Source organism: Hippoglossus hippoglossus, chromosome 8 (assembly GCF_009819705.1).
Source record: "Hippoglossus hippoglossus isolate fHipHip1 chromosome 8, fHipHip1.pri, whole genome shotgun sequence".
Taxonomy (NCBI): domain Eukaryota; kingdom Metazoa; phylum Chordata; class Actinopteri; order Pleuronectiformes; family Pleuronectidae; genus Hippoglossus; species Hippoglossus hippoglossus.
The window spans coordinates 11496723-11639124 of NC_047158.1; the positions used below are offsets into that span (position 1 = coordinate 11496723).

Consider the following 142402-nt stretch of genomic DNA (forward strand, 5'->3'; position numbering starts at 1 on the left):
CTCTGTCCACTTTCTCAACTTCAGCTCAACTTGCGTTCTGGAGCTTTTAGTTGTTGATACGGATCTGTAATTAATTTATTAAACCATCAATCTGATTGTTTTATTTTCCCTGAAATGTCAGTACACTCACAGTGGGTTTATTTACTGGACCTCAGACAATACACAGAAACTCTTAGGTCCAGAAAAATGTCCAACAGTCTTTGAGTCCTTATGAAACCACATTTAAATTCAATAGATGTAGGATTTTATTTGGATCTGCACCAGATTGCACACACTCATAAATATTAGTATCCTTAACTTGTCAGATTTTTTTTTTTTAAATGAAATTCCTTTCCATGAAGATCCATGAATTATTCCCTTTGGGAATAAGGAGAATGTTGCCAAATGCCCTTTCTCACAATGTTAAAGAAAGTGGAAAGAAATGCTAGGATCTGCCCCCTAATACAGATCAGCACCAATATTTTATAGGTTCTTCCTTGACCCATAATTCATCATTGCACCAAGTTTCATGTAATCCAACCAGTTTATGTGAAACAAACAAACAAATACAGATGCAAACATGATCTCCATGGCCAAGGTAAAAATGTCTACAAGGACTAATCATTATTTTCTTTTGATAATCTCCAAAAGCAATCGCGAGGAGGTATACTGTTGTCGATTCATGGTTTGGTTTATTAAGATCAGAAAAAACCTTGAGATTATCATCATCAAATTATGATCATATATTTGACATCTCAAAACAATATGAACTAATATTTATCAAAACAGATGCATATTAACTTTCTCTTGAACACTTAAATCAATTAATAGACTAAATGCTTCATCTTTAAATTGTATTATGTTTAATTTAGTAATAAACTTTAGAATATATAAATATATGTTAATTATAAAATACAATTAAAAACTAAACTTTGTTTAATGTTTCACACATGATAAAGTTCAGAAGAAGCTCTGAAATGTTATATTGTTGTAGATCTGTTGTAATTCATTCCTGTGGTCATGTGTAACCCATTTAGTAATCCATGATAAATATTGGTCTGTTTTTTCATCCCTTCCCCAGAAACTAGATCGTGCCTTTTTTAGAAGGGCACGGCATGAAAATAGCATAACTCAAGTCATCTGGATCTGGAATAAATTATCATGATCGTTTCAAGACGAGACGATGCTGCGTTGGGATACTCTGGAGTCTTCTCTTTCATATTCCTGTAAATCTAATCCACAGGCAGCAGGAGGAAGACAAATGTCCTGGTTTGAGCTGTGGTGCATTTTTAGAACACAGTGTGACATCTAGAGGCAGGATCACTCATCACACAGCTCATTGCATAGCTCGGTACTCGCTCTTCTCATGTGGGTGTTTAGAGCTTATAGGTCTGTAAATCCTGAAAGAAACTCAAGTCGTACGGTATCCAGAATACATCACCTTCTCAAGATAAAGTGTAGGTGCCTTTTGATGCTTATAAAAAGTTGTTTCAGTAAACATCCTCACAAACTCCCAGAGTAACTGCACACAGTCATGAGGAAGGAATTCACAAGTCCATGTGATGAGGGATAAAATATGATCTTTATTAGATAAAGGCAGACGTACATATACATACATACAACCATGTTTGTCGCAGGTCAAACCATATCCAACCAGTCAAAACAAAGAAGTGAAAGTATAAAACTATCTTACGCTTACTTTAAATCAAACATTTGGCCACGTCAGGCTTGAAACATTTTTCATAATGGCTTCTTTCATCTTAAATTCAAGTCAGATGAATTGGATTCCAGTGGTTACAGGTATTCATTTTTTATTTATTTATTACATAACAACCCTAAAAAGTCACTCTGTGGACTCTGTTACATCATTTTAGAGTCTTCCATCTTGTTTTGTTAAGTGCCTTAGATATCTTGATATAGCTCTATAAATAAAATAATAATTATTAATAGTGGTAGTTGTATGGTCATTAATCTGTAGCCATTTGATGTATTTCTCTTCTCCTCATAGTTTTGACAACATATGTTTAAATACAATGCAGTATTTATCACTATTTATTATTATCCCATATTATGGGAAAGGGATGATTGTGTAGAACAAGTAGGTTGAAATCTGTTAGCACATATGTCCACATGTAATTTGAGAGTCCAGATGTTCTAATCTGTTTAGCGTCAAGTGACCAGTACATTAGCAAATATACTGGTGCTCACATATCTTGTTTACCAAGTGTTCTGTTGCCTTATTCTGTCACGATTAACACGTTAAAATACGTTATATATAAAATTATTAATTTGTCAATATTTTTGTGTTTGAAATATTGATATATTGATATTGAAATTGTCAGAAACGTGAACAATTGAGTTCAATCAGCTTTGAGAGGGGGGGTTTATGACCAAAAACTGCAACCAGCCACCAGGGGTTGATCTATACGCTTTGGCTTCATTTTTGGCAGCTGTCATGTCATCCATCTTTATATACAGGCAATGGTCTGTTGACTGGATTCTACCTGTGGCAAACTGAGGTGATCAGACATAGTTTACCACAATAAATCTCTATGATTATAAGACCAATAATTCACTGCATTTCAGGACAAAAACTAAAACACATGGTGAAGCACTGATCAGTGCGAAGGTATAAAACATTCCTAAAGCTCAGCGTGTTCCCCAAGAGAAACAGTGGCCTCCCTCATTTTGAAATGGAAGAAGTTTGGAAACAACAGCTCCTCCTAGAGGTTTTGTCTGGTCAAACTCAGCAGCTGGACAGAGCTTCAGAAGATCTCTGCGGAGATGAGAGAACCTGTCAGAAGTTTTGATTAAAAGAGATATGATGGCATTAGAGAGACTCTGAGAACATGAGGAAAAGATTTGTTCATCACCTGGATATGACCATCTCTTCGGTGAAGCATGGTGGTGGCAGCATTATGTCATAGTGGGGGCTTCTTATTGGCAGTGAGATGGAGACTGTTCAGAGTTGGAGAAAGGATGAATGCAGTCAAGCGCGGAGGAAAACCTGCTCCTAAGTGCACATGACCTGTGACTGGAGCGAATGTTCGTCTTTCAGCACCTGAAGCAGACACCACCAGACGACGCCGAGGTAGCTTCTCACTGTCATTAGCGGCCAAGCCAAAGCCCAGACTTAAACCCCACAGCACATCTGTGGAGAGACCTGAAAAAAGCAGTTCACAGACACTTCCCGTCCAATCTGATGGTGCTTGAGAGGATTTGCCAGGAAGAGTGGGATAAACCGCCCCAAATCCAGGTGTTCACAGCTCGTGGAGGCTTGTCTAAGAAGCCTCATGGCTGTAATTGCTGCTAAAGAGGCTTTAACAAAGTACTTAATTAAAGGTCTGGATACTTAAGTGAATAAAAGATTTGAGATCTTTAACTAGAATGGCTCTCAGTAGACTGCATACCTCCACCAAGGCCTGACAGTCATCTTAAATTAAATCGACGTAACAAATTGCACACACTCATGTATGCCTGATTGTTTCTTGGGAAATTAACAAAAATGACTTTATTGATCTGCTCCATGGCATCCAGTGCTCTATTGTTTCTTTGACTCTAAATAGCACCATCATCAACAAAATCAGATTCATGCTGTATTGAACAAGACTTGAAACTAGAGATTGAAAACATGAACTCCTTAGGAAACTGTTTACTGACATTATAAATCAAGTGACAAGTAGATTTCTCATAAACAATTTTGTTTCTGCTGTTAGTTGGAAAGAATACAGGTTTTCAGGCCCTTACACATTGCCTTCACTTTACAGACCTGGAGTCTATGACCATTTTTATATACACACTATGATATTTACTGTAAATGATAACACTTTTTAAAACAAGGCTCTGGTTTTCAAGGGAGCTCTCCCTAGAACCAACACATGATCAACGTTAAAGCCTAATGTTTTCAATTTGAATTTATATCCTTTAGCTTTCTTTTTTCTCAATCTTATTTTCCATGCACTCCTTTAGCACAGCTTTAAGACCACGTTGTATATGTTTAAAAAAGGAGGAGGTTGTGGGGGAGAAGGAGGGCACAATGGAGCTTGACATCATTATAGCGAATAAAATTGTTTTAAAATCACAGTGAAGGGTCATTAGTGTCCATTAGCAAAGGCAGCGCTGTACATCTGCATGAACAGTCTGCTGGCAGCCTAACAGCCAATGAATGAGTCACTGATTGTGAAGCATATAACTTAAGTGCAATTTTATTTCAGAACGCTATTGTGCATTGAAACTGCATCAAGGAGGAGACTAAAACATTTGATCACAGGAATATTACACTGTTACAGATGGTGATTGATTTATGCTTTAAAAAACTTTGAGTATTACTTTAACATGTTATCCGGGGCCAGGTTGCAGTGGTAGTTTCTCCTTTGGGAGGCGTTACCAGACCAGATGAGATATATAATCTCTCCAGGATGCTTCAGGTTTACCCAGAGGCCTCCTACCAGTTGGGGCGTGTCCGTGAAAACCTGCAATGGCCCCCAGGAGACGCCTTCATAAGATGCCTTAACCAACTGACTTGGTTCTTTCGATGCAAAAATAAGCAGCAACTCTTTAACAGTCTCCCTCTATATGTCTGACGTCCTTGCTCCATCTGAGAGGTTGAGTCCAGCCGACCTCGATGGAGGATACTCATTTATGCCGTTTGTATTTGCAATCTAATTACCTCTGCCAAGGAGGTTGTTTTTCACTCATCTGTGAGCAGGACTACACAAAAACGACTGAATAGATTACCACAAAACTTCGATATGGGTCAGGAAAAGATCCCAAATCAGGGAACAGATCTGAGAATAATTCTGATATGTATGAGTGTGTGTAGTTTGGTTCAGTTTCAAATAACAATCTGGATCTTTTGGATTGAAATGTGGTTTCCTAAAGGGACTGTTGGCGGAGGAATGCGCTCTGCTGAGATACCTTCTAGTTCTTTCTGTCTCTACCCAAAGCTCATGACCAAAGAGGAGGGTTGGAATGAAATGGAAAGCTTTGCCTTGTGGTTCAGCTCCAGCCCTCTGCTGCTTTCTCACACGACATCTCCTGTCAGTAGTTGTAGTTTACAGCGATGATTAAACTACACTGGGACAGAAATGTCACCCGGGGGCCCTACAGCTATACTGACTTGAGATCAGCTTTCTCCACACACACACACATCTCCGGGCTGTATCTGTTACACTGTGTAACATACAAACTGGCTATGGACCAATGACATGAAATCTGTCTGCGCCACGTCCAGCCCATGATCTCTTTGTTGTACTTTGTCAGCGCGAAATTACAACACCGCATTTCTGCCATAACTTCAACAAGCACAGGGCATCAACACCTGCTACACCCTCTGTATGCTTAGCCCCTATATGAGCTAATGGCACTGTGATTTACATGTGTGGATAATACAACCAGAGAGATTTTTAGTGAAGATATTTCCAGCATGTAGCGCTAAGGGCGACAGAGACGTCAGCATATCGTCTCTTCCTTGATCATAAAAGTGTCGTATGTCTCTTGAATATCTGTATCTAGAGTATGTTAGGATCAGCAGTTGTGCTTGTAGAGCACCACTGATATGGATTAGCCGATTTATAAAAAAAGAAAATCGTTATTAAACCCTTAAGTCAAGGAAATGTAATTGAGGCTTGATATTTTACAGTTTAACCACAAACTTTATTGCAAATAGCTATAAATAAACTATAAAAAAAACCCACAAATACAGCCAAATATATTGAATGAAGAAAATACAAGTTTTTTTAATGTAAAATGTAAACATAAATGCACATCTTTTCAAGAAGAAACAAATAGAACTAAAATCTGACGAAGTCTGCCATTATCTCTTCTTCCTCGTACGAGTCTACTCCACCTACATTATAGTCAAGAACAATTTGACAACACGCTCTCTGACTTAAAATCATTTCAAGATAGGCCACCTCAGATATGCCTTTATCCACCTGCGATGAAAGATATTTCACCTGTTGCACAGTAAATACGATAAAGTGCAGCTTCTTTATTTAGCCAAACAAAGTGACACAGGCACATTTGACATATCACTACATTTGAAACTGTTTCATTTGACCTTGTAATTTCTGAATAATTTCTCAGTACTTTTCAAGGCAGTTTGCTCGAAAGGACTGTGTAGCCTGGTGCTAATTATGGGAAAATGGAAACATTTATTAAATAAATAATTATGATTCGATGGTGTTTTCAATCAATGCACAGCAGGGGTACTTACCATAGAAGATTATTGAACAGGCAAGCATAAAACATATATCTATAGAATATTATGTTTCCACTGATAAATGTATAATGGCTGAATATTTACTTGGGTTTAAATCAAGGTTTTCTTTTTCGGAATCAGTTATTTTGCCTATAACTAGAACCGAATTACAAAACAGTTCAGTGGTTTCAAGTAAAATGATGGTTCAGTGGTTTCAAGTGGAAATTTAATAGTTAATTTCTCTATATTAATCATATTTTTCTTGCTTTGCTCCAAAGTAACAACAGAGTATAATAAGTTACCTCTACCTGTCATATTAATGTGCCTTAAAGAGAATTGCAATTTTTGGAAGTTTATAAACTATATATCTTTAAGTTGAAGCATTTTTTGTTAGTTTTTTGAGAAATCCATACAAACACTGTTCATCTATATGTAATATAATCAGCAAAAGTCTCAACTATAAAAACCATGATCACATGAGAGGCACAAACAGGATCTTGTGTCAGAATAAGTCTTTATGGAAGTTTTTGTCCTTTTCAACAGTAGCCATCCATCCAATGTTTGTCTGTCAGTCCGTCTGCTCTGTGTCAGACCTGAGTGACCAGAGGTTCTTTGAGGTAGAAGTTTATTCCTCTCTGATCGCCAGTCGCTTGTCCAGCCCAAAGTCCTGTCTGAAGAGTCCCATTGAGCGGATAGCAGATGCCCCGGCTGTCCTCCCCATACAGAGGTGCGTCATCTCCTGTGAATTCAGGCTCCTCATCCAATCTGTCCTCATCTCCCTCCTCGTCATCGTCCTCTTTGTCCTTTTCCCACAGCAATGTGGACACATGATGGTACTGTGTGGTTACCTCACACTCAGTCTCTCTGTGGTAGAAGTAGCTGAAGTTGGACACGATGACAGGCACTGGCAACGAGATGGTAAGCACGCCGGCAATGGCGCACATGGACCCCACCAGCTTTCCCCCAACCGTCTCCGGGAACATGTCTCCGTAGCCAACTGTTGTCATGGACACCACTGCCCACCAGAAAGCCTCAGGGATGCTGGTGAACGCCGTGTCAGGCCTGTCCACCTCAGCAAAGTAGACAGCGCTAGAAAAGAGAATGACGCCTATGAAGAGGAAGAAGATGAGCAGGGCGAGCTCCCTGAGGCTGGCCTTCAGTGTCTGACCCAGGATCTGGAGGCCTTTCGAGTGACGAGAGAGCTTGAAGATCCTGAAGACCCTGACCAGCCTGATGACCCTGATGAGGGCCAGAGACACAGAGGGCTGCGCGCCTTTGTCCTTGGCCAGCTCGGTGCCAAGTGTGACGAAATAAGGAATGATGGCGAAGAAGTCGATGGTGTTCATGACGTCTTTGAAGAAGGTCATCTTGCTCGGAGCGCAGAGTAAGCGCACAGTGAGTTCGAATGAGAACCAGAAGATGCAAATCGTCTCCACGATGAAGAAAGGGTCTTGGAAGGAAGTGAAGCCAGGTGGGACCAAGATGGTTTCGTTCTCTATGGTGGGGTGAGGTACGGTGGTGAATTGCTGTGAAGGAAAGGATGAAGGAAAAGTGGTTACAGTTGCACTCAAAGATGGGAAAAAATCAAAGCATTAGCAGCCTAAAAGAAACCATTCATATTCTGTCACTGTTGTTTTTAAAACGTGGGATGAAAAGAGAAATATGAGAATTAAGGGGGAAAGGTAAGGCAATAGCAAATAGCTCCATGGAGACGAGAATAAACAGAGAGAAAATAAGGACGGAGTAAACAGGAGGGGGCAGAGGAGAAGTGAGATGAAGCAATTCTTATGAGAGTTTGTCCTCAGCACATTCGGGGTATGACATCTGTCATTAGGATCTGATCGTGCCTGTGAGAGCTGTGATACTGTGCTAACTTTTCTCTCCTCTCCATTTTCACTGCCCCGGCTTTATTTTACCTGAGACTTTTATATAAATCGGGTTCTCTAAATTTAAACACACAAAAAATAATTTCGCCATGTGACTCCAGGATACGTTTCACCTAGACACTGGCAGGACCAAGGCATTTGACACTTCATTGAACCCCACTGCTTGTTGTTTTCTTGGAACTACGTAGGTTCAGGTTAGACATGACTGGGAAGCAGTTTGAGGGTATTGCAGCTCGTATTGTCCCCGGCTTGTCTTTATATATATATATATATATATATATGTTTTCTTTCTGTCTGTCTGTTTCTTTACATGCAGCACTAACTGCTTGCAAACCCTAGGAAATTCAATTATTTGGAGAAGGGTTTCTGCTGCAGCTGTCAAAATAGTTTTGCGTTGCTGTGTGTACCCAGGAGAGTAAATTGATAGCTTCACCTTTTTTTGTCTACATTTAAACAGCTCTGACATTCCCCTTTGTTTCCCAGTGTTTTCTCAATAGACTTGGGCTTCTCCCACTATTCAGAAATGAAGCCAAACAAACGCTGCCATCTTGCCCAGATGTCATTTGGAGCCTGTGTCTGCACAGTCATGATAGTAGAGTGGAGCTGTGGTATCCTGGTCCCATCAACACAAGCACTTGACCAATCCCAATGTCAGCTGTCATGACGTTACAGAATGTTTATATGACATCAAATAACGAAATAAAACCAAACTTAACAGAAACATGAACACTCATTGACTCATATCAGCTTTTCCTAACGTTTTGTTTTGTGCAGAAAAATCCCCCATCACAGTTGCCTCAGGATAATAAAAACGTCAAAAAACGTTTTAATATTATATGCTATACAATTGAACATGTTCTTATGAAGTGCCTATCATGAACTGCAGACCTGGTTCGATTCCAACCAAGAGCCTTCGTTTTTTTTATCTCCTTCTATCCCTGCTGTCTTAATCTCTAAAAAGTACACAAAGAAAACTTTAAAAAGTGCTTCTCGTGGAAACTGTTGACAATGGGGTCTCAGGTTTATCCAGAGTGGTCTTTTTCTGTGTCGTATTTTCTAATCATTTGTGAGCATCAAACATTCCAATTTCCTCTATGTTGGGATTGACAGCAGAAATCCCATTGGTAAATAAATCAAAACGGGCACATATCTGCGTGACAACATAGAGGTAAATAAATGTAAACAAAAGGTTAACAATAAGAAAATAAACATTCTTCTTATTAGTGTGAAGCTGCTCTTAGACCATATTACTTCAGCCTGTTAAATGAGTTGTGTAAATTGTGTATTTTGGCATAACAATTAATTAAAGTTTCCCTATTTAGCATTAATAACCACTACGTGTACAACTAATAAGAAGTTTTAAATATCCCAATATTCCATATCTTACCATGTTAATGTCCTCCATGTATAGGTGCACACAAGAGGAGTTACAATTGTTTAAAAAAAATATGAAATAAGAGGTAAAACACAAACACCAAAGCATCTTGATCACCACCTGGTGGCTGGCTGCAGTATAGGTCATTAACCCTGCCTCCATGTGAGTGGATGGACGATGGAACAAACCAAAAAGTCAAAGTACACTTCAAAGATGATTTCTGTAATTTGAGTCAGTTCTCATGACACTAATGTTTGTTCATGTTTCTGATAAGTTTGGTTTTAATTAGTTATTTGATGCCATAAAAACAGGGTGAAACGTCATGAATAAATGACTCACGATGGGCCGATTGCGTGCATCGATTGGACCTTGATAACACAAGATGGCAATGTTTGTATCCAGGATATTTTGGCGTTATTCCTGCATAGCAGGAGGAAGTGGAGAAGTGTCGCCCATCTTTATTTACAGTCAGTGGTATGTGCAGTGCATGCTTCACCATCTTTTTAGTGAGTGATAGCATGAAGACGGCTGTGTATTTTGGTTTGTGTGTGTTTGTGTAGTGATCATGTGAGCTCATGTATATATCTATGGGAGTAACGCTGTCGCTGGTGCTGATGGCGAAGGTAAATCAAGCAACCTCTGCTGTGCATCAGTCTGAACGTCCAGAATCCATCTCTCGGCTACCAGAGAACGTGTGGGGCTAATTTAATTTTGTGGCAGTCATCAGAAACGTTAATCTTCTAGCTCTGTTTCCAGGCCCTTTTCAGCATGAAGCCAATGAGTCACAGTGTTTATTAATACATTAACACATTTGTTTATGTGTTTTGTGCTCGCAGGGTTGTCATTCCTCTATATATAGACCTTTAGATTTCCAAGGGGTAACGTGAGACAAGCTCATCTCCTTTCGTTGCCTTCACACTTTCCTCTCTACCTTTTACTCCCTCTATTCCCCCTCTCTCTCTGTGTATCTCTCTCTCTCTTCTCAGTACTTTTGAAGTATCCACTTCATCTAAATGCACATGTTGGCTCTCACAGCGTCTCCTCGGGGTATCCTATCCTTAACACTCAGCCTCCATTCAAGCTGCTCTGTCGGCCTCTCCTCATCTCCTTCATTCCGTCCCCTGAGTGGGATCAGATTTAACTACAAGTCCAAAATAATCTCTGGGAAGCTGCGCCCTCGCCTTCTCTTCTCCTTTCTTCTCTATCTGTTGCCTTCGCTTCTTTCTCCACCCCTGAGTTTGTTTCTGGACTTTTTGTTTGTGTTGCCATTTTCTCTCAGTGTTGATGGGGAGATGGCCATTTTCACCCTGGGCTGTAAGAGCTGGTTTATGTTCTGGAAGGTGACATCTGTCAGCACCTGTTGTCCCTCCATCTTCACCTCATCACTTCCTCGTAGTGTTAACCTCTGTTCTCTTTGCACCCTGCCATTCCTGTTCTTTCACTCATCTTGTTTATCGACTCTCTTACGTTACTTTTCTCTGACGTAACAACCATCTGCAGCCTCATGAATCCTTTGTTTGTGTCAGCATTGTGTAACCTATCCTCACCTCCCTCTGTTCCTTCTCATTCCTGAACTCGGGCAGCGTCTCCAGGCAGAAGATGAGAATGGAGATGACAATCACCATGACACTGATGATTGCGATGATGCGAGCTCCACTCGAGGACTCCGGATACTCAAACAGCATCCAGAGGCGCCGCTGCAGGTCGTTGGTGGGTAACGGCCTCTCCTCCTCCTTGGGGAAGCCTTCGTCCTCCTTGAAGCGGTCGATGATCTCGTCGCCGAGCTCGTAGAAGCGCAGCTCCTCCATGAACACGTCCAGGGGGACGTTGGCAGGCCTCCGCAGCCTCCCGCCTGACTGGTAGAAGTACAGGATGGCATCGAAGCAGACGCGGCTCCTGTCCAGGAAGAGTTCATTCCTCAGGGGGTTGAAGTAGCGAAGTCGACGTTGGGGGTCACCCAGCAGTGAGTCGGGGAACTGGGCGAGGGTGCGGAGCTGGGTCTCGTAACGCATCCCTGACACATTGATGGCCAGGCGTTCAGTCAGAGCCCAGCCGCTCCTCCACTGAGAGCGGCGGCTCGGCTGGCTCTCACTGCTCTCCTTCTCCCTCTTGTTGTGCTTGTCTTTGATTTGCTTGTCTTCATCTCCAACCTCCTTTGCTTGCAGTTTTTCTGTGTTTCCTCCTCCCTCTGTTCCTCCTCCGCTGTCTTGATTATCCATCTTTTAGTCGTCTTAATTTTTGCTTTTTGTGTATCTCGTCTTACTTTGCCTCTCCCTATGCTCTGAGGAACATGAAGATAAATGTGGTGAGTAGATTGAGGTGAAAGAGACTGAAAATAAAAACTAAAGACAGAATCATATAAAAAATTATTTTAACCTAGAAATCGAAAATTCTGGTAAGATTTTGCATTAAAATGTCTAAAATTGTCTATCTGCTGTTTATAGGAGACATTTTCTGCTTATATTCAGGTTGATCATTATTATGAAGCCAGCTGACCCACTTTGTTGTGATTGGAAAACCACTTCTAGCGTGTGTAGGAAATGTCAGCCTCAGCTCTTGCATTACCTGCAATAACTGCTTGGCGTGCATTATGCAAATATGGGGCATCCTAACATCATAAGTGTTTTCGGGGGGGAGGAGCTCCCTTCACTACGAACTTTCAGTTTTTTTTACACACGAGAATATAAACACTGAAAAAACATCGTATGTCTCCTTTAAAACATCCACCTACCACACATATTATAGCTTCAGAATAATGTATCATTATTATTCTGGCATATTCATATGATAAATAATAATCGGTTAAAATAGGAACACATAGATAGAAACAATGCAACACAGACAGTCCTTCAATACTTTCGACCTCCATGATGGTTGAAATGGACATTTTTTGCTGAAACTGTTTTTTCTCATGTGTGTTTATTCAACTCTGGTGTTTCTATTATTTTGTCCACCCTATTAATTGATCTATCTTAATCAGGATTTCCAAAACAACAGAAAACCCTCTCTGTGTGTCACAGCACATCGGCATCACAATTTAAATCCTGCAAAATGATCACACAGTTGAATCAGCCCCTCAAACACTATTACTGTTATGACTGAGGATTTATTACAGGACTGTGGTATACAGTGCATTAGAGCTGCACATGACAAACTGTCAAATATAATCTCACCTCTCCTCTTTTCTCTGTGAATTCAGCCTTGTGATTTTCTGCAGGAGGAAAGTTATTCATATTATATATACATTATGTAGAAATTAACATGAATTATGTGATGATTAAAGTTAGTGGAAGTGTTCTATATTTCAAATAAAGAAAAAACTGACCTTGCAGAGTTTTCAGAAAATTCCTCATAGATTTGACTGTAAATCACATTATAAGATAAGATATCCTTCATTTATCAAAATTCGGGTATTACAGCAGCACGAGTGGTCAATAGATACACGTAAAAATAGAATAGAATAGAATGAAATAGAACTATATGACACATAGCTGGACACAAAAACACAAAAAGTTGAGAGCTCCGCACAATCAGTTTCATGCTTCATGCTCATTCACCTGTTTATCACCATGTCCAGGGCACAGACAAGAAAGCACACTCTCCCCTGTCCACCGGTCAGAACTGATGATCCCAGCTAATCACACCTCCACAGAGTGACCATGGCTCTCCTGCTGTACCTCCACCTCTTCCCTCTTTCTGACAGTTTAGCAGTCGTCTCATTATGATGTACAAACCACAACTCCTCCTCCTGCTCTTTGCCCTCCTCCTCCATATTGTCCCACCGCCATGGGTCACGTTTGCGAGGGGAAGCAGCAGTGGCTCCTCCAGGAGCTGCTGCAGTGTTGATCTGGTGGAGTTAACATAGTTAGGCTTGTTTGTAGGTCACTCACTTTCTTCCCTTGCTCCCTTGTGCTCTCTCTTTCTCCCACGCTCCTGGGGAATGCTGTTGGGCCGAAATTCAATCTTCGACCCTCTCTTCTTTCCAAGAGCAGTCCGAGTGCCCCCGGGCAACCTTTCTTGCCCGAAAATGTCAGCCTCCTAACCCCCTCGCTGTTTCTTAAACATACTGTACATGTTTCGCTCGCATGTGTGCATACAAGGATGAAAGGAAGAGTTGACGTATTGATGGTCCTCATTTGCCCTTTGTGATGTGGGGAGTATTTTCTCTTGGCTTCTATCTCCTCTGCCTGCTTGTAAACTTTGCTGTCATAATCTATTTTAGTTTAGAACATAAGTTAATGTGTCGGTGGTTTGTGCCGAATTACAAGCGTCCAGAAACTTGACCTGTCACACCACACTTTATATTTAACATAAATCTGCATGTCTGTGATTATTTTAGACGCCTTCTTCACTCTACACTCGTGTTTCTCTTCGAGGTGCCTGTGTGCAGTGAAACCCTGATTCCCATAACAGGCTATTCTGTTGCCTTCAATTACTCCATGTAAATTCAGGTTTCTGTCTCCTCAGTCTCATTAGTGCATCTCAGTTGTACATGATTCAGCTGCTTTTACTGACATACAATGAACTTGGCACTACTAGAATGATTTTTGGAAGCAAACAACAACAAAAGAAGTGTTTGACCTGCAGCAATTGTCCAAAATGCCGCAGCACGTGTCCTGACAAGAACAAAGAAAAGAGACCACATTTCTCCAGTATTAGCTTCGCTACACTGGCTTCCGGTTAAATCTAGAATAGAATTTAAAATTCTCCTCCTCACCTTCAAGACCCTTAATAATATGGCACCATTATACCTCAAAGAGCTGATGGTACCTTATCAACCCACTAGAGCACTGCGCTCCCAGAATTCAGGCTTACTTGTCGTCCCTAAAGTCTCTAAAAGTAGAGTAGGAGCCAGAGCTTTCAGCTATCAAGCCCCTCTCCTATGGAATCATCTCCCACTTTCAGTTCGGGAGGCAGACACCATCTGTACGTTTAAGAGTAGGCTTAAAACCTTCCTTTTTGATAAAGCTTATAGTTAGAGCTGGTACAGGCTTGTCTTAGACCTGCTCTTAGTTATGATGCTATAGGTCTAGAAGGTCGGGGGACATATGACACACGGAGCTTCTCTTCCCAGCTTCTTCTTCCTCTTCTACATCCTTATCACATCAAAGAAATTCATATCTCATCAATACATGTTACTGACTTGACTTCTTCCCCGGAGTCCCAGTGCCTTATCGTCCGCAGATCCAGGGCCGCAGCTGTGGCCACATCGTGGATTATGATCTGTGGATCGCGTATCAGAGATCGTAATGGTGGATCCAGTATGGCGGATTCTGTATCGTGCTGGCTGATCGTGACAATAATGGCAGATCTTTTATCGTGTTGGCATCTGATAATGGTGGTGGACCACAATCGAGGTGGCAGCTGATGATGGATCCTAATGGCGGCAGTGGACAATGACTGTGGACTATAGTGGCATCCGATCTTGATGGTGGATCATGATCGTGGTGGCAGCTGACCATAGACTATGATTGCAGCAGGACTGCTTGATATATAGTATTTCTCCTCAGATACTTGACCATTACTGACAATAATCCATCAATTCATTGACCTTCAGTTATGCTTCAAAATGTTTACCCTTATCAATGCTGCTAAAACCTTTATCTTGATGTTCTCCTTTACACTTGACATCTATTGCACTTCTGTCCGTCCTGGGAGAGGGATCCCTCACATGTGGCTCTCTCTGAGGTTTCTACGTTCTTTTTTCCCCTTTTAAAAGGTTTTTTAGTAGTTTTTCCTGACTCTTGCTGAGGGTTAAGGGCAGAGGATGTCACACCCTGTTAAAGCCCTATGAGACAAATTGTGATTTGTGAATATGGGCTATACAAATAAAATTTGATTGATTGATTGATTGATTGAAAAAGATCAGGTGTAAATTAGTAATCTCTTATTACCTTACTGCTCCACGTAACTTCCCAAAAGCTAGTCTTGATCGCCACCTGGTGGCCAGGAGCAGTACAGGCCATAAACCCTGCCTCCTTCATGTTAGTGGATGGGACATGGACCTTATAACTGTGGTTTCATCCCACGATTGCTACTGTGCAGAATCTGGCTCCAAATGCGCCAGACAGCAGCATTCATACCAGCAAGTTTGGCTTCATTATTCGATAGTGGGAGGAAGTGGAGACAAGTTGTCTGTCAGATGTCACAGCCCATTTTTATATCTTCAAATAACTGATAAAACCAAACTTATCAGAAGCATGAACACTTGAACAAACATCAGTGTGGAATGATTTACCTTAGATTACAGAAACTATCTTTGAGACAGTATGTATTTAACTTGTACTTTGAGCCACCAGGGGACGATCAAGACGCGTTGGCTTCAGTTTTGGGAACTGTCATGCCGTCACAGCATTTCATTTATAGTCTATAATCTAAGATTTTAATGTAGACTTGATGCATCAAGGAGACCAGAAGGTTGAACAATATACAAACACTAACAGAGTAACATGAGCAATTGTCACCCCCAAGTCTGAAGATGTCTCCCGCAGCCTCCAAGTATATCTTCCTCTACTAGTGTCACCCATTCCAACAGCACATCCACGAATGGCTAGAATTGCTGTCACTCTCCATGTTACATGTAGGTGTGCGCATCCTATTGGATAGTTGAGCCTAAAGCATGCATTCCTAAATCACATTCTGTCCTTCTGTCTTGCTACTGGTGTAATATGCAAAATAGTTGAAGTTGGTGAGAGTTGAAGTTGGTGCCTCTCTGTCTGCTCATCTGAGTTAGATATGAAAGTCGCTATGTGTAGACGCTACAATGAACTGTTGGTTGGCCCTTTATCTATAACCTGACCTTGGGTACTGTTTAAAGAGAGAAGGGAGTATCTGTGGAATTAGACAGGCACTATTACTCCCGGTGTACCAATATAATGTAATGAACTCTATACATAATATATAGTGGCATATACAGTAATGTGTGAGGATGGTGGAAATTCCTCAACAGGTTGTATCGCATAAATACGTAGTTTACGTACATTTTTATTTAGCCTAAATACCACGTACATATAGAAACTAGAACCCTGAAAGAGGAGGTTCGATTCCATTTCATTTATCATTATTACAATTTTATGTTTAGGTAAATAAAATCTACTTGTTTAGGTTTAGACAAAAAAAAGTAAATTTCTGCTTCAGGCTCCTCTAATACTTTACTAAAGTTCCACAAAATTCAATTGATCCCCGTCATTTCCAGTGGAAGAGGAAGTACATGTACGTGAAGAGGAAGTACGCCGCAACGTTCAGCCAATCACGTTGTTGCGGTGTTTTGCCTCGGGACACCTCGGGACAGATAAACACACAGATCTCTGTGAGTTTTGACAGCGGCGCTGGTTAGACATTTTGCACCGAGCACTTTTTTCTAAATGAGAGATAATGTCGCTCCGCTACAACAACAAAGTGGCAGTTGTCACTGGAGGATCTAAAGGAATCGGCAGAGGCATCGTCAGAGTGTTTGGTATAGTTTTTATTTAAAAGAAAGTTTAAATAAGTCTGTGACCAGGAGGGAGGTGGCTCTCTCTTCATATTCTGATTCTAAAAAATAATGTGCGTTTACTGTTTCTAGTGGAGAATGGTGCCAAAGTGGTGTTTTGTGCAAGAGGACGTGAGTAATACTTTGAATCAGCTTTTTTCATTTCCTTAAATCAAATAAGAAAATGTATCAGACCACTGCTCTACCATCTATTAGAAAGGGTGCTTTCAAATTTCACCAAATGCATTTGTGTTCAAGCTGACCCCTGAAAAAGAGTAAAACCTCAAATCTATTTGTTTTTCGGCATTTTTTTCAACGTGTAGGTGCGGAGGGCGAGTCTCTGGAGGCGGAGCTAAACAAAGCAGGGCCTGGTTCCTGCGTATTTGTCCCATGCGACGTCTCCAAAGAGGATGATCTCAAGGTAAAGTGAAGCTTCAGTGATGTAGTCCTGATCCCTGCACCTGTAATTCAAGTTTGTCCCGTTTATCACCAAAGACCACATCCTGAGATAACATCTGATTATTTCACTGGCTAGTTTCTATACTTTAGATTAAGATAAGTTACATTTTCCACATGCCAATGTCAAAGATTGCATTTTGTTCATCTATAATAATAATAATGAACATTATTTATATTGACATTTTATATGGAAGGAAGCTCCAAGTTCTTTAGGAATTTAAAATAGAGCAAGGATATTCACATTATAATAAGTTTTGAATTAAAATTAACAGTTTATACAGGAACTAAAAAATTAAATTAGAGTTAAACGGTAACATTGGTCTAAATCCACAAAACATGGGTTATGTTCTCAGCTGATATGATAAGAATGGATCAATAGATAAGACTGCAAGAAAAGACAGTGCCCCATTGTTATTATTGTTTACACTTGTTTCTATCTCCTTTCAACAAAAAAATCAATTAAAGAAGTTAACAAAGATTGGATATATAACAGAATCCTTTAAGCGAAATGCAGCAGCTCATGATGTTGGCATGTTTGCGCGTGTCTTCTTCTTTTATTGTTTTCATGCGGTGAGTAAGTGGTTTCTGTCACAACAGTTTGTTCCGTTTCTTAAAACGCAGCTTGTGTGTTTCGCTCTGCAGAGACTGATTGTGTTCACAGTGGAGCGTTATGGGCAAATCGACTGCCTGGTCAACAACGCTGGATGGCGTGAGTCTCGCTCTTTTGCTTCTTTCTGTTTTTTCTCGAGGAGAAACTTCCTGTAGCTTAATATCTATTTCTATTGTTTTGATCCTTTTCTGCAGACCCCCCTCATAAAACCACTGACGACACCACAGCAGAGGAGTTCAGAGACTTGCTGAATCTAAACCTCGTCAGCTACTTCTTGGCGTCTAAAGTAATGTTTCCTGCTCCTGTGTGAACTTGTGAATCTTATTTACAATGCAAATAATTGAACACTGGTTCCTGTGGATGCACTGGTAGGCTGTAAGGACTTCACTTTAATAAGCAACTGAACACCTGATTCTGAAACTTAATCCCCACGGAATCATTCATTATTATTATTATTATTATTATTATTATTATTATTATTTGCAGAATGGTATACCTTTATACAGGGACAGCAGGACACATTAGCAGCTCCTGCTTGGCATCATAAAGGTCGAAAAGTCGGCTTCACTAGAAAATAAGCGATTTGTAGGATGATCAAATAGACGAATAATGGCACACATCTCCAGACAGTTTCTCCTGAGAGACGTTCACACTGTTTTTTTTCAGTTGTTCACATGAAGAGTCGCTTAAGAAATGGAAAAAAGAGCTGAGAGAAATGGTCCCTGAGTGTTTCCTCGGGGCCACACTGTATTTGATGATTAATTATTGATATTTTTAGGAAGCACTGTTATATACAACAGGAAAGCAGTGACGGAAATGTGATACAAAATCATACACTTGATTAATAATTCTTGGTCACGTCATCCTGGGGATTTTATTGAGATCTGGAGTTTAACCATGAAAACTCGACAGTATGTGGTGTTCAAAAGTCTGAAGTTCAACTTAAGGAGCTTGCAGAAGATCTGCTCATGACCTTCCTCATCTTCCACAGAGTTGTGTATATACAGTGTGTAGGATCTTTGAAATCATCGGAGGTCTCGCTTTCTCCGCAGTATGCATTGCCGTACCTGCGGGAGCGTCAGGGCAACATCATCAATGTTTCCAGTCTGGTGGCAACCATCGGGCAGAGGGATGCTGCGCCGTATGTCGCCACCAAGGTGAGTTCATCACCCAGACAACAGTTGCTCTCAAGTGCATCATTCCTTTAAATATCCTCTGGAGACAAGAGAGTCCTGTAATGTGATGTTCTCTCCACAAGGGGGCGATAATCTCCATGACAAAGGCGATGGCCGTGGATGAGAGTCGCTACAATGTGAGAGTAAACTGGTGAGTCAAACGATAAGGTTTACTTTCCCACCAATGATTTAATTTTCATCACAAGTATAATTATATACACACATTTATACTTGCAATACAGTATAATTACATTAATTCTGTGACATTAGATAATCTCTGGCTAATTAAAGAGACTCATCGTGATATTCCTATAAGAAATCAATCTAGCTTTATGTCTTCATTAAGAGCTTTTCTGGAATTAAAAGTACCAGAACAACGATGTATAAATACTTCATTATTTTAAAAAAATGCTCAAAATCCATTTAAAGTCAATTTTATTATATTATTTAATTATATATATTAAATTATTCTGCCACACAAATTACTGCATATTTTTTCCTCTTTTTTTTGTCGCAAATATTTATTCAAACCATCTGAGAAGATAACATGTCTCTAAATGTCATTTGGTAAAAGTATGAAGAAGTAAAAAAAGGAAATAGTCAGAAAAATGTATCTCAAACTTACAGTACTTGAGTAAATGTAAGTAGTTGCTCCACCTTCTCTTATAATAAATCACGTATATGTTTATATCATGTATATAATAAGTCATGTATTTAAAGCAATACAAAACCTTCATATTTTTATGAATTATCGGGATTGTCAGAAAGCATTTTCCCATCAACTGACCTGTGTGATTCATTAATAATACAAAACGAATGAGAAGATGTACTGATATTTACATCATTGAAAGTAGAGTTACTACAAAAAAAATGCATAACATCAAGACCTTTTACATTCCCTGTTTTTTCCTGGACTAACTCTTATCTTATAATATAATATTGTCATCTAGTATTGAACCATCTACAAGTCTAATAAAGCACTTTGTTGTCTCATAACACTGTGTGTTGTGTTGCAGCATCTCTCCAGGTAACGTGATGACACCTCTGTGGGAGGAGTTAGCAGGACAGACTCCAGACGCTATAGCCGCCATTAAAGCAGGAGAGAACTCTCAGGTGGGTTTTCACAGAGGAGCACAGGGCTCATACATGGAAAATATGGAGAGGAGCCGTGGTGGTTGTCACAGACAGAGCAAATCTTCACCTCTCCCCAAACATCCTTGTGATGTTAGTGAGTAATGATCATGAGATGATTTCTTAAAAAGAGTAAATCTCAACAGGAGACAAATTATTTATCACTTGCATGAAAATCTATTCATTTAGAGTCAGAACAAAGCTGCAGCAGAACCACAGACTGTAAATAAACAAGGACGACGCATCTCCACTTCCTGTCACTGTACAGAAATCCAGCCAAAATATCTCAGGTACGGTCGCAGCCATCTTGTGCTGGTGACATCAATTGGCTTTAGAGTGTGGGGAAGTGATCATGGAGAGGAGCTGTGGTATCGAGGTCCAGCTGATACACGCCCCCGAACAATCATAAGACAGTCCCAGCTGACGATGCAAATAACAAATTAAAACCAGACTTATCTGAAACGTGAACACTTGAACTTACATCAGTGTGATAAGGACTAACTCAAATGACAGAAACCATCTTTGAGAAAAATGTTAACAACTGTTTCTCAATTCATGGGCTGCCTCGTTCAGAGGCTGCATTTAAAGACTGAATACAGTGGTGCAATTAGGCCGTCCCATTTCAAAGGCTCCTTCAAACAAAGCCAATGGCTCCAATGGGTGGATCCTTAATGGGGCCAATTTATCCAAGGATTTATTGCGCGTTGAAGGGGGGGGACAAGTTGGTGACGCAAATCATGGAAATCCTTCAGGTACCATGTCCTCTGAAGGAAGTGGCCCCGTAATTGGAATACAGCTAATGTGTAGTTTGACTTTCTAGTTTGATCCATGTCCCATCTTCTAAAATGGAGGAGGCGGAGTTTGAGACCTATACTGCAGCTAGTCACAATGGAGTGATCGTAACTTGTTGACTTCACTTGTGGGAGCTGTCATGTTGTCCATTTTAATTAGATACAGTCTGTGGCCGGGACGTGTAACACAACAGCCATTGTTTTGGCTCTGTCACCTCCTCTGCTGCCTGCCGGCTTATAAGCGAGACAAAGGGCCCCCCCCCCCCCCTCCAACAATTGGGTATTTATGCGTTTTATAAAGAATGGCGAGGTGGATTAATGCTGCCACATTCCCACCTTAAACAGACTGTGTAAAAGCAGCGATTGACTCCTCTCTTGCTGCTGCTCCCTGCTCCTCACTCACAACCGCACAAACTATTAATTCTGAATTGGGACCAGTAAGAACAAATCCTCGTGAGGCAGCCCCTCCAACTTTGTCGTGTTAATGATTCAAACCGCCACACACTGTGGTGTTTGTGTGCATGTGGGATCGTAAATGATAATGCCCTGCAGGGAGTCTCAGCTTGCACTTCATTATTCATAGTGGAAAGATGTAAAATTTGTAAATAAGCAGTTTTACACTGAAATAACATGAGGATTTACATATTTATCTGACTGTATCACATTTAAAGTCATTGGATCTTTTTAAACATTGTCATTTATTACAGTGTAAATAGAGAAACAACTCATTTTTATTTTCACAAAGTCTTTCCTCTTGTCGTCCCAGTTATTCAAGCAACATTAATTCAAGAAGTCAAATTAGATAATTGATGGGGAGTTTGAATCAGTTTTTTCATGGAGTCTTATGGGAACATCGTAACTTTCATGGAGGCCTTTGCCACCAATTTGAAAATGCTTCTTTTCCTTCTCCACACACACACACACACACACACACACACACACACACACACACACACATACATTTGTACATCTATCTTAGTGAGGACACTCATTGGCATAATACATTCCCTAACCCTTTACCCTAATTCTAACCCTAACCCTAAAACCAAGTCTTACCCCTCAAACAGCCCATTAAACGTGGGGCAGGAAGTGAGGACTGGTCAAAATGTCCTCACTCTGTAGGTTGTAGGCTCAAAATGGTCCTCACAAAGGCATCTGTACAAGTACACACACAAACAGAAGGCATTAACCCCCGTAAAATCACAAACTTGAACCAGACTGAGAAATGACTGCTTTCTTCTTGAACAGCTGATGGGTCGTATGGGGACTGAGGTCGAGATTGGACTGATGGCCTTGTATCTCGCCGCTGATGCTACGTTTTGCACTGGGATAGAGATGCTGCTCAGCGGAGGAGCTGAACTCAACTATGGCTTCAAGAGTCAGATCACAAACTGACCCTGGTCCTCCTGGTCTCTACGGTCTCCTTACGCTTGTGGAGGAGCTACATTTTTTACGGATTCATTTTGTTTAATGCACATTTATCGTGTAGTGTGTCTTTGTTCTACTTCTGAGAGCGATATTGAAAATGAAGTGTATGTGAATTAAAGTAAATAGCTGGGTGATCAGTTTGGCGTCCTGACCTATCATCCTCTCCCACTGGTGTTTAAAACGACCGGGTCCACTCCCCTCTCTTCTACCAATCAGAATCATCCTCATTGACCTCGAATAACCTCCTGCTGGGGGCTTGCTGGTGTCCACCAATGACATGTGACGCCTTTAGTCACGCCCCCAGTGACTTTTTCCTAATGAGGCTGAATAATACAGGTCATATCGCAAGATCTTGTTTAAGTTACTGCTTAAGTTACTGCTTTTCCCAGGATCACACGCAATGTGTGTGTATTCAAAAAACTTCAGGTGATGAACAAACACTGATCCAGGAACAAATGTGTAATTTGTCGTGTGCTGTGGCCTGTGAGTCACAGGTCTAATATCCTGAAGGACGTCTTTTTGTTTGGGAGCTCTGTGACTTCACCTCAGCTGAGCCGCGTCTCACATTTCAAAGCGGAACGCGGTCTGAGCCTGACTTTTGTTTCCGCACGAGCACAAAATCTGGTTAATCCTCATCACGGAGCAGAGATGGCAGCCCTGCGGACGGTGAGTTCACTGACCGATGTCTGTTCTGCTAAAGTGTCTGTTAACTGGGTCAATAAATGATTCACTTTAATATGAGACTAGGAGACGAAGGGGTTTGTTTCACACGGACTGACGCCGCTGTGACCCTCCTCGCTCACATAACAGCGCAAAGGACATAAACCAAACCTCAGTCAGAAAAATGGAAACTGAATTTGTCTTGCTTGTCTAAGAAAGATACGTATCACTGGAGACGGAACTCAACGTCTAATCTGAATCGTCTAGTTTCGATGGGAAAATCGTCCAACATTTTAGACCGTTTCTTATAAAATATAAGCTTTTTAAGTTTAAGAATGGTGGTAGACTAACCGTTTCCATTCACCTTTTAGAAACGTATTTCTAGTAGATAGGTAGTATGCCGAATTGAAAAGTATATCCCACCGATACTGAATAAGTCGAAGTTTCTATCTGTGTGATTGTGCAAGCGCAGTCAAAAGCCGGTATTTGTTAAATCGTCCTATTTGTAAATGCAGTCTTGGTGTCGGACTAGAGGGGCCAGTTCTTTATGGGGCTATAAGACGCATATCTGCAGAAAACATCGTACGTATATTATTACAATGTTACGCCTCTGTTACGTATTCCGTCTTTGCAATTACTCAATTTAGCTAACTTATGCTATCTCAGGTGCTAGCTGCTACAAATGCTCGCAGTTGTTAATTCAATTCTAGTTTAATTCCAGACTGCGGGTCGAACATGAACAAAACCAGGATCGAATGTGACGTGCATGTAATTAACACGTGCACGTCACAGATTAATTAATTGGTGTAGTGTAGTGTAGCTGATCAAAGCCATGATCGTAATCAAAGCAAAAGTTGCATCATCCATTCAACTGAAGGCACACATCGACTCACTCCTGCAGCTGAGCCTCAGTGCAACTTGTTGTGGGAATCACCGAGACACCACTTCCACTGTTCTCTGCACTGACTCTCACGTGGCTGCATGTGTTTTTAATGAAAATGTTAGCGGTACGTTGAAAATTAGCACGAACAGTAATAAGTATGTTACAGGCTGTTGTCCATCCTTGGGGCCACTTTTCCAAACCACATAGGTTCCTCACCTTGCATTCCTCCAGTAACCTGCAAATGTGCCTGATTCTATTTGCAGCACTGGCTGTTGCCTGCAGGCATGTGACTACCTAATGGACCCAGTAAATACAGAATCACTGACATGTTGCTCCAGTGTATTCCCATGATTGGAGATATAATACCATGGTTATGTTGTATTTGACTGCATTAGTTTTAAAGGTTCACTGTGTAAGATTTAGGTCAAAGGGATCTATAGGCAGAAATTCAAAATGAAATAATCCTAATGATGTTCTCACCAGTGTTTCTCATCTAAATTGTACAAATTGTTGTTTTCTTTACCCTTGAATTGGCCCAAATATATCGGGAGCGGGTCCTCTCCACGGAGGCCGCCATGTTGTTTACAGTCATCCAGACTGGACAACTAAACACCTTTAGATTTTTTTATGAAAACTAAGTAGGTTCTCTGTCATGTTTGGAAGGGGAGGGTGAGGTGAGGGGTGTTCAGCTGCAACATGCAACTTCACCTCTAGACATCTCTAAATTCTACACACTGAACCTTTAATTAGGTTTTCCTCGTAAACTGCCTACTGAGTGTTTGTAGATCTCCACCGTTACTCTGATGTGATGCTAAGAGCTTTGTCACATTACTTTTGCAGGCACTTCATGCACGACATGTTCAGGCACTCCCCTTCATTGGCTCGCTGCGATTCGCCAGCATCTTTAAGGTAACAGGGAAATATTTACATGCATCTTCAACCAGTGTGATTAGTACACTGGCCCCACTGAGCGTGCCTGGTGTCTGGACCATTATATGAAGACGGAAGTGGCCTATTTTCAAGTTGTCCAGAATTTAAACCTTTGTTTCCCCTCTGTCTTTCCCTCACTGTCTGCCTGTTGCCATTATTTAATTCAGTTTAATTGAACTTAATTGTGTCTAATTGATCAGCTCTTTGACTTACTCTTTACAAAGCTCCATTATTTCCCTGTCAAAGCATGCCGTCAATAATACCAAGTTAAAATCATTTGTTGTATCCGTGGCCGGCTCTGCTCTATCTCTCGTCCCGTCGACTTCTGTTTCTCCGCGGTTCTGCGGCTCGCTCGTCCGTCTCCATCTCAGGCTGCAGATATCAACATCGAACGCAACACGGCATGCAAGCCGAAGCCCGACCCCTCCACCCTGGTGTTCGGCAAACAGTTTTCCGATCACATGTTGACCATCAACTGGTCGGAGAAGGACGGTTGGGAGGCTCCTCAGATCAAACCTTTCCAGAACCTGTCGCTGCACCCTGCCTGCTCGGCCCTGCACTACTCCATAGAGGTGAGAGAGGAGGGCCCTGCCAACATGAAGCATGAACCAGCACATACATGTACATCAGATCTGAAACTGCGTACTTTAAACTGAAAAAAATAAACATGTTAGGGCCTTTTCAATATCTCAAGACTTTTACCTGTTTCCTACACTTTATGCCCCACAGACTGAGAAGTCATATTTAGTGTTGTGTGTTTCTGTCTGTTTTCTTCTGCAGCTCTTTGAGGGCATGAAGGCGTTTCGTGGAACCGACAACCAAATCCGCCTCTTCAGACCCATGCTGAACATGGAAAGGATGCATAGGAGCTCTGACAGAAGCTGCCTGCCGGTGAGTTCGTACCCCAACTCATCCTCAGAAACGCTCACACCCTATCAGTGAGGGCTCTCGGTAGGGTTCTGTTGTGTTTGGTTTTAAGTCAATATTTTGTATCTTTACACATGACCAGCTGCTCATACAGTTATTTCCACAGAATTTCATAATTCTGGACAAAGCCTCTGTTCTGACAGACATGAATAAACTCATCCCCTCATGTATTGAATGAATGAATTATTGATTGAATGAAAAACCTGATTTTGGCTCCACCTTTGCTGCACCTTCACACAACATGTGAAGTGAGGTGAGGGGAGGTAAGCCTACAGCACTGCTTGCATACAAAGACAAACAAACAGTTGCGCTCAAACCAAGTTCACACACTGTAGTTGTCACTAATTCATCTAAATATTTATCCTGCTAGAAATTCAGTTTCAGGAGCGGTAAGTCAAATGTAAAATCAGGCTAAAAATGGTTTTATGAACTAGGCATTAGTTTCTCTAATTAACCTAACCTGCATGTGTTTGGACTGTGGGAGGAAACCAAATGACCAAGAAAAAACCTACACAGACACAGGGGAGAACTCGCAAACAACATTGTTGCTACTACGTGTCAGTGTGAACCACTGCACCAACTATCTGAACCACCACTTAAACCTGAAGGACTGAACTGACACCAGACTTCCTTTTTTATGTGTCGTCCTCTGTGCCTGAACTAACACGTTAAAACCAACACAGCATTCTCCTCGTTGTGGTTTCACATTCTTCTTATTCTTTAAGGCAGGCTACATTACAAACAACAAACTATTAGACATTACACCCCTGTTGCGCAACATTCCTATTTTCTTTGGCACAAATCCCAGCCCTGATTCAAGAGTCAATACTGCATCCCGAGGTGAGGACACACTGGTAATACAGATGGCTGATTACAGTAAATCACATGACGATCCAACACCATGTGAGGTGAATCCATTCTTCTCTGTCACATGGGAAAGAAATTATTAAAGACAATGTTTCACCGTTAATGACTAAATATTAGTTGTGGATGGTTGATGCACAAAAACTGTATTCATTGATAATTTGTATCTTTTCAGGTTGAATTAAAAAACACTTATGATAATCCATGACATTGAATGTAAAGTCTCACACCACAGGAAGCAGCAGTCTGCTTCACCTGAAGTCAAGTGTCACATTTGTCCAGAGTCAGACTGTGTCGCCAAAAAAGAGCCCCAAGTTAATCCCCTCGACTTTCTTCTTGGTAGTTGTTTGATAAAGCTGAACTGCTGGGGTGCATCAGGAAGCTGGTGGAGATCGACCAAGAGTGGGTCCCCTATTCCCAGGACGCCAGCCTCTACATCCGACCCACGTTTATTGGAATTGAGGTGAGCTTTGGCATCAATGAACAAAATGCTGTGAGGAGACAATATACACCTGTAAACTATATTATTATAATCAATATAGTCATTATAATAATTATTATTGGTACTGTTTGCCTCAGTATTTAAGCAAGTATCAGTTTTAGCACACGGTTAAATGCTGTTTAATTGGTTAATCTACTGTTTTCTGACCATATCTAGGTCCAGGTTACATTAATCAGATTAATGATATTATGAGGAATTATTGTTGTACACAGCCGAGAAGTGCTCATGACGATGTGATGAAAATATCAATAGATTAATGTTTGTCCCTTTTGATTCATTCTTTGACTGTCATGAGTGATATCAATAAACAGTATCTTCAAACGTCCATCATTTAATTTGTTTGTGTGGATAAAGTTGTATTAAATGCTGGCGAGCACAGCACTCACTGACTACTGTCATACTAACTGGCTCCCTGCCTCTAATAACCTGTCTTTGCCTCTTCCAAACCTCTCGTTCAGCCGTCTCTTGGCGTGTCTCGGGCAGGAAAAGCCATGATCTTCGTCATCATCGGCCCAGTGGGCCCCTACTTTGCCACAGGGTCCTTTAACCCTGTGTCTCTGCTGGCGGACCCTTCTTATGTCAGAGCTTGGAAAGGAGGCGTCGGGGCATACAAGATGGGAGGGTGAGTTCAGCTTCTTTCCTCTTTTTCTCACACCTGAAGTCTCTGTTATATATATTTTTTTTTTACATTTGATCTGGTTAGCTTCTTCTTCACATTGTAATTTGTGGAGCGCACTAAAGAAATGTGTATGAACGTATGTATGACGTACGTCCTGACGTCATCACCTACATGAGCTGCACCTACCTATACTTGATACTGATTGGTTTGTAGACGGGCGTGCAGCTGACGTAGGCGTGTCTTCATTTCAGCTGGTAGTAGACTTTCTGTTTGAAGTGTAAACATAGATAATATAAAAATAGGACACAAAATTTGAATATAAAAATTTCAAAAAAGCTATAAAAACCAGGGGAGGAATTATGCAATATGTACAGTAAGTCCGTTATTTGCCAGGGTAAGTTAAAGTGTCAAAGTGTCGCTGTCACAGGCAGGGGTATCAGTGCTGTTCAGTGGTAGGGTCCCATTGATGAGGCCAGCAGCAGTTAGGGAAAAAACTGTTTTTGTGGCGTGTGTCGTGTTCTTTTATCCTTAGGTAGAGAGAAGAGTCGGTCTTGGTTCAAAAAAGTATTTATTTAGAAGCAAGGAAAAGCTACTACATAGTAATGGGCACTCAACGTACAGCCCCAGGCCGTCTAATACCACCGGGGAAGTCTAGAGTCGCGCCGAACGGACGACAGGTGCAATATTTATAATAGTAGGTAGAACTTCATTGGTCAATAACGAGGGGGAGTCACCTTGGCTAGTGCACAGGCTGGTCCCAGCCTCTAGGCACTGGAATCCGCCAATGATGAGGAGCCGCTCCCCGTTTCGCTCCTCCTCTGACCGCTGCTGGGAAAATCTTCACATTTCTGACAGTTTGGTTTGGTGTTTTTAAAACAAGCCTTGAATCGGCTGACGGCTTGTGAGTCTTCAGTATGGCATGTGCCTTTCCTATCTGTCCTTCAGACCCTAGTGGCAGCTGCTTGAATTCTTTCTAAGGGTTTGTCACAGTTTCTTAAGAAAACAGTGCATTCATGTATGTGTGATGTTTGTATAAAGCTAATGGAGTTTAGGCTGTAATATAGTAAGTTAGGTATGAGAACAAGTTAAAGTACAGTGTATTGTATGCCACAGATGTACAGTCTTCTCAAACAGGCATTATTAGACAGGTGCAAGACTGAACTGCGATGTGACGCACACACACACACACAACAACCAACTTCAAGATTAAAACCAGCCAGCAACGGCTTCTAAAAGTCACTATGTGAAGGCCGCACATTCTCCCACATATTCAGCCCAAACTGCCCCTGCCCCCACCCCTGTCTAACATACTGCATTTGTTTAGAGTTCAGTTTCATTGCCATCTTCACAGACACACACTCAAAGAAAAACATAGATTTTAGTCGTAACACGTGTGGTTTTGATCCTGATCGCCCCGCAGCCTCCTGCCAGAGAAAAGTGCCTCTAAGAGTCCATGTCCAGGGTGGGAGGGGTCGGCCGCAATCTTACCTGCACGCCTCAGAGTCCCTGCTGAGCTGGTGTTGGTGACGCTCTCGGATTGGGGCTGGTCATCGTGGGGGATGGTGTCAGTTTCTGTCCCATTGTCTGGCTGAAAGGGTTGTACTTTGTGATCTGCCCTTTCCAGACAGAAGCAGATTCCTTAGCTGAGAAATGGTGTTGGAGTTTCTCTCTGTCAGAGTGTACTCCAGAATAGTTCCACGGATGAACTCGAAAAATATGGAAATAAATCCGCTGGAGTTGTTTCCTTGATGTTCATGAGCTCTTCTCTGGTGAAAGAGCTCAGAGTATCGCAGCAGAAAACTAAGTTAACACACAAAACGAGACAAAAGTGCTTCAGGCTTCGTACTCCACACTAGTTCAAGTGCAAAGGAATTCCCTCATTCAATCAACATATCGACTGAGGCGCACACTGCAAGCAAGACTAATTCTATCTCAACTTTTAGCAATTTGTCTGAAAGTCCAAACTTTCAAACAAAAAGTGTTTTCTTGTTTTCACGCAAACGAACCGAAACATGGTTTAGGTTGATCGAGACTGAGACCAACTCCTTTTGTTTTACAAAATTAGTTTGTCAGGACCGTGGTCGGCGGTACCTTTCACACCTGTTATATCGGTTGCAACTAAACTGAAAAGTCAGAAGGTCCAGACCAAACAAAGTGCAAAAAGTAAACTGACCCTTAAAGGTCCAGTGTGTAAGATTAGGGTGAAAGGGATATATTGACAGAAATGTAATATAAAATAATCCTATCCTAAAGTTCTCTTTCATGTTTGGAAGGGGAGGATGAGGTGAGGGGTGTTCAGCTGCAACATGCAACTTCACCACTTTATGTCACTAAACTCTACACACTGCAACTTTAAGATTAAAAGCAGTGCAGTGCAGCCATTGACCTGGTTGGTCATGTGCTAAATTTCATGCTATCCTTATATATCTGACTCCTACTACATGACTTCTCCTTGATGTTCTTTGTACTAATTTGCTTTTGAAGCTTGGAAAGACCTGTGACAGAGGGGACTGAATCGTGTGCTTAAAAACAAGAGGGTGGAACAAGAGTACTTTTTCAAGCAAAGATATTTTGTTGCCAGGCATCTGTAGTAGATTATTCTTGGATAATGTCCAAGAAGGTGCGGAGGGTTGTGTGTGTTGTTTTAATTGTGATGCAGATAGATATGGGTGTAAGCAGCCTTTTTTAAACCACAGAGGCTGAAATGTGATCACTGATATAACTGGTTTGACTAGTCAAATAGGATGAAACATGATGCAAGTTATTACACCAGAGCTCTTCCTGCTGTGACAATCAGAAATGTGTAATTGAGCTGCGATTCTCCTCAAAATCAAATACAATCAAGGTAAGACAAAGGCAAAAAGAATAAAATCTCTTCGAGAACTTTTCAGAAAGTGACACGAAAACTGTTTCACTGCAGGAGACCTTTTATTTCTTGCTTGAAAAAATCCTAACTCAGCAGAGAAGGTTATTATAGTGTAGATCCCTCCAGTTTTTGCTCTGCAGATATCATCCTGTAATCGCCTGTAATTTCACAGAGCCTGTAATCACAGGCCTGCTTCCACATGACTGTGGCCTACCAAACTAGCACCCGCTCAGATCCAGTGCAATTACATAACACCACCCAACACCCACTCGACTCACTAAGCCAACAAAATCGAATCCCCTCCCCCCAAACAGCGTGCACGCACGTCAACTATCAGGCCTGATTTAGCGCCAATGGTCACGCGGCTGCAGAATGGTAGATGTGTTGTTTGTTTATCGTGGGGTTATTTGTGTTAAGGCTCTAACAAACCTGCAAAGTTTCATCCCATTTTTTGATTTATTTGGTTTCTTTTTGGGGATTTTTTTGGGGGGTATATTTACTTTTTTCCCCTGTCAGTTAACTCACATTCAGGGTTTCTGTGGGGTGTCTGTCTTAATTATGTCAACTTTCATTTAACGCTAATTCCGTCATGCTTTAAAATGAGTCCTTTTTGAGAGAAATGTTCCATATGTTGTAGTTCTTTCACAGAGATACAGATAGTGGCAAAAACCTAATAAAACTACAAGCAACCGACTGTCTCTGTCTGTAGTTGGAGAGATATCTTCGTGTTTCCAGGGTTGTTTACTACTCAGCTACATCATCTTATATTCAATTATGGGGAAGTTCAAGAATTTTTGGGACTCCGATTTTCCACGACTCATGTTGCTTTAGGTTGCTTTAGGTCGGCTGGATGTGTAATCAGCGATTTGTTTGCTCACATATTAACAACTTAACCGAAGACAACAGCAGTTCAGAGCTGAGTGCTCCTCTGTGGCCAATGAATCTATAAGTGCAGTTTGAAAGTTGACTGATAAATTTCCACAGCTAAGTATGACTCATCACTTGAGTCTCAATCTTAAGTTGTATTGTTCATTGTCCATTGAGATCCTTTCAGTCACAAGGATGTTTTTCTTTTGCAGACGTCATGGTAGAGCAGCATTTTTCTGTCTTTTTACTTCTTGGCAAGAGTGAAACATTTCAGTGCAACAATAATGTTTTGTTCAGTAAAGGAAGCACAGTGCGTATCTCACGAGACAACAATAACCAACTGAAATGATTCCTGAATCCCCTGTTGTTCACACTGATGACAATTGTCAGTAGGATCCTTCCTCCTCACCACAAACACTTGTCTGTCAGGGCTGGAATAAGAAATACACTTCCACCTCTTTTCATTTCAAATTTCTTAGTTGCTCATGACATTACTTAATTCTTCTCAGGTATTTTGGAAAATCTATGAGTGTAACTGAGAAATGTTATGCTATGAACCAAATACAATTTTTGGTGATAGAATAAAGGAAAAAGATGAATTAATAACACAAATCACAGCAGGAAAAAGCGTATGTGTTACTTTTAATGTCAATGACTGCTCCGTTCCATCTATCTGTCAATGATCCAGTCAGCAAGAAGAATAACAGTACTTTGGAGCAGGAGCAACTGAATGGGTTGCATTAAGATGGATGACTCGTCTCCATTTCCTCCCATTGTACAAAAATAAAGCCAAAATATTCCATATATATGCCATCTTGTTCTTTTGACGTCTTTTGGAGCCAGAGTCTGCGCAGTAGTGATCGTGGTCTGGAGCTCAGCGGTCAATCATGACGTCTCAGACCATTTTTATAGCATCAAATAATTATTTAAAACCAAACATGAACAAAAATCAATGTGATTTAAATCTACCTAAAATGACAGAAAACACCCTTCAGAAAAATTTAACATGTGCTTTAATTTTTTTAGTTTGGTCCCTGTCCCCATCTGCAAACACAGAGGAGGCAGACCTAGCACCGTTTGGTGGTCATACTTCTTCTTCATTTATAGTTAGACGCTGTCTGCCCCACCTTGATTGTGGACAAGCTCCATGAAATAAAAAAATATATTATTTTTTATCAATGAGCATTATGTCCCCAAAAGAATGAGCAGTAATCAAGCAAATCAGAAGAGAGACAGCAAACTTACCTCTGAAACCTGACATCTATTTATCCAGTAACTACGGCCCCACCATTCTGGTGCAGAACGAGGCGGTGAAGCAAGGCTGCCAGCAGGTCCTGTGGCTGTACGGAGAGGAGGAGGAGATCACTGAAGTGGGCACCATGAACCTCTTCATCTACTGGACCAATGAGAAAGGAGGTCAGACTCGTTAAGTTTTCTTACAGGAGTTGCTGAGTTTATCTACTGTTGTACGTTGGCATCTGATGAGTGCGTGCGTTTGTCTCTTCAGAGAAAGAGTTGTTGACCCCTCCTCTGGACGGCATCATTCTCCCAGGAGTCACCAGGCAATCTCTGCTGGACCTCGCCAGAACCTGGGTAAGACGTCCAGAGAGAGGACCAAACACAGTCCTCTACAGCACAGCTGTTGTCATAAACATGTTCAAATTCTACTACACATGGGATTTGTAAACTGGATTTCCGAACTTCAGTGTAGTTGCTCGCGGAGGCTGTTGCTTTTTCCAAAACTCAAGTTTGTACAAATTTGACATAAAACACAATTTGTTTGAATGTATTTTACTTTATATTTAAAGAGCACTAAACAAAAATGTTAAACAGCAGTGCTTAAAGCTTTTCAGCTCATCTCATTGCTCATGGGTTTTTTGTGTTGCAGGGGGAGTTCAAGGTGACAGAGCGCACGATGGGCATGAAGGAGCTGCTCGGGGCTCTGGATACTGGAAGGATCCAGGAGATGTTCGGAGCAGGCACGGCCTGCGTGGTCTGTCCTGTCGGCAGCCTCCTCTACAAAGGAAAGGTCCGTAGTTCAACTCGTGCAAATGACAACTCTCATGGAGTTCCACAAGGTTCTATAATGGGACCTACCTACTGTACTTTTTACTTTACATATCTTTCCCATAGGCAATATTATCAGAAAGCATCACAAATATTTCCACTGTTACGTAGATGACACCCAGCTGTGCTTATCTATGAAGTCATATGAATCTAATCACTTAGTTAAACTTCAGGAATGACTTAAAGACAGTAAGGCCTGATGACCCAGAACTTTTTACCTCTAAAATCAGACATAACTGAAGACATGCCCCCCTGTTCGACTGATAAATCATTGAGTACGCTTACCTGTAATGAGAAGGTGCTTGGGGAGTGTATACTAGAGTGGGCTCATGCTGTAATTCATGGTTGTGTTTGTAATCAGAGACTACTTTGTGTTTGTTTCAGTTTGATGGAATTATTTCATACATGAGTACACATTGCTCAGGAGTCAGGTTTCCTTCTCTAATCATGGTGGCCAGGTTTATATTTTGCATGACGCTTAGGAACCAGGTTTCTGCAGAAAATCGACTGTAATCCAGTTACTCAAATGAAGGCAGATGCACTGATTGTAAAAAAATCTTTCTAAAGGACTAAAATGTAAACAACAGAATTTGCTTTTCTCTTTCTCTCTCAGACGTACCAGATCCCGACCATGGAGAACGGTCCAGATCTGGCAAAGAGGTTCTACAAAGAGCTTACTGATATTCAGGTAGGTGCACTGATACGACTCCTCCATGTTCAGCTTTTACTCTCACAACACGCTGCAGTTTCTGTAGAACCAAGTACGATGTCTAAACATTAAAAAAATCGGACCTTAATATACTGAAAATCTTCAGTTGTGTAGAAGAAATTCTGATTCCTTTTGAAATTAATTTGGATATCAACTGATTCAATAATTATCTTCATTCTCAATATGATCTGCAGATTATTGTTTTTGTGATGGTTTAATTTTTTTTTAAACATGATGAGAATGTGACCCTTCAAAGAGATAATCAGCCAATTCTCACATCATAGAAATTGAAACTGTTCAAATGATGATTTGATAAAATGACTGAAACTGTTCAACTGTCTAAAAAGTTCCAGTTTAGTCGATCGTTTGATTAATCATTTTATCAACAGGTTGTTTAATCACAAGATCAAAATGTTTTTATTACAGCTGATTTATTGTTTTTTTATTTAAAATGCAAATAAAGCTGCTTTAACTTTCACATTCACAACGCTACAGCAAATATTTTCTGCCTTTTTCATTTTCTACCTTGTTTTTTTCTCTTGCTCTTGCTCCCTTTCTCACCCAGTATGGACGTAAAGCAAGCGAATGGGCACCACTTGTCGTTTAAACGACCAATTTGCACATGCCCCATAATTCCAGTTCGGATGACCAGTACCCCCACCGTACCACTCCCTTCCTTTTAACCCATTAATGCACTCCTGCTACTTCTTTACCGAACCAGAGGGGACGGACCCTTCTCGTCGTCGTTTCTTCTCAGGCAACATTTTCACGGATGTTCCTCTCTCTATGGACTCTCATTAGAAGACGGTTGGTGGTTTTAATGTAACGAGAAGCAATGTTAACAACTATATGCAGTATTTCTGACTTGACACAACCCTTCACTTAGAGGTTTGAACTATCGAGCAGGAAAAACAGCGGATATAGGAAGAGAAAAAAAAACAGAAGATCAAAAAGAAATCAGTCAATAATCAAAAATGAGATGTGCCTATGTGGTGATGTCTCTTGAGTTGATCTTTACACCACACATCCAATTCTGTTCAAGTGTTTGTCCTTGTATTCACTTGTTCATTCACTTGTTCATATTGAGGAGCACAAATGTTAATTATCATCATCATCAACATTGAATTCTTAAAACTATGACGGAGTATTAGGGCCATACTGAAGAAAACAAATCTGAGATTATAAGGATAAAGTAAATATTACGAGAATAAATTCATAATTGAATAGATAAAGTTTTAATTTCTTAAGAAAATAGTTGGAATGCTACTTGAATTAAGTTGTAGATTATTTACAAACAAATATTTACTGGAAAAAATTAGAACATGAGAATGAGAATAAAGTCTTAACTTAATGAGAAAAGTCCTCATATTTTTATTTTCGGTAATTTCCATCAAGGAGAACCTGTGCTTGCTGGAGTTCCAATCTCATTGGTTGTTTAGAAACTATGGAACCCCTTTAAATATCATGCAGATGTAACTAACACCTCACAGTCGACCACTATCAAACGTTTCCTCCAAGTCCGTGTGGTTCTTTCAGTTTCTTACAGAATCCTTTTAACGTCCTGATGCTTTTGATAATGTTGAGCTGATGAGACATAAAATTAAGAATTTCATTATTTGTGGAACCTATACTAAAGGACAACTTAACAAGATGCTCCACTTTCCTCTTTTAAAAGCAGGCGACAGAAAGATCTTCTCACATTCTCCCTCTAAACTCACATTTAGCCGAAAATTTAGACTTTATCCACGTAACATTATAATGTAATATTTAACGTTATTACTCTATACTCGTAGTATTACAATTTTATTCTCAAAATCTCCCTCTAAGTGACCTTACTACTCCGTTGTGGGGAGAAAAAATAGGCACACACTGATGTATTTTAGAAATAGGAGTTTCAATATTTGCAATAATAAAGCTGCAGTGTATTTGGTGTGTAGGACTTAGCATTAGACAGCATTTTAGTGAGTACTGTCTCTTATCAACAAAAGTATTACGAAGAACTTCACCACAGAAAATACTTCTATTAACATTAACCTGTTCTACTTGCAAACATCCCTGTGGGGTTTTCCGCTGAAAACATTTTAGCTGTTACATGTGAGTAAATGAAATCAGATGTACACACATAGCAAGATGTGGTTTTGTTGCTGTCGTGCACATAATGATCTGACAGAGTATATTGTCGTCGGGGGCCATGTCACTTTGACACTGAGTTTGAGTTTGCACTGACCTTGGGAGATGACAGGTACGTTATCTGAGCGTGACTCAGCTGCAGGAAACGGAAGCACGAGCCGCTTTTTAAATGTTTTTGTTGGTTTTAGTTTTGTCATGAGTGCGACGACTGCACACGGATGATACCAGGCGAGGTCAAAGTGAACACAGTGCACACAGTCGACCTAAACGCTGTAGAGGACTGTGGTGTCGGCAGTTACTCCTGAACTTGTTACTGTGTGATCACTATGAAAACAATGTATAGCAACAAATAGATTGTTATTTTAGAGGTTTTTAAATTATTTGATTTTCCTTTGTATTGATGTGAGATTAGGTCGACTTGTCTTCCAAAGTACTTGGCTGTCACCATTGTTTTGCTGTATTTTCGGCTTCCTGTCCCTCGCTGGTTTTCCCTCTTTGAATGTATTTTTATTTTTACACACACCTGTCTGTCCCTCTCTTCTGTCCAAGTGCCTGACATCGGTCTGTTTGCTTGTTGCTGTCAGCTGCTGTCTTGCTTTTTTCCATTTTGTGTACTTGGAGTTTTAGCCGGATTCTTCTAAGTAAAGTCAGTTTAGATATTCTTTCTTTTTTAAGGGTGCTGTTACTTTTAAGTGGCTGTTTTTACAATAAACCTGATTTGAGGTGTGTCCAGTCTCCTTCCTTTTGTGTGGTCATGCTGTGAACACAGTAACTTAACAATGACATTATCAGTATATCAATAGATTGTATTGTAAAATTTCATTAAAATTAGACTCATTCTTTTAAACTTCAGTTTTCACGAGTCCTGTGAATATGTGAATATGTGAACATATAGATTTACTGAACGTGCACAAGCTCAGAGGCCTGAGAGCTCAGAGCCTCTGTATCAAGCAACTATTCATATTGTTTATGTTTGAAAGTCAGAGTTAAAATCAAAGACTGTAAATAAAGATGGACGACGAGTCTCCATCTTTAGTTAATGAAGCCAAAATATATGCGAATGCTGCCATCTAGTGCATCTGGAGCGTGGGTCTGTGAAGTAGCAGTCGAGGATGGAGCTGTGGAAGGGCCAATCAATCAATCAATCAATCAATCAAATTTTATTTGTATTGCTCATATACACAAATAAATTTGTCTCTTAGGGCTTAACAAGGTGCGACATCCTCTGTCCCTAGCCCTCAACAAGAGTGAGGAAAAACTACCAGAAAAACCCTATTGACGGGAAAATGTAGAAACCTCAGAGAGGGTCACATGTGAGTGATCGCTGATTAATGCAAGAACTGGAATGACATTAAGAAGAACTCATTCCTCAGCCAAGGCCCATCATTCACCCTAAATTCAATCCATCTCTACCAAATTACATACATTTAAAAATACCTCTGATTTGTTTTCATTAAGATCCACTAATTATTCACTAACCCCATCTGTTAAAATGTCAAATCACACAATGTTTAAGAAAGTGATTAAAAAGTTCCTGGATTCGCACCTTTGTGCCGATTCACGTCAAAATGTAATGAGTTCTTATTGAAATCTGTTCAGTAGTTGCATAATCCTGCTGACAAACAAATGGATGGTGAGAAAACATTAACTCCTTGGCAGCAGTAATTGTTAATGGAAAATATTTGTCAGTTTAAACCCTAAGAAATGTCATAACTTGGTTCCTTAATATCCTAACTTCCACCACAAGAAATATGAACAGAATATAAAGCTTTTTTCAGACATGAACTCTAGGAAAATGTCTGGAAAATTGTGTCTGGAGTTTGTCTTTCACATGAAGAACACAGCAGGAGTTTTTCTGGGTCAGACGCTTTCACAAAAACAGTAAAATGCCCAGGACTTTCAGATGAGGGGTGTCATCTGAGTAGAGCATGCAGGAGGCCGATTAATTCCGCTCTGTTCACAGCACATCGATGCCAGTGTTGTCTTCTATTGTCAAAAGAATTTGAATTTTCCTGAAATTGTCCTGCTGTATTCACATGTGCCCACTGTGAGCATTTTCCAGACATTTATTCGGGGGTAATTCAGGAGAATGTCCAGAAATCAGTGATTGTGTGAAGCAGCTTTAGACTAAATAAGGTGTGTCCTATCTTTACATCTGGACAGTGGTGTCTTCATAAGGTTTTCTGGAGCCGCAGGAATGAATCTACAGTTTACTGCTGCCCTTTTTGGGGGCGATGCTCTCGAACAGCGCCGTGGTGTGCTGACCCAGCGGGTTGTAGAGAAAGGCTTCGAGTTCTCCTCCACCATTGCCGCTTCTCTGGAAGTGGATTTCCACGAGATCTTGCAGGCTGTCGTGCTCCACTTGGGGGATTCCTGTCAGAAGCACCGTCCGCGGGCACACCATCATCTTGGTCTGGAGGGGGAATCACCACAGTTAAATCAGGTGACTGCGACTTCATCTACATTTGAAAGAAAATGACACCTGCGGCATTTCAGTCTTTTCGCCTTGTGTTCCCCCCGTGCTGATACTTACCTCTAGGTTTACAATGTTTCCGTTCAGAAAAGGAGTCACCCTCACAGTGTGCTTCTTCTTTTGGAGCTCTATGTCGTGGAACTCTAGATCTGTCAAACCTTTGGCAACTGACAGCAGAAAGAGTTTCATCAGTAGGAGATCCAGACTAAAACGCAGGATAAATTCTACTTCCTGTGTGACAGATAAACCACAGTTCGCTCTCAGGGGCATTTAAAACTAAACAGTATTATAATACTAGTTGTGATTTTGGAGACATGGACATAAAGACTGCAAATTACAACACCAGCAATAGTTGGAACAACAATATCAATCATCACTACACTACACGGTTAATCTCACACACACAACTGTTATATATATGTCAAAGAATGTACTTTTTAAATGCACTGGTATCGGATCAGTACATGCTATCGGCTGATATGCAAAGGAATCAGAACTGGTATCAGGAAGTAAAAAATTGGTATCCGAACATCTCTTCTACCGGAGGTGAATGCAAACCATTGCTAACACTTGTGCCAAGTTCACACTATATGACTTCCTGTCTTGTGATGGGAAGCTCACAGTGGTTGTGTGTTCTTACTACATGATTCGGTCACCAGTTATTTCAAATTGTTTTGGATTCGGCTGCTAAGAAGTTTACCCCTGAAACTCCAGAAGTGTTTTGTGGACTCAAACACTTCCCCCACCCCTCTATCAGCATAGTGGTGAATAGATCATGAGTGAATTTTCATTTTTTAACGAACTATCCCTTTAACAAGGCTTTGTTGTCATAAAAACAAGAGACATCCCTGCTCCCACTTTTCACCACTGCTGTTCCTGGTTTGTAGTATTTTCTGTGACTAAGCAGACAATTTCCTTCCGGTTACAGGCACGCACATGCCAAGTGTACGTGAATGGTCATGTGATGTGTGTTTCCTGTGTCGGTGGCCGAATATTCTGATATCGAGTTAAAACGCTTATCAGGACAGAGGTCGTTTTCGTTTTAAGACTCAAACGCATGACTGTGGAAGTAGTAGTCTCTCACTGTGATTCTCCAGGAACGTGAGGACCACAGTCCCAGAGTCGGGCAGGAATTCACAGTGCTCCACCTCTCCGCCTCCGTTCCTAGCCTTGTGGAAGTGGATCTGCAGCCTGCTCAACAGAGTCTCTATGTCCATTTTTGGCAGGTTGGAGATTAATATACGTTGAGGACAAACTTCAGAGTGGATCTGCAGGACAGAGACGAGCACAGATTAGTTACAGGAAGCTGATACTGAATCTCATTCAGCCTCTTTTGTTTTGCTGTCACCTCCACCAGCCTGGGCAGCATCAGCTGAACGGGCTGAGCCTCCATGGTGATGCGACACTCGTCATCCAGCTTCACCTGATGCTTCTTCATGCTCAGGATCCTCTTGGCCACTGACGACAGAGGGAACACAGAGTTATTCAGGATTTTAGAGCGGTACACTTCACCAGACGAACACTATACAAAACATGGAGGTATTTTCAATGCAGTGGATGTAGTCGATCATTAGTACTTGTTGAACCCTCTGCTTTCCACCATCATGTTGTACGTACATGATGATGTTTCATCACATGTGGTGAGAAACGTGATAATAATAAGAAAAGTGACGTGGGAGGGGATCAAGAAAAATGTGTTAAGAAATATTTTGTTTGAGTTCCTATATATAGATTTCTTTTTCTTCAATATGTTTTTTGTGTTCATTTGGCAAAATTTGCTGAAAGAAACATGTCAGATATTTGTATTTATTTAGTTTCTAACATATTTTCGGTGCATTTATAATTTATTATGGTTTATTGACTTACATAACCTTTCAACTTAGGTTGGACGGATAATTTTTTTAACAAATCTTTATTGCAACCAGAACCAATGTGAGAGACACAAATAATAAAAGTGTCCTTCCAAATAGTTTCCCCTAACAACCCACTCCGGACTTCGCTTTAATAATTTGTGCAGCTGACGGTTCGGTTAATTTAATGTCGTGAAAATATGTCAGCCATTTCCTGGTACTAAGATCGTGAGGTGGCAGCCATCTTTGAACTTCAACTTTTTGGCAGCCCTGAGGCCTCCCGGTTGCAATCTGCGCCGCCTTCACTCTATCCTGACTGTGAGTCGGCATTGAGGAGCAGGAGAGATGGACTGTGTATTATGCTCTAACATATCTTACTCAGATAAATGTGTAGCTTCCGAATGAATTAAGTTGTCACATTTTCCAGTTTGAACATTGCACGGATTTTAAAGATATGAAGCATTGGAAGATTCTCCAAGAAATGACGTCACAGTTCAAATGGTCAACCTTGGGAGCCATGTTTCTGTCCGAGCCGCACCCAGTGTTCATGCGGTTTGTGGTCATGTAGGTGCACCACAGAAACGCCCCTTCAGATTTATAAAGGGGGCCTTAAAGGGCACATGGGATGATAACCTGATGTTAGGGCCTCGTAACTACTTTCTATATTCAGTTTGAATTAAGCAAAAAAAAATTCAAAATCCATCGGAAGCTGATTTAGGGCTGACAGGAAATACCCAAAATATAATTATGATTATTTTAGTATTTGTCCTGCAGAGTATGGATGTGCAGACTGGATCAACAGAGGAAGGCAGCTCATTCATGCCTCACTGCCCCCTGGTGGTTTGATCTGGCTATGCAGGCAAGCCTCCATTTCCAACTGCATTGAATTTAAGTGAGTGAGTGAATCAAATTTTAACTCTGTTGATGAGAAGCAGAATTTAAGTACTTGCTGTAAATATTTGTGTTCGAGGATAAATGTGTAAATGTTGTTTAAAACACTAAAAAATTAAAAATGTCTTTCGATTTAGTTACATCAGCAAAATCTTCATCCTGTGGAAAAATATGATGATACAACAGAATTCACTTAATGCAGAGATAATGCAGATTACTTTCAAAGCACGCTGCAGTTTAGCTCCCTGAGATATTTCTCATGATATAGTTTGTTTCTGCATCAAAAGCCTTAAAATCGAGAAACTGGGATTTTAAGTTCCACAGTCCAGGTTCAAAACAAGAGGAGATTATGATTTTGCTGTTTTAGCTCCATCGGTGTGGAATAATCTCAACATCAGTGTGGCATTATCTGAGTCTGTGCCTCATTTAAATCATATGCAGTTTGTATTTTTTATGATTCCAGAGATTTTATTTCTTTTTTTTTTATATTCTGTTTGATTTCTGTACTTTTGGCCACCTCATGTGCACCTTTGAATATGAACCTTTGGATTAAATAAATATTTTCTACCTTTAATAAAAGGAGATCAATTAATTTATAACGTGGCTGCAGGCTGGTGAAACACACTCATCTGTGATTGGTCACAAACTCACCCTCTTCCTCCTCAAACGTGATCAGTGCCGTTCCCTCCTGCATCGGATACACGATACGCGATGTCATGTCAAACATTTGCACGTTGCCTGGATCTGCCGTCTTCCCTTTAAATACGACCATCTTATCTGGCACACTGGTGAACACCTGAAATCAACAGGTACATGGTTACTGGTTATTCGTCACAGATCGGGCTGCAGACGACGGTGCATGCTGGGAGATTATCGTACATCAGTCTGCTCTCTGAGGTGTTCATAATCGGCCTCCTCCTCCGTCAGGGCAGCCTCGACATCCTGGATCTCCTTCATGAGCTTGAACTCCTCCTGACTCAGCATATTTTGCCTGACCTGGAAGACAGAGGTTTAGACAGTGATAAAGGAAAAGCAGAGTACTGTTATTTTTCACCAATAGTACCCACGTTATTGAAAAAGCTTATTTTGCAGATTTTGAAGGAATTCTTTCATCATACTGTATTTTCCTCCCTCTGATGATTCTCTCTTTTGTCTTTATCTCTGTTTTACTTCAAACATTTTAATGATACATTTTCTCCCAAAACCATTGATTCTGTGCAAATTAACAACTGATGAAGACATCCAAGTTTATTTTTAGATATCAAAGATCAAACAGTGCAGTTAAATCCCATGTAATTCTTGAAAGAATGGTTTTCTGATCACTTAAGTAAATTAAGAGTGGAACCATTTCACTGTCCATCTGCTCCTGGTGGGATTGCTTGTCCTCTTGCAGATTCTTGGCCAGTTTGATGGAGCGCTTCCTGCAATCCTGAGTCATCTTCTTACTGTTCGAAATGGTGATGGCCAGATCATTCTGCTCCTGAACCAGCTGATCACACGTTATCTGTGGATACGGGAGTGAAACTGCAACCGTTAGGACTGCGACTAATGATTACTTTCATTTAAAATGAAAATTAAAAGCCACATTGTACCACCGTCAGATTAATGAATGAGCATCTGTTAACCTTGTAGTTGGTGATTAAGGTCTGGATTCCCTCTAAAGTTTCCTCAGATGGCGTCGGTTGCTCCATGACAAAAGAGATTTCCTGAAAACATCATGAAACACAGATTTCTCTTCAGGAGTTCAATGCAAAAAACAACTGTTATCTAAACAGTTGTTTAAATAAATACATTTATAATATTAATCATGTTATTGTCATTATTAATCAAATACTATTTATATTTATAATGTATAATAAGTGAAAGTAATAAAAACTCAAATCCAGCAGGAAATGTGTTGGCAGTTAAACCCGTAGAGAAAATGTCTGTCATGAATATCACTGATTTATAATATAATAATATTCTATAACATATTTACATTTATTTTCAAAAACACAACCTACAACAAGAAAGACTTGTTAACGTGGAGAAACAAAATGACGTCTCACCTCATCTGAAGACAGGCAGTCCATGTTTTATCAGAAATAATTCACAGACTCGTACAGCTTCCTGTCATCAACATCAGATTCATAATAACGTATTAAGACACGAGAGACAAAAAAATACAGCTAAAAAACTAATCTTATAAATGACCTGTAGACTGCTTCAACTTAAACAAAAAAGCGACTCAACAAATCTTCTCTGAGCTCAGAACACTTTAAATAAGTCACTGGTGACTTCACTTCTGTTGTGCTTAACTGAACTTAACATTTGATTTGATTTATCTTCATTAAAAACAGCTTGGTTTAAACTCACCTCCGGTCCAGGATCAGTTCTCAGAAATCATTCCCTCTTTCACTTTCTGTTTCTCTGCAGCAGGGAGCCCTGAACGTGTCACTGTTTTCCATCGGGGGGCGCTGAATAGTACAGATGATGTTGCGTTCACGTGCATCACCAGCACCGTGGGACGGAAGTCATTAGAATTGATCTTTTTTTGCATTTCTCTCAGTTACTTAAAAGCTATTTGGACTAGACCAACCAAATTGTTATATCTTCAACTCACATCTGTCTGATAATTACTCACACGACTGAATAATGTTTACATATGACAAATGATTCACTATATTTATTTAAAAAAGTCAGTGTTGCAAATGGCTCCAGCCATGGGAACGGTTGCAAACAACATGTTACAGATACACATTTCTCTGGTTGCTGTGTCTGCCACATAAAACGGGGGCTGTAAAATCCCACTTTATAGGCTGACATTGAACTGCTGTGTTTTTACGCTTCAAAGCTCAGTACATAACAGTCACAACTTCCGGTTATTTCATTCAAAATAAGAGTCTAAACAATCCTGCTATTGACAGTATATAATACAGTCAGATATCAGTTTAATAACATAGATGAAACAAGTTAAACGAATAATCAAAAATAGTAAATAATGAAAAATCCAAATATTATGAATAGTAGTAGGTCAATAACATCACTTTTCTTTAATTGTTGGACAGTTTTCAAACATATTAAAGTCCTTAACTACATAGGTTTAATGATCCCAAACAAGGATGTTAATATGTTCAAGCAGCAGAAGAGAAAAAAAAACATTATTTTAATAAACGAAAGAATTAAAGCTGAATTAAGGTTTTAGTAATTTTTAACTGCACTACAATGTGATCGGAATCCTTTTATTTTGAAGATAAAGGTGCTTGACTTCCGGTGTTTTGACGTATGAATCATTGTTCCCAAGATGGCGTCGCACCTGTTTACACGACACTGATGCTCCGTGTTTTCTGCGCAACGTACGACAAGTAAAACCTCTTGTTCATAAAGTGTCGGCGGAGTGAAACAGCGGGGGAGAAGTCGCCATGTCCACAGAGGAGCTGTCGGCCTCGGACAGCGAGGCCATGTTCGCCGGCGCAGGGGAGCGATGGGCTCCGGTCGGCGCCGTGGCCAGTCCCGAGGATGAGAGCGGGAGCGGCTGCGCTGATCAACCGAAGCAGAGAGGCTCGTCCTCGGCCACGGAGGAGGAGATGGCTACCCAGCTGAGGAGGCTGGAGGAGGAGCAGGACCAGCTGAACTCCTCTCTGCTCGCCCTCACCTCCCACTTCGCACAGGTCCAGTTCCGACTGAAGCAGATCGTTCACGCACAGAGCGACGAGAAGGAGCGGATGCTGGCCGAGCTGGAGGAGTTCGCCTTCAGGGGCTGCCCGCATGTGGTGGGCTGCAGAGCGCAGGAAGCCCAGCACCTGGAGAACTCGGTGAGGCCCCCAGCACGAAACACAACAGCCACTGTCAACTCACACACTGAGGGAAAGAACACATTATGATCCAATATGTAATCATCCTTATGTCACCACGGGCGGAATATGAGAAATAGGACCCCTGGGTACTGAGAGGTAAAAGCCCCCACAGTCCCTGTATAGGACCCCAACACTGACAGAGACAAGACATGTTTGTTTAGTTTTTGTCTTTGATTGTTTTGCATGTCTTTACACTGAACTCTTGGACTTTACAACTACAAATATTACCGTCACTTCACTGTAGTCGTCCAGGGGCCCCTGACCTCCCGGGCCCCACACCTGTGCCTGGAAGAAGTCTACTCAGTAATCTATCAGTGCTTATTACATATCTAAGTATAGATGTAGGACTGCAGTGTGGTGTTATCATGTGGCCGTGTGATTAATCCACTATTAAACTGACAGATCAAAAATCGAGTGTGGTCGTTGATAGTTATTTATAGTTTAAATGTTGAATGTTCTCTGGCTCCAGTGTATGAATTGTGAGGATTAGCTGCTGTTCTTTGTTGGCAAACTGCACAAGTTTGGGTTTCAGACAGTTTGGTGGTTTTTAGAAGATGTTTTTTTTAATGTATGACATTTAGGATTTGTGGAAATTCCTGTCAGATTATCCAGTACGGACACAGGGCTCCTCAGCAGTCAGCTGTCAGTTGTGTAGATCCTCACAGAGCAATTTAGCATGCACAAGTCTGCACAGTGTCCCGATTCACTGTGACGTTTGTGAATAAAGCTGATTCAAGCGTAGTGCCTGTTGCGTCACACTCGAGGCGGCTGCGCCCACTGTTTTGTTCCCAGGGATCTCTAATCTCCTGTGGAAAACGTAGCTCTCTGCCACAAGTGTGTGACTCACAGGGCTGCAGGGTGAATGAAAATGGCTCTGGCAGATCGCTATCTGTTTAATAAAGGCCTGTGTGTACATAGCAGTGTTGAAGCAACCTGCCTTGCTCCTGATATTGTTTGCTCTCAGCCTCTTTTTGTTTAGTCCCAACTGAAGCAAAGGTTCGCCCTCGAGTAGTCTTAGTCGTTAACATTTGACATGATATCATTTCTCACCACATATCCAACCTAAAGTTCTTATTTATTTCTTCCTTGTTGTCACATGCTCCACCCTTCAGAGGGATCTGGTGAGTATGACACCTGACCGGTTTGTGTGTATATGTTGTGACACAGGTGATAAAAAGTGCAGCAGACTTCATGATCCTCTCCCTCCTCTTCCTCTCAGTGTGTGTCATTGTAATTCACACTTAAATGCATCTCACTACTAGAGTGTCACTCAGTAGAGTTCATACCTCTGACAATGCCCAACAGTCTCCTTATGAAACCACATTTAAATTCACTAGATCAAGATTTTATATTTGGATCTGCACCAAATTGCACACACTCATAAATACCAGCCCCCTAAACATCCATGAGTTACTTTTAGAGAAATCACTGAAAATATGGATCTTACAATGTAGGAGAAAGTGAAAAATAAATTTTGATCTGCACCAAATAAAGTAGTACACGGCCTCAATATACAAACAAAACAAATAGAAACATAAATAAACTTTCAAAACCACTTTATTTGTTCCTGGAGGGCATTTCTAAATGAAGAAAACTGAGTATTAGAACCAGGTAAAATAGAATTTTACTTCAAAAGTGTTGAAATAAATAATGAATGAATTAACATTGAATTAATGTTACAATGTTAGTATCATAATTATTGATATTCGTGTCAGTAGCAAAAATCTCACATTGTCAACATCCAGTAGCAGCTGTGTTGCCGTGGTCACTTAACACTCTGTCTGTTAAAATTAACATCATCGTGTGTGCTTCTCCCGTCAGAGTGAGAGGGAGAAGAGGGAGCGCCTGGAGGCCCAGAGGGAAAAACAGAAGGATCTCATTTTCCAGCTGAAGACACAGCTGGATGATCTGGAGCACTTCGCCTACCAGGAGGGCAGCTACGACTCGCTGCCGCAGTCTATCGTCATGGAGAGACAGAAGGTGGGGACCCGGACGTGGCATCGCTGTTTTAGGTTTTCTGATCAGGCTATAATGGATTTGTTTAGTAACTCCAACAACATCCTTAATTAGATCGCAAACTAATGTCCCAGTTTGTGTGTCTGTTGGTTTCAGCAAATAATGAACCTGTTTCAGATCTGGTACAACAAGTCACAAAATACTTCAGGCTCTACAGCGTTGGTGTCTTGTTTACTCTTTTTTGCACTATTTCTCTCTTCTTTTAAAAAAGTGCAGACTAGCTGGAAAGTCTTTCCAATAAAAAATTGTCAACTTGGAAAGACAATGAGATTCGAGAGGTTTTATTGACAAGGGCCAACGCTGGTGTCAATGTGCTGTGATACAAAAACACTGATATCCACAGCGGACTTTATACGTCATGTCCTGCCTCATGTATGTTCTACCCAGACTCCAACCCTTGCCTGAATGTTCTGGAAAGTTTCCCATTGTTGTGAATACATCTGACTTGGACAATCCAACTCAAGAAATTGTCCAGACCTGTTAATTTTCCATAGGTCAGGCATAAAAAACGCTTAAAAAAGGCTCACAAAATTCGCTAATTTTCTACTCACCACTATGCCGATGGAGGGGTGGGTGAAGTGTTTGAGTCCACAAAACGCTTTTGGTGTCACAAACAGCGTTGCAGCCAAATCCAATATCCAAAGTAACTGGGGACTCAAACAACAGATAAAAAACATAAAATTCCTCCATACTGTCATCCAAAACAGTAAGACCACACATTCAAATTTAAATCAAAACAACGTCATTTACACCATGTTTTTTAGCCTAAATGTCCTCTGGTAGCCTCCTCTGGAGCCGTGTTCACGTTCACACGCACACAAGCTCTTGCTCTTTCAAACTTTAACCTTTAATATGTTTTACCTTCCTCAGGTCATCATTGACGAGTTGATCAAAAAGCTGGACGTGAACCTGAACGAGGACATTGGGAACTTGTCCCCTGAGGAGCTTCGGCAGAGAGTCGACGCTGCTATCGCTCAGATAGTGAACCCAGCCCGTGTCAAAGAGCAGCTGGTAGATCAGCTCAAAACCCAGATCAGGGACCTGGAGATGTTCATCAACTTCATCCAGGGTACACAAACATATATGCAGTTGGAGTATAAGCTTGTGGTTTTTTGGGGGTTAATGCGTAATCTTTGCCCTTTCTTCCAAAAGATGAGGTGGGGAATCCTCTCTTGCCAGATGTCGGACTCAGCCAGCAGCCACAAGCAGCAGGGACCAATGCCAGAACTCCAGGGATGAAGAAGAAAGGTCAGTCAGTTCATAACATCATCTAACTGCAAGTGCATTGTCATGTTAATAGTAATTAAACTAGTAGATCCTCGACAAGATGTGTTTTTAATGGCTTTCACTGTAATACTGTAAAGCTGTATTCAGACATTTGCCTTTCACACATGCACAACACAGCCGGAGGTTCTCTGCACAGACACGTTCACAACAGCATCAAATCCTCCGCATTATTCAGGCGAGAGGTGGAGCAGCCGGGTGCAGTAGGCAGAGGCAGGAAGTGACATATTAACTCCACTGCGGAGATCCCGTGATTTTCACACACAGAGCCATTCGTCAGCTCTTATCACCAAAAACTCTCTTGACATCATTTATCGGTGTCTCCTACATGTGTGTCACGGCTTTTTCACCGGGAGATATTTGGTTTCTTTTCATTTTTTTCATTTTTGCGTCTGTCGCGTGTGAGAAGCGTCATCAGCCACCCACTCCCTCGCAATGAATCCAGCTGGGGATTTCCCACTGTGTTCTCACATCCAATTTTTCCTGGATTTCTACGGATTTAATACTAGGAGGCCAGGCGGAGGTCCGCAGACACTGCAGAGCGTCTCTCTCCGACATTTGCGTTTACACATGCACCTCCTCCGTAGAAAATACGGAGGGACTGCGGAGTTCAGTGCATGTCTGAAAGCAACTTTGCTTTGCATTGTAAGTTATTTCTGAGCCACATGTGAGGGTAGAAAGGCTGTTTAATATAACTATATTCTGATGTGTCTCTGCAGTGGACCCTGAACAGGCCCAGAAGATGCGAGAGACTGGCCTGCAGCTGATCCAGAAGGCCATCGCCGTGCTGCAGATCTTCGCTGCGAGCCAGTTCGGCTGTGCGACTGGACACGTTCCCCAGAGCATGTGGCCTCAGGAGTCTGCGGCCCAGGACTACGGGCCCCTGCTGCAGCGTCTGGAGGCAGCTGTAGAGAAAGTGCGAGTGCTTGGCTCGCACAGACATCCCTCCCTGGAACACGTCGTCAACTACACCAGCAACACGGCCCTGGGCCCTCGAGATGAGCTGACGACGTCGGTGAGGAAGGAGCTGGCGATTGCTCTCAAAGACTTATTGGCTCACGGCCTCTTCTTGCCCTCTCAGACCATGAGCTTGGTGCTGGCGCCCATTTCCTGCCTGCTGCCTTACAGACCAGACCCACAGACCATGCACCCATGGGACCTCTTTGTCAAATACTACCACTCCAAAAACGGGAAGGCCTTTGTGGAGACACCAGCCCGCCAGCTTTCACAGTCCTTCAGACTGCCTTTAGGGGGCGGACCAGTGACTGTAACCCCTAAACAGTCTCTGCTGTGGGCTATCCACACTGTGCTGAAGGAGCACGGACGTTACAAGAGAGGACCGGACACAGAGTTGAAAGCGCTGGTGTGCATGGCTCTGAACGAGCAGCGGCTGGTGTCGTGGCTCAACCTGCTGTGTAAGTCAGAGACTCTGATTCACCCGCACTACCAGTCCTGGAGCTACATGGCTCAGACCGGCTTCGAAGGAGCCCTGCGCATCCTTGGCCGCATCAGCCACCTCAAATTCAACCTCCCTGTGGACCTGGCCGTCCGGCAGCTGAAGAACATTAAAGATGCTTTCTGAGGAGGCAACATATATGTCAAAAGTCTGAAAAGTAGAGAAGCGACAGTGTCAGATTTCAAGTATTACATCAGCTAAACCACACAGTTCTTACCTGCATTCCAAAGCATGTTTTTGTGCTTCAAGTCAGTAACATTTTGAAGGTCATTGAAGCAGCCACCCATCTAAAATCTACAGTTCATGCATGGAGGATTTTATTGTTTGAGCTTCAACCATGATCTGCACCCTGTTTAAGATGCCAAAATGACAAGAAGACAATGCTGCTTGTACTGTAAACCTGCCTTAGAGTGAAGATGGAGATTACCTCATCTTTAGTAAAGCCTTCCTGACCTTTGCGACCTGTGCTCCTCGTACAGTAATAGGACCTTGGCCTATTCATAAAAGGGATTGTTGGATTTTTACAGTAATTATTACTGCATTGTGGTTACAAGTTAGCCAATCCATTGAGAAAATGAATGAGCAGAAAAATGTCTTGATACTGTGGCTTCCACACAGTAACTACTAGCTAGTGATGTCCTGCTCCTGGTGTCTGTTCTGCTCCGTTCTTCGATCATGGACTGAATGATTTCTGTGGTAAATCACATGTAGCACACTGGCTGATCGCGAAGCTGAACGACAGCACTCAGGTCAACTTGAAATGAAAAATATCTTTCCATTGAGTCGTGGAGTCAAAGTGTTGAGTAACATCGCCTTCAATTACGCAGTTATCAACCTACTGACAATGCTCTCGACTCCATTAGAAACCTCGGAGGCTGTTATCAGTTGTTGCATGCTGCGTTTCAGATGTGCGAACAACATTTAGACCCTGTATGAACTGCTGCTCTAATCGTTCCAGATTAACTGGCGGCGATATGTTCATTTCATGACGTAACGGTTTACATTCCGCATTTAACGTGATTTTAGGACATTAAAAGTTTCATTTTATTTCCAGTTTGTTTATCAGAGAAATTAGATTTTGTCTTCATGAGACAACTGAGTTGCACGAATCGTAACCTTAAATACTGAATGTAGAAACCACCGATGCTATTAAACTAAAGGTAGTTTAAATGTGCTGTACTTTTTCCTTCTGTTTATGGGAATCAAACGTCAGTGTTCCTGGGCTCACGTGTACATGTATTCATCAAACCTGTGAGTGCAGGCATGCTGATAAAAGCTCACCCCATTTGTATTTCCTGAGATAAAAACCTGATTCCATATTTGTGCACTCTGTGACTAGTGTGCACCACATATTTTATCTTGTTTATTTTATGTGAATTGAAAATTACTGTTCTATACTGGGCTGTGTTCAGTACCTACTGTTCAACGCTCCACGTTTAGTTGTGTTTTATGTTGTGATCTATGTATTTATTTATTTGATAGAATGTTTGAGCTCAACACTGAAGTAGACGAGAACATATCAGAACACTAAAGTTTCTGCTGTACTGTAGCTGTTCAGTCTGGGAACCTTAGAAAACACTGAATGATTTCAATTATGTATTTTAATTTAATCACTGTAATGAGAAGTAATATATCGGGAGATATGAACCATGGTCTTGATTAAGTTTTTATCGTGTTTCATGGATAACTACACCTGCTACACATTAAACTGCTGCAATGTTTATCAGTCTTTGTCATGTCAGTTTATTTAAAGTATAACAATGTATTTAATTTTTTCAAATTAAATTTGTATTGGGTTTTCATACAAGGAATACATACAAAAGACAATAAGGAAGAAACAAAAATAAACAAAAAAACACATTATTGACATGAACATCCTGGAGTGGGATCCCTCTTTTAAATAAATAACACTGTCTGTATACATATATATGTTCTTTCTTAAGCACACATATTGATATCCTTATATACAGCATACATTCTCAGGTCTACTTTACATGCTTAAACATAGGCTTATCCTTAGGCACCTTTTTTACATCAGTCTCATTAATAAGAAAGGAAAGGGCAAAACACGTCCATAGCATAGGCATATTACTGTTTTAAAAAATCGGGTCTTGTAATTAATACATAGGTAAGCCATTTCAACCAATTGTCTTCAAAAATGTAAACTTGAGTTCTTTATCTCATATATATATATATATATATATATATATATATATTGTATACTATGCGAATCCATTCATTCATGGTTGGTCTGTCTTGTATTGGGAATTTCTGCATTTGGGTAATAATTAATGAAAGAACAGACATGTATGTAGAAGAATGTATGAACAGATGTGTTTCTGTGAGTTAACTTAAAGGTTACGAGTGTTACTCAAGGAACTTAAATGTTTATGGCTTCCTGAATACTTAGTGTCTCTGGGCAAATGGTTCACTGCAGGGGTCACTCAAGGTGTCTGAGAAGATGGGTGCAGGGGTCTTTGTCTTGTAAACGAAGATAAGGAGTCTCTGAGACAGATGGTTCATGCCAGAGGTCACTCCAGGGGTCTGGGCCAGAGATGAAGCCAGGACGTCCCCCACCGTAATGAAACATCAAAGAAGCTGATGAGTAACTTCTCTTTAGCTAGTGGGAGGGGGCTATGAGCTATAAGAACAAAGCGCTGAGGAGTGTTCTTTGCTCTTTGTATAATGTCCTTCTGATGATTGTACATTGAGTCCATCTGCAGATGTAGAATTAAACTTACCGGAAGACAACTGTATGACTTGTGTTTGATTAATAGAAATTTCCACGACAGTCTCAAGCCACTTTCTGGTTAGAGCTTTTTTGCCAGCAACTAGCATGACAATGTATTTTAAATAAAACCCTTCAATGAATATCTCTTGAATGAAACAGGACAAACTACAAATAGTAACAATTTGGATGCCTGTTTTCTGTGGGATAATAATATTTATCATAGTAATATTAATTAGTATAGTAATAGTAATTAAGGAGAGAGTTGGTCTTTAGTTTTTGTCTTTTAATTCTTTTTCTTCTTTTTAGCTTTTATCAGGGGTAACAAATTCTGCTTATTACATGATTAAATTGCCTTATCTACTGACAGCATACAGCGTATTTTTATTCTGCTATTCTCTCAGATGTAAGCATTAAAACATTATTATTATTATTATTATTATTATTATTATTATTAATAACACCATACCTACGACAATTTAACGAAATTGAGCCAGTTAGAAATACAATTATAAAGAAATGTTTCCGGAAGTGACGTGTCAGTTCGGTGGGGTCAAAGTTGAGAAAAACCTGACGCACTTCCTTTCCTGGTAGCGGCGGCGGTAGAACAGCATCAGTGAGTGAAACTTCTCTTCCAACAATCTTCAGCCATCGTCTGTAATCCGGACACTATGATAATTTGAATGGCACCACGGTGACTTATAAACTCCTGCAGATGAGACGTGGTTAATATGTCCGTGTGTGTTGCTCAGCTGAGATATATAAGAGGAATATTTATTTCGGTGCTTCGTCTCCGTCCCTCTGATTCCAACATGGCGACTTCGGTTTTCACGTGAACCGCTCTGTAAAAGGGCTCATGTCCCACGTGCAGATCGTCCGTTGTTTCCCCTTTGATCACGTGTTGCTTTAACTGTGTTTAACTGAGTTATAAATAAACTTTACATCCTGCTACACAACGTAAATGAAGCTAACTCCGGGCTAATGCTAACTTAGCATTAGGGCAGTGACTATTCAGTCAAACTCCTGTAGAATAACCCCACAGTGGTGATGTCTGTGAAGTGTTGATCCCTCTGAAGCCTCACTGAATTAATCGTGTTGTCATTGTGGCAGAAATGGGCAAGTTTATGAAGCCTGGGAAGGTGGTGATGGTCCTTGCTGGACGCTACGCCGGACGCAAAGCTGTCATCGTCAAGGTAAGACCATGTTGTGTGCGCGTGGTGGATGGAGGGTGGAAAGCTAGTAAACATTTTAAGACGTCTTAAAATGATTTAACAGTTATTAGAAAAAACTTCATAATCAGCAGCTGGTTTGATTGATTGTATGAACCCGAGGATATTTTTTAACAACTTGTATTCAAGACGAATACTTTGTATTTATAGGAAACACTGACACACGTCTTGATGGGAAAGTTTCCCTGAGACATGATTAATCCAAGCAGGAGAGGTCCTTTGTTGCTCAAAGGCCATTATCATACTTGAAGTTTGTCTTTTACGTATGACGAACACAGCAGGAGATTCTCCTGGTCAGACATTTTCACAACAGGGAAATCTGTGGTGCGTTTGGGTGAGGGGTAACATCTGGGTAGAGCATACAGGAGGCCGGGCAGGGCGCATAGCTTCTACTGTGGAAATCACCTCGCCCTTTACCAAAAGATCTAAATCCCGTACCTCCAAGTTGTCGTCTTTGGCGTCCTCTACAAGTATGGCTTCTCTTTTTCAAACATGGAGCCTCCGTACAGAGGACCCGCTCCCGATGTAAATATAATGGACTCATTCAAGTTTAAAGAAAACAACAATTTGTACAATTTAGATGAAACACACTAATGACAACATATAGGATTATTTTATCTTCAATATGTGCGGACATCGTCTGCAGTTCCTCATAACCTCTTCGGTAACGTCTCTTTGCAGAACATTGACGATGGCACCACCGACCGCCCTTACAGCCACGCTCTGGTCGCAGGCATCGACCGCTATCCCCGTAAGGTTACAACAACCATGGGCAAGAAGAAGATCGCCAAGAGGTCAAAGATCAAGGCCTTTGTCAAGGTGTTCAACTACAACCACCTCATGCCCACCAGGTCAGTGTCTGAAGAAAATACTCATCACTTGTGGTGAATATTTTAGAATATATTTTTAATTTAAATTTTATGAGAAGGTGTGGTGTGTTTTGAAGAGCGTTGCAAAGTTTGTCTGTGGTTCAAGAAGTAAAAGCCGTTTATAATGTGAATTGACGTTGATACACTGCTTGAATTAAATTGTTTTTCACTAAGAAACGTCCAATCGCTGAGCTTAAAGGGTTGAGCTGGTGGTACTCAGTATTTTTCGTGTCAACAAGATCCTGCAAAGTCAACCACATAATCAGTCCTTTTCAATACTTCCCGATGCGCATGTATTTCCTCCATTGGCCTAAAACTTAAACACATCTGACAACTTGATGATGGACAAATTTGTTGCTATATTTTATCTTTTTTCATGTTTACCTGCTTTGAGCAACTCTTTGCAATGAACAGAGACAATAGTGTGCATTAGATGCACACAAACAGAATGTGAATACTGTCTTACTTTGAGTGACTTTTTTGTTTCTTTCCTGGTGTGAACATTCAACATATAACTAGTAGGTTTCAGAGACATGTCGTATCAGCAGTTTTCCAGATACACAAGTCTGTTAATATATCTTGGACATCCTGTAATCATCAGCTTGACTTTCTTATTCTGATAAATGATTGGCTGTTTGATAGCTTGCGTAAATAAGAAATTAGACGTTGATTAAAAAGGAAAGTAGCCATGGCTCTTGCTGCTGAGACCTAAAGTAGTCTAGATGGTATAACATGTTCAGTTTTGATACAGCCCACAAAACTAGTACATTAATACTAATTTTATATTCTGGGTCCAATCGTGACTTCTAAATTATTAGATTTCACAATTTAATGACTGAAAAAAGTTCCCTTGTCAGTTGTAACCTGTGGGTTGGTCAAGGGAGCCAGGTCACTGTACCAGCTAGATTCCCCCTTATAGGAAAGACTGGCACTTCTGTACACACGACACAATGTAGAGCCACAGTCTGCCTCTAAACTATGTTGGGTCACAAAATAAGTTTGAATAAATTATGTTTTGACATTTTAGATGCTTTAAAAAGAAAGTATCTGAAATTCTTTGGACACTGGACAATTTAACTCCTCCAGTGATCATTGACTTTATTACACTTCCTGGTTAAGTGCTCACTTTCTATTAAAAGCTGCTGCTTGTATAGACTGATCAGATGTGGACTGAACACGCATGCTTTGACTAACAGGTTTATCGTCTAATGTTTGCAGCTGGTCACATTCAAATAACAACGTGGGAAAATGAATGAAATACAGCTCATTGTTTTAAGTTGCTGCTCTGGTTTCAAAGCACTTTGAGTTTCTACAGTGAATGTGAACATGGCTAGTCGAGCTCGTTGTGGCCTTGCTGGATGCAAACAGCTTGTCATTTTTCTTTTTCTTTCTCTGTCAGATACTCTGTGGATATTCCTCTGGACAAAACTGTCGTCAACAAGGATGTCTTCAGGGATCCTGGTCTCAAGCGCAAAGCCAGGCGGGAGGCCAAGATCAAGTTTGAGGAGAGGTGAGTCCCTGTCAAAGATTCTTTTTTTCCTGTAACATCTTAGTATCGGAACATCTCACTTAAATAAAATGCTCCAATTTATCAATTTAAACCAGCAAACAAAATATCGTCTACTCCAAACCGGTTTAGTTTAAACTCATCAACCCTGATTTATTTTGGTGTGTTGTTGGTTTTACCGACTTGTTAACAGATCTGATGCCATGAATAACGTCTCTGATAAATATTTTTTTTTCTTTTTTCTCCAGGTACAAGACAGGCAAGAACAAGTGGTTCTTCCAGAAGCTCAGATTCTAAATTCACTCGGTTTCACAAATAAATGTTTAAAAATGAAATCTGGTTGTTCTGTCTTTTTTTGACACTTTCTATATTTTCAAAATTAGACTACCTTTTGTGTATTGTGACAAACCTTGTTATTTCTTATGAATTGAATGAAATGTAAACATAAGGACAAAGCAGGAGGAAGTTAAAAAAATGATGATCTGTGATTTAGTTGCTTTTCTCTCTGAACTAAGCTTGATGTATTGATCTGTTGGTGTGGTCACTGATGATTTCCATACAACTGGTTCAGTTTCTACTAAGTGTTTGAGTTCCAATGCACTTACAAATCATTTCTTATAATCTGATCTGCCTCTGCTTAGAATAACACCATCTCTGTGCTACTCATTGAGCAATGAACTGCTGGAGACTTGACCTTGTTTATAGAAGGTGAACTGTGGCAGTCGTTTGCGTCTGACTTGATCATATAACTTCAGTGGAAGAGAAGCAACTGAGGGAAATCGGAGCTTATGTTCAATTTGTCATTACAGATGACACGAAATTATCTGAAAACTCATAAATCATCTCATGTGTAAACATGTTGGACTGAAACAGACTAAACTTCCTTCACAAGGTGGAATCTCAAAGAAGCTTTTATTTGTACAAGGTGCCACATAATTATGCCTAATCAGTGACTATTGAAAGAATATTCAGTTAGAGAAAAGTTTCAGTTTTTTCTTTTTACTGTTTTTAATGACTTGTCAACAAAGTCAGACCTGCAACAGACACTTGTAGATAGAAACATCAAACTCTTGAGTTCTATTCACCACTCTCTAAGAAAACAATTTGTAATATCACTCAAATAACCCTTCCCATTATCTTCATTTAGTGCTCCCTGTACATGACGTTTCACACAATCAGGGCTCTCTTCTTGTTGGACAGGAACATGTGCCAGCTGTGCCAGTTGTGCCAGTTAAGCCTGGTGTTGTGGTTGCAGACGCCGGCTTCATTGCACGTGCAGCTGCTGGGACAGCAGTGGGTCATGTCGCTGCAGCACACCGCCTGTGGGGAGGATGGGGAGAAAGATACTGTCAGCTAAGCGTGGAAGAAACAATGACACTTTAGTTAATAAAATTTAAAGACTTTTACATGGGTCAAAAGTATGGCTGCTTCAGGTTGTTGTATTAAAAATTGGTTTAGTCATTTTTGCGTAGTCAACAAATAACCGCAAATAAACCAACACCAACAGTCCCCTTGCATTCAATCAAGCTGTACAGTCTCCTAAATGTGCCTGATTTAACTGATCTAGATCCATGAATTATTTTCTGGGGAAAAAACTAAGAAGCGCTCTCGACATTAGATTAAAAAACAACTTGGAATACGCCAACATTTAATGAGCTCTTTCTTATCCCATGTCACATCCTTTCAAGTTTCAAGCAAATCGGCTCAATTTCTGTTTTGTAAAAAACCAAAGTGCAAGTACCTCAGAGTTGTAGTTAAGCACAGTATTTGTGCTTCTAACGCTTCACATCCATTTTTTTCTTTCTCACTGTCCTGCTACTATGACCAATACACATTACATCTGGGTAATACTGACAACACAAATAATACAATATTTGTGAGTAAGTACCTTAATATTAAAGGACAAGTGTGTGAGATTTCGGTGAAAGGGATCTATTATATCGAATGTGATACAACACAAGATCAACAAAAGCACATTGAAGAAGCTGGAACCATCAAACATTTGCAACTTCTGCTTCAAAAAGGACAAATCATTTCCTCAAGACACGCCCCTTACTGTGCTGAGGTGGTATTAGCTCTGTTTGATGGTGAACCAGTAACTTTTTACTGTAAATCATACATTAGGAAATTGACAGCAGCCCCATGTCGTGGTGGACATCCTGCAGCAGGTCTGTCCTTCCATGCATCTGGTCTGCTCATCACAGTGCACGTCTGTCTGCTTTACAGGACTGGGCCGGGGTCGACGCTCAGGCAGGTAGACCGGCGTCAGCGGGACGGTCTCCAGCTGCAGCATGATGAGCTTGTGACAGGACGTGGAGCCCGTGTTGCAGCTGTAGCCCTGTGGGCAGCAGTGCTCCTTATCTGGGCAGCACACAGCCTGCACACAGAGGATGGGTGGAAGTTACCTCCCTTATTTTACATAAGAAAAGTATGACAGTCTACTGATAGAGATGTTATATTTTCATGTCAAAGAAGCTGCTCTTCTTCCAATAATCTCCCATCAATTTTTTACCACTAGGTCATTAGGCTTTTTAATTTAATTCATGTCCAACATTCCTCTGCAGGGTTTATTTCCTCATCTCTGAATATGTGCAATAACTATATATATATATATATATATATATGTGTATATATATATATATATATAGTCTACACTTGTCACTTTGTATACAGTATTGTACTCGGTTTTCTGCTTTTCTTATTTGTTCTGATTTGATTGTCTTATATGGAGCTATATTGTACTTTATCTTTTATTTTTGTTTCCATTTATTTTAAATCTTTTTCTCTTTTTTTTTATACCATTGCTCCTACTGCTGAGCTGACCTGTTGTCAAACACTTTTCATTGTACCATGTGTTAACTTACATATGACAATAAAACTACACACACACACACACACACAGAGTGCTCACATTTTGCAGTGGGCAGCAGCCCCACTCGCCGGTGACGAGCTGACAGCAGGTGGTGCGTTCAGGGCACAGATTCAGAGCGTCGCACTGCACAGAGCTAGAATCAGCCTGGACGCTGCTGGTGGTGGTGGTGGCTGCGAGCTTGGTGTATGATGGGATCACCAGCTCTCCTTTGACGCAGTGTGTCCCACTCTCATCACACTTGTAGTCGGCCGGGCAACAGTGTTCCCCACCAATGCAGCACACCGCCTGGAGGGAAGTGAGAGAGGGAGAAGTGCTACTTTCACGTCTCTGATCCCGTTTTCAACTTCCTCTTTAATCTGCTGTGAAAGAATAAACTCAAATGCGAGAAGCACGAGAGTTTCAAAATGATTCTTCAGGCCAAACTGACCTTTCTAAGTTTACAGTTAGCTTTGGATAATACGCTTAATAAGAACACAGTCGATCTATTGGACCTTGATACCACAGCTTCATTCTATGGTCACTACTACACAGACACAGATAATGCATGGCTGTGCTCCATGCTATGTTTTCGATTTGAGTCAAAATACCAGAGCCAGTGTAACTGATATAAAACTTCATAGATCCCAGACTTGGACACGCGAAAAATATTAGTTTCCCATTCAGAACTACGCAAAATTTCAAATGCTCAGCGATATGAGATGGTACAACGAATCCATGAACATCATTGGTTCCTCAGTTTCATTAATTTTATCATCTGTCTTTTTGGTTTCCATTGCGGGGTTTTTTCAGAGACCATGAAGATCCATGAATTATTCTCTGAGAAATCAGTGAAAAAAGCCCAATCCAACAATGTTGAAGACAATGGAAAAATAAATCCTGGATCCGCCCACTGATCCAGATCTGCACCACATGAAATAAATAAATAAAAATAAATTCTTTCCTGACCCATACCACAATTACACCAAGTTTTGTGGTAATCTGTCCATATTTTTTGTTTAATTCTGCGAACAAACAGACAAACAAACACAGATGAAAACATTACCTCCTTAAAGGGAAGTGAATCTAAAGAACATTCAGCCAAACAGTTGTGACGTCTTCAGCTCTTCTCTATCACGTGTCATTATGAAATAAGTCACATTGGATTCTTTGTTTAGACCAAATACGCGTCTGCATGATGACACCCTCATCTCTTTGTCCTTAATGACGTCACATTTCAAAGACTAAATAATAAACCATGCAAAAATATATGATGTCATGAAAATGCAAGGCTGACCTCTGGCAGTGGGCAGCAGCCCCACTGATGCGACTCGCCTATGAGGCAGCAGGTCGTGTGCAGAGGGCAGCTGATTTGGTCATCACACTTAATTCTGCTCTTCACGTCTTCATCCTCCTCTTGTGCTGTCGGGATCTCGTCCTCCTCAGGTACCTCCTCAGGTTCCTCCTCAGGTTCCTCCTCAGGTACCTCCTCAGGTTCCTCCTCAGGTTCTTCCGCCTCTGTTTGCGTTGAGCTTGGTACCTGACTTGATGCTGTAGTGGCTGCTGTAGTGGGAGCAGGGGTCGCAAATGCAGGCATCTTCTGATTCATGGGCGTCGAGCCGGCGGTGCTGTCACAGGTGAGGGTGGCAAGGTCACAGGTGGAGCCATTGGGACAACAGTGCACGTGGTCGTCACAGCAGACCGCCTTTTGTACCAAAATGACAACAATGCAACGTTTAGCCCTGAACTTTCAGCGTCCTCCTGGATCTCTCGTAATCTTGTATATAACAAAGAGGTGAATTAGAAAAAACAACTTTAACTTGATAGTTTGATGTTTTGTGAGAGACACTAATTTGCCTTTCTTGAGACTTATTATTAATACATTCCTACATTAAGCAACATTTCAACATAAAAGTTTGCATGTGCTATATAACATTTTGTTCTTCTACACATTGGAAGACCTGTCAAGGAGAAAATCCTCAGAAAGAAATATGTTTTCCATTTCTAACAGATGAATACAGAGAGGGACCATACATTTAGTTAAATGGGGATTAAAAAGTGGTTTTAAATCATCAGTGGGGACAGCTACGGCTAAGGGGCAGAGTGGTTGTCCTCCAACCAGAAGGCTGGCGGCTTGATTCCCAGCCCATCCTGGAGTGTCCTAGGGAAGATGCTGAACCCCGAATAGCCCCTCATAGATGTTGAATGCACTTATTGGAAGTAACTTTGGATAAAAGCATCCGCTAAATGACGTGTAATCAGTGTTCATGTCGCTCTGTGTGCTTACCTGAGGTAGAGGACAGCACGACCAGCCACCATCTTTGGTTTTACAACATGTTTCGCCGTCTTGACAAGCAGCGGTGGTGTTGCATGCAACATCCCCCACCTGTGCGTCCTGCCTGGGGAGCGCAGCAACCTTCTCGAGCCACGGCACGGAGCGTGTGACATCGTCGCAGGACTGGGCCGCCAGGTTGCACTGCTTACCTTTTGGGCAGCAGTGTTCAAGATCTTGACAGCAAACAGCCTGGATCAAGGGCAAGGAAAGTCCTCAATGCACTGATAACACCTTTCACAATTAAGTTTCATACATTTACTTTCTGAACTGCTTTCGTAAACTTAACTATTAAACAAATGCAAAAATGACAGAATTATACCTCTGGCAGAGGACAGCAAGCCCAGCCGCCCGAATTGTTTTTACAACATGTGTTGCCATCTGGACAACTGGTGGTGGAGTCACATATAACATCCCCCACTGGTGCACGCTGTCTGGGGAACGCCGGCATCTTCTTGACCAGGGGTATCGAGCATGTGTTGTCACTGCAGGTCTGGGTGGTTAGATTACACTTTTGACCTTTTGGGCAGCAGTGTATGAAATCTTCACAGCAAACAGCCTGGGAATGATACGATTGAAAAGGAAAGAAGGGGAAGCATCAATGCACCACTGACATCTTGCACATCACAAGTGTTATACTTCGAAAAAAGCACTTTAGCTGTACCTCTGGTAGAGGACAGCAAGCCCACTCATGGTCTTTGTCTCGACAGCATGTTGACCCGTCCAAACAGGCTACTGTATCATTGCACTGGACGTCGTTACCTGGAAAAATGGCAATAATCATTCTGATAAAAAAAAATTCGGTCTCCTTTTCGTCGGAGATCCAAGAAAAAGCAATTAAACAACAAAAAACTTCTCTCAGTGGTGTGAAGTTGTCAGTATTTAACAGATGATGATAATTCACTGGTAGATCAAATACACAGATGTGGCATTTATCATGTCATTTACGCACTTTTGTTGAATCTGACATGTCGTGGTTGTATGAACTCACCACATATCTAGGATAAATTTAGGAAAAATACTGTTCTAGCATGATGTCCAAATGTGTTTTGGCGGGAAAAAATGTTAAAACTCATGCTGAACAGCTTTGTAACACATTCAGTCATACTGATGCTTTTCTAAATCAAAAAAATTACTTTTGCATTAGTTCACCAAAATATTACACAGTACTGAGACCAACACTCATGCTGAACAGTCCTTGGTAATGCTACGATACTACTTACATACACAGTGAATGCAGGAGAACAGCTTCCCCTTTCACAATTGTTTTTTGTCACAGCAGGAAATGCTGTAACTTCTGACATCTACCTTCAGCTGTGTCAATAAGTCACGCACTCACCAACACATTTAACAGAATGCAACCATTAATAATATTATCCAAACCAAATATCACATGTGAAAAGTCTGTTGGTGAATTTGTACCTTAATGGCTTAGTGGTATAATCAACATAAGGATCTGGTGTCATTATGTATGTTAAAGTTTCTGTGATACTCTTCTTATAGGTGTGGTAACTGTGCCGGATCCTTTGGTGCATGATGAAAAAACCTCACCTCCAACCCCTTTGGTGACAGATGACACAGATGCTTCCTCCTCTGAAGGGGGAACTGTAATTGCTGTGGTGACCTTGGGGGATTTTTCTGCTGCACCATCATTAGCTTCTCCGGCAGTCACTTCTTCGGCCTCTGAAAGTGGAAACATGCACAGTTAAGGCTGCATGAACACACCCATGCACAGAGATTTAGACAATGAAAAATTAGAATGAGGAAGTAAGCTTTTTGTCATTAAAAACGAACCTTTCTTGTTCTCCCACTCTGCTCTGATCCTGGCTGGGAGTTTGGCCCACATTGGCATCTCTTTTTTGGTGGATGAGGAAATACATTTGGAGTTTTGGATATCACATGTGCACGCTTCAGGGCAGCAGTGCACCTTGTCCTCACAGCAAACGGCCTGTTGAGACCACAGAGACAAACATTGAGTATCACCTTAGAACCACACGGGATAAGAGACCATAAAGTCATGATAACAAGACGTCAAGGCCTCGACATGCAAATCCATCATTTGACTTTTTACTCATTCTTAAGCTCACCTATGCTATGGAGGAACATTAGCATTTTAAAGATGTCACTTTGTACCTTTGGCATTGGGCAGCATCCCCATGTGCCTTCTGGGCCTTCACAGCAGGTGGTTTGATCTGGACACTCTGACACTCCATCGTTGCACAAAACAATAGTCACAAGATCTGCAACAACACAACAAGCAATGTTTTCTTTTTCAGATCATGCAGATGCTGAAACAGAAGAGGTCCGAGAATGGAGCCCTGGGGTGCTCCACATTATTTTTCCATGCTCAGATGTGTAAATACTAATTAACATGAAGTAGGCATCCTGCAAAGAGGGATCACATTTACACCAGTGAGGAGCTGAACTGAATTATTAATATTAATTAAAAGAGTCTCACCTTTTCCGATGCAGGAACTACTGTCTCCACTGCACTGGTGGCTCTCTGGACAGCAGTGTTTTCCATCAGAGCAGGGGACTCCCTGTTAGAGGTCAGAAAATCAAAAACAGTTCACTAAACAACTACAATTGAAACTGAATTTTGGACTCCTGTTATCACTTTTACTCTTTGAGTGATAAATGTATGAGGGGTTTAACAGTGGGCTCCATCATGTGCTTGGTTTCATGGTCTTGGTCTCCAATTTTAGTTTTTATATCTGTTCTTTTAAATAAACGTTTCATTTCTGGTGACGGACCTTGTGGAAATTCTTTTGAAAGAAATCTCTAAAGAAACATTTATCCCCACATATGTGTGGTTATTACTGCTTTTTGCCCATTATACCTCAGTAATATTAAATGATGACATATAAATAATTAAAAATCGCTACAGGTGCTTGTTTTGTGTTGGACAATGTCTGCATACCTGAGCTAGGGGACAGCAGCCAAACCTCGTCAAGGCCTTCAGGCAGGAAAACTCGGAAGGGCATCGTGATTGATCGGGACAGATGTTGTCATCTTCCTCCCTCATGTACGTCTTGATCATCCTAAAGGACTGCAGGGACAGAGTGGGGAAGAAAGAAAATCTTACTGCTCATGTGACTTTTTATTACAGCAGTGTTCATTAGGGAAGCGGCAGATGTCCATTATTCTTACTTTGGAGAGTCTAGGTGGATCAGCGGAAGCTCTTTCCACCCAGGGGATGGACATTGTGGCGTTCACACAGCTGGATTCGGCTGAATTGCAGATTGTGCCTGCAGGACAGCAATGCGTGTGATCCCCACAGCACTCAGCCTATGGGGACACCAGTAGTAGAAACACTTTGACTACCAGAGTTTTAAAACCGCTATCACACAGACTAAAAGAGGCCTGAGCTTTTATCTGCCTTTAAAAGTAATAAAAAAACCACTGAGGATGAATAGTCCTACTGTACAGCCTTTGTACATTCTTGTTAGAGTAAGAGTACTTTAAAGTGGTTATCTCATACAGTATGTACCTTTTACTATGTGATAGACAAAGGAACAATGTGTTAAACTGAAGCTACTATGACTTGGGGTTTATCTCACTGAGATGTTAATTTTGAGGTACAAAAGGCTTTAAAGTTTAAATGGTTTAACTCAGCAGATGGACAAGACATCATTCCTTCATTTTATGTCTCTTATTAATAAATGTACACATGAATACATTCAAATACATGACTCTTAGACAGCTTAATCACACCAAATCGTAAATGTCACTTATATTCAAAGCTGAAATGGCAGTTAGCTAGTGCTGTGCTAACTTTTAGCAGGGATATTTGGGCTATTTTTCCCACTCCTGCCTAGTTTTGCCATACAAGCCAGTAGCCAGTCAGATTTATCTTTAGCCTCACCGTTATTTAAAAAAAAAAATGTTATCATGTATTTTGTGAAGCACTTTGTAACCTTGTTTAGATAAGTGCTATATAAATAAAGTTATTAGTATTATTTATATGGGATAACAAACATCAGTTCACCCAAACTGACATAACAGACAATAAATATTTGCAATACAGACAATAGGGGGATATAAGTCAATTTAGCTCAGGGCTAGCAGTGGCTAAGACCTGCTAGCTGTAACTGGGTTAGTTTCTGTTCAGCTAGCTGACTATTTGTTGCTGTTCCTGCTGTAATACATTTAATTAGCTATTAAAACTACTTTGTATGCAAGATAAAGACCAATAAGTCAGACCGCTGTTCTTAACTGAATATAAAATAATATTCAACTTTAATTTAACTGAATTTTATCTTTGTAAGTTAGTGTCAGCACCTAAAAATCCACTTAAAATAAAGAAGTTAATTAAATCATGATAAATACACTTGTCATTACAATTGCATGTTTGTCATATGTCAGAGAAGCCAAATATATATCAATATGTGTTAATCTAAGGGTACACTGAATAAAACATGACATCTTTACTATGGAATATTTTTGGTAATTGAATAAATGTTAATGTAAATATTTCACACAATATAAGACTAGCTCTTGCTCTTTGTCCTGGAAAAAGCAGATGCAGAGTATACTATGATGTTTTCATACAGTGTGCGTCTATTAGCTTCACAGCTACTCTGTGAGATTATTGTGGGTGGGGGTTTAATGGCAATATAAAGGGAACTTTATTGCACATTATTTCAGTTGCAGCTTGCTATGTAGAATTACTGAATTTGAATGAGTCATATTACTGCAAAAGATGAATAGCTGTGTATATGTATTGTATTGGTAGAAGTATTAAAGCTTGTCTACCTGCTCCAATGGGCAGCATTCGTACCCATTTGTCGGGTCGTTGCAGCAGGTTTGACCTTCTGCACATCTCCCTCCATCTGGACACTCTTCAGCAGCAACCAGGGCGAGGAGAGCCCAGCAGAACACAACCCACCTCTGCATCTGCACGCACAGGGAGAAACGCACAACACACACAGGGAGAGTGAACATGGGAATCCCCCTCTCCACTCAACATCAGAAATTACACATTTGTATTGTCACAGAGAGTATTATCGTGGAAAGAAAATTGTGCATGGCCTTAATAGCTTTTCCATGAACCTGTGATTAAAAATACAGCTATTTAGGAATTAACCAGAACTACATGCGTCATTGCAGAACTCAAACACTGACACACCAACAGAGTTTGGTTCCTGATTATTAATGTTGCAATGATAGGCAAGTCAAACACAACTCGTTTTCACTTTCAGAATTTTTACATGAATATAATTTATAGCGAAATAATATTAAAAACTTTTCATTTCGCCACTAAAAACGTGAATTAGTTGTTAAACTATGTATATGAAACGCTGTCAAACGTCTTTACAGTTCGCTCACATGACCTCATTACAAATAAAGACAGGTTGCCAGGGACAAAAGAAGAAGTGTTTTTCTGCTCTTACCTTTGTAAAGGACTGAGGAGCTGTCGTGAGCAGTCAGGTGTCTCACGAGTGTCTCACCCACAGACTGAATTAAAAAAGGTCTCACCACACAGTAAGACAGGTGACAGACATGCACTGCCCTGAACACGCCCACAAAAAAGATACAAAGTAGGTGCTTCCCATTTCCCCCGTCACTCGCACAGCTCCTCAGACAAACATGTTTTCATACAACAGCTGCAGTGCATGACGATGAAGTTAGATTCCGTTTCGAAGTTATGGTGAAACTTAACACTTTTTTATTTGCTGTGTCATTTTTATTTGATCTAATTTTCATTATTGTTATTATTGTTAGTGCTGTTTAACCCCAGATCAAACCCCAACCCGCTGGACTTGGTCAACGGGTCAACAAGGATCAATTGAACTTTGAACACAAATTTTGAAACGTGTGGAACCATTAGTCTGTTTGTGAAAATTCCACAGAGAGTTACATTTTACTGCTTCTCCCACGTCAGACCAGGTCCAGACGGTGTTTACGTTACAATCTTCTAAATGATCCCTTAACTTCTCCCTTAACGGTAAAAGCAGCCTCAGGGCGCGGACCTGTTTCACCGCTGATCTACAAAACACCGCTCGGCCTCACTCACGCAGGACCATCGCAGAACGTGCTGTTGTGTAGATCTGTGCTGTGTGCGCGCATCTCGTCTGGCGCAGACAGCCCGGACACGCGCTCAACCCCCACAAAAACAAGCTGGGTTTATCTCTTCATCTGTCCCTCGCGGAGGAGTTAGCTCCTCGGTGTAGCATCGTCATGCTACACACAGCTGTCATGGACGAAGACGTCTGTTTCCTGCGACACAGGCAGCTAGAGTAAAGGTGAGAAACGTGAGCTAGCTTGCTGTTATCTCTCTAACACGAAATGCTAAGATGAAGCTAAGCTAGCCACGAAGCTAAAGCTCAGTCAGAGGGTGACAGGGACATAACCGGTTCACACACTAGTATTGTAACTAAGTGCGTGTGATCATTGAACTTAATCCAACATCTTCACCTCTGCTCGACCTTGGTTAGAATAATATGTATTTAGTCTATGCAGAGATGTTAGCCAGCTAATGGTTTCATAAAGAATCCATCATGTAACTACAACTCAGTGCCCTTGTGATGGAATATCTGCGTTATTGAGTTGAAAAGCCTATAAAAACACAACCCTATGAGAAGACATGACAAGATATTGAAAATTCTTACATTTAAATGTATTCACTTCTTTAATATAATATTTTAAATTATAAATGATTCTTGTTTAAAACTAGCTGGGAACATCATGGATACTCCTTTTGATAATTTTAAATTTATATCCATTTTATTAACGGATTCAACCATTATTGTGCTTTTTTGTGTTGAATGATTATTTAGTTATATTAATTAAGGAATTATATTTAAATACTGCTGGATGCAAACATGCACCAGTCACTTGTAGTAATTTGCTGCCATCATACTACAACTGCTGCCATCATAACTGCTATTTTACTACATTCTGTGGATGTACATTCCATTCATCCATGAAGTACTTTTGAACTTCTAAATATATTTTTGCACTATTCCGGTTCGAACTACTCACATCCTACCCACCGTGTGCTTTTTGACTGCATACTATGTTGCACTATGTAATGAGTAGTTAATATGTTGTGTACTTATAAGTTTGTCTACTTATGTTTACACTGGGGATCAGAGAGAAACAGGATTTCAATCCAGTTATGTCCTGTACAACTGGCTGAATTGACAATCAAGTTGACTTTGATTTGGATAGGTCAGACCAAATATGATAAAAGTATCAATAAACATGAGCTTGCATGATTACTCCCCATGTACCATGTAGTATAGTGTACATTTTATGATTTTAAATACACACATTTGCCTCCACGTTTGTTTTGGGCTTTCCTGTCGTTAGTTCAGAGGAAACTTCCTTGGCAAAACAGCTAATGGTGCAGACAAACCCTGAGGGGCAAGTGGCTGTAGCTGTCACACTAAAGTGTAATTAAGTCCAGAAATAGGACAACTCAGGGGATGAACGGTGACTATTGGAAAACTGTTGGAAAACAGAAAAGTTGGCTTCTATTGATTTATGTAGCTTTGTATGTAGCAAATTCTTGAAACCCACTTTTTAAGAGAAATATCTTGTTTTACCTTTCTTTTGCCTGCTACTACCCACTCTCTCACTTTAGGAGTGGGCCGTGAGGCGAAACTCTCGCTGGCTGTGTGGTGAGATTGGAGAAATGCGCCTCATAGATAAGCTATCCTAATGTTTCTTTGACCCCATCATAACAACTCCACCTCGATGCATCCAGGTCACTTATAGAAACATCTGCTCTGCCTTTTACAGTTGCATCTTAACGATTATTTTTCATTAAATGTTTATATGAGAGATTGTTATTAATTCATCATTATCTGTAAAAAGCCCTTAAAATGCCCTTAGCAGTATCCTCACCTCATGGGGACATTTTTTTATTTATTGTTTTGTCCAGCCAAAAGCCCAATAGATATTTCAGTATAAAATGTTGTTATTTTTCAATTTCAACACGACAATACAAAATATATAAACAAAATGTAAAAGTATGTTTAGGGTGTGGTAGAAACCAGTAATTGCTAATATGAAAACCTTACCTATAAGATATTAAAAAGAAAAAATACAAAACATACAAAGTCACTGATACTGTTTATATATGAGAAATAGATTAGTAAAACATTATATTTGAGAAAAAAAATCAGAGGGAAGAATAAAGGTTATATTTACAGTATTAATTACGGATTCTAAGTGAGCTCATTATTATTCCAAATCAAACGTTTTAATAGTAGAACATTTCTAAGTCTCTTTTATGACACAGAGGAATCCATTAAAGGGGACATTGTATGCCCATTTTACCACAAGTTGATATGGTTCCTTGGGGTCTTAATGAAATGTCTGTAACATACTTTGGTCAAAATACCACAAGGATCATATAAAACAGCACCCTTTTTACCCTGTATAAAACAGCCCTCCACAGAGTGACCTGTTTTGAGTGCCTGTTCCTTTAAATGCTAATGAGCCAGCTCCCCCCTCCCCCCTCTCCCCCCATGATTTTAAATGATATAAATTACATATTTTATATGATATAAATTATCAAATATGCATCCCATACTTTGTATTCCCCTTCTGTTGTCCTGGAGTTTTAATTTTCCCAATCACATAATTAAATGTCCCCCTCTGCCCATCCACTACAAGCACATAAGCAGATAGACAGAGAGAGAAAGAGAGGGGTGGGGGGGACTATGAAGACCATCATTTACCCCCGAACCCCGACATTCAACGGGTACAACAACAAGCAGAGAAAGCAGAATCGCGGGCTGACAAGCGCGGAGAAATGCTCGTCCCGTGTGAACAGCCAGGCAGCTGCGCGCTGGAGAACGGCGCTGCGCTGCCTCGCAGCGGCGCTTCCGCGTCCGGTGTACCCCGGCGTAACTACTGTAACCCGGCGTAACTACTGTACCCCGGCGTAACTACTGTAACCCGGCGTACAGTAGAGCTGAACACTGCGGAAGTCTTCCACACAGCTGGCAGTGTGGAAGACCGCTGCGAGGCAGCGCAGCGCCGTTCTCAAGCGCGCAGCCGCCTGGCTGTTCACACGGGACGAGCATTTCTCCGCGCTGGTCAGCCCCATAGACTGTATATATAAGGTCAGCCCGCGATTCTGCTTTCTCCGCTTGTTGTTGTACCCGTTGAATGTCGGGGTTCGGGGGTTACAGTAGCGCTGAACACTGCGGTGCTGGCTGTGTGGCGCTGACACAAATTCCAGCTCACGCACGGGAGAGCGAGCGGTCGCTCCCGAGCAGCTGCTGCAGCCTCCCAGTCCCAACGATCCAGACAAATGCCACATGTGAGTGAATCGCGGGCTGACCAGCGGAGAAATGCTCGTCCCGTGTGAACAGCCCGGCTGCGTGCTTGGGAACGGCGCTGCACTGCCTCGCAGCCTCGCTGCCTCCGGTGTAAACCCGGAAGTAACGAGTGTGGGGGGACGGGTGGGCCAAGACCATGTAGGGAGACTTCCAGTTCCTTGTTACGACACAAAACCCAGGAAGCGCAATCGAGTCGCTCAAGCATGACGTTTCTGACTTAGAGGAACCATAACAAAACGCGCAAGTGTTTTTTCCCCAGAGTTTTTGGGTTGGTAGACATGCCAGATACCCACATTAACCTGTAGAAGCACTAACAAAGTGGAATTTGCATGCTATGTCCCCTTTAAATTTACATTTTCATTCCACAAGGTAAGTCCATAGAAAATGGAAATTCTTAGCCTGGCTAGTTAGATAATTATGAAACTACATGTTTGCCATAATAAAAATATACAATAAGAGCAACGGAAGGTGCTCACACTGGAGAGGACACAATTTAGTCGTTTTGCCTGAAAATGATCAATTAACATACACTATGTAACTTTCACCATAATATAGCAGCTTCAAAATGAGTTTGATCATTCACCGACTTGGAAAATGGAGCAGGTACGATCTCCTGTGAGAAGTGTGGAATTGATTGCTAGTGGCAGCTTCAAAAGGGGCCCAATTGAATAGCTCACTACAAGTGGCTGCACAGGGCGGAGATGCTCAGTAAAAGGTACATAGTGTTGCTTAAATTGTCATTTTTAGTATTCAGAATAACTGCCATTTTCTGGTTCTGTCAAATTAAATGATAATTTCAGCACTATAGATTAATTCAGCAGACCATAATAAGTCCTGACTGCCGTGAGCAGGTCTGATGTATCAGTGTTTGACAGAGTTACAGGTCAGTTACAGGACTCTGTTTTTCCAGGCTGACGTGCTGTGGTGGTTCTCTTGGTCTGACAGGTGGGCAGGATGGGGGACCGGGCCGTCAGTGGCCCAGAGGCTGCGATCTCTCCATTGCAGCAGATGGTGGCCTCTGGCACTGGAGCCCTCCTCACATCTTTATTTGGTGAGTCATGTAGAAAATAAGTCTGTAAACATTTTTGTTCACAGCGGAGATTGTTACTGTATTTCCATTCCCACTAACTGATGGTTATTTTATTATTTCTCAATAAATCAATTAGTATACTCTATAAGATATTGTAGTGTTTGAGTCCAAGCAGACATCTTCAAATATATCCGACTAACAGACTGAACCCAAAAGATTAGTCAATTTTCCGCATTCAAATTTTCGGATTTCGGTGGTTAAAGTTTAAGGTCACGGTGTCTTCAAGAAACATGTTTTTGGCCTCGTAAATGTGATATCTCAAGATTGCTTGAGGAAATTTCTTCAACTTTTGCTCCGTTGTCACTTGGACTCAAAGATAAAGTGATTCATGTTTCAGTCGACAAAGGTCCCAGTGACCTGATATCAATCTGGAATAAAAAGTATCTAGAAATATGTACATGGAAACTGCACTGGTTTGTGGGGGCATACAGCCGTAGTGGGGTAATTCCAGTTGAATGAATTTATTATCAAGGGTTTATCCAAGTAGCTTAGTCAATTTTTGACCAATCTAATATCTACTTCTCATTTCACACACTTGCTTTTTTGTCAAGAGTCTTGTGTCATAGAAATGACATGAATCGATTTGTTTGTTTGCAGTCACGCCGCTGGACGTTGTGAAGATCCGGCTGCAGGCTCAGCAGGCACCGTTCCGCCAAGGTATGACGCGATCACACTTTAGCTTAAAACCCTGACTTTGCCTTTAACAGCTGCTTGTTGACATCTCAATGCTTTTCTAACATCCCTACACTCGTCTTCGCCTTCTGGTTTATTATGCTCTGTCCTCCTCTGTGTTTTCGTTCACAGCTTTAGCCTGTGAGTCTGCTCCGTGGGGCGGCGTCATCCGCCCTTCCAAGTGTGAGTATCTGACCTGCCGTCCCAGCACGCCACAGCTTTAAATCACACAGTGCTTCAGCACAGCTCTGTGTTCATGACCACGTGCGACTAACAAACACATACATCCACGTGAATGAAAGTGTGAAGTGTGGTTATCAGAATCTACAGCTTAGTAGCTCCAACTACACTGAAAATAGACACAGTATCCAACAAAACTGGGTGCACTCCTCACTAAAATGTTAAATAATTACACATCCTTTTCAATTAATATATTTTCATTTGTTTTATGCTGATGCTTTAGAAGAATGAAGCCAAGTTGAAAAACAAATGTTTGACCAATCAAACCATAATAAAAAGAACCAAATGCAAGAATAGTCAGTACAACCTTTATTTTTGATCCTCCTTTGTGTGGATGATACTCGTCATTCTTCCCTCCTTCACAGGTGACTCTTCTCAGCTGCTCTTTGCAGCAGCATCTACCTTTTTCTACAACATACTGAAATTATACTTTTTAAGAGTTTGTTTGAAAGTTTTGTCAATAGACTGTGTTTGTATCAGTGGCTCTGCCGTCATTGCCTTCTGATGTATTATTTTCAATCACCTGTTCTCTCCTCTGTACAGGATGTTTTACATCAATTTATAAAACATGCAAACGGAATCAGCTCAGACTAATGTTGCGAGATGCTTCTTTCATTAATGGCTTTGTTTTTAGATTCTCTTGCTTGGCTCTAAATTCTGCTAAGGCCCCAGTCATGTACTTTGCTGGTAATTTGAATGTGCTGACTGCTGTTTTTTCTGCCTCCCAGGGAAATGTTTCCTGTATTGTAATGGACTGATGGATCACATCTACATTTGTCAGAATAGAACCAGCTGCAGCAGCTGGTACAAAGCACCGACACATTTCAGCGGAACTTTAGTGAGTACTGGTAATGTGGCTGCTTCACTTTTTTGATTTGTCCTCCTCAAAATAAACTGACATTTCATTGTGTTTGTTTGTGCCACAGGATGCTTTTGTGAAAATCAGTCGACATGAAGGACTCAGGTCTTTGTGGAGTGGACTACCACCAACACTGTAAGCTTGTAGTCTGTCATCAAGAAATTCAAATACTCACTAAATTATTTGGTGACCCCAACACTGACCTGATTTTTGGACTCTGGTAGATGATTAAAGATAATTTTCCTTGTTATTACTGGATATTAAATGCTTGTTTTGTTGTGGGTGTGTTTGTAGTGTTATGGCGGTACCTGCCACTGTCATCTACTTCACCTGCTACGACCAGCTGCGACACTTCCTGACATTCGGTCTGGGTTTTCAGGGCAGCCATGTTCCTCTCGTTGCTGGTGGTCTGGCCAGATGTAAGCGCATGAAACCACAGACAAACACAGACGGGGAAACTGTAATGTGTTCGCAGTGTTCAGGCAGAATTCATGGAGTTTCATATAAAGAAAATGAAAAATATTCAAGAACTGCATTGATTAAATTTGAGGCTATTACTCAGTCTTCTTTTATAGGAAACTGATTTGGATGCTTTTCAAGATGCTTGCATTGTCTTGACTTGCAACGTTTGTTTGTTTGTGTGTGTGTGTGTCGGTCGTAGTGGGGGCTGTGACGGTCATCAGTCCTCTGGAGCTGATCAGGACTAAGATGCAGTCCCGTCGGCAGCCCTACAGCGAGCTGCGAGCGTGTATCCGCTCTGCTGTGGCCCAGGACGGCCTGCTGTCTCTGTGGAGGGGCTGGGGACCCACCATTCTAAGAGATGTCCCTTTCTCAGGTGAGAGCAGCACCACAACACAACACACAGTCCAATAGACAGTAATCATCTGTGGGAATCTTAACGTGGCATTGAGTTGAAATACGACTGTAAAATCTCATCTGTGGGTTTATCTTGACTCCTGCAGCATGTTTCAGTCCTCTGCTGCTCCATGCGACCATCCCTTCTTCAGAACACAGATAAATGCACACAATGTTTTAAAAGGTTTTTTTCAGGTCCCATGTCCGATCCTACCATAGATTTTTTTAGTTTTTGTGTAATCCAGTTAAAAAAACAAACACACCAACAGTCAAGGGCTAAAACAGATCATCTTTGGCAGAGGTAATAATTAAACATTTTTGCAATAAAATGTTGTCTTCTTCCAGATATTTTATAATTTTTTCTTCTAAACTTGTAGGTTAGGAAAGAAGACATCTGTTACACTCTTTATACTTTCTGCACTACCTTCCTGCATTCATTCATCCATCCGGTCATTATTCAGAAAACTCTCTTTGTTTAAGGAAAATTTCCACAGCAAATCCCCTTTAGCAGGCACTCGGAGAGCGCATACCGATGATCGGCCACTTTATCATCATATTGCATATACATGTATTGAGATCAGATATATGAACCATGCACAAAGACATTTTCAACATTCATAATCTTAACTACACACTGGTGGACGTTGCAGGCTCCTGCTCTTTTTGTTGTATGTACAGTAACTGAATAAAGAACAAAATTCAGATCATTATCTGAATCTCGCCACATTTTGACCTTTTGATAAACATTAGTACACTACATAGTTCTGATTTTTTTTCATCAAGATCTGTTATTTCTTTAGAAATTCACAAAACTTTAGAAAAACACCTTCTCTCATATACTTTTGCTAAAAGACAAACAGCAATAAAAAACATAAACTCCTTTGCAGCGGTAAAAATGGCAGACTCTGCGGGAAGAGCACAAGAGAAAGTCACAGAACTGGTGACTTGAGAAGTGTTAAAATGACTGTGATATAATAAGCAAACACACCATGCCTGTTTTTGTGTCCTTGCAGGCTTGTATTGGTTTAACTATGAACTGTTGAAGGTCCAGTTATGTGAACAGTCTGGAAGGTCTCAGGCCAACTTCCCCATCAGCTTTACTGCAGGAGCTGTCTCTGGAGCTGTGAGTACATGAACACTGCTGCAGCACTTACCTGTTGATGCTGTCCTGATTATTTCAAATGAAAACTGGTGGTAATCAAATGCATCTTCTGCTTGAACTTAAAGCGAGAAAGAGTAAAGTAAAATGTAGCTTGATGTTCTCTTTGAACGGCTGACGACAGTCGACTGTACTCGTATAATCCATCAGACTCACTTTAATACAACAAACATCTGATAGCACAGTCAGACAACAAGTACCTTGACGGAGACGCTGAGAGATTCAGGCCAGTGTTTGACCCACTCTCACAGAGCCTGGTTTTCCTTGAGCAACATTTGAGCAACTCAAATGAAAAGTTATTCTGATGACATGTAACTAGTCTGTCTACTGTCCGGGACCATAGACTGTATTTAAAGTCCGCAAAAGTGAAGCCAAAGCGTCTTGATCATCCCCTGGTGGCTGGCTACAGTATAACACATAAGCCCTGTCTCCTCTACGTTAGGAGATGGGAGATGGACCAAGAGTCAAAGTACATGTTAAACAAATTTTTCTCATAAATGATTTCTGTCATATTAGGTCGTTTTTTGAAGTAGTCCTGTTTCTTGGGAAGAAGTTTAGATACGTCGTCCATCTTTATTTACAGTCTATGATCTTTAATTGCATTCTCTGTCCTGGACGTGACCCACTTGTTTCTGTCATGGTGTTTAGATCGCTGGGATCCTCACACTGCCTTTTGACGTGGTGAAGACTCGCAGACAGATCCAACTGGGAGAGATGGATACTCTAGGAGGTGTGTGCTCATGCATGCTGACTTCTGGTTTGAGATTTATCTAATTTATATGCAATGCCGAGTTTTTTAAACAATATCTAATTCCCAATTCTTCTAGGTCCCTTGACGAAAACTTCGTCCACGTGGCACATGATGAAGAAAATATGGGTTGAGGTGGGCTACAGGGGGCTTTTTGCAGGTAAACACTTAATGCTGTCTTGTTATGTGAAGTAGAAATGCAACCTTAAGCTCTGCCCAGAAGTGAAAACATTTGAATTTTCCCCAGGTTTCATGCCCAGGGTGATCAAAGTGGCCCCAGCCTGTGCGATCATGATAAGCACCTATGAGTTTGGAAAGACCTTCTTCCACGAGATGAACCTTGATCAGGAGCGCCTGGCATCCTGAAGGTTGTCTGTGCAGAGCTGGGTGTTTCTCAGCGGCAGAAGCACATGCAGACATTATCATGAGGACACAGGGGACAAAACCTCCGTAGACGAAGGGAGGAAAGGGTGGGTTTGGACTTCGGAGGTGTCTCTACCTGCAAATCTGATATTCTACAAGCCGGGACCAGGAGGGACACTCAGAGTTGACTTTATATGTGTGGACGATTTGAGTAAACCTTTTACAGGCATCTTTGAAAAGAGAATGTTCTTTTTCTGTTTTTCTGTGTGTGACACAAATCAAACGTTGGTGTACATTTTCAAACAATGATTAAGAGGCTTGGTGAGTGAGCAGTGGCGTCGCCGTCGTCCTCGATGAGTTGTGTAAGGTTTATTGCTGCGTGGGAAAATCCAAACCCTCTTAAAGACTTCAACTGCATCAGCACTGTAGCATGAGTGCGAGGAAAATTTTCTCATACCTGTATTCTGCATCTCCTGAGAAACTGCATGGTGTGTACAACTGCATTAAGTACAGAAGCTGGATAATAAAATGGCAACCCATTCTCTTCCTGCATCACTGCATTCCTGTAGCAATGAAACAGGACATTTATGACCATCTGCTGAGTAGATGAGTGACAAATCAGTTTTGTGTGCTGGGTAAATGTAACCATTTACAGCACTTTACATTTGCAACACAAGAGCTGTGATACGAATCAATGATCATTAACTTCAGGTTGGCTTTCCATGTCTGTTGAATGTGCCCCTCTTTGTTCTCATACCTGGAGACGCACAAGGAGGCCTGGTGGGGGTCTGGTGATATGTTTTAATTGGTGCATGGGTTATGTATATTATGCTATTAAATAACATAATGACTATACAACACACACGTTAAAGGAACTGCAGCCAACCTCCCAAAAGACATACATACTTTTCTTTTTAGATAATGATTTAAAAAAACTAAAACAAAGGAAATTCAAACTTCCACCTGTTGATATTCAGGTAAATGAATACCTATCTAAAACATGTTAGAACACTGGACATAAAACAAAATATTGCTGCCTTAACCTAAAAGGTGTAATTGTTTAGCTTTAGTTTTTTTTGTTATTGTCATGACTAAAATTGTAATAAATGTTGATACGGCTTGTTCACCTTCTACTGTGATTTATTTTTGAAGGGCTTTTTTTATTAGTTTATATTTAAGAGGATGAGATTAATATAGGATATGAAAATAAACAACAACCAAAGAGGTAAATTTCCTTATGTGAATTAAATATTAAGTTTCACTGGATAATAAAGTTGTACATTACATTACATTTCATTTAGCTGACGCTTTTATCCAAAGCGACTTACAATAAGTGCGTTCAACCATGAGGGTACAAACCCAGAACAACAAGAATCAAGAAAGTACTATTTCTTCAAGAAAGCCAAACTACAAAGTGCTATAAGTAAGTGCCATTTAAGTGCTACTAAATTGTTAGTTTAAACTTTTATTCAAGGTATAGTCGGAAGAGATGTGTCTTTAGTCTGCGGTGGAAGATGTGTAGACCTTCTGCTGTCCTGATGTCATTGGGGAGCTCGTTCCACCGTTTGGACCCGATCCGTTCGCAGCACGGTACGCAAGTACTAATGTTTTGAAACGGATACGGGCAGCCACTGGTAACCAGTGAAGGGAGCGGAGGACTGTAGTTTAAATGGAGTAAAACCGAAGAAAAAATAAAGTTCATGTTGTTTCCACTAGTCAGAAATGTATTCAAAACACATACAGTACTTTGTTTAATCATTTAACTTCAGATTAATTATAATGTTATATATTATAAAATCTACAGTCTATGTATAAACTGAAACTGCGGCATCTAGCGGCTGCTGAGTGTAATGCACCTATAGGGTGAACTGTGGGGGCGGGATCTCTCTGAGGGTAGTATCGCGATACTTGCGGCTGAGGACAGTCTCGCGATATTTGCGGGGCTATAAATTGGTGGTCGGCCCATTCTCAGTCCTCTTTGAAATCGGACCGGTGACAACATGGTGAGTCGGCTCTTCTCTGTGCACTCAGACAGAATCTCTGGTTATCTCAACCATCCGCTGTTTGTAATTCATCTCACTCATCTGCACAGTTTAGATGTTTGCTCTTTATTTTCCTTTTCTCATTATTTCTTAAATCTTTTAAAATCTCAAGTGGAAGTTTGAATGCGTTGAAAGCAACGCCGGCCAAAATGGCTGCTTCACGTTCGCCTCTTCTAAGAGCTTTTTTTTAACTGACTCGTTTTAACCCCTTTGCATTTATTTAAACTGAATAAACACTACGATCGAACATGTCATGGAGTTAGTGTTTTATATTGAGCTCGGTGACAGTGCTGATTCAGATAAGCTAACCATGCTAACATCGTGGTAAATGCTAGGCTGTCATTAGCTGTAGTTTACACTATCATTCATTTAAAGTTTAAATAAAGTCTCTCGCATTTCACCATCATGGATCGTCTGACTGTGTCTTCCCTCCACAGTCCCACCGAAAGTTTTCGGCTCCACGCCACGGGTCTCTGGGCTTCCTGCCCCGCAAGAGGAGTCGCCGCCACCGCGGTAAGGCCAAGAGCTTCCCCAAGGATGACGCCAGCAAGCCCGTGCACCTGACCGCCTTCCTGGGCTACAAGGCCGGCATGACCCACATCGTCCGCGAGGTCGACAGGCCAGGATCAAGTGAGTGGGACCGCACCTATTATAAAACCCTGAACTGGGCGGTATGGCCCAATTTTATATTAAGATTAAAACTAACTTCACGATTGATGTCATTAAGTATTTAAATAAGCATTTTTTCCCCTTAAAGTTTATTCCTAAGTGAAGGTTGTGTTTAACTCTGAGCAGAGAATGATACATATATTTTACAAATCCTATACCGCATGCACATGTATTGTAAAGATCATGACATTTAACTTTTGTACTCGTATCATAATTGTAACCAAGCCCTATATTAACCTTGTTGATTTGTGGCACGAGGGTGCTTATAGACCTTTTGCAGCAGTTTGCTTTATCAGACTTTTTTATTACTTTTTAATGTAAACCCTGCTTTAATGGGTCAGTTTGTCAGGAAATGGTTGTTCTGCCTATGATGATTCACTCGACGGGCGGACATAATGGGTTCAACCCTTGATGAATGTCGAGCACTGAGCGCAGTCAATACCATGAAGAGTCAGTGGGTGCAGTTGATGGATGTGCAAAGATCTTGGAATGCAAACTAAATGTATATTTTCCTTGCAGAGGTGAACAAGAAGGAAGTGGTGGAGGCTGTGACCATTCTGGAGACTCCTCCCATGATCGTGGTTGGAGTCGTTGGCTACGTCAACACTCCCCGCGGCCTGCGTTCCTTCAAGACCATCTTCGCAGAGCATGTCAGCGATGAGTGCAAGCGTCGGTTCTACAAGAACTGGTGAGCTTACATGTTGGTTTTCTAATTTTTTGAAGCAGATGTTAGTTGCCCAGTGGAAATTAAAATGACCTGTTTTCACTGAGCGAGTCTAACACTACGGTGGCCCCTGTGGCAGCTCCGCTCAGGTGCCTCGGTCCCTGATGAGCTCCGGGCTCCTCTGGCCAGTGGAAAGTGCTTCTTAGAAACTGTGCCATGAGCTGAAATCCTCAAGCTGATCTAGCCCACCCTCCTCCACCGGGGGGGGAAGGGGCGAGCAGCTATGGACAGTGTTCTTCCGCTGACCCTTAGGGGTTATGAGGGACCTGTGCCAACCCATGTGTCCTCTCTCCTGCCACGCTGTGATCTCTCAGGTACAAGTCTAAGAAGAAGGCTTTCACCAAATACTGCAAGAAATGGCAGGATGATGAGGGAAAGAAGCAGCTTGAGAAGGACTTTTCCACCATGAAGAAGTACTGCCAGGTCGTCCGCATCATTGCCCACACACAGGTTAGAATGTTTGCTTTCTCTATTGGTAGCTAATTTAGATTGTTGTTGCTTGTCAGTGATGAGACCACGGATTTTGCGTCAGGCATGGCGCCCGACACATATGAGGATATTTTCCATGCTGCCTTCCTTCTGAGACCACACGGCTATCACACAACTGTCATGTTTTGAAGATGCCGATTTCAATCTTCTTACGTGTTTGTTTACTGTGCAGATGCGTCTGCTGCCCATCAGACAGAAGAAGTCTCACCTCATGGAGGTGCAGCTCAACGGTGGCACCATCGCTGATAAAGTGGACTGGGCCCGTGAGAAGCTGGAGCAGGCCGTGCCCGTCAACACTGTCTTCACCCAGGACGAGATGATCGACGTGATTGGTATCACAAAGGGTCACGGATACAAGGGTAAAGAACAGATTGAAAATTTGATTTCTTAACCTATTCACGTTTACCTTCTGATAAAGAACTTGTATTGACTAACTGATGTGTCTTGTCTTAAAGGTGTCACCAGCCGTTGGCACACAAAGAAGCTTCCTCGTAAGACTCATCGTGGTCTGCGTAAGGTGGCCTGTATTGGTGCTTGGCATCCTGCCCGTGTGGCTTTCTCTGTGGCCCGTGCTGGTCAGAAGGGTTACCACCACCGTACAGAGATCAACAAGAAGATCTACAAGATTGGCCAGGGCTACCACACCAAGGATGGAAAGCTGGTTAAGAACAACGCCTCTACAGAGTACGATCTGTCCAACAAGAGCATCAACCCCCTGGTAAGTGATGTTCTTGCAGCAATGTGTAAATGGTTAACACATTCTACATTGACGCAGATGTAGCTCACTAACTGTACTTTTTTTTATTTTTTATAAAGGGTGGTTTTGTTCACTACGGAGATGTGACCAACGACTTTGTCATGGTGAAGGGTTGTGTTGTGGGGACCAAGAAAAGGGTGCTGACTCTGCGCAAGGTGAGTAATTCACATCAATTTGTAGTGGTAATGTTAATCTTTTAATATGAGATTTTAGAAAATGTACAAACATTGTTATCTTGTTTGCAGTCTCTGCTGGTGCAGACCAGCCGTCGTGCTTTGGAGAAGATTGACCTCAAGTTTATCGACACCACTTCCAAGTTTGGTCATGGTCGCTTCCAGACATTGGAGGAGAAGAAGGTGTTCATGGTAAGAACCGGTTTGTTTTTTCAAATTCATCCTCCAATGGAATGTTACTTGTGTAACTGTAATAAAATGGCAGCCGCTAAACTGTCGGGGCTTCTGTGCCCCGCACTGATCGTAATCTAGTTCATCTTCAGTATGAACTCTGGTTCCATTCCAGTGCAATAGTGATCTCCATTGAGGCAGGGGAGCAGCGTTCCTTTGTGCTTACTCCCTGTTCACTCTCTGGAGACATTGGCTTCTCTGAGCCAGCACACAGACTTCAGTAGCTGTTTGTTGTTTACCCACAGCTGATCATGTTTCTCTTCTCAACAGGGACCACTCAAGAAGGACCGAGTCACCAAGGAGGAGACTGCTTAAAGTTCAGTGTCTCTGCTGCATTAACTGTCAACATCAATGTTGTGCAGTTATTTAATAAAAAAACAAAAGATATGTCGTGTGTTTGTATTTTGTTAGCAAATTGACTGAATACAGAGATGGGATGAATCTACTCAGCTGTTGACACCAGTCTGACTTGGTATCAGGTTGAATGTGATGCATGAAAACATCTCATAAACCTGGGGCTGGTGACAGCTTGACAAAACAACTTGGTGACACAAAACTGGCAGACCTTTAAACTACAGACATGATTTTCTAAATGTCTTGTGTATATATACTGTACCTTGTATATAATATGTAAATAAAAGATTTATACAGAGTGATAGATTTTGGTATCTGTCAGTTAAGTTCATTTTAGCTGCATATTTTATGGTTTAGTTGCCATTAATTTGCAGAGTAGCTGCTTAGTTAAAATTGGTGGAGATTATGTGACACCTCAGTCACATCCTAAATTGATCCCAACATGAAATGCCTTCGTTATCATTTTAAGGCTTGTTACAACACCTGTAGTAGCTTTAAGTAAAGATACTGTGCAATGCTGATCTTTTAAGTGTTGGTAGAAAGTTGTGTAAAAACTTCATCAGTAGCTGCACCACCATACAGAGATCTACAAGATTGGCCAGGGCTACCACACCAAGGATGGAAAGCTGGTGAAGAACAACGCCTCTACAGAGTACGATCTGTCCAACGAGCATCAACCCCCTGGTAAGTGATGTTCTTGCAGCAATGTGTAAATGGTTAACACATCCTACATTGATGCAGATGTAGCTCACTAATTGTTATTTTTTTTAATGTTTTATAAAGGGTGGTTTTGTTCACTACGGAGATGTGACCAACAACTTTGTCATGGTGAAGGGTTGTGTTGTGGGGACCAAGAAAAGGGTGCTGACTGCGCAAGGTGAGTAATTCAAAGCAATTTGTAGTAATGTTAATCTTTTAATGTGAGATTTTAGAAAATGTACAAACATTGTTTCCTTGTTTGCAGTCTGCTGGTGCAGACCAGCCGTCGTGCTTTGGAGAAGATTGACCTCAAGTTTATCGACACCACTTCCAAGTTTGGTCAAGTTCTAGACATTGGAGGAGAAGAAGGTGTTCATGGTAAGAACCTGTTTGTTTTTTCAAATTCATCCTCAAATGGAATGTTACTTGTGTAACTATAATAAAATGGCAGCTGCTAAACTGTCGGGGCTTCTGTGCCCCGCACTGATCGTAATCTGGTTCATCTTCAGTATGAACTCTGGTTCCATTCCAGTGCAATAGTGATCTCCATTGAGGCAGGGGAGCAGCGTTCCTTTGTGCTTACTCCCTGTTCACTCTCTGGAGACATTGGCTTCTCTGAGCCAGCGCACAGACTTCAGTAGCTGTTTGTTGTTTACCCACAGCTGATCATGTTTCTCTTCTCAACAGGGACCACTCAAGAAGGACCGAGTCACCAAGGAGGAGACTGCTTAAAGTTCAGTGTCTCTGCTGCATTAACTGTCAACATCAATATTGTGCAGTTATTTAATAAAAAAACAAAAGATATGTCGTGTTTGTATTTTGTTAGCAAGTTGACTGAATACAGAGATGGGATGAATCTACTCAGCTGTTGACACCAGTCTGACTTGGTATCAGGTTGAATGTGATGCATGAAAACATCTCATAAACCTGGGGCTGGTGACAGCTTGACAAAACAACTTGGTGACACAAAACTGGCAGACCTTTAAACTACTCTTTTAAGTGTTGGTAGAAAGTTGTGTAAAAACTTCATCAGTAGATGGTTAAGCTAATTTCTGCTGCAAGGGCTGCTACCAAACTACTACAATAGGATTATTTATTTTTAAGTCAGTTTTAAAAATACAGTAAGATGCTCATTCCCTTAGCCATGTCTTCAAATAGCTCGTTTTTTTTAATCAACTGGTTTAAAATAAGAAGGCAGCAAAGCATCTTCATTTGAGAACCTTGAAGCATTAGTATATTTTAGCAAGAAAGAAATTGATATAATCAATATCTTTACCAAAATATATTTTTCAATATGTCATAAAGGTCAACAATTATAACGGGCAACTCGCACATAAATATATATGTCGAACTGATAGATACAGCTTCATGCAACAGATTTTATTATTGAGGAAAATTCTACATCAACAAAGATGTGTACAAAAGGCGCTACAGAAACTAATCCTGTTTGACATTTCTTTAACAAATGTGTTTTTTTTATTGTCATATCTTTAATAACTAAGCCTACCACTGGCACAAGAAGTTTGTGTATAATTTTGAGTTCTCTGATTTAAAAGAAAATGATCATAAATAACAGTACCACAAACTAATGTAAAACAACCACAAAATGACCACACAGTCAATCTTCAGATAAACATTAGTTTACAAACAATCTTTTATTCTTTTCTCAAAATCTTTTATTGTTCCATACATCTGAGTTACTTTCTGTAAAGTATTTAAATCTCTAACATTTGATTTGATACAGAGGAAACTATGGACGTAGTTTTGAATTTGAGTAAATGTGTTTAGTTCGTGAGCCCAGGCCTCCGTGCTCAGGCTCAAAAGGTCGGCGTCAGCTGTGGCGAGAGCAGCCACCTATGCAGAACTGATGGACGGACGCTCAGTTGAGCTAACGCTGCATGTTTTAACAAGGCTATATGTGTCCTTGAGCTGTGGAGCCTGTATTCAGCTGACATCAGAAGTGCAGCAGTCACCGAGTGGTAATTAAGGCCCAACATCATCCATTCTGACTCATCACTGCCACAACTAAAGGCTGCACTTCAGCAGGTAATGAGGGAGACCCTGGGAGAGATCTGCAGGCCACTTAGACGTCCTGCTGAAAACTCCTCTGTGAGACGTCTCTGCTTAATATTCAGCGCTTTTAGCAGAAATGTGGATTTCCTGTACGGATTTTCAAGGTCCCACCTTCCTTCCATTAACCTGCAGTGCAGCGGGTTGAAGGACGGCAGCGTTTCAACATTTTGACATTTTCTCTACCAAAGCAGTTCTACAGCGAAGAGAAAGTAATCTCTGAAGGACACTGATGGTGAACTGAGCCCTAAAAAGACACAAAAAACTGCCCTGTGCATCAGTTTGTTGCCAGTTTGCTTTTTTTTTTGTTGGTTTGTGTCTTTGTGGTAATTCTATGGTCATTTGACATCACATCTTAGATCAGTTTTGGGTGGTTTTATGTCTTTGTGGTCATCTTGTGGTTGGATTCCATCTGTTTGTGGTCATTCTTCCATCTGTTTGTGGTAATTTTGTGTCTCTGTTATTGTATGGTCATTTTTCATCAGTTTGTATTCATTTTGTGTCAATTTCTCTCTGTGGTCAATTCACATGACTGTGGCCATTTTGTGTCAGTTTCGTGTCTCTGTGTGGTGGTTTTGAATGACTGTGTTCATTTTGTGTTTGTTTATGGTGGTTTTGTGTCTCTGTTGTCCATGTGTGGAAGCAGCAGGAGGAGGAAGCAGGGGTGATGCCCTGTGTCACTGTGTCCAGGGGACAGTCGTGGAGATGGGCCTGCTGTTATGTAATAACCTCCAGAGGCTGTGACCCCTGCCCTGCTGCTGCACAGACGGAGACCCCCCCCCCCCCCGCTAGATGTTACTGTTAACGGTCCAGAAATCTGCCATTAATTGCTCCCCCTGTCCGTCAGGTGAGGTCCGGTTTCCCAGTAGGCATCGTCTTCATGACCCCGTGCATCTGCTCAAACAGCATCCCTGCACTTCTCGTCCGAGCCATTACGCACCATTAGTTCCCTCCTCCATCATCTCAACGAGGTCAGGGCAGGAGGAGTGGAGCAGCGGGAGGCGAGGGGAAGAATGGGAAGCAAAAATGTGTCAAGACTCAAATTTAAAGCTTTGATTCTTGTAAATGATAAACAGTATGTAAACAGCAATTATTCACTATAATAAATGAATGAATGCCAAATAAACTTAAATAAATATTCTAATATGATGTAATATCAATAAATGGAAATATAAATACGTATTACTCAAATCTCCTGCTGCCCTGGACAGATGAGACGATGCTCTGTCGGACAGAGACGAGCATTCAAACCCACACCTTTCAGTGAGAGAGCAAGACAACCAGAGAGACACAAACTAATGTAGAATCACTGTGGTGATTTTGTGTCATATATATCAGTCTTATGGTCGTTCTGCTGCTCCTTGTACTCATTTTGCATCTCTTTTGGGTTTTTTTTTTCTTTCTGTGCCTTTTTTGCATCACTTTGCAGTCCTGTACCTGCAGCTGTTCAGCGTCATTTCCAGATCATTTTGTGTTTCTCTGTTTTTGCACGACTATGGTTGTTTTGTGTGCCATTTTTTGTATCATATGGTGGCCATGTTGTGCCTGTAGTCATTTTCCTTGTCTTTGGTCATTGGCTAGTTTGTGTTTTTGTGCATGTTTGCTTGACCAACTAGAATAGCTGTCACTCATAGAGCGGTTCGGTGGGAGGGTCTCTGAACCTGCACCCAGTAGATCCATTCAGTAACTCATCCATGATAAGTAACCTCTGATTTGATTAGTTCAGTCTTTCATCATTTAAAATGAGTTCCCCTCAGAGATATGAGTGAATGAAGCGAGTAGTGTGTCTGCCTCTACTTAATAACTGCATTTGTGTAGGTGTGTGTGTGTGTGTGCATGCGCAATCATGCAGTGGAACCTCCAGTCCTGAGTATAGCAGCTGCTGCTGGTGGGACAGCAGCCAGGTAACCGGGGTGCATGCTGGGACGGCAGAGAGGAGGGCCAAGCGTTTGATTTATGTGAGAGTGTGAGAGTGTGTGCTGTTGCTTGCACACGTACGTAGGTGTGTGTGCATCTGTGCGTTGGTGCGTGTCCTGGCACCGAGTCAGTGGCAGGCCGTCCTGCAGAGCGAGGGAAGTGGCTGGGCCGTGCTGCTGCTGCGTCGAGCTGTCCGACAGGAGGACGGCCTGTCGGAAGAGACGGCCACACATGTAGGACCATTATTACTCAGGACGGAGGCCGCTCCTGCAGTGACTATCTGAGGGCCTAACCACAGTCTGTGTGGAATTTGGATCTGAAATGATTACTTTCTGTTAATCAATCAATAATCAAAGTTCTCTCAATCATCTCCTTAATCTGAGCAAAGGACTCCCACGAGAGTACAAAGTTTCAGATACACCTTCTGAGATATTTGTATTTGTGTGTTTTTATCATTGTTGTCTTGACCTTTGTCACAGTGACGTCACACACTTACTTGCAATCAGGACGCAGGATGTTGTGTGGTTGTCTGCTGACATAAGCAGGCCGCTGTCAATCAAATCAGATCCAGATTAAGTCATCTGTGATATGGAGATGTTCTTGGCCAAATGATTTTCACCAATCATTCATATTTACGGCCATAGAGAAATACTGAAAATGTGAAGTTTTTAGGAGCTTTAGAGTCAAGGAAAAAACACCAAAGTGGATTCGCAGCTCTTATCTGCTTTATATCGTCTTTGATTTTGAAACGAAGCATTTTGAAGATGTCACATTCGGCTTTGGGAAGCTCTTGCTTGTTATTATTCCGATGATTCATTGATCAATCAATGATACAATGTTCAGATTCAGTGATGCAATGAACATAATGAGTACTCAGAGCCCCGGTGGAAGTCTTTTGTTTTTACAGGGTGACATTAAATGCACCACAGGTTGCTGCAGGGTGGAGGAGCTGTGGAAGATGTTGGATTTATATGTTTTCTGTGTTGCACCGATGAACGGCTTCAACGTCAGGACCTTGTATTTTTGATCCTTGCTCTTTTTGCCAGAATCTCAACAAGAGGGTTTGGAAATCAATTGACTTTTTTAGATTTTATTCTCAGGAGCAGTTAAGGTGTAAACAGGTGGACATGACCAAGGAGACACGTCTTTAATTCCTCCTGATGTTTTTTTTGAGTGTGAGAAATCACCATCTGTATCACACACACTGCTGACTGAAGCTCCAGGGTCTCACAGAGAATCCGTCGTCCTCCTCAGCTGGTGGAGGACAGGGAATCTGAGCGTTTGTCTCGGGCCTGCCAGACTGCAGCTCCTGCACCCCTGCACTGTGGCATCAGTATTCAGGGCCCGTTTACGGACACAGCGTTCCCTGAGCTGAAAGAGGCACTGCGCCCTCGTCTCCTGTCACACCACCAGAGGGCAGAGCACGGCGCTCCATTAAGCTTCACGCATCCTAGAGCACTTTGTGAGCTCCAGCCCACTTGTGTTTCTCCTCTTTATCTCGTTCTTTAAACTGCCCTCTATTCAGAGCTGGATTTAAAAGCTGCAGATGATTTGTCAAACAGCAGCCACTCGTTTATTCTTATTCCATGCAGGACATGATGAAGCTTCGAGCTGCTTGTATCAGCAGTGCGGGAGATGTGAATGTGTCATTTCAGACAATGATTTTTTTTTTCCTTCTTCAGTTGGGTAAACATGCTTATAGCTCTCAACTCTGCATGACCCACAAATAACCTGGGGTGAGCGCAGTCAGCAACTGTTCTCTGGTCAGCACAAACAACAGGCCTCATCCTCATCCTCCACACACACACACACACACACACACACACACACACACACACACACACACACACACACACACACACAGACATGCACATTCTGTGTTTGCATGCACAGGAGACACACACACACACACAACACACACACACAGACATGCACATTCTGTGTTTGCATGCACAGGAGACACACACACACACACACACACACACACACACACACACACACACACACACACACACACACACACACACACACACAGACATGCACATTCTGTGTTTGCATGCACAGGAGAAAGATAAACATTCCTGTGCACACATTTCAGGTTGCATTTTGCTTCCGGAGCAGTGATCCTCAGAGAGCGAACGTCAAACGCTGCCGCTTCGGCACCAGCCACTTAAGGTTTTGTTTCAGCGGCTTCAGGTGACACCTCCCTCGCACAGCTCCCATGGGCGCGGGCTTCTCTGTCCCAGAAAGTCATCCAGTAAAGTCAGAGAAAGGTCATTGGTCAGTGTGATGCGAGGTTATGTAACCTTGCAGAGAGAGAGAGAGAGAGAGAGAGATTAATATTCGCAGCTCTCTTAATATTCGCAGCCAGGAGGGGACAGTGTGTTCCTCAGGCCTCATCTCCTCACCCCTCACCTCACCCCTCACCTCACCCCCAACAACCACCAGGCTCCCCCTCTGCACTCTCCCACAGAGCTTCCTCTCTGTCACACAGCACTGCAGAGACACTTTGATCACCACAGCAGGAAGGAGAGGGAGTCAAGAGGAAGAGAACAGTGTATGTGTGTGTGTGTGTGTGTTGTATTTCCCAACACAAAACAAGCAGATGTCACAGCTCCGGACTTGATTGTCAATGACTTTCAGATTCCTTTTTGAGGAGATTTAAAGACTCAAAATGTGCATGTTTGGTTTTACGTCAAGAGTTAGAGGCCTGGATTTTTTAGGCCTGGATTTTTGAGGGGAATTACTCAACCTTTAAGTAACAGCACAAATAAATAGACAAAAATGTACACAAGTTAAAGAACCCCGCTAACTTTTATATTTGAGTAAAAGTCAGTACTCTCATTGCCTATTCTCCACCAGTGATGCTGCTGCTGCAGGAGGGAGGGTCCAATGTTACCTGCCAGCTCTGATTGGATCAATAGACGAGCTCCCATATTGTTATTGATCACCTTTAAAAAACAACAAAAACAGGGACATGTTATATGGTTTGTAAAAAAATGTAGTGGTACAGATATTTGCAGCTATATTTACGGGAGTAAAAGTGAAAAGTATCAACTTAAGTAAAGTACAGATACATGAAAAATGTACTTCAGTACCTTGACAGAGTAAATGTACTTAATAACATCCCACCACTACGGTGGCTGAGAGAGTTCAACGCACTGCAAATTAAGAAAACACATGCAAATAGAAAAAGATGGAGCTCTCTCCACCACCGCACATCACTGATTATTATTATATGAGTTTAATTATTGGTTATCTTTCAAAGTTAAAAGAATTACATCAGTTTTCAAACTGCCGCCATCTTAAACCCAAATCCTCCTTTGTCTCCGTGTTTAAAGCTTTGACCCTTGGATGGACTGATGCACCAAAGAGCTGAGGGAGTGTGTGGGTGAGTTTTTAAGCTATTTCCATCCATCCATCCATCCAGCTAATCCCAGCTGGCCATAGGTGAAGTACACCCTGGACAGGTCACCAGTGCATCACAGGGCCAACATCCAGAGACCATTCACACTCACACTCACACCAACAGACGGTTCACAGTCTCCACTCAACCTGTTCAGAGCAATATCACAATTGAAACTCATTTAAATAAAGGCGATATCCAGTTTTTTATTACATCAATCCTGTTGTCATCATTCTGGGCCATAATTCCCATCGGTTACGACAAAAAAAAAATTATCTCCAGAGATCTGAACATGGTGACATTGCTTACACCGAAATCTGATGGTGCAAGAAGCAAGAGCAGTCACACAAGCCAACCGTTGACACCTATGTAGAAAGAAAGGAAACAGGAAGTCTGGCACTGGGAGCCAGATGAAGGGGCGGAGTCTACAAAAGGGGGTGGGAGGTTCACCTGGGCCTTTCATCCTGCATTGAGGCACACCTGAGGGAGAGAGAGAGCATGAGGCCATGAGGCCAGCTTTTGTTTGGTGTTGATTTGTTTGTTTCTTATTTTAACTCATTATGCCAAGCTAAAGATTTGTTAAATAAGTATTAAAAATGGGTTTTGTAAAGATGGTTTGTGTTTGACTTGGAGTGACTGCTGAGGCCGATCAGTCAAGTAACAAGGTACGCTCAATAAAATATATCTTTAGTCCCTTTAATTTAATATTAACATGGCATCTATAAATATAGATTCCAGTCACCTGCATGTCTCCAACTTGGTAGAAAGATGCTGTTCCAGTTTAGCATTTTTTTTTGTAAACCGTTTTCTTTTTTTCTATAATAATGTGCTACTGTTTCTTATTTTAGTTTTTTAAAGACACCATTATAGGAGGCAACCACTGTTTTCCCGTTTAACATTAGATTATAGTGCCTAAGTAATCTGATGAATGGTTTTTCTGTTTTCTTATCTTGTGGGTTGTTTTCTGCTGTTAAAGGGGATTGAGTGGTGGAGGAGCCATCTTGTGTGTTCTAGTGTGTTTAGGTCTCATTAGCTTGTTGTGAATAAGCACTACACTGTGTAGCAGAAATGTGTTAAATAGTTTTCTGGTTTATTCATAATTTGCCTCCATATTGTGACCATTTCACCATAATGTCTGTACCCACACTGTTTATTTGTTCATGTAATATAGATTTAGATTTTTGTGTTAGTTGTGCACTTTGCCCCATCCCCCCTTTTTAATGTGGCTTACCTTCAGCTCTCCTATTGCTGTGGTCTATTTGCACGGAGACATGTTTTTTATTTCATGTATTGTAAATAAAATCAGTATATTTTGGTACAACAGTCTGTGGTTCCTGTTTTTTCTGTGTCGTGTGCATTGAGTATTGAGAGAGTCACACATATGATTCAACCCTTTTTATTTAGAAGTTTAGACGGTTTGATTAATGATTTTGCCATTTATCTTTGATTTCTCTCCAAGTTAAGTTTGATAATACTTGGGTTGTTTAAAGCCACTATAATCAATATTCTAATCATATTACTTCAAAGGACTGTATAATGTGACAAGAACAGTTGTGGTGATGAAATTGTTTTGGTTTTCAAGCCAAAAACTTTACTTATGTCCTAGTTTGCACTCACTGCTCCCATAGCTAGGGCAGCCAACATCATACAGACACAGTTGGAGAGCAGGTGTCGATTTATAGTAGAGCATTTATCAGCTGAAGGAGTTGGTAGAGACCAACAACTCAGCTAAAAGAGGACAAAATTGGAATGTTTATCAGCATGGTTGCTATTAAATTCTAATGTTGCTTTGTCACTTGATGGTGTTAATATGCAACTGTTTCCCAACTACATAAACTGAAAATGTGTTTCGGCTGCCTCCAAATGGTCCAAAAAAGAAAATGTCTGACTTTTTGCATCTCTTCCTCTAGCAACACCTCGGCCTTCCCAGATCCTAGCCGCAACTCGGTAATAGTTGGTGAGTACAAAGTACAAACTCGTATTCTAAAAAGTAAAACACATCAACATACGATCCGAAGTAGCGGAAAGACAATTGGGTGTAGAGAGGGACACATGCACTTTGTCTCTCCTTGCCCTATTTCCAATAAATTTCACTTTGTGACCTCCAGGAAACGGCATGGAAATCATGTCTCTGAGCATTACAGGGCCCCACTCCGTCTGCATGGTGCTGCAGCTGTGGGTGGAACTATCATTAGTATTAGCTCTGGAGCTCCTGCCCCGACCCTCCCTGACATCTCTGTGCAGTGTCCAACTCGGTAATCCTGCCAAAATATAAAAACCTAGCGTTGACTCTTCAAGGGCATGTCTCACTTCCTCTGGGTTCCAGCGCACCTCTGTGAGGAGCCAGAGGAAGACGAGGAGGAGGGAACATGCAGTCAATGAAAGTGTTGGGACCTGGGTACATCGGAACAGAGATTTTTGTCAGAAGAAATGCCTTTTAGTCTGGAGATTGTGATTCGTTTTCAGATGTTTAAAAACATTTTTTTTCATGAGTACTCCACCAGGATCTGGCTTTTCCACAGCAGATATTTGACATGCACATCATGTGTCACTGACAATATAAACAATGGCGTTAATTTCAAGTGTCCCAGTGAAGACATGACCATGTGACTGTGAGTTGCCACACACAATACAAGGACCCTGAAACTGAAGAATTTGGCCCCCATTCACTTTATCATTTACACCTGGGGTTTTCTTTGTGTTATATGTAAAAAAATGTCTGCTGGGAAAAAAAGCCTCATATCGCCAAAGCTACGAAGGCTGACTACGTCCCCTATGCAGGCCACTCACACTTTGGATTAACATAGCTGCTTTGTCCACTGGGTGATAAGAGCAATCCCAGGTGGCATACAGATGGGCTACTTCAGGCAAAGATGCAATTACAGTTTATAAATATTCCTTCTCTTGAATACAAGTAGGCTATTAGCTATTAGAAACTGCAACAGTAGTTTGTTAGCGCAGAGTAACGCCAGCAGCCGTGTCTAAAAACCACTTTCATTTGAGTATGGTCTTTTAAACCATCCTAAGGAAATATTAGAAAAACTAACATTTTAATTACTAGTAAAGTGCCTGTTTGGAATGTTCTGTTTTCTTGTCCTGCGTTAATGCTGCAGAGCTTCTTCAGAATTTGTCTTCGTCATTAGTGAGTCCTCCTCAAACAGTTCTACAATATACTGTCACTTTTTATTGTTTGGGTGCTCAATGTTGTGTGCAGAGCTTTTTATAAACAGATTATGGTGCAGAGTGAAGTTGGAAAACTGTGTTCCTCCTACCTGGTTTATCTGCAATTTGAAGTCAATGTTTTTCATAAAATGAAACTGAATTAGCTTTTTTACTTTTCACATGTGTGGTTTATGTAAGTTTACTGTTGGGAATTTACTTAACTGACATTATTTTTTCATGCATTACATGTTTGCTAATTCAGGAGTCTGTTAAGTAACTAATGCAATCTTCTGACCTAAGATCACAAAATAAGAGCTCTAATTCTACTCAGTATTAATGTTGAGGAACTTTATCCTTTACTTGTTTAGCCAACTACCTGCAATGTGCAAACATTTTTAGATAACAATGGCTATATTAGCTAATGTAGCCAAACAGCCATCATTACTGCTATTAGGGCATATATGACAAACATTTAAAAATGGGTTGTAACACATTATGATGAATTCATATGTATAGTATTACAACTGTTTTACTGTGTTATCATAATCACAACATGGTGTTGCCATTTATTTAATGTTAATATACTGAATATATAAAAAGAATGAAAATAAACTACACCCACTTCAACACAGTCTTGTCCTATATACCCTTTTCAGGCTGTAATTCAAACTTCATTATGTGCTTTGTGAGTATGGAAAACTCGATAACCCACAGCTAGTTAGAATAATTTCTAAACAGTTCTCCAAGTATAATTTAAAATTAAATTTAATCACATAAATTGGTGTCAGTGGGACAATATTTTATATTTAGAAAAGATATCAATCCAAACCCTAACATGAGTGTATGCAGAGGCCTGGGAGTGCCCAATCTTAAATATTAGTTTGATTTAAACGTTTGACAACTTGGCCTCTCCTCCAAATTGGAAAAGGGGTCTGAATTTGTCCTCACATCACAATAGCACTGTTGATGTATTGTTTCACAGACGTTTATGGCCCTCAGTCCATCCTCTGCCAGGCACAGCCAACTCACAGCAAAATACGTGACAAGACAGTGCATTGAAAAAGTAATGAGAGAAGACGGAGTATGCTGAGGATGTGCCAAAGAGGAGACGAGGAGAGACAGAGGAAAAAAAGACTCACTTATTAATTCCTTAAACATATTAAAAATATGACATTCAGACGGCTGTACCAGGGTCAGGTGCTGCTTTATGAGATGCCTCCTCTACACACACACACACACACACACACTCATACATTTTCACTTTGATGTAATTCAGGCTTGTTAAATGACTTCTGCTCATGAATTCTGAGCCCTGTTCATTTAGATGACTGACATATTTTTCCTCTTAAAATTCAATGAGAACAGTTCAGTGAACTGGGTTAATGGCAAGCCAGGATCTCAGCCCTTTTTTTTAATATAACACTTTTGCTCCCCTCCCCAAATTACCAATTTCTATGTACAACCCCCAATCAATAGTATCTAGACACTTAATGCACTTGTTTCTCTTGGCACCATAGGCCGTCAGTAAACATGGACAACACATCTCCACTTCCCGTTGTACAAGAATGTAGCCGAAAGAAGCCTAAATATCTTGGATACAGGTGCTGCTATCTAGCGCTGTTTTCAATCGGAGCCAGTCTGTGCAATAGCTATCAGGGGATGTAGGTGCGATGTTGAGGACCTGCCTCAACCAATCGTCAGTCTCAGCTGTCAATCATGACATTTCACCATGTTTTTATATCGTCAAATGACCAATAAAAACCAAACTTACCAGAAACATGTACAAACATCAGTGTGATAAGAACAACCTAAAATTAAAAACTATGTCTTGGATGTGTACTTTGTCTGTTTAGTTTGCTCCATGTCCCATCCACTAACACGGAGGAGGCAAGGTTTATGACCTATACCTAATTGAGCCACCAGTGGGTGATCAAGATACTTTGGCTTGACATTTGTCGTCCATACAGGTTGTCCCCTGAGCGCACATACATAAAACACACATCGTCCTGCAGAACGAGCCTCGGTTTTGTCTCACAAATCGACTCGCTTTGTTTATCGGCTTCAGCAGCAAATATAAACACTTTTACACACACACACACACACACACACACAGACACACAGAATAGCAGGAGTATGTTGGACCCTAGAATCAATGCTTTTAGCGTGGCGGTGTAGAATGGTGTGTGTTCTCTTTACCTAAAACATGGCTCTGTTATTGCAAACCTGTGTTTGCCTCTCAGGAATACTGTGACTATACTATGACCTAGAAAGATGCTGCGACTCTCAATATTTTGCCTGATGTCTTCACACAGAGAGTGGGAAATTTTCACTGGTTTATAAAAGAGTAAAACTACCTTGTGGGGTTTGCTGAGGTTTGATAAATTGTCGTTTTGTGCTAAAAGCACACAGATTTTCATTCATTCCATGCTCTCATATCTGTATAATCCGGAAGAGTGTAATGTGTGTTTCTGGCTTCAATAATCCACTTACAGACACACACTCATGTAGATATTGCAGTTCTGATAACAGGCCTTTAGGATATTTTTGGATTGCGGCTCCCAGTGGTTGATTACAACGTGTTATCACCATTTTACAACAGCAGGCAGAGGCCGTAGTTTTAGCAGAGCACACAGGGTTTCATGTTTGACAACTCTGCATTTATTTTGTAATGGGTTCACTACTTTTTTAGCCTGAAACAGTTTCTGAAAGATTTTCACACAAACACACATTTTTACGGCTTTTCTTGTGCAGACCCTCACTAATAATAGGCTGTTAAAATCCTTGAAATAATCCAGTCAGATACTAAAGAAAACCTGTGTTTTGGTTTAACTGCTCAAAACCTGTGTTTTGCCAATCGTGAGTCAGTCTCAGCCGCCAATTATGTTACACCCCGGTTTTAATGGCATCAAATAACTAATCAAAACCAAACTTATCAGAGACATGAGAACTTGAACAAACCACAGTGTGATAAGAACTATACCTAAAATTACAGAAATCATGTTTGAGGAATATTTATTCAATGTCTACTTTTTAGTTTGGTCTATGTCCCATCCAATAATTTGGAGGAGGTGGGATTTATAATCTATGGTGCAGCCATCCACCAGAAGAAGAAATCTTGAAACTAGAGAGTGACACCATAAAATCATTACAAATGTTTGCTGAGGTTATAAATCAAGTGACAAGTAGTCATTTTGTCATAGACTTCTGCAGAAACGGACTTCTTTTAATACCAGTGGAGTCGACCTCTGCTGGTCATTCGAGAGAATACACGTTTAAGGCACTTCCGTATTGGCTTCACTTTCCAAACCAAGTATACATTTTTTCACACAGTCTATTATTATAACTGACAAACAAAAACTTGTTCAAGGATTAAATGTGTGTTAGAGACACGCAGTGAAACATGGTGATTTGTTCCCCCTAGGGTTCGTATTTTATTCATCAGGACTTGATGCATCCAAGTATAAGTTCATTCGGTTTTGGCACCTTTAAAGATTTCATTTTCAAATTGAACAACACATTAAAAATCAAAAAGAAACAAATGAATGACTAAGGCTGTGTGAGTTTTAAAAATAAAATACATACATACATATATTTATATATTTATAAAGAAATCAACCAAACCATTTAAAAAAAGCAGTTTTTGTCAGAATGTTTGGTTTGTCTCACAAGAGCAATAAGAGAAAATGAACTAAATAAAAAAAAAAAATACACATGAAAACATTAATACTTAAAACTTTAGCGTTTTTGCTTTTTTCCCCTTATAATTATTAACCTTTAAAACTTAAGTTTCTCAAGAGCAGATTTGCTGTAATTTTATCGCATGCATTTAATTTCTGAACTTGTGAGTCACTTAGCTTTTCTTGTACTATTTCATATTTAAGTTGTTTTTATTTTTGTTTGACGTCCTCTTCTTTTCCTTCCCCTCTGCTCCTTCCTTTTTATTCTGCAGAAGTCGTATTTGGAGTCTTTGCTTTGTGAACTTTGACCCCTTTTGTTGTTTGCGCTTTCTGTTAAGGGGTTCAATACTCCCATTACGACCCTCCCCCCGAAAAAGAAGGCGAACAGGGACTGAGAAAAAGACGAGAAGGTTCTGTTAAAAGAAAAGGTATTATTCTACCGTTCACTGTCAGCGTCTGCCTCTGGCGGCGTCAGTCGCTGTGTACTGCTGCGACCGAAAGGCCCTTTGCTGGTTCTCAACCTTCAAATGAACAGATACTAAAAGAGTCTTTTCTCGTGTTATCAACAGCACTTGGTTTAGTTATAACTTTTTTTTTTTTTCATTTTTTTGCTTCGGTAAAGTCTGTAACTCTTGATTAATAACGTAATTTATTTATAAAAAGTAATACATATATATATAGTACCTTTGTTAGAGATTACAGATTGGGCTATTTCGTACTGAATCCCAAACTGTAACAATTCACAGTTTTAATGCAAAAAATGAACAAATTGGTTAATAAATAAAAGAGGTGGTGGGCTGGCTTAGGGGGAGCTTGACCTGTTGCTCCAAACAAACTGTGGAGCAAAAATGTCAAACCAAAGGGCAATGAAATCATGAAATCAACTCTTTATCTCATAAATGCCCCCTCCTCCCCTCCCTCGCTTTCAGTGCCCCAAACCTCATGAAAGCACCCTGTGCAGAAAAATTACACAACTCACTCTCTCGGTACGAGCCTGGCTCACGCTTCTGCTATTCAACCCAGGAACTCAGCAGACCTGTTGAAACTCTCTCAACAATGCTAATGAAAAAGTCATGCACCTGAACAAAAAGAACAAATGTCTATAAACATGGAAATCCGTCTTCTCCAGGGGCGTACTGCACCCACAGGGGTTCCCGTGTCTCCTGGTCTCCACTCTTCGCCGGGCCGGCCTGGCCTGTGTCAACTCCCTCATACCGGCGTGGTGCGGCGGTTCGCTGTGTTGGTGTGGCTCGAGTCTTTCAGGTCCTTCTGGATGCAGTTGTGGACCTGCAGGAAGTTGTGGTCCCTCTCAGAGTTGTAGGTAGCGGTAGGCGTGCCAGAGGACTTGAGAGTGTCCCGGGGCAGCGTGTACATGGAGATCTCCGTGGATGGCAGCGCGCTAAAGCCCTTGAGGCCCACCGGCGAGTTGTCGCGGGAGTGTGATGGGTCTGTGGAGCGGGAGGAGGAGCGCGAGCGACGTCTGTAGCGGTAGCGGTAGCTGGGGATCCGCGTTATGGCTGAGCCTTGGAGGTAGTCGGCTGCGCGCTCCCCTATTCGGAGCTGTCGATGGCGGTCGATGAACATGTGCACGGCCAAGACGCCAACCATCTCAGCCATGATGAAGGAGAGGGCACCGAAGTAGAAGGACCAGCCGTAAGAATAGCTGTTCTTCTTCGAGTCACTTTTTGAAGGGTCCCCCGAGTTGGCTGATATGTACACGATGATGCCGATGATGTTGCTCAGACCTAAAAGGATTGGGGATGCAGCGTGGGCAAGGGAGGAGTGGATTATGGGTAATGAGTTGAAGAAAAGAGCAAAGAGAAACAAAAACTATAATTCAGGATGAGCTAGTTATTCTTGGTGTATGATTAATATAATGTGCAGCATTATACCACATGTTTAATATGCTGATTCACTGTGAACCAATCACGTCCACGCTGAACTGACTCCTCGTCTTTGCCCTTTCAGTGAGAAACAGTCTCTCGACGCAGATCATTTAGGACAGAGAATAAAATAATCCTCACTGGAGCTTTGTTCTGTGTTAGAGTATTATTTATCCACATATACAGAAAATACGTTCACTCATTAGTTTAGTCACACACAGAGAAATGGTTGACATGATAAATCCGCCAAGATGGATTGCAGGGAAACGGTGTCAGAGAGATTGTATTTTTAGAGATGGGTCCCAGTGGGTGACTTTCAGCCCAGCAACAGGACGGAGAGAAAAGAAAGGAGTGACTTTTAGCAGCAGCACAACACAAGTTAATGGGCTGGTGGTACAATGTTAATTATAAAAGCACTGAAGAATGTCAACTAATTGAAGGAATACTTTTGGAAGCAAACTAGGAAAATGCAATGAGATTTACAGCAGCTTTGGCTAAGATGTGTGTGTATATATATGTGTATGCATATCTATGTATGTATATTATTTATCAGGAAGCCATTAGAGAGAAAGTTAACAATCTACTTACCACCAGTAATGTCAAACGTTTCTTTTAAATGAAAAATCCCTGCGGTTCTGGTTAGTTTTCTTTTGCTTCCTGTAGTTTGCATGGTTTAACTAAAGTGTACACATCACACATGCATTGCCATTTGATCCATCTATGGCCATAACACAAAACTTGTCAGGTAAGTTTAAATGAAAAATTATCTGGTCTAACTAAACAAAATTAAAAAGAAATATTGCATTTATAAAGTAACTAAGTATCACTAATGAGATAAATAATTATATAACTGTCTATATTTATATTTATTTTCCATATATGTTCAATTACATTTTGGGCTTATTGGATTTATTTGGTTTTAGTCTATTATAAAATGGAATGCCTGTGACTTGAATGTAATAAATTAGAGGCACATCTGTAGCTATAGTGCGTATGAAGGAAATATATATTAGTATTGATATGAGGTCTCTGTGCAGAGCTTAACTATGTAAAGGTTCAATATCCATAATACTGATGCCTGTGTCATCACCCAAATACACTGTTAAAAAGTCTGCGTGCAGAGACACAAAAGAGAGACATCCTTGAGCTCGTCTGTTTTGATTTATACCACCGATAACTGATCGAACATTGGATGATTTTGTCTCCACTTCCTCCTGTTGTACAAAAATGAAGCTTGTGTATCCTGGCTACTGGTGCCCCCACCTGGCACTTTTGACGTTATTAAGCGTCTTCACTTGACATTTTAGTTTAGTCCAATTCCCATATGCCAACATGGAGGAGGCAAGATATATGGCCTATACTGCAGCTTGCCACCAGGGGGTGATCCAGATGATTTGGTTTCACTTTTGGGGAGCTGTCATGGTGTCCATCTTTATATACAGTCTATGGTTGGTGCACCTCCTATTGGAGCTACAGGTGGGACGAGTGGCTGAGGGGTAGAGCGCTCGTCCTCCAACCAGAAGGTCGGCAGTAAGATCCCAGTCTTTCCCTTCTGCATGCCAGAGTGTCCTTGGCAAGATACTGAACCCCAAATTGCCCCTAATAGTTATTGGAAGTCAGCGAAATGATTAACTACAAAACTGTCATGCATCATATGATGCGCTGTGGCTCCCTGGTGCCAGTGTGTATTCAGCTTTAAATAACGGCTTAGATCTTTTATTAAGGTGATGGTGTTTTACGCCACTGTTCTTGGACCACAGCAAGGCTTTTCTTGTGCAGCCATGCACTTTGGAGGCTATAGATTCAATACACAGCTGCTCAAAGAAGGTCTTGCCCATTGAATTGATGCCTGGCCTTCTGTATTACTTTGTAGGAGTTTGACTCACCTGCAGACACAAAGAAGATCCCTGCGCTGAGGATGATGTTGTGGCGTGACTTGTAGAACTCACTGGCAGCTATACACAGGCCTCCCATGAAGAGCAGGATGACACTGAGGATGGGGAAGATGCTGGAGGCTCGCACGGCACCTGGAAATCAGTGGAGGAGGGAAAAAGGGAAGGGGGGATGGAGGGGAGGTAGGGGTGTGATTGGTGTTCACACGGAGGGGAGAAAGGCGAAACGGACAGAAGGGAGAAAGAGAGGAAACAAAGAGAAAAGCACATTAGAATCCATTTCAGCATCTGCTCCTCGTGTGTGAACACATCCTAATCAACACCCCATCAGGCCTGTGAAAGACTCCATCAACACTGTCTAGTGAGTGTGTGTCCCCACAGTGAGCCTGTTATCCAACCTTATGCAATCACGCTGCTTGACTCTCCCTCCCTCTCTCCGCACACTTCTCCGCAGACCTCGGAGCGAACCGCCTCGCTGCTTTGTATGAACGGCAGTCAACAAAAGGGCTACGGGGCTCTGGCATGTATATGAGCCATGCTGCAGTGCAGAGGCATGTCCTTGAAAAGCAAACGGCGTCCTTGCAGCTAATTAATAAGAAGCAAAAAAAAAACTGGAAACAGAATATGATGTCACTTTAGCAGTCAAGACAGGGTCAAAAGGGGGAGATAAGGTGTTGGGTAAAATGAAGTCATGCTGGAGTTAGAGAACTGTTTGCAGAGGAAGTCTCTCAAACCCATCCTTTATTTTCTTCAGTCACCTCCTGCCATCCTTTAGCCTCTGACTTTACCTCCCCCCTCTCTCCTGTTTAACATGCACACTTAAACTTTCAGCCTTGGTACATTCTTCACCACTTCACCTCATCTCCCCATATGGCTGCCGCCTCAGCACTTTTCCCAGCTTCTACCCAAAGTGCTAAGGCCGGGCCGGGTGGCTCCGTGCTGAACTGGGGCCACCTGCACCTCCACGGGGACCCGCCAGGGCTCCTGGAGGCCCATCTGCCTCCTGCTGCCATTCACCGCTCCCCTCTCCGTATACCTTTCTCCCTGTCAGGGATCCACTTATCCTCAACCCCCCTGCACCCTGAGGCGACATGACGGTCAGCCACCTCAGTGGGGGAAGCCGCCCTGAGAGTGGCGAGCGGTGGTCATGGCTGACTGGGCGCTCATTGCTCACCGTCCGCTGGGCGGTAACCAAGGGGACAACCAGCACCTGATGAGGCTCCTTGGGCTGAGTGCTGTTGCAGCACATATCCATTGCCTGCCAAATAATGTGCCACACCCAGCTCTGATGAAAATAAGCTTTTAAAGTTTCATTAATGAAACACCGGCAGAGTGGTTCTCCATCACTTTGCTCTGTGACGCCTTAAAATGCAGCAACATCTACTTGGGACACCTTGTCAGACGTTAACTACATCCGTGACATTTCAGCTCATTCAAATTCCACCAGTGTTGTTTTTTTTTTTGTATATTTTTATAACCTATCCAGTATTTCATCATAAGATAAAAATGAAAGGAAATGTCACAAAAAATTCAAAATAAACCTATCTATCTGTATATGAACTCGTACACAAACATGGAAACATACTGGAGAGGCTAGAGCCGATCCCAGATGACATTGGGCAATTGCAGGGGTACACCCTGGACAGGTCACCAGCAAACATCCATTCACACCTATGGGCAATTTAGAATCTGCAATTAACTTAACCTGCATGTCTTTGGACTGTGGGAGGAGGCCGGAGTGTGGTTTTTTCAGTTTGAGAGCAGGACTTCTTGAGTCACGTTCAGTTTTTGTAATGATGCCACTCAAAACCCTGCTTGTGCTTACATTTCCTGCTCTCCAAGCTTCAGCTCTTCTCCTCTCCCTCAATCTGCTTCTGTGCTCGTGTGAAACTACGTCTACTCTCGGATTTCTCCCCGTCGTGTACTCCTCAACCAATAAAAAGCCAGGTGTAGGGATAGGGAGTGAAATTGCCCCCTCCTCGTTTTGGTTACTTTTGCTGTTTTCTTAAAATACCCGGGGAAAAGAAACAAGGTGGCGTCTATTTTTTTCCCCTGCTTGTAATAGTGTTTACAACACTGGATAGAGTCGTGGTAGCTAATTCCTGCCGATACACGCACTTGACTAATCCCGAGTCAGTCTCAGCTGTCAATCATGTTTTACCTCGTTTTTATGTAATTAAATAACTCATTAAAACCGAAGTTATTAGAAACACGAACACTTGAACATACATCGGTGTGATAAGAACTACCTAAAATAACAGGAACCCTCTTTAAGAGAAATTCATTGACAAGACTATTTTATTAAGTTTGGTCCATGTTCCAACTGCTAACAAGGAGGATTTATGACTTATATTGCGGTCAGTCACCAGATGGTGATCAAGACGCGTTGGCTGTGATGTCATCCATCTTTATATCCATTCAATGATTCTGTTAAATGTTTGTATTGTGTAAAGGGTAATAAACAAACGAGGTTCTAAAAGCCACTCAAGTTAAGGTTTTTTAACTATTTCTATGTAAATGTAATGTCATCAGGACAGCAGTGATTAGAAATATTGTCAATATTCACATATTGTTTAAATGATCTATTCTTTGTTTTCTTATTGTGTATAAAACCTTTAAACTTGATTCAGCCACACAAAAAGACAAAATATGTTTTATGATAATAAGAAAATGGCCGCGGCTCTAAGTCTGAGTTTAAGAACGTCACACATCACTAGTGAGCACCTTTTATGAATGTGCTTTTGACCTGACCCGTGTAATGTCTGTGCTCGATGGCCGGCCTGTATTCATCATATCATCATTCAACATCACCATGTGCTTATCTCTTTCTTTAACCTTGCCTGAAAGTGCCCGTCCACTGAGCTCTGATCTGTATGATGGACACGACTTGAGCACCGTTATTCACCTCACTTCCATTTTTCTTCCATCTGTCCATCTCTCGTCTGCGGCACGCGGTCATCTCGTTGTCTTAGTCAACCGCCAAACGTCCCCCATCTCATCTTGTCTTTCTCTCTTTTCCCCCCCCCCATCTCTCGCACACTTAATTCACACTCAGTCCAACTGCGAGACAATTTGAAAGATAAAGTGTTGTCTCGCCCTCTCTCTCCCCTCTGTCTTTCTCTGTGTCTATTCCCCCCCTTCTCCCACATGTCTCCTTGCTCCACCACAGGGGATTGTGGGGTTTAGGGTTACTGGTGAGGCGGGTTGATTAAATATTAAGTTGTCCTGAGAGCTGACCCTGCTCCAGTGTCCTGCTCTAAATGTATCACTCTTCCAAAATCCCCACCGCCACCGCCACTCCGTTAACCATGAAGGTATTGACGTGGTCGTTCACAGCACATTACCTGAGAGAGGGCACCATGGCTTTTTTTTCATCCATCAGCTTCATTTGCAGAGACAAAAGGATAGAGGGCCAGCTAAATTCAATGATTGTTGACAATTTGTCTGTTTTATAGTGTAGGAGCTTAAGGTGACACCAAAGTTGCAGGAAACCTCAGAAAGGCAGACAAACGTAGAGAGAAGAGGATATAAACTGCACTCATCTAGACAAAGATCTGATCACACTGATGTGATCTAGCCTCTTCACTTCAATAAGCATCTGACAATGTGTCACACAGACAAAAATGTACCCCTGTAAACATGTTGAATTTGTTTTTTTTAGTTTCTGAAGCTGTTGCTGCCAAGTCTTGACATTATAAACAGAAACTTACATCATTTGAGCCATACAGTATAAAGACATGTGACTGTGTGGCAGCTGTTATCCACAGCACCAAGTGGCTTGGATTTAAATCTTCTGGAAAACAGCGAGAAGGTTTGTGATGTTGGAGCTTTCTAGGATTCAAGAGGATCCAGCTCATTTGCATGGCTTCGAAGGATCGGCTGGCCTACAGTGTTTCTCCTTCTCCAGTCCTATATATGCATTCTCTGTATTAACATCAATGTGTATCAGTGCGTTTAAAAGTGCAGTGACCTTCACAGTGACCTCCCAGCATACACTGGGCCGTCCCTGAGTTCGGACTGCAGTTTTCTGCCTCAAGGTGCCCCTGGGTTTGGCTGACCATGCTCTACCTCATAAGAAAAAGCTGAAGTCCCTGCACATTTTCCATGCCAGGATGCACTCTGTTCTCCTGCATAATACTGAGTGTGGCCACACAGCGCATGTATGAAGCTGTCTCCCAGCAGCTTGTTGCCTGCGGTGAGGGCCAACCATGGGGATTGTCGGGGGAAGATGTGGCAACAACTCTGCCTCAGGGCGGTGGAACTGCTTCTATCTGAGAGGCCACTTATTTAAAGTCAATCCTCCCTCACCACTTTCTGGAGGTTTCACGTCTTCATTTTCGTTAAGGATCTGCAGAGCCCCTGTCAGCGCTTCGGATCCTGCCTGGGGGGATGTTTAAGCACAGCAGTGCCCCCGGGGGGGAGGCAGACAGAGAGAGAGGCTGACAGATAGACAGGGACGAGTCTGTGCTGTGGACGGGTTAGTGCAGAAAAAAGGACAAGTCCATGATACACCATGTTTAGTAGTGCTGCACAGGGCGAGACACATATATTGATTTGTTGATATACTGAATGGATGTTTGACCTTCTATTAAACATTAGCTGTTGGCTAATAATGTCAGCCACCTCTGACATATTGAAGGTTTCTAACTGGACTCACATTAAACCCTATAATAAAAAAAAGTGATTATCTTTTTGTTCATACCTGTCCAGCAGCTCACTGACTTTATCCTGAAATATATTAAATATAATTTCAGTCAAAGGCTAAAAAAAAACCTTTAAATACTTAATTTATGGTGCAAATTTGTCTTGCAGAATGTGATAATTTAAAATACATTTGCTGAATTTCAGTTATAGTGTTTAGTATATAGTATTTTCAAACTGAAGAAAAGAAGCTATAATAGTCAAAAAATTATAGGAACAAAAATATAGATTCAGGACCTTTGTGCTCTTCATACGTGACTTAATAAATGCTCCCAACAGTTCTTAACACCATCGATTAATCTTAGCTCCTTGTTAAAATACTAGTTAAAGTACTAACTTAACAATGCACTCTACTGTAAGTAATAGTAAAGTATTGGGGGCTACATGTACCTTTTACTGATATATAATTTTTTGTGTATATGTTCATTGTTATTACTGATGCATGATTATTTGAACTATTTTATATGATAAATGACAGGCTTCTTTAGAATTAGGGCTTAAAAAAAAACGTGATTTGTTGTCCAATTCTAGTCTTGCAGCATGTTATTATTTGTGCACATTTAGTAGAAGACTGTAATGTCATTGACATCACATCACCTTTCATCACGCTCATTTGCGGTTCATCTGTTACACTTCATAGTTTATCAGGGCAGCCTGGTGAGCAGAGATTATCTCAGCCTGGGTGACATTGTTCTGACGGAGGCCTCTTGAGAGAGAGAGAGAGAGAGAGAGAGAGAGCGAGAGCGAGAGCTATGGTGACTCTCCTCTGTGGTAAAACGCGGCCAATCTGCGGCTGCCGGAAAACAACGACCCCGTCCAAAGGAAAGCTTTGACCTCCGTGCTAATAGCCAAAGACGGTGGCGACCTCTGTGGCGTCTTGTGTTTCTGAAGCTCTGGCCCCGGCCCACATGAAAGGATGCACTCAGGAGCACTGTGATTAGCACTGAGGTCGCCATTTTGATTTGGGTTGAGGTCACGATCACACAGAGCAGCGAATCTTCAGTTTCTTCTTCCCATGACAACCACATGAGTATCGCTGCTTTCAGACACGCACCGAGCTCCGCAGTTCCTCTGTACTTTCTCCATGTGTGGACGACAATGTCCAAATAAGACACTCCGCAGTTTCTGCGAACTTTCTCTGCCTGACCTCCTAGTATAATGTCTTTATGAATCCAGGGGAAGTTGATGTGTAAAAGGGGATCCCCCACACCGCAAGTGTGTGTGTGTGTGTGTGGGGGGGGGTTGATGACACTTCTAACAAAAATGAAAAAAACTAAAACAAAACAAATATCTCCCGGTGAAAAAGCGGTGACACACGTGGAACATACCGACGAAGATGTCAAGAGAGTTTGTGGTGATAAGAGTCGACACCGGTGTCTGTGTGTTAAGAAAATCCTGTGATCTACGCAGCGGAGTTAATACGTTTCTTTCCGCCTCTGTCTGCTACACCTGGCTGCTCCACCTCTCGCCTGAATAATGCAAAGGATTTGTTGCTGTTGTGAACGCGTCTGTGCAGAGAACCTCCTGCTGCATTGTGCATGTGTGAAAGGAAAAGTCTGGGTAAACTCTGCAGCCAATTCTCATTTTACCCGCAGGTCATGACTGAAAACGGATTATGACATCGAGTCTAAGACAGTTTCGGGGAATGAAGATCCATTCACTGTACACTCAGCAGTGATAGCTATTAACACGCTTTATCATGTTTATGGTTTCTGCTGATGACTTTTGAATTAAAACAGTTGTGAATCATTTTTAGTCTAATCGATTTTTTGCTTTACCCTTCTGCTGATAGCCAATGGCTGAGCAACCATTACTGAGCACGGCAGAACATTTAAAAACCAAAAATACAAGAAGAAACGTTTTGAGGATTTAAAGGACTGAATTAGCCGTTTTGTCTCATCTGATTATGAGCCTCAGATGTTAGCATGTCCTGCTAAGTTAGCCTGTAAGACAAATACTTTAATATAATACTACAAGTGCATGTTTAAGATCCTTTTCAGGGCTCTTTGTTTTAAAATGAATCAGCTAGAAACATTAAAGATTCAACCAGAAACCAGTCTAAAATGTAGTTTTAGCACTAGCATTAAGTTGTTATGCCTTTCTGTTCGATAAAATTGGTGACATTGACGTCATTGATTAAACAATTTAGAAGCCTACTTTTGTGGAATACTGTGTAAAATATAAACCCTGTTAAAAACAACATTTTGAGAGACAAATGTGCCGTATAGTTATCATTATAAATTTGATCCATGCTAAAACAAACATTTTATTGGCGATAATTATGGGGTTACAGGTTAGATTTGACCGGATTTACTCAAGTTTTCCCCTATAGAATCAAGTTTGTCCATATTTGTAGTATAACTCACAGCCAAGTACTATTCAAATTAAACTAAAACGACTGCTTTTTTCTCAAACTCAGATTTCTATTTATACTGATGGTGACTGTTTCCCTCATGATGATTGGCATTTCTCTATTTACCACCACTATGACTGTTGTCATTATTCACAATGAGAGCTGACACATCCTCTGATTGGAGAAAATCTCATGTACTTTGGTTTTATTGAGCAAGAACACTGAGTAATTTCCCTCTTTGGTTTCTCTGATCCTTTTAATACACCTGTTGACAATACACTGGCTGCGTTTAGATTTCTCTCCAGGTCTGTACAGTATGAAGTGCATGTCCCCACAGGCAGTGTCTCGCTCTGCCCTGCCGTCCTGCCAGCATGCGTGCCAACCTGTTCACAGGCTGAAAGCAGATACTGTGCGTACTGTATTGATTGGCACAGCTGCAGCTCAGGCTGGTGTCCGAGCGCTGGCACTCTTCAATGCTGGCTGACAAACAACTTAATGAGACGCAGCATCCATGCAGGCCCTTGGCTGCTGGGCTTCCTCTGTGTCTCCACTCATGCAACCGAATGGTAAATAGCCGCAATATTAAAGGCATCTGAGCAGCCGAATCCGTTTCATACACGTCGAAATGAAACTCACGTTGACTGGCAGTTGCTTTAATTTCCCAAAACAAACACACACAGGAGACAATCCACCAAACTCTGAGCTACAACAAACTTGGATCATTTCATATTTATAGTATGAAGTCAAATATAAGTCAGTGAGTCTTTATGGATATATTGCATTCCAGGTCTACATTCTCTATACATTTATGGGGACAAAATTATATTAAGAATATACGTTTAACTTGTAAACTCTGCGCCAATGATAATTTAGTTAACATTATCAAATTTATAGTTCGATTAATCAAGATCACTTTGTAAAAATTTGTTTTCACTTTGACACTGAAGTATCCCTTTTCTGTTTTATACTCCATTGCATTTCAAATGGAAAATAGTCACTAGTTACCTTTAAGATCAAGATGTTACTATAACATGCAAAAACAATGTATTTGTAAAGATAAAACCAGCGGATCCCAAACTTTTTAGCTTATTTCTCTTTGCAAAAAACAGTGACCATGTTTACATGGACAACAATATTCTATTGATCTTATTCTGACTAAGACATAAACTCCATTATGAAGTTGTTTATAGAGTATTCCTGTTTACATGTCCTAGGGCATATTCTTATGATTACTCAGGTCGACATTATGTTCACTACATCATACGTGCAATGTTCCTTTCATTTTTAAAACCCTAACCTGAAGTACTTTACTGCACAATGCTGCCATTAACCTCTTTGTGTGTTTTTTGGAAAAGCTACAGCTCCTCATTATTTTAACCTTGTTTGCACTTAAACGGTTGAAATACTCCACATGTAATTGTTTGATTTTTGATAATGGTAATTAGAACATGCTGTTTACATAGCAGTGTCTCATTCAGACTATTGTCATAATCTGGTTCAGAAATAAGGTAATAATAAATCATTGGGGCCCATGTAGACATGTGTACTGTCTTTTTAAAGATGTCCCTGACTTGTTGCCAGTTGCACCAAAGAAATGTTTCCTTACCAAGCCACAATGAGGTAAAACTACCAGCTATTAAAAAAAAAGATTACAGAAAAATATTTATAGTGATTTAATTTCTGTATTTGACCTTTTTTTAATTTTTATTAAAACAATCTCCTACAACAGTGAACCGCTTCTTACAAACTAAAGAATACATTTTGTCAATAGAAGGCCATTTTCTTGCAGAATGAGGACTTTTTGTCAACTTTTGAACTACATTTTTGCTGATACTGTTGTTCTCTTACATATGTAGGGTTTTTCATGCAAACATTTTAGTATTTTTACATTCTTGTAAAGGATCTAAATACTTCTTTTACCACTGGCGATTAGATCCGAAATATCATGAAACTATTTCAGACCATTATTTGATGAAATACTATCTTGAAGATAACACAACCTTGTCTTTAACAAATCAAAAACTGTTTATGCTCATGTCTCAGAATACTGCTGGAAATTAAGTGGCTCATACAGTCAAAATCCGACGAGTCAGACAAGGTACTTTATAGTGCATCATATTTTATAACTGATCCTTTGTTTTGTATGAAGTTAGAACTTACTGCATATGAATGTAGAGGAGTGAAAAGTGCAGTACTTCCCTCAGAAATGTAAACGAGTAAAGAAGCATCAAATGTAAATACTTGAGAAAAGTACCTCAAAACTACACTTGAGTAAATGTACTTTTTTCACCACTGTGGTGAGATTAATCTTTTCTTGAGAAACTGTATTGTCACTTTCATGCAGAGGACACCTGGTGCTTGGTATCGTGCACCCACCGACACAACACACATGTACTGTACATGTGAACATACAGTGCACACACTCCCCTCTTTGCATCTTCTGCCCTTTCTCTTTCTCTCTCTTTCATTGACAGGGTTGAGGGTAAATTAGCATTGGCTCTTAATCAGCCTCCCCCAGCCCTGAATGTGCTGATGTGCAGGACGGGGTCATGCTAATCAGGTGCCTCAGCTCACAGGCACATTGATTTAGCACTACAAACGCATATTAATCCCCTCTACACCTCCTCTTCCTCCTCCTCGTCTTCCTCAATACTGAGCCCTTGCGACGTCCTCGTCCAGGTTCGTTGCCCCATGATGCATCACACATCCACAAGTAACAAGAAAGAAAAAAAAAAAAATGGTGGCGGTTGCTGATTGTGTTAAAATACACAGTGTGTATCGAGAAAGGAAATTAGCTTTGGTGGCGAAATTCGCAAGGATGCTTACGCGGCTCCCGTCCTATGGCTAAAAGCTTATGTGTGTTGACAACACACCTTGCAGGCAGAATGTAATTTGACTTGAATTGATTGGTGAATAAATGCAGGTTTCACTCTCTGGCATTTATAAACTGGCCCATGAGTAAAAGCTGAGAAGTTCTGATGTGACGTTTAAGACACCTCTGGGAATTCATTGACTTATTTTCGTCCCATTATCCAGATTCTCTCTGTTTTTGGCAATTTATCCATTTTCCAACTATCGTCATAGTGATGACATTTGGATTTCAGCCATGACAAAGTGATTAATTGATTTATCATTCAACAGAAAACTAATAATCACAACTATTTTGATAATCCATTGAAAATTTCACACATTCTTTTTTAAGCAGAAGCACCAAAAAATAAAAGTATTTCTGACTAAAAATCGTTCGTCCATTTTAGATTCTTCAAAATGAGCAATGTGATCAAACAATTACTGGTGAAAAGATGAAATGATGATGTGAATGACTGCAGCAGGCATGTATATCTACTTTGTAAACGTTGTCCTGAACAGAAATAATGAAAAGTATCATGAACCTTAAGTCTGTGGAGAGCCCATATGTACTGTATATTGAAAGCGTTAGTGGTCGCTGTCACGGGGGACAAAATCCACGGCCCTTTTCAGTTCAGAGTTTTACCAAGTTTTGCAGTAATTCATCCAGCAGAAAACTAGAGCCAATGAAAACAAAACCTCCTTGGCAGAGGTAACAATATTGACTAGATGTATTCATTATTATATCCAGCAGTGTATATAACAGTAATGATTTCATCCAGATTGAGACAAAAATCTGAATAAAATGCTGCCATGTAAACATAATTTTCTGATTCCCTTCACCTAAATTAGGTTATACTCACAATAAGTGGACTATTCTGTCCTTGGTCAACATGTCTACGTCAATTTTCACATCATTTTGTGACATCAACAAACGACAGTTTCTAACATCTTGACGATACATGCCCAGGGTTAGAGTGTAAACAAGTAGTAGGACGTAACGTTGACATGAGTCATAATGAGACTGTTGGATGGAATATTGGATATATGGAAAAATTCTATCAGCAACTCATTTAAACATCATAATTAAAATGTTTTATTCAGAAAAATATCAATAGTCAGAATATTACTGTCCATGTCAACATAGTCACTGTTTGCTACAGGTTGTTCTGACTGTAACTCCTCACACATGAATAAATTCCCTCCTGCAGCATAATCCACTGTCACAACAATCCAACACAGTCCCAATCTGACACAAAATCCATTTATAATGAACATCATTGACGGCAGGCTTGAAAAATTAAGACATTTTTAAGAAGAAGTCTTGAATACCTTCTTAGACTTGTTTATTTTTGAACCAGTGCTTTTCTGGGCATTTCAGGACTCTGGTGAATGAAAAGCTTCACACGATCTGCACATATAAACTGCTGCTGTTAGGATCCAGTGCTCCCTCACAGAGTTCTGCTCGTCTTAACGTAACATTTCACTCTCAAACACTTTGCTTCACTGAAATCACATCACATGACAGACACGCTCAGACAATTAAAGTTCCCTCAACACAACACATTTCAATTACCGTAATTACCCTCCACTCCACTGCTGATGCTTAAAAAGCCCACTCTTGACCCAGATGTTTTAGCTAATTATAGACCCATATGAAACCTTCCCTTCATTTCCAAAATCCTTGAAAAAGCTGTTGCTAACCAGCTCTGCGATTACTTAGACAGTAATGGCTTGTTGGGGGAGTTTCAGTCAGGATTTAGATTCCATCACAGCACAGAAACAGCACTGTTACTTGGACTTATACTTGTCCTGTTGGATCTTAGTGCAGCATTTGACACCATTTGACTGGAACAATATGTTGGGATTAAAGGAAATGGCATTAGGCTGGTTTAAGTCGTATTTATAAAATAGATTTTAATTTGTTGATGTTAACAATGACTCCTCCATGCACACACAAGTTAGTCATGGAGTTCCACAAGGTTCTGTTTTGGGACAGATACTTTTCACCTTATATATGCTTCCTTTAGGCAACATCATCAGAAAGCACCACTTACACTTCCATTGTTACGCAGATGACACCCAACTGTACATATCTATGAAGCCTGAGGAATCTAATCACTTAGTTCAACTTCAGCAATGTCTCAAGAACATTAAGGCCTGGATGACCCAGAACTTTTTACTTCTAAATTCAGACAAAACTGAAGTCATTGTACTTGGCCCTAAACACCTCAGAGAAAGGTTGTCTGACCAGATAGTCGCATTGGATGCTATCAGCTTGGCCCCCAGCTCCACTTCGAGGAACCTTGGAGTTATGTTTGAACAGGACATGTCATTTGACCCACATATAAAAAAAGTCTATAGGACAGCTTTCCTCCTCAGAAGCAATATTATGAAAATTAGGAACATCCTGTCTCAGAAGGATGCTGAGAAACTAGTCCATGCATTTGTTACCTCTAGACTGGATTACTGTAATTCTTCATTTTCAGGATGTCCCCAGTAAGTCTGTGAAAAGCCTCCAGTTGGTCTAAATGCTGCAGCTCGAGTGCTGACAGGAACTAGAAGGAGAGATCATATTACTCCTGTCTTAGCTTCAAAAATTCAGAATAGACCAGATCCTGCTCCTCACATACAAAGCCCTTAACAATCAAGCCCCTTCATATATCAATGAGCTCATTACACTGTATTGTCCCAATAGATCACTTCGCTACCAAAATACAGGCTCACTTGTGGTTCTAGAATGGGAGGTAGAGCCTTCAGCTACCAGGCTCCTCTCCTGTGGAACCAGCTCCCACTCTGGGTTCGGAGGCCGACACCATCTCTACATTTAAGGTTAGACTTAAAACGTTCCTTTTTGATAAAGCCTCATGCACTGAACACCTCTCTCTCTCTCTCTCTCTCTCTCTCTCTCTCTCTCTCTCTCTCTCTCTCTCTCTCTTCTGCTAGATGGTTCTTCAAGTTAATGAGGAGTTTATTCTCATCACAAAGTGCTTGCTCAACTGTTGGGTTTCTCTAAAAATGTTAAGGTCTCGACCTTACTATGTAAAGTGCCTTGAGATAATGTATATTATGATTTAGCGCTATGCAAATAACATTGAAATTAAATTGATGTGCCCACAGATAACACCTTCATGACAGCACTTAGCAGAGCGTAGCTTGGCCAAAATCACATGTCAGCAGGGAAGTGAAACTCAACACTGAGCTGCTCTACCAAGATTTAATAATCAGGTGATTGGCTGTTGTAGAGGCATCCAGGAAAATCACTTGTCGCACCCCAAGAGTGTGTGCGTGTGCGTGTGCGTGTGCGTGCGCGTGTGCGTGTGCATGTACGTGTGCGTGTTGTATTTTGAGAGATTTGTGTGCGTGTCATAGTGGGGTCAAAAATATCAAAGAAATAAAATTTGATGCAATAAACCAAACTCAGAAGAAGAAGAATCTGATGCAATTTATGAAAAAAGGACATTGCTGCCAAGATCTGGAACACAACAAATTTGATGAAGCACTTGATCGTGCATGGAATGAGTTTAAGAGCAGAAAGCTGTACTGTGTTCGGCTGTAAGAAGAACGGACCACAGCCACCTTCCCTCTAGCGTCAATCTAACGTTACAGAGCCTCCTTTAAAATCTCCACAGCCAAGAACTCCGAGGTGCATTCTTTATCAGACCCGATAAGGCAATGCTAACTTTTTTAGATGGCACTAATGCCATTTCATAATGATGTTGTTGCGGTATTATTCATACTTACATGATTACAAATTATTGTTTAATCTATATAAACTGTAGATCGTTGAAAAAGTCAATGCGTTATTGGCCAATAGGGTTTGTACCAATCAGGCACCGGTTCCTATACGGTACCATCGGTACCTGTACTGGACCGACTCGATTTCTGTGCCTGAGTTATGTAGTGAGTAGTTGTCCTGATTACAGGCAACATAAACATCACTTGGCCTAGACCAAGCACATCAGCTGTGTGCAGCCCTGGTGGTGGGGAGACAATCAACGACGAGTTTGGATTTGAGAGTATTTTGTTGTATTAATCACTAAAACTGTTATTAAGTGTTAAAATACTGTAGTTGAATTTGGTTTTATTTATTATGTGATTTGGTTATGTCAATTTTGCACTTATTTATATTTGTATATTTAGACTAGTTAAGTATATAGTTCCATTTTGCCTTAGCAATAAAGAAGTCGCTGTTATTGTCAACCGTAATTTTTTACTTTATTAACACCACCAATAACTAACTCTAATTTTCTGGCTTCATAGTGACATCATGAAGAATTAATTCCTACCATATATTATGGAATATATATTTTCCATATTATGGGATGGAAAATATCAGAAAAAATATTTTTTTTTTATGTATGACATAATTTTTTTGACATCCTCGTGAAATTACTTATCATATGACATCATATGGTGGGGAATCATTTTCTAATCAATGTAAGCTTTAGATTATCTCTGTTACTTTCAGAGATGTCTTTCAGAGAAATTTGTTTTTTCAGTCCCCTTTTTTTCCTGACTTTGACCTTTGACGGAGCCTCTCAAAAAGTTAATCATCTGTAGATATCCTCCCTACTAATACTCCCATCAAGTTTAGTAAAAATGTGTCCATGTGGTGTTAAGTCATTAATTACGCACACACACACACACACACACACACACACACACACACACACACACACACACACACACACACACACACATAGGGGTGAAACCAATACCTTGCTTCTGGCTAAGGTAGCGAGCAGGTAAATGTAAACACATCTTTAAAATATGTCACTGTGAGATGTGAAATATGCTGACATAGCACATTTCCATGATACAAGAATTTATCACGGAGACAAATGTTGTGTAAACAGTTGTTTCTTCATGTTGTAGCAGCTGCAGGTCTTTGAGCTTTTAATTGCCTGCAGGACCGCCTGCATCACTACCACTCGTCTCATTCTGATGTGTTTGGAACAAATACTGTCAAAGCTGACTCTTTGCTTCTTTATGTTTGGAGATAAAATAGGACACTAGTATATAATTTGTTGTTTTCTCTCGCAGCGGTTGGACTATTCAGACAGTTTCTGCTCACAGCTTATGAGTAAATGGGAGTGTGTATAAATGAACCGAGAGGGTGCAGCCGTCCTCCAATGATAACGCTGTGAAAGCCGAACGCTGCGGCCCGTCCTGTGATTTCTAATCTCACTTCAATACGAGGACACCATCTCTCACCTCTGTGTGTTTTACAACCTGTTCTGCCTCTATATCCGATGTTAATATGATATAAAGTTAGAAGGCTATCACTCACTTGGTCAACCAGGACAAAAATGATTGGCTTTTAATTTATTTGGCCCATGTCCGCGTGCCGCATGCGTTTATATCAGTCGATGGATTCCTCATTTGTTGCCTTGGATACCGAGAAGAACGGGACGCTCAATGTCACGGCGACCAACTGCTAAATCAAACACTGGATTTTAATGTCACTGCCAAGATTTAACACATAATATAACCTTCTGACAACCTCGTCTCAGCTCACGTGATCACGTTAAAGCTCACTGGTGAAGCCCCCCCCCCCCCACCTCTTCACATGACTCTATACTGCCACTATAGCCGCTGCACTGGTCGACGAGCCGAGGGTGTCGCCACACCCTGCTCTGCCCTACAATCCTCTGCGTGTCCTGCCCCAGACCCATTGATTTTATCGGGCGACACCAAAGCCAGTTCAGGCCAGCGTCCAGTCTGCCGCGAGGCCCCAGGGTGACACAGGCTGTGACAGGCCTGCCCTTCTGTCACCAATGTCAGTGAATACTCTCAGATCAACGCATACAAGCAAGCATCAGTGTCAGGGATTAACACTGGCTCGGGGCGAAAACACCCGGGAAAGTTCATATGAAAATCAAACGAGGGGGGTAAAATTACCTCATAATTGGTGGTAGTAGCAGGAGTATTTACATTTTTTTGCATGATATTTCACTGATGTGTTCTAATGCTGAAACTACTTTCCTGCAGCCCACATTAATTTAGCCAGTGCTGTGCCCGAATTACACACTATGCAGTAATTTTGAGCATGCCGTACATTCATAAAGACAAATTATGAATTAAATGTACTTGAATATGTGGTTGATCTTTCAATAAGTTCATGTATGACAAAGCAACTCAGGAAACAAATTGCACTAAATGCAGAAATTAGCTAATGTATCCCTGGAAATACTACAGCGTTTTATATTTTTAAACAGAAATTTTGTGGTCACCAAAAATATTAAAGGGATAGTTCCCAGAAAAATTAAAACTCACTCATTCTACTCACCACTATGACGATGGAGGGGTGGGTGAAGTGTTTGAGTCTCAGGGGTAAACCGCGTTGCAGCCAAATCCAATTGAAGTAACTGGGGCCCACTTCCTCAGTCGTATTAACATTTTTTTTAAAACAGGCTAAAAACTTGGTGTAATTGATGCGGTTTCTAGTCGTAAATGACTGTCGGGAAGCACTTCCCGACACTTAGATGACACCACACGAGCAGTATTGAGGCCTTTTCTGGTTTTTTTTCTGTTTTATTACGTCTGAAGAATTGCTACTTCAAATGTATTGGATTTGGCTGCGACACTGTTTACTGCTGAAAATCCAAAAGTGTTTTGTGGACTCAAAGAGTTTTTTACATCAGCATAGTGGTGAGTAGATAATGAGTGAATTTAAAATTGTCTGTGAACTATCCCTTTAACATACATCTTTGAACTTAGCAAACCGCTGCTTATTTACATGCAGCAACATTATAATTTATTTGGAATCATGTTTGTGTCAAGTCCAAAATTCACTCTCTTTTATCTTCGATTTTGGTCTTCACCACCTCCGATGGGAAATATCAGACTGCTTCACTATATTCACCAGCTGGTATTTAAGTATGTGGAGCTATGAGAGAAGTGAGACTACATGAAAATGGATAATCAGCTAGACAGATAAACAATGAGCTGAAATAGGCTAAAATGTGAAGCTGCAGAGTCGAGTGATGTTTCATCACTATGAGCGACCCCCTAGTTGGAAATATTGATTATAACAGTTTTACTGTAGAATGCCATTGGTAATTTAAATGTGCTTCATGTTCAAAACAATACTGAACACAAATGTCTTGAATAATTCCTACCAAAACAGTGTTAGTACATCAACTTTAGGATATGGAGCATGCTTTATAGTTTCAGTCTATAGTAGGTAACTGGGACACTGCATGACAGGGGGATTCCAGTGCTGGGGGGGAACAAAGCAGTTGTTGATGTGAAAACAAGCAAACATGGAGCATGAAGCAGGAGAAAATGATGTGGCCAAGAGTGAGAGAGAATTACAAACGTACACAATAAAAACCCTACATATCACATATAAAATGATCAAATGAATCAGCAGTGAAAGGATGGAACATGGCACAGTTGCATAATGCTAACTATTTATTTATTATGAATTAAAATATACTATTATTAATTCGATATTTATTCATTATTTATTAACTAATTCAACATCAAAATAGTTGTATCTTATTTTTTTCATTTGATTTCTTCATTATTTAATTAGTCAATCAACAGAATAATGAGCAATTTCAATCATCAATTTATCAGGATTTTTGTTTTTTAACAAATGCCCCCGAAATTATCTGGTTCCATCTTCTCAAATGTGAACTATGTACCTTCACTTTCACATCATTAAACTGAAAATATTCAGCTTTAAGACTCTATTCATTCTATATTCATTCTAGAAGAAATGATGAGGGTCAAAGTCGAAAGTTTAATCTTTTATCTCCGTCTCTGTTCACCTCCTCAGGCACGTTTTCTGACATTTAATAGATACTGATTAACGTAGAAAATAATAAAAAGATGGATCATTTAATTGGATAATTGTTATTTTCAGCTTTAGGCTAATCGACTGATGGACATATTGTTTCAGCTCAAAATTTTAAAGAATTATTCAGTTTTTAAAACCGGTCATGCTTCCTTCCTCCCCTCACATGACCCTCCTCTCTCTATGTTACGGTGAATTGGTGTGTCTCAGTTTAGTAATATTAGCTTGTGTAACTGGGCGTTTTCTTCCCCGCTTTCCTCTCTCAGCTGCTTAGCGCCCAGTGGAGCAGTGGATGATGGGAGCTCCGACACGACATGATCTAAAAACCCACTGGCGCTTTACTGTGCCTCAGCTGGCTTATATAACCCTGTGTGGATGTGCAAACTGCTTTGCTATTGGGAGAGCTGCAGACTCATGGAACACACACAGCGAAGCTACTGATATGTGGTGTGTGCGCACGAGGACAGCAGATCAGTGTGTTTGTGTGTGTGATGAAGCGGGGGTGCATGTTTATAGTCAGATTTGTCTGTTTTCTGCTTGGCAACCATGGCACCTAATACTCCTCCCCTCTACGCTGTCTGGTGACGTCACCGGTGTGTCCCCTCCAATTTTTGGACTGGTGAGCATCCCCCACCGCTGATGTCACTTCCGTTGTGCCTTCACCTGAAGTGACATAATGTCTATTGCATAACAACCCCCCCAACAGCATGTGTGAACAGAGGCAACTTTTCTGTCTCTGGTCGCCCACAGGCGCCGCGAAACTCCTTATTATGCAAATTCCAGGTGTGAGTCCACGAAATGGGCGTGTGCAGGTTTAAAATGTCATCTCAGGGGGTTAGTATGGGGACACTGACTGAGATGTCATGTGTCCCCTGTGACCTCTTCGTGCACCCACAAGAAAAACCACTCGCGCGTTTAAACAGCTTAATCCTTTGAATCATCACAGTCATCTTTGTAGCCAGAGACTTGGTGTCGAACAACTCCTGACATGAGACATTACGCGTGTGATGGTGAAGAGAATGGGACGGAAACGGCGACAGAGAGAGGCCTGACCCATATAAGAAGGAGGCTGAAATATTTATGGATGTGAGTGTCCTAATTGGCAAGCCACTGGGAGTACTGCGGCCCTCTCCTCCAATCACAGCATGGGAAGAGGTCAACTTGCACACATGTGGTGTCGGTGGTCCGGGGGCCAGAGCGGGGGCCCCTGCGCGGCAACCCAAGCCAGAGAGAAGCCTCGTTGTAAGATTGATCTGCCTTCACCGAGGCTCAGGTATCGCTGGAATCATTACCAGAGCTGTTATCATAAGCATTCTCAATGGCACATGTGGACGGGAACAACCGCTCAGAGTGAGGAATTAAAGTCAAACACAACCTAATTGGCCGGGGTTAATCTCCACGAGTCGGCTCTCCGAGAGGCAGGACGTGACATATTCTGTAAATTCTGTTTCATCCCATCAACACCAACGTCGGCCCTAATCACCAATATCCCTCGTATCTTGTCGTCTTTCAAAGTTGACTCCTCTTTTTCATTCCGAGATATTTGTATTCATCCAGTTTCACATCCATCACGTGTTGGAAACATCAACACACCCACTCACTCACTATTAATTTGAATTAGATATTTTACTAGGGGGCTGGCAGGAAAAGTTCTGGAAAATGTCCGCAGCAGCTGACTTGGACAATTGTGTTCTGACATACAGCCCTTCTGGAAAATGTCCAGACTTCAGTGCATGTCTGAAAGCTGTAGAGCTAAAAATACAACGATGTTGTTTTCAGTCTGGCTTCTCTACCAAACTGATATCAAACCTCGTGCTAACTCCTGGCTGACCCCCAAACTGTTAGTTTTAGTTTAGTAGCTATAATGTAATGACTAAAAACAAGGAAAGTTGACTCCCTGACTCTCCTGCATAAGAGACTTATTTTTTGCATCTTTTGGTTTATGTTTAACTTCCCAAAAATAAATGCTAACTGTCATTTTAAATGCAGGCTCAGGCCCAGATTAAGTACTGCAGTGTGTATGTAAAAAAGTTATTTTAACTTTCAGTGAAAAGATGCCTGAATATCTTTGTTTATATCCTGTTTATTTCCGTTACTGTTTATTACACAACAGTGGAGCAGAGCGGTAACCTTAGAAACATTGTTATCTTGCATCTGTTGCTACACTGTGACAGTAACTATAGAAACGGCCGTCTCCAGCATCATTTGGTTACACTGTCCCAGCCACATAAACAAATGAAGGGTACCTTTCATATGTGTCGACATTAAAAACAACACAGGAAGAATAAGCAACAACATCTTTGCAGAAAACGTTGAGTCGGATTCACAAATAATCAGCTCAAACACATGAACTCAGTCAGGGGAGGGTATCGAGCTAACGACACTAACAGTACATCATGAGCCTCCGAATCATAGTTGTGATTTTTAGGATTAGTAAACAAATGAGTTCAACAAGTGTCTCTGTCTTGCTTGCACAAAGGAAAAGAGAGCAGAAATCAATGGGCTGTGTTTACAGGGTACACAGCCGACTGTAACACTGCACGTTATGTTACACACAGCCAAGCAGTAAAAACAGATGAGCTGCTTGGCAGCGCTCAGCTCGGGCCGGCTTCACGCTAAAAGGCCGGCAGAGACGGGCAGTGACACACGGGCCAAAAGCAGTTACTAGCATCGCGCTCAGGCCTGAGACGGCACAAAAAGTGGGACACATTCAAAAAAAAAAATTAAGCAAATATCAAGACAACAAGCAAAGGGAGTCCTGGAGAGATTTCATTTCCCCCTTGTGGTCATGTCCAACATGAAACACAGGAAAGGACCAATACAATTAAATGCATGCATAGGATATTCAATGCGCATAAGATACTCACGTAAGAAGTACTCAGACGGGTCCGCTTCATAATCTGTTTCCTCTGGAAAGTGGTCTATCTGTTTACACATCCCCTTGAGGTTTCCTGTTGGCGAAAAGAGAGACACAGAGAGAGAGAGAGTTCAGCTGAGTTCATACAATACAATAGAAATGGCCGATCTGCAAACTTGTAGTTTTTAGAGCTGAAATAATTAGTGGATTAATGATTTAGTCAAACAACACAAAATTAATCATTAAGTCAGTTTGATTTTTGATTAATCATTGAAGTAATTTGCCAAGCAAAAATGTTATCATTCCAGCTGCAGAGGGATCTCCTATGGACACAGGCCCTCGGGCCACAGAGGTCAGCAGGGAGTGTCTGACTCATCTAAAAAGACTACAAGAGCTGAAAAGGATCCTAGAAGAGACGCAAAACACCACAAATAGATGGAAAATGAGCAAATCCAGAAGCAATACTAGAATGTCACCAAATTGTACAAAGGTATAGATATCAGTCCACTAAATATGTCTGATTTTTTTCATCAAGATCCATGAATTATTCCCCGGGAAATTGAAGATGTCAAAAAACACCTCACAATTTTCAAGATAGAGGCATTGAGTGTTCCTGCTGACAACAAACAAATAAACAAAACAGAGGCAAAACAATCGAAAAGAGATCTTTTTGATGTGTGACGCATCAAAAAGATCCATGAGTCCAAATACGTTTTGTGGTGTTTATTTAAAATAAAATTATAAAGCAAGATGTGATGTTAATACAAAATATCAGAGCCCTACTCCTGTCTTTGTCTACCACTCGCTTGATGAGGTAAAAAAGGTGAAAAGGATACACCCTGCCCTCATTGCCCAGAAGTTATGATACAGAACAAATACCTGCAGCCTAAATGAACAACAACCAACACAGGATAAATCATTATTTTAGCTAGTATATTCAGGACTGTTGGCCCGATGAAATTAAATCCTGAGACCTGAGTTTGCACATATTCAGTTGATCATTTGATGAATTGATTACATGAGAAAATAAAGGGTAGATTACTTGATAATGAAAAGATACATTACATCTCCGTCCCTTTTATGGTAACTCACATTACAGTTAAGACACTTTACAGTTTCTTTAATTCTCAGTGCGGGTAAAGTCAGAAGGATTCATATCAGGGGATGGTAGCAGAGGATACTCTGCAGAAATCCGACCTGAGCACCAGGCCCTTCCAGTAGCAGGTGGCGGCTTGTAAACAAGAGCAGTGCAGCTGGCGCGACCTGGAGCTGCTCCAGCGGCTGTGCACAGGGAACCTCATCTCTTAAATGCTTGTTCATTTGGCTGACACCTCGCCGTCCAGCTACTCCATCCAGGAAGCAGCACGCCGATTTCCCTCTCCCCTCCCTCCCACTTCCATGTCCGCTCTCCTCTATCTGCTGCACCTCAGAGGAGCCTTGGCATTGATGAGGTCACTCTAGGTGGCATGGCTGGGGAGGCGCCCATAAGGCGGCCATTACAGTGACCTGCTGCCGCGCCGAGGAGGCAGATGCCTGGGCGTTTGATTGGACCAGATTAGCGTTTCATTAACTTCTTCATCTCCTCTCCCTCCAGTGTCCCTCTAATTAGGTGAACAGGTGTTGGTTACCATGGTGCCAGGTGTTTCACGAGGAGGTCTTGGCAGCGAGGCATGATGGGCACAGCAGGGTGCGGTTATTACTTTGTGAACTGCCCACACCCCGCAGAGAGAGAGGGACCCCCTGGTGACGACCACTCAGACATTAGACAGAGCGTCACCTAGAAAAAAGAGCCATCAAAGCGTCAGCGATCTGCTCTCCCACCTGCGAAACAGCTTCTGTGCCCGGGCTACCTGCCGGCGGGCGACCGCTGCTGCTGTCTGTTAGGAAATTCATCTCCAGACGGACGGATATTTGTTTTGATCGTCTGAATCACTGAGTTTCTATCCCTTTGTAGTTCTAATTGTAAAAGTATTGCCAGAAAAGTGGCAAACAAAAGATGTGTTCCCACTGTTTTCTGGGGTTTCTAGGAGTTGGTTCATTATGATAAACATCTGGTAAAGCCATGAAGTAATTGTTGACTGTGGCGGGGTCGTTCTCGATTCAAGACTGATATGACCTGATCAGATTATCTGGCCAAATGATTCTGTAGTGTGGGACACAGTGATAGGGAGAGTGAGCAGAAATCTGCAGTAAAGTTGCTCTGTACTCTAGAACCTAAACATGGCTCCCTACAGCATAATCTAGATTGGCACTCAGTAGAGTTCATGCCTCCACCAAGGCCCAACAGTCCCCTTCAGCTCAATCAAACTCCAAATATTTCATCAGTCTAAATATTCCTGATGGTTTCCCCTCCAGACCCATGAATTATTTCCCTGTGAAAAATCTTGGATTGTAACCTAAATTTAACGGGTTCTTCCTTGACGCATCCTTCGGCCAAGTTTCATGTTGTTTATGCTTAATTTTGCTTACAAACCAAAAAACAAACAAAAAGGTGGCGGGGGTAAAAAAGACTTGTTTTATGTACCAGGTTTCACAATTAAAATAAATCTGTCTTTATTTCTGTCCATGTATCTAAAATCAGTTCAGATTTGAAAATCCTCTAGTGTGTGGCAGGCATTTTTACTTCTTTTCAGTGAAAGCTGGTGTGGTGTTTCATGCTTCGTTTACACATCATGATTTATTCATAACTCTTTCTTTTGCACTCTGTCATATTTTGTTTTTATTAATACACCAACCTCTCTGCCTGAGTCAAGCCCCAGGTGTAAGTGTAAAGGTGCATGGAAACACACCTAATGGGCCTTTTTTTAAATGCAGGAAACATGAATTTTTAGCAGCATCAGTGTGAATGTGGGAAAACTAATACTAATCTTCAGCGGACGCAATCCGATGTAGGTTACCACCCCTCTCTCTCCCACTGGCCCACAATCAAAAATACACAGTTTCTGTGGCAATTAGGACGAGAGGGACCGAGAGGGGGAGATAAAGATGGAGAAAATGGGAAAGGGAAGGAGAAATAAATATAGGACGGGCAGGGAACAGAATGTTTTTGAAGGACGGAGAAAAAAGGTGGAGCGCGAGGTGGAATACATCAAGTTTAAGAGTCACAGTTTAGGCCCTGTGTAATTGCTGAGCCATGAAAAAGCCCTCCAGTGTTTAACGGACCTGCACAGTTTTGAACTTGAGGCTCCGATATATCACATCAAGTTCCTCTTTCAGTGGCAGATGAGGAGATTAGTACCGGGCCTGGTCCATTCAGCTGGAAGGTAATCTCTGTTAAACTAGCGGACTAGCATGAAGCTCGAGCTGAGCGATCCTCAGAAGCTTTGCCGGAGCTACGGCTGCAGCTTTGAGAAGTGGGCTGGTGCACAATGTAGGTGTAACCCCGCCGCTTCCTGCAACTACTCCCCCAGGCTGCTGCTGGAAATAACAATGTGCTCCTCTTCAACTTGCCCGCTCAAATAAGCTTTAAATACGCTGTGGTTGTGGGAGAGGAGAGAAAGTGGGGGAGGATGAGGGGAGGCAAAGTCGTTTGTGTCTCCTCTCAGAGCATATTTCACTGAAAGATGACTTGTGTTTACATACGACTACATCGCACGCTCCCAGTGGAGCTGTCTGAGCAAACTAGCAGCAGCAACCCACAGAGCACTGAGTGTGTGTGTGTGTGTGTGTGTTAGCAGTGTTATCCAGTGGGTGTAAGATTTGGTTTACAGCTGGCCGTCCCATCCGCAGTTGTGCTATTTGTAATAGCAGCTGTGGAGAGTGGCCTATTGGGGGAACCACTTCAATTAGCCTGCTGAAAGATTTATGTGACACTTAACCGCTCTGAACGCTCCTTTTCTTGTACGACATGTAAACTCAGCAGGCCGGTAAATGGTTTGTAATGGCATTTTCATTTCAGAGACCTCCCCACATGACTGCGAGCGCAGGCCTGTCTGCGTGGTGAGACCGGTTTGGCCTTTAAAAAAACTTTTGGCAGAGGGGCTTCTTAAGGCTCGGGCTGTGTAGCGGGTTAAAGCGCTCATTGCTCAAAGAGAAACACCTGTTTTCACTGAGCAACACCTGCACCTTCAGCTCCGCATGCTGCATAGGTGCGTCTCACTTTCCGTTTATCAGAGTGAAACAAGATGAAGGGGCCAGAGATGCTGCACACCAAATCAGTTTCAAAGATCCCAAATGTTTTTTTTAAATATCCAAGGTCTCAATGTACATACCTTTTCTCAGGTTTAATCCTCTGTAGCTATTTAACTAATCAAATGCTGTCTGACAAAAAACTATAATTTCAATCTCTTTTTCAACAGTTTAGTGACTCATCCTTCTCTCACAGGCGTTTACTCTCTGCGTCCAATGTTAAAGCTTTTTTGAATTTTTGTATTCCCTAACCCTGGCTAACTTACGCTTTCCAGTTCATTGGTTAAATCCACAGATGCAGGCAAAGGTGGTGGCAGCGCAGGATGTCCATGAGTTCCCATGTCTAGCTGCTAGTCACCGTTAACTCTGCCACAAGTGGCGTAATAAAGAGAGACGACATGCCAGGTCCCTCAAAGTGAAGCCAAAGCATCTTGACCCGTCATATACATTTTTCTCAAAGATAAAGTCTGTCATTTTAGGTAGTTCCTATCAGGTTTCAGTTTGGTTTTGATTAGTTATTTGATGCTATAAAAAAACGAGGTTAAACATCATGATTGACAGCTGAGACTGTCTCTTGACGAAGAGTCGTGATTGGTCGAGCACGTGTATCGGTGGGACCTTGTGGCTCCATCCCTCGATCGGCTGATGCGCGGACTCTGGCTCCATATGCACAAGATGGCAGCGTTTGTATCAGGGATATTCCTGCTTCATTTCTGGATAGTGGGAGGAAGTGGAGACACGCTGTCTGTCTATGGGCACAATGCACATTCCGTGCGAATCAATATCTGTGACAACCCTCCATAGCTTCATGTTTTTACTGATAAATGAATTAAATAGATTCAAGCTTGAATCATGATGCAGGATTTAACTTGACTCAGTGTCTAAAAACATACAACACTACAAATTGGTTCTGATCAGTTGAGCGTGTTCACAGTAGAAAAGTAGTTTACTCAGAGCAGACACTGTTCCTGCAAATACTGTGGCTTGCTGTTGATGAGCGTCTCCCACAGGAGGAGGAGCTGCTCACACCGGAATGCATTTAAATAAACTCTGCACTCCAAAAAAAAAACAGTGTTGAAATTCTAACAAGATAAATCGATAAACTCTACTGCACTGTATGATGTGGAGACATTTGAAATGATTTTCAATGGAGGAAGAACACTGATAGCAAAACTTAGAGAAATCTTCTGTTTGTCTTATAAAAGATGTTAGTTTTCTTTATGTAGAGTAAGTTACTTAAGAACTACAGTAGGTACGAAGAAGAAACAGTGGGATCTTTGATATAATACAAGATGGGAAAGGTTTTCTACTTTTGTTTAGCATTAAATTGTTGACATACAAACATTATGACGTGAAGAATTGGCTAACGATGTGGAAACACATTTGCCGACTCTGACGGTGGCGAGTGAAGCTTATGCAGCTTTGTATCCCAGTTTCAGTCTCAAAAGGCTGAAGATACTTCAGAACAACAGATGGAGACATGAAACCCTCTTCGAACCTGAGAGCAAGGTTGAAGATGTTTGCTGTAATCCAGATGAGTTTCTGAAGAGCCTGCTCGGCCTGACTGAGTGGCATAAATCAATTTGAGGATAATTTGCAGAGCAGCCGTCATCAGTAGAGGGCGCAGGTTATCTGAGATCCCCTGGTGGGATTGAACCATCGTCCCACACGCCTGGAGCCGTCTGCCGGGGCCCGGTGATGTGTTTTTTGTTTTGGGAGAAAGAGTGGGGGTTGTCCAGAATTACTCAATCAGTCCAGTCACTGCATGGCCACTGCCCCCATATAGTGAGAATGAGCTATGGGCTAACCCCGTGCCCCCTGCGTCCCCTCCTGTCCTCTGCAGCCATAAAGCACTTCATTATCACAGAGCCCGGAGAGATGCAGGATCACTCAGGAGTGGAGTGCGCTGTGGAGAAGAGAAGGTGGTTGTGGCAAAGTGAAAGGTGGGGGAGTCGGGTGGATATAGATTTATAGTCTCCCACCACATCGAGCCTCTGTGTCTGTTCCTAAGGGAGTGGGGTTTATCCGGTCAGCTTCGAGCCCATTTTCAGGCCCTGTTGGTACAAATGCACAACCACAAGTAGAAGCTATTCCTGGCCACACCGCTGTGTTTCTCTTTATGCAGTGATGTAGAAGTGTTCCAAGGTTTAGGTGTTCACCGGTTAAAAGACGTCAATGATGCACCTGGGTATGCACCTGGTTCCTGGTCATTAGACAGGAACAGGGAAAGAAAACCCACATTTTCCCTCTTCGAGTGGGAAGAACATTTTCTGACCTGCTTCTGAGACTTTCTGCAACTTTTTAAGGCAACTACAAACCATTTATCCCACTTTGACTCTCACTTTATCTTCACTCTGCTGCTCCACCCCCACAACTCTACTCGGTACCTGGATGATCAGAGTGACCACATTAGAAAGCCAAGAATGACAAGAAATGCACAGAAAATGTATTTAGTCCCATGTGTTTGCCTGAAAGTAGCAGTTTGCTATGACTGATTTCGGATATTGGACTATCTGGATTAATCCAGACACATACAAATCACTGTGGTTTGGCCACAAATGAAAAGCTCAGATTCTGAGAAGATGGATTGTCGCTTGTGAGAAATCCAGCTACCTCGCAAGGTCACAATGACACAGAGTAGGAAGGCTCAGTTATCTTTAAATTCTCAGTAATGCTACCTCTCCAGAAAAAAACCTCACCCTCAGTGCCATTGCAACTGTTTTGTTACAGTGAAGAAACAAAACCTCTGTGTCTAGTTCAGTATGACACAAAGCAAAGCTTTCTTTCTCAAAATCAATGGAGGAATGTAAATGCACCTCATTAAAGAAAAACGTCTGAGTGAGCCCATGTGAGGATACAGCAGGAAAATGTCTGTAAAATTCACAGTGAGTGAGTGAGTGGGCGTGTTGATGACATTTCTAACATGCAACGGATGTGTAAGTGGAGGAATACAAATATCTCGGGATGAAAAAGAGGAACCATACACTAAACAAAAACATTCATTGATTTTGATTTCAACAGCAGAATTCATACGTCATGTCCTGACTCCTCTTGGCATGCACCCCTCATTATGAACACATCCGACTTGGACAATCTCCTGTTCCTCTTCATATGTGAAACACAAACTCTAGAAACTGTCCGAACACAAAATTTTGGACATGTTATGGACTCATGAAAACATCTTCTGTACATCTCCTGTATTAAAGGCCCGCTCCACTGATAGTTTGCATTAACATCAGTTTATATCTGTGGCTCTGGGCAGGAGATGAAGTATGTGAAAAGAAGTAGAGAGTGTATTTGGAGTTTGACCTCTCCCAGGAACTTTAAGTATATATACATAGGATATGATTCTTTTTAAGTCTCTCTGTGGATTACCGCCCCATCTTGAACACATTTTCAGAGATTACACTGAACTCTGTCGTTGTTTACACAAATAAATAGAATTCATTTAAAGAATGGACTTGAGTTCAGTGGATAAAGGTGAAGAAAACTTGTCCACATCATCTGCAACGTGCTGCTGCTTCTTCACTTTAGAGATCACTGTCAATTGGAGCTCCTCATGCCACCCAGACAATCATAAAGTATTCAGGGTAGATGAACAACACTGCAGGACCAACACTGTACTCATCACATTTAACACATTCTGCAGGTAAGAAAAGAGCCGAACCGAACAAATCACTCCTACCCCCCCCGAGTGCCCGAGGAGAGGGACACATCCGGGTCGGGCCCACCCACGCACATGAGACCCTCCCAACAGTGCAACTGTGAACACTACCACAGGACTGCAGACGGAGACAAAGGTTTGATGAGACACAAACACGGAGGAGGGTGGGAGTTTACAGGGGGGGTCAGGAGGACCCTTGACTGAGTAGGAGGTGCAGTTTAGACACAGAGAGAGAGAGAGATTCAGATTCGTCAGTGGGCGGCATTCTATCAAACTTTCCAGGCAGACACCAAGTGCGTCAGCGTCCAGGACTCCCCCCCCACATCCTCCTCATCCTCCCACCTCCATCCTCAGTCCCTACGGCAGCCGTTGCCATGTGGACCTCAGAACTGTTCACATCGTGTTGCCATGGTTATAGCTAACCGAGAAGAGGATCACGTGGACGTAGCCGGTGAGGTGTCATTAACCCCTGGAATAACACGGCAGCCAGCGTCGGCCCTTTTCCTCTGGGGGCCCTGAGCAGGAGAAGGTTTAGGGCCCTGCCTCGCAGTGGAGAGAGCTTTTGTATGTACAATATCTGTCACTCTGGAACAGACCTTAAAGTTTATCTATCTATCTATCATTAAATTTGAAGTCTGAGTTTAAAACATTGTCATGATTATTATAATTCAACGATACATAGAGTAAATTAGTTAACTCTTTTTTTAAGTAAGTCATTTTTTGGCACAAACATGCGATGCATATTACGTAAAATTAAATTAAGAAACTTTTTAAAGGTATCTTTATAAAAACATAATAATTTTGTTGCTTGAATTTCTTCATCTGGTAAATATAACAGTCACTATCACTGTAGTGCTGAGCCTGCTCTACTGTTATTCTCCTGGTTGCAGCTTTCTTTCTGAAAATGTAAACACGACCTGCAGTAATTGAGGTAAAGACTGACTGCAGGACTATGTTGTTAGATTTATAGCAGTGTCAAATACTCGTCTGTCTAAATGTGTTTTATGAAAGTGCTGTTTGTTTATAAACGATTTATTGTTTATATATTATTATTATTGTCTTCGATATGACTAGTGTATGATCATTTCCCCCAAAATACAATCATTTTAAACCTCTGCCTCAATGCTTCAACATTTCCCCTCTGGCAATGCTGAGCGTCAGTCAGCTGGTCCAGTTACCTGCACATCAGCCTGCGAGCCCTGTGCAGCAGGTGTGCTCATGTCCTTTCAGGTCAAACGCATAAGGGGGATTACTACGCTGAACAGCCACTGGACAGAGATATATTGCACACATGGGTCATTTAACCGCACAAATGAATACAAATGGTCTCCTCTCCCCCTGTTACAGAGCTGCAGCTTTCTCATGTGCATGCATGCATGTATAGGTATGTGCTTATAAATCCCCTGTGGATGAAAAGGTAATGGGTTCACGCATGTTACACGCTGACATCTTCTCTCTCCTAACGAACAGGCGCCCGAGCTGCAGTGACAAGAGCCCTAATCGCCTTATTCATCTTCATAATCACACCTTATTCATCCTTATAATCACTATATTCATCTTGGTAATGACCCCGCGAAGAAGGCAGGGAGGCCTGTGTGCAGGGTCTCTCCCTCTGCTAGCATCCAAACGCACACACACACACACACACACAAAACACAGATGTAGTGGGGCATCTCAGGCTGTGAAAACAGGCTTTTTTCATGTCAATGCCGGAGCAGAGCTGCTGTGTGAAGACTTAAAGACACAGTGAAATGACAGTCACAGCATCTTCAGCTCAACTACTTCAAAGTGAAGTGGAATATGTGGGCAGGGTATAATTTCGGGAGCCATCGCATCAAATCTGGATCTGAGATCGTACCGCGGAGCCACAGCGGTTCAGGTCTGGATTCGACTGCCTCCACCCACACTTCCCTCACCCGCGTGATTGAATCAGAGGGTGGAGAAGGAGGTAAATATATTGCAGTCACTTCAGTCACAGTTGTTCATGTTAGAATATTTTTTCGCCCCAACCCATGATGTTCCTGTTTTCATGTCCCTGTGTGATTGACAGCTAGTTTTACCGTCCAATGGGTGCTGGTCGCAGGTGTAGTTGGGCTTGAGGTGTCCTGGAGCTTTCAAGCAAGCTCCACCCCCATTCCTCAAAATATGGTTACTTCTGGTTTCCAAAAAACAAGATGGCACTGGACAAAATGCCAAACTCGAAGGTTCAAAACCGCATCTCACAGGCTAATGGGTGACGTCACAGTGGGTGGCAGGATCCTATCAGTGCTTTAATTAGATTTCAGGGCCTTTGAGAAGATTAAGTTCCCTTTGTTCGTATTGGAAATATCATAAAAAATAAGAGAGCCTGAAGAATATAATATAGCAGTTTCACTGAAAAAGCTGCATCGGCAGGCCTCGGAGAAGTTGGCAGGTATGTAACACAGCAGCTGTAGCTGCAGGTGATGTGAGAATCAGACTAACGTAGGCAGCAAGGACGACTGACAGTCGTTTGACCTCCTGCAGCTCGGCTCCGAGCGCTTCCCCAACAAAGCCTGAACCTCTCTGCCCTGAACGGTGGGACGTCTGCGTCTGTCTGTGAGCTGAGGCCGCACCGCGTGGGTCTGTTTGTTCCTGAGATAATGTGTGGAAGAAACAAGGAGGGAGGCAGGGATCAGCTGTGATACATAACCAAAGGAGCAGCGAACCTGTGGGAAGGACAGGCCAATCTTTCTTGACTTTTCTCTTCAAATCACTTTTTATTTTATGTCTGTGTCGGCACAACAGAAACTGACTGTACTCCCCCAGAAGGAGGTGATAAAGCAACAGTGACAATAAAAATGCTACTTTTTTTCTCCAATACTACTGGGAAGAGTACAACATCCTACAAGTTCTTACAAGTTCATTTAAGGGAAACCCCACGTTACAGGTGAAGTTCCCGTTAGTTTAATGCTTTGTTTCTCAGCCTCTCATATTTCCTCTCTTTTTCAGTTGGGGATGTCTGAGGGGTGGGAGGGTTTTCTCCTGCTCTGTGGTTCCACCCATGTGTCTCAGCTCAGACCTGCGAACGCACTGGGATGTGCGAGGTCACAGAGCTTATGAGGACGGGTAGGATGAGATTTCACAGATCCAGGAACGGCGAACCAGTGAGTCACCGGTGTCAGTGTGGTGTGCATCACAGCCTTCTGGTCAGACGGGGGGAGATGATGTACAGTTCTGCAGAAGAGTCCCTAGGCAGCAGCAGTGCCCACAGGGAGAGGAATTCCCAAAATGCAGGCCAGGTAAACACTGTGCACTAATAATGGCTGCAAATGCAACACCTCACCTACGCCAACAGAAATCATGTAATCAACTCTCTCTCTCTCTCTCTCTCTCTCTCTCTCTCTCTCTCTCTCTCTCTCTCTCTCTCTCTCTCTGTGTGTGTGTTATAAACAGCTGTTTGAGATGTGTTTAGCATCATGAACATCAACAGAGTCCACGCGGATTTCATCGTCCTCACTATAGACTATAAAGATGATTGATATTAAAGCTCCCCAAAAGTGAATCCAAAGCCTCTCAATTGCCCCCTGGTGGCTGCCTGCAGGACAGGTCATACACCATGCCTCCTCCATGTTAGCAGATGGGACATGGACCAAAAAAAAAAATCTAAGTTACTTGAAACTCGAAGATGGTTTCTGTCATTTTGTGTTTCTGATGGTTTTATTTAGTTATTTGATGATGGAGTGTAACGTCAAGTGTGTGTATCAGAAGGAAGTAAATATCACAGCTCCATACCCCCGCACAGGCTCAGATGGCAGCATTTCTTAGCTAGGGACTTTTATACAGTCCATGATCCCTAATTTCTCTGGGCTTTAGGTGCCTCTAAACTCTGCAACAACCATCTTACTGTATGAGTCATAATGTGCGACATCGATCTGATAACATTCGATCAGTGTACTTCCAGAAATTTAGTCTGCAACTAATATAATGATCGAATAAGTGTTTGGTGCACTTTTCTCTTGATAAGATGAAGATGAAGTGTCTGAAGGATTTACTTAAAAAACTTACAAACACATTTTTGACTTTCCATTGGCCGGAAAATGAAATGATTAGTCGAGAATATAAACCAGATAAGTAATTAAATCACTATTAGTTACAGCCGTAGCTGCATTCAATTCTAAATGATTAACTGATTAAAATCCAGAAATCTTTAATTTACTGCCATAGAAGAAAACAAGACAATGTTAACAATAAAGAAAAGCCATTTTTGGAGAAAAACTAATTCCAGTCAGATAATTTTTTTCTCAATCAGCTGATCAATTAATTGATCTCTCTCCTCTTTACCACATCATACTTGTTTTACATGAAAATAAGCAGGTTTTCTTGTAAATCAGCTAAAAATAGACAATTCACTCCTTTCCCTTTGCCAGTAGAGGGATTTGCCTTTCTCTGTTTTTCCCCGGTGCATTATGTTCAATATCAGAAATGCATCAAAAACCGAAAACCAAAATTAGCACATTCACCTGGGTGTCATGTTTCCATCAGTGCTGTCGGAGCCGATTAAAACCATAGATTAAGACCTGTGTTTACTACAGAGTCATTTGACCCGGGAGTGAATGCTGATTGTAAATCCATTATTTTGCAGATAAAAGCCAGATGTTAGTGGGGTTTTGACCAGAAGAAAAGGGGCTTCAGACAATTTTTACAATCTGTGATTATCAGCTGATGTCGGATGAAGAAACAACAAAGTTCCCTTTACTTCTGCACATTTTCTTGTTTCGATCACCTTCAGCTGCTCACTTGTGTTCATGCTGCAGCCCGAGACAGTGAGAGCACGTAAGTACTCTAACTACAGGAGATGTTGTAAGTAAATAAGCGTTTACCTGCATCAGTTCAGGATGTAGCATGCCAGGAAATACACTTGGGAGGTCGTTGTGTATTCATGTATTTCACGTTTGTCTCTGAACAAACAAAAACAGCATCTTTTTTTTGTCCATTTCTGAATTGATGCTGATCAGATGTTTTTTGTTGTCAGACTCAGAGTTACACAGAGACGTAGAAATGTAACAATGCGTGTGTGTAAAATTCTCACTCTGTGTAAGCAGGAGAACAAAGTGTGTTTTAAACCTCGGGTTTATATCCTCAGCCTGGAAAACATCACACTCAATTCACTTCTGGATGGTTCAGCTCTCTGCGCCAGACGATCAGGTGATGAAGCTGTAGCTGGCCATCATGCAACGCTAAATGGTTTGACCCCACCTACGGCCTTTTCCCTGTGATTTACGTGATTCACGCGTCCAGGAAGTGAGCTCACGGTATCGGCACAAAATCTGCAACGTGTGCACAGTGGGACAGTCGCTGGGCGTCATAAATCCCAGCTTAAAACAGTCACCCATTGATCTTATCAGCGTGCTTCTCTTATTTAAATCAACTGGATTCCCAAACGCCATTAATAACAGCGGGAACACTTGAGGACAGATCTAAGATGAAGGGGCGGAGGCGGGTTACATTTACTGGAGTCTATAAAGAAATCACAAATCACAGGCAGTCGATGAAACTGTTTAACTAGATTATAACGATTAGTGTATGAGCCACACTGACACAAAGCCAGGAGAAGAAGGCTGCAGGACACATGGATGAAGATTGTATTTACCTGAAAATGTTCTTATTATTTCTATTTAACATACTGACTTTCCTCTGATGGTGTCTGCCCTTTCTTTGGCAAATGTTTTACAACTTTCCTGCTAATTAAACTCATTAGCCTGTACTCTGTAATAGACAGACAGATATATAGACTGATGAAGGGGGAGGATGACTATTTCATTGGCAACTTATCTGACAATTACGTTCTCAATTAATCCTTTAATCATTTGCTCAAATCATTATTAGGAAGTGATGGAAAATCTTTGACGTCTTTAAATTCCCTTTTTTTTTTACCACATTAACAGGAAAAACATAATAAAAGCTAAAGCCGCAGTTTCAAGTTCCTGCTAGTACAACCCTCCCGATCAATCATGACTCCTCAGCTGTCAATCCCCCTGTTTTACAGCATCAAATAACGAATTAAAACCAAACATATCAGAAGCTTGTACACTTGAACAAACATCACTGTGATTACCTAAAATGAAAGAGACCAGCTCTGAGGAACATGTGCTTTGACTTTTTAGTTTGGCTCATGATTTGGTACCATCTGCTAACATGGAGGAGGTGGGGCCACCAGGGGTTCATTCTTAACAACTATGAGCCATTCAAACAAATATTTTTTCCATATAGAAGTGTTATATTACATTATAAATGAAAATCTTCAGACTGATATTATTAAATTGTATCACATCCTTAAATATTAAAAAGATAAGAGCTGAGAAAAAACACAATAGTTTTTATAACATTAATGGATGTTATTGTGCTGTTAAGGCTAATGTAAACTCAACGTTAAGTTCCTATTTTGCAATAATTCTGTCCGTATTTGTACGCGTCTTCTGAAAGCTTACGGGTTCAGAAGAAACTGATGAGGCGGACCGTTGTGTGTTATCATGTTGCGGCCGTGTCTAATTTCTGGACTCTTGTTCTGCGTTGATGATAAGGCCTGCAGGCTGACTCACTCTTGTGCTCGCAGGGCTTTGGTGTCCTGATCGCCCCCCCTCAGTCACTTCAGAGCTGTGCTCACCAACACACACACACACACACTCCCAAAAACACTGTGTATCCAGCCACCCACCTATCTTCACCTTCTCTCATCACACATGAAATCCACCATATGCACACACAAGTTTTCTCTTTATGAATTTATTAAATCTTCTTTGTTTTATGCGTTGCAGCATTTTGTTCCAACACACACATTCATATCACAGAAGTTCAGTGAACTCTGTTAGAGGTGCATCAGGAATACTTGATATCAGGCATCAGATATAAGTGACAAAAAAATAACCTAAACTTCTTAGTGGAACAAGTATTTAGATCCTTTACTTTCACAAAAATACCAATGCCACAATGTAAATACTTCACTACAAATTAAAGAGCTGCATTCAAAAATGTTTGAAGACAAACTACTGCATCAGCAAGTTACAGAAAGTGTTCGTTTTTCCAGTGGTTATTATTATTAGAATATTTAGATCCACACAGACCAATGTCACCTGGTTAAATATGCTGACGACACAGTTCTCCTGTCTCTGCTATCAGGCCCCTCACAGACCCACGGACCACTTCTGCAGGAGTTTGTGAAGTGGTGTGACAGCTTTTGCATGGAACTGAACGTCAGCAAAACCAAAGAGATGGTTGTCACCTTTTCAAACAGGCAGGGGGAACTGGCAGCAGCAGCCACCACCACAATCGACGGGGACCCAGTGGAACGCGTTAAGGTGTACAAATACCTGGGCACCATCTTTGACTGCCAACCGAAATTCTCTTCCAACACAGAGGAGATTCTCAGAAGATGTCAGCAGCAGCAGTACCTCCCAAGGATGCTCAATTCCTTCGGTGTCAGCACGGACATCCTCCAGACTTTCCATTACTCTTTCATTGAGAACGTCATCACATTCTCCATCACCTGCTGGTTTCACTCCATCAGCCTCCAGAACAGGAACCAGTTGCAGAGAACCGTCACAGTCTGCTCTAAAAACATCAGGCTTCCCCTGAGATCACTCACTAACATCTAGGAGCAGCGGACACGGAGGTTAGCACGTCAGATTCTTCTCGACCCAGCACATGCTCTCTTCTCAGCGTTTGAATGTCTCCCGTCAGGACGTCGGCTTCGCTGCCCTGGCTGCAGGTCTCAGGGGAGAAGGGCAACCTTTGTTCCCAGGGCTGTTCAACTCCTAACACCCCCCACAATCTCACCCATCACACACACTGAAGTCACATACTCTTTTTGCACTCTCCCTCCCCCAAGGACAGACATTTACTTACATACCCCCACACAGACTCGCTGCTATATTTATTCATCTATCACATATCTGCTGTATTTATATTTATTCATATGTTAAAATAGTTATTGACCTGCTGCTATCGATCATGTAAATATATTCTTCATATTATTATTCACTTTAACTGTGCATAATTTTACATCTGTATTACTTACCTCAATGCACTCCTATCACTTTAATCATTCAGTATTAATCATTCAGTATTTATCTACGTGCTTAAAAGCAGTTTTCACAGCCCTTATCCTGGTCACTATCCTTTTACATTCATATACACTTCTCTTACGCTTTAATTTTAGTAAACTAAAGTTTTCTAACTGTGCGCGGACATTGCACTGATGATTTCTTTCTTGTCTTTACTTGTGTTTTGACGTGCTCTCTGCACCTTTGCATCAGTTGCTAAACAGCATTTTATTGTTGTAACTCCTCGAGGTGGAGCAACTTAACTTCTTTAAAAGTTGTATATATTTGGTTGTATTTCTGTTTTCTTTTATTTAAAATAAAGTTTTTGGTTAAACTGTTAAATATCAAGCCTCATTTACATTGCATAGTCTTTAGGGTTTGATAATCTCATCTTTGGGATCATTGCCAATGGTTTTTTAAATATAGGAATTTTTTCCTCTCTAATATCTGAATTTGCATCAATCCCCAAATATCCTTATCGGTTGGGCTCTATTTTTTAACAGTTGGTGAGAGATATGAAGACATTTGAAAACATCACCTTGAGTTGTGTGGGGTTGTGATGGTTGTTGTGTGTCGAACTTTGCTGCTTGTCAACTTATTGCTAAGAGCGTTTATGGTTATAACTAAACACCCTAAATAAAGATGGACGACGCGTCCTCCAGTTGTTCAATAGTGAAGCTAGAATATCCAGGATCCATCTTGCACTTTGTACGTCATTCATAGTCTGCACAGCCGCGATCGTGGAGCTGTGGTATCGAGGTCCCGCCAATACACATGCTCAACTAATTGCGAGTTAGTTACTGATATGGATTGTATTTATATCAAGCTTATTGTTGACACTTTACATTACATTCATTCAGGGCCAATACACAGTGCTTTTCTACCACACCATTCATACACTGCCAGGGGCATTTGGGGTTAAACATCTTGCCCTGGTACACTTTGGAGTGCAGACTGGAGAGGTTGGGGATCAAACCACCCACCTTCTGGTTTGTGGACCCTAACCCTAACCCTAAACTAAACCTAAACGAAACCTTAACCTAAACCTGTCTTTACCCTAATTTAAACCTAACCTTAAAATATTTCTTCACCTTAAAATGTAATGATTTACATTATAGGGACTTGCATTTGTCCACATAAGTAATACACACACACACACACACACACACACACACACACACACACACATCAGTGATAAGAGTGCTGTAGTATAGTAGAGCAGTTGGCAGCAGACATCAGCCAACAGTTGCACCAATAGTGTATCAGGTTATACCAACACAGCATCAAGAGCCAAGTCACTCCACCTGATCGGAATCACACTGCTCGACATTATGATGGTTTGTGTTCCCTCTGGACGATGTCAGGGTCGAATAACACAGCTCTCCAGATATTAACAAGAATTGAACACACACACACACACACACACACACACACACACACACACACACACACACACAGAGCAGCAAGAAAAGCTCCCTCTCCTGAATGTTAGAGCCATAATCTGAGAGGAGTAGTGAGAGGTGCTCTTTGCAGTTGGCTACATTTACAGTGATTATGACTCACTCCATGTTCATATGTCAGTCTTTCTTTGCAGTGAAAACAATATGTTTTGTATTCAATCTCTCGCTAACACACATGGAATGATAAGTCATCGTCATAATCATCATGCGGGGAAAACAGGCTCAAGAAGAGGAGTCACTCGCTGCCAAGTCGAGAGCTGGAGAGATAAATTGTAACGGCATGGAAGAGGTGCAAAGATCTGTTAAAGTTGGGAGGATCTCAATGTCCGATAAGCATCGATCAATACAGGGAAGAATGGACAAATTCAGCCATGAGTCAAAGCTTAGATTGACCATCACATGACCTGAACTCTTCCTGATAAGTGTGTCTTGCAGTAATATAACTCTCCCTCCTCTGCCGCTGCAGTTTCAATGTTCACTTTGCACCAGGAAGGTTTAAAGTCACCTCTCATATTCAGCATCTCTTTCTTTTCACTGCAGTGCACAAAGAAGGTGAAACAAGCAGCGAGAGGCACCGTGTTCTCACCAAACACCACAGAGGTCAAAGTCGTATAAAATGTTATACACAGAGCTTTAGAGGCAAGTTTAGAGCTGCTCTCAATTGTTTCTTAATGCTAAGCTACGGTAACGAGTAAAAGTATTCCTGTCTTGTTGAGAAAGTTGTCAACTCATCAATGGTGATGGGAACATTTAAAATGCTAGTGCAGTGCCCGATCTAAACCTGAATGTCAGAGGTCTGTTAGGCAATCGGAACAATCTTCGGACCAAACTTCACAACTTTTCAAAATAAAAGCTCTGTAAATCCGCTCGATATAAAGCATTACACCAATAAAACGAACGTTGCGCTTTGACTTTATAGATAATTTGCTTAAGACAAAGTGATTCAATGAATGTTGTTGCCGTTACACAGATCAGCACCAATGACAACCGTCTGTGTCAGTCTGATATTGTGTAATTTAAATAAGCAAATTATCAAAATGATCTGGCAGGCGAGCTGAGGACATAGAAGAGGTCCACAGACTCTCTTTAGGCACAGTGCCCCATCCCCACTAACTGCAAGGTGCTGTTTGCCTGTTTATTCAGATTTGAACATATCACATGTCCAAATCGCACCAAATTCAACACAGGCCACTGAGAAAACATATGTCAAGTGTGAAGTGGATTAGATGAATGCTTCTCGAGATATGTGTTCCACAGACAGACATTTGTAGAATTAGAAGGTAGAAAATCGTTCCACGTATCTTCCAGAAACTAACAGTTGGGAATCTTTTATTATTGTCGTTCGGTCAATACATCATCAAAACATCTAATAGGTTGACAAACCATAAGAATGAAAACAATCCGTGTGTCCTCACAGTAAATAAGGGGTCGAACTTTATTAAAACAGTGATGACAGCAGCGCAAGGCTCAGGTGAGACATGTACTTTACTCTGGTCGGATACATTCAGCTCCGCATTAAACACTTCATACTTTTCTGTCCCCTCAAAAAAAAAGTAAGATTTAAACCGAGTTTTCACTCAATTTAAATAATTCCATCAGTGTCCTCTTGTTCCTGAGAAGTGCCGACCTCAGCAACACTCGAGCAGTATGCGAGATAAGGTTATTGAGGAGAGATAACGAGAGTCTTTGCAGTAAGACAAACTCAGAGCAGCAATTTCCAGCAAAGGTGAAGTGAGGTGACTGCGGTTCCGATCGGGTGGTGATGAATATGATGGCAGCGAGGGAGGGGGAGGTGAGCCTGGGAGAGTGAGTGATGCTGGTGCGCCGTAAACACAATATCTCATGCCCACGTTACAAATCTTGCGCCGTGTTGGAAACTATTGGATGTCTCTCAAGTGGAAACATTACTCAGGTCAGTTTACAAATTCACATGATTCCCACAGCTTCGGATAGGCTGATCAATACATGTGATTGTGAGCCTCTCTCTCTGCCTGTCTCTCTCTCTGTGCCACAGAGTCTGATCATGAATTCGTGCAGCTTCGTCGACAGCGAAACGACCTCATGGACTCATCCAGAGGACATTTGAGCTTTTCCACCAAAGTCAAGCTCCATTTTTAAAAGCACTGATAACACTTGTAATCAGAAGGTGCACGTGCACTCTGTCACAGTCACCTTCACCCCCTTTTAAAATCGTTGCCAATTACAGCGAGTTCTCCGAGGTGCAAAACTGTGGCCCGGCCTGAAATCACACATCAGCAGCAGAGAAAGATTCCTGCACTGTGAGGCAGCTGCTCTGTGCCCGGGATTACAAATTGAATTGTCTGAGGCAGTATAATACATCCGAACACTAAAACGCAAAGTTATTCACATTTATTTTATGAAGTCTCAGCCCTCATTTGAAAATATACCAAACGCTGTGTCGTAAAATGGAAGTGCTTGGGAAAAACTGAAATGAAGATTGACTGCTGAGCCCTTATAGTGGAGGTTGTTGTAGAAAAGACAGGCTGACTCATCCATCCATCCATCCAGAGGTGGAGCCAATCCCAGCTGACTTTGGGCGAGAGGTCGCATATTAATTTCTTAAGACTAAGGGACGAAACTGTACGTGTACTTGTACTTTGCTTTTCTACGGGTTAGAGCCACCAAAGAGCCACGTCATTACATTACTCAATACATCTCTGATTTCCGAGCAACGCTAGTGTCAACTTCAAGCATCAACATCAACAATGGCAGACTCTCTTCTCATGTATTGCTCCTGGCTTTGTAAACCTTGACTGGCACCAACTCGCGGTGGTCACAATGGTTAGATCGGTGGTCGCAATATTTGGGTTGGTCTTATTGGTCTTGTTGGCCACGATAATCCCGCCCCCAGCCCCTGACGTAAGCCGTTCTTTCTTCTAGACCAGTGAAGTGTCGGTGCCAGAGTCGAGAGTCAGTTCTTTGACTGTTGAGACACAGAGAACAGGTTCGAGATTAGTTTCTGGCTCAGAACCGGCCCCTGAACTGCCTTGGTTGAAAAAGGGGAAGAGACGAACGCACCATAGCGAACAGGTTCGGTTACAGGTTAGCTCTGTGAGCGAGCCGCTCTGTGGCCCCACCCTCACCTCCTCCCTTCGACTGCCCGGGGGCAGAGTGATTAATTTGTGACTATTGATTTCTCTTTCTGAGCTGAAAGTGTGTGTGTGTGCGTGTGTGCGTGTGTGTATGTGTGTGTGTGTTGGGGGGGTTACATCCAGTATTCAGTGTAG

At 41.5% G+C, this 142402-nt stretch overlaps 9 protein-coding genes and 3 non-coding genes across 26 annotated transcripts in view; 8 read left to right on the forward strand and 4 right to left on the reverse strand.

Moving 5' to 3' along the window:
• Window positions 1-6618: 6618 nt before the first annotated feature.
• On the reverse strand, window positions 6619-13786 carry LOC117765930 (potassium voltage-gated channel subfamily A member 7-like). Its single transcript, XM_034592554.1, has 3 exons — window positions 13000-13786; window positions 10990-11723; window positions 6619-7707 (listed from the first exon to the last, which is right to left on the reverse strand). The coding sequence occupies exons 2-3, from the start codon at window positions 11659-11661 to the stop codon at window positions 6769-6771; spliced, it is 1611 nt and encodes a 536-aa protein (XP_034448445.1). The 5' UTR covers window positions 11662-11723; window positions 13000-13786; the 3' UTR covers window positions 6619-6768.
• A 2907-nt stretch (window positions 13787-16693) lies between these two features.
• On the forward strand, window positions 16694-37259 carry LOC117765931 (branched-chain-amino-acid aminotransferase, cytosolic-like). Of its 2 annotated transcripts, XM_034592556.1 has the most exons (18): window positions 16694-16898; window positions 17007-17045; window positions 17237-17334; window positions 18015-18081; window positions 18177-18268; window positions 19035-19139; window positions 19241-19308; window positions 20174-20270; window positions 24891-24959; window positions 25352-25552; window positions 25761-25871; window positions 27115-27234; window positions 27732-27895; window positions 32899-33041; window positions 33133-33218; window positions 33514-33654; window positions 34306-34380; window positions 34967-37259. In XM_034592556.1, the coding sequence occupies exons 1-18, from the start codon at window positions 16817-16819 to the stop codon at window positions 35006-35008; spliced, it is 1800 nt and encodes a 599-aa protein (XP_034448447.1). In that variant the 5' UTR covers window positions 16694-16816; the 3' UTR covers window positions 35009-37259. The 2 variants fall into 2 exon arrangements, with proteins under 2 accessions (XP_034448447.1, XP_034448446.1); XM_034592555.1 differs by lacking the exons at window positions 16694-16898; window positions 17007-17045; window positions 17237-17334; ... (3 more) ...; window positions 19241-19308; window positions 20174-20270 and adding an exon at window positions 22832-23173.
• A 920-nt stretch (window positions 37260-38179) lies between these two features.
• On the reverse strand, window positions 38180-44175 carry ifi35 (interferon-induced protein 35). The gene is made up of 10 exons (XM_034592557.1): window positions 44101-44175; window positions 43794-43854; window positions 43371-43451; window positions 43091-43249; window positions 42625-42741; window positions 42397-42541; window positions 40353-40462; window positions 40089-40272; window positions 39065-39171; window positions 38180-38944 (listed from the first exon to the last, which is right to left on the reverse strand). Exons 2-10 carry the CDS (start codon window positions 43815-43817, stop codon window positions 38735-38737), a joined length of 1137 nt encoding a protein of 378 aa, XP_034448448.1. The 5' UTR covers window positions 43818-43854; window positions 44101-44175; the 3' UTR covers window positions 38180-38734.
• A 763-nt stretch (window positions 44176-44938) lies between these two features.
• rundc1 (RUN domain containing 1) lies at window positions 44939-52061 on the forward strand. Of its 2 annotated transcripts, XM_034592551.1 has the most exons (6): window positions 44939-45539; window positions 46694-46702; window positions 47403-47561; window positions 48468-48666; window positions 48750-48845; window positions 49601-52061. In XM_034592551.1, the coding sequence occupies exons 1-6, from the start codon at window positions 45147-45149 to the stop codon at window positions 50461-50463; spliced, it is 1719 nt and encodes a 572-aa protein (XP_034448442.1). In that variant the 5' UTR covers window positions 44939-45146; the 3' UTR covers window positions 50464-52061. The 2 variants fall into 2 exon arrangements, with proteins under 2 accessions (XP_034448442.1, XP_034448443.1); XM_034592552.1 differs by lacking the exon at window positions 46694-46702 and having other exon boundaries at window positions 44940-45539.
• A 1543-nt stretch (window positions 52062-53604) lies between these two features.
• rpl27 (ribosomal protein L27) lies at window positions 53605-57000 on the forward strand. Its single transcript, XM_034592565.1, has 5 exons — window positions 53605-53681; window positions 54176-54258; window positions 54976-55145; window positions 56563-56673; window positions 56919-57000. The coding sequence occupies exons 2-5, from the start codon at window positions 54178-54180 to the stop codon at window positions 56965-56967; spliced, it is 411 nt and encodes a 136-aa protein (XP_034448456.1). The 5' UTR covers window positions 53605-53681; window positions 54176-54177; the 3' UTR covers window positions 56968-57000.
• Window positions 57001-57447: 447 nt separating this feature from the next.
• Window positions 57448-67396, reverse strand: grna (granulin a). Of its 7 annotated transcripts, none has more exons than XM_034592544.1 (16): window positions 67244-67396; window positions 66606-66746; window positions 65001-65138; window positions 64771-64899; window positions 64309-64390; window positions 63984-64090; window positions 63645-63798; window positions 63402-63533; window positions 62515-62612; window positions 62173-62409; window positions 61806-62042; window positions 61088-61223; window positions 60816-61000; window positions 59582-59827; window positions 58790-59047; window positions 57448-57990 (listed from the first exon to the last, which is right to left on the reverse strand). In XM_034592544.1, the coding sequence occupies exons 2-16, from the start codon at window positions 66744-66746 to the stop codon at window positions 57838-57840; spliced, it is 2433 nt and encodes an 810-aa protein (XP_034448435.1). In that variant the 5' UTR covers window positions 67244-67396; the 3' UTR covers window positions 57448-57837. The 7 variants fall into 7 exon arrangements, with proteins under 7 accessions (XP_034448435.1, XP_034448434.1, XP_034448433.1 ...); XM_034592543.1 differs by having other exon boundaries at window positions 60816-61024; XM_034592542.1 differs by having other exon boundaries at window positions 60816-60998; window positions 61035-61223.
• Window positions 67397-67899: 503 nt separating this feature from the next.
• Window positions 67900-78254, forward strand: slc25a39 (solute carrier family 25 member 39). Of its 6 annotated transcripts, none has more exons than XM_034592561.1 (12): window positions 67901-68095; window positions 72041-72197; window positions 72834-72893; window positions 73041-73091; window positions 73877-73986; window positions 74075-74142; window positions 74302-74426; window positions 74669-74842; window positions 75876-75985; window positions 76670-76751; window positions 76849-76929; window positions 77017-78254. In XM_034592561.1, the coding sequence occupies exons 2-12, from the start codon at window positions 72101-72103 to the stop codon at window positions 77133-77135; spliced, it is 1077 nt and encodes a 358-aa protein (XP_034448452.1). In that variant the 5' UTR covers window positions 67901-68095; window positions 72041-72100; the 3' UTR covers window positions 77136-78254. The 6 variants fall into 6 exon arrangements, with proteins under 6 accessions (XP_034448455.1, XP_034448452.1, XP_034448449.1 ...); XM_034592558.1 differs by having other exon boundaries at window positions 72057-72197; XM_034592559.1 differs by having other exon boundaries at window positions 72092-72197.
• Window positions 78255-79034: 780 nt separating this feature from the next.
• rpl3 (ribosomal protein L3) lies at window positions 79035-84074 on the forward strand. 2 transcript variants are annotated; one of them, XM_034592566.1, is made up of 11 exons: window positions 79035-79135; window positions 79612-79804; window positions 80363-80531; window positions 80882-81017; window positions 81229-81415; window positions 81512-81774; window positions 81873-81968; window positions 82059-82178; window positions 82488-82547; window positions 83618-83648; window positions 83958-84074. In XM_034592566.1, exons 1-9 carry the CDS (start codon window positions 79133-79135, stop codon window positions 82530-82532), a joined length of 1212 nt encoding a protein of 403 aa, XP_034448457.1. In that variant the 5' UTR covers window positions 79035-79132; the 3' UTR covers window positions 82533-82547; window positions 83618-83648; window positions 83958-84074. The 2 variants fall into 2 exon arrangements, with proteins under 2 accessions (XP_034448457.1, XP_034448458.1); XM_034592567.1 differs by having other exon boundaries at window positions 82488-82532; window positions 83609-83648; window positions 83958-84065.
• On the forward strand, window positions 81065-81157 carry LOC117767089. The gene has a single exon (XR_004614850.1). It is a non-coding gene; the product is annotated as a small nucleolar RNA U83B (small nucleolar RNA).
• On the forward strand, window positions 82279-82409 carry LOC117767085. The gene has a single exon (XR_004614846.1). It is a non-coding gene; the product is annotated as a small nucleolar RNA SNORA54 (small nucleolar RNA).
• LOC117767083 lies at window positions 83749-83879 on the forward strand. Its single transcript, XR_004614844.1, has one exon. It is a non-coding gene; the product is annotated as a small nucleolar RNA SNORA54 (small nucleolar RNA).
• A 13155-nt stretch (window positions 84075-97229) lies between the features above and the next one.
• cacng2a (calcium channel, voltage-dependent, gamma subunit 2a) overlaps window positions 97230-142402 on the reverse strand; it is a 64170-nt gene continuing 18997 nt past the window's right edge. Inside the window, exons 2-4 of the mRNA XM_034592568.1 lie at window positions 121853-121936; window positions 101272-101412; window positions 97230-99247 (exon numbers count right to left, since the gene is read on the reverse strand). Of these exons, the coding sequence (XP_034448459.1) occupies window positions 98712-99247; window positions 101272-101412; window positions 121853-121936 (761 nt within the window). The 3' untranslated portion in view covers window positions 97230-98711. The remainder of the gene's footprint in view (window positions 99248-101271; window positions 101413-121852; window positions 121937-142402) is intronic.

Excerpts from the sequence above, each read along its gene's own strand:
- rpl3 (XM_034592566.1), top strand. Across the intron at positions 79,805-80,362 it reads GGTCGACAGGCCAGGATCAA|AGGTGAACAAGAAGGAAGTG; the intron begins GTGAGTGGGACC and ends TTTTCCTTGCAG. Across the intron at positions 82,179-82,487 it reads AGGAGAAGAAGGTGTTCATG|GGACCACTCAAGAAGGACCG; the intron begins GTAAGAACCGGT and ends TCTTCTCAACAG.
- LOC117765930 (XM_034592554.1), bottom strand. The coding sequence starts at position 11,661 with ATGGATAATCAAGACAGCGGAGGAGGAACAGAGGGAGGAGGAAACACA. Across the intron at positions 7,708-10,989 it reads ATGAGAAGGAACAGAGGGAG|CAATTCACCACCGTACCTCA; the intron begins GTGAGGATAGGT and ends TTTCCTTCACAG.
- LOC117765931 (XM_034592556.1), top strand. The coding sequence starts at position 16,817 with ATGTCGCTCCGCTACAACAACAAAGTGGCAGTTGTCACTGGAGGATCT. Across the intron at positions 17,335-18,014 it reads CCAAAGAGGATGATCTCAAG|AGACTGATTGTGTTCACAGT; the intron begins GTAAAGTGAAGC and ends TTCGCTCTGCAG. Across the intron at positions 33,655-34,305 it reads GCCTCCTCTACAAAGGAAAG|ACGTACCAGATCCCGACCAT; the intron begins GTCCGTAGTTCA and ends TTTCTCTCTCAG.
- grna (XM_034592541.1), bottom strand. The coding sequence starts at position 66,746 with ATGCAGAGGTGGGTTGTGTTCTGCTGGGCTCTCCTCGCCCTGGTTGCT. Across the intron at positions 63,534-63,644 it reads AGAGTGGGAGAACAAGAAAG|AGGCCGAAGAAGTGACTGCC; the intron begins GTTCGTTTTTAA and ends TTCCACTTTCAG. Across the intron at positions 59,048-59,581 it reads GCTGCTGCCCACTGCAAAAT|GCTGTGTGCTGCCCAGATAA; the intron begins GTGAGCACTCTG and ends CTCTGTGTGCAG.
- rundc1 (XM_034592551.1), top strand. The coding sequence starts at position 45,147 with ATGTCCACAGAGGAGCTGTCGGCCTCGGACAGCGAGGCCATGTTCGCC. Across the intron at positions 48,667-48,749 it reads GTTCATCAACTTCATCCAGG|ATGAGGTGGGGAATCCTCTC; the intron begins GTACACAAACAT and ends TTCTTCCAAAAG. Across the intron at positions 48,846-49,600 it reads TCCAGGGATGAAGAAGAAAG|TGGACCCTGAACAGGCCCAG; the intron begins GTCAGTCAGTTC and ends GTGTCTCTGCAG.
- ifi35 (XM_034592557.1), bottom strand. The coding sequence starts at position 43,817 with ATGGACTGCCTGTCTTCAGATGAG. Across the intron at positions 42,742-43,090 it reads AGCAGATGGACAGTGAAATG|GTCAGGCAAAATATGCTGAG; the intron begins GTTCCACTCTTA and ends TCTGTCTTCCAG. Across the intron at positions 42,542-42,624 it reads ACCTCAGAGAGCAGACTGAT|GTGTTCACCAGTGTGCCAGA; the intron begins GTACGATAATCT and ends TGTTGATTTCAG.
- slc25a39 (XM_034592561.1), top strand. The coding sequence starts at position 72,101 with ATGGGGGACCGGGCCGTCAGTGGCCCAGAGGCTGCGATCTCTCCATTG. Across the intron at positions 72,894-73,040 it reads GCAGGCACCGTTCCGCCAAG|CTTTAGCCTGTGAGTCTGCT; the intron begins GTATGACGCGAT and ends TTTCGTTCACAG. Across the intron at positions 76,930-77,016 it reads CTACAGGGGGCTTTTTGCAG|GTTTCATGCCCAGGGTGATC; the intron begins GTAAACACTTAA and ends AATTTTCCCCAG.
- rpl27 (XM_034592565.1), top strand. The coding sequence starts at position 54,178 with ATGGGCAAGTTTATGAAGCCTGGGAAGGTGGTGATGGTCCTTGCTGGA. Across the intron at positions 55,146-56,562 it reads AACCACCTCATGCCCACCAG|ATACTCTGTGGATATTCCTC; the intron begins GTCAGTGTCTGA and ends TTTCTCTGTCAG. Across the intron at positions 56,674-56,918 it reads AAGATCAAGTTTGAGGAGAG|GTACAAGACAGGCAAGAACA; the intron begins GTGAGTCCCTGT and ends TTTTTTCTCCAG.